Source organism: Spermophilus citellus (assembly GCF_964194105.1).
Source record: "Spermophilus citellus genome assembly, chromosome: 1".
In the NCBI taxonomy this organism is placed as follows: Eukaryota; Metazoa; Chordata; class Mammalia; order Rodentia; family Sciuridae; genus Spermophilus; species Spermophilus citellus.
Genome location: NC_138182.1, coordinates 59,513,881 through 59,658,059, shown reverse-complemented (window position 1 = coordinate 59,658,059; position 144,179 = coordinate 59,513,881). Strand labels below are relative to the sequence as shown.

The 144,179-nt window shown below is 34.1% G+C and overlaps 1 pseudogene across 1 annotated transcript; it reads left to right on the top strand.

Moving 5' to 3' along the window:
- The first annotated feature begins 60,035 nt into the window (after window positions 1-60,035).
- On the top strand, window positions 60,036-61,299 carry LOC308654863 (26S proteasome regulatory subunit 8-like; annotated as a pseudogene). The gene has a single exon. The product of its transcript is annotated as a 26S proteasome regulatory subunit 8-like (transcript).
- The last annotated feature ends 82,880 nt before the right edge of the window (window positions 61,300-144,179 follow it).

The following is a 144,179-nucleotide window of genomic DNA, read 5'->3' as shown; positions in this document are numbered from 1 at the left end:
TTGAGACACAGCAAATTCTTTCATTGCCTGAAGCTGATAAAGAAAAAAAACAGTCTGACTCATTTGAGTTCTACTTTTAAAAGCTATTTTAAATTTTTAATCATGGAGTGTTTATATGTCAGGAGTTTAAAGGTTTAGTAACATGATTAGCTGAAACCCAATAATATGAATGCTGTTGAAACAGCAACATTTTCATTGGGTTTTAATTTTTTTTTTTAACATTGTCTCTAATATGGAGTTTTAGAAACTAAAAATTGAAACGGATCTAGTTTATTTGGCAGTATTATCCCTTGAGAGTCATATATTTAAAAAAAAGTTTTCCATATTTCTCTTCCAATGTTTTATGTAGGTGAAATCAGATAAAAGCAACTTTAATGAAATACTGTATAAAGAAAAATATCTTAAGATGTAGCCTGAAAGAGAATATATGGTAGGACATAGTCCCAATTTCTCCACTTTCATTTCTTTACCAATTAATCTCCACTTTATTTGAATCCAGCCCACAATAAGCCATATATATTATGTTGTGATTTACTACACATATTGGGATGTACAAATTAAATTTTATCAAATGCTACTTTTGGTACACTCTATTTGCTACATTTTTTTCCTATGATATTTCCCATAGTCCATTTTGCTTAAAACAAAATACTGGTCCTTACTACTAATTGAACTTCATGATTTACTGCTTAAGTTTTTGAAGTTTTTGTTGTTGATAATGATGTAAAATGACCACACAATGTTTTTATTGATGTTGTGAAATAACATCTTTACACTTTAATCTTAGAATTCTAGACACAGTTTCTAATCAACACATCTCTGTTAGTTTCTATGTCTCCACTGCTATTGGAACAGAATGAAAGCAACAACAGCAACAAAAAGAGAAGAAAAAATAAATAAATAATTCTTATGGCTCTAATTTGTAGAATTTATTTTTTTTCTAAATGAATTGATGATTGTTTAATATTCTATATATACATAAAAAAATCACAAGGAACTAAATAAAACTACTTCACTGTTTGACCTTCATGATCTTTTATGGTACATATTATAAGAGGTTTTGATTTCAATACAGAATTAAGGCTTCAGAAAACTTGTCAGTGTAGAATATATGTGGAACTGTCATTCAAAGTATAAAAGGAAACCCCACCCAATTCATAGTCCAGGTAAATATCAATGTCACTGGTCTTCTTCTTTAGCAGATAAAGACCAGAACAACTTGTTAGGCAACATAGTCACCATTCCACATCTGAATTATGAGTGTCTGCTGGATCCTGACAGGGTTACTTTGCCTTCATAGAAAGGAGACCTTTACAAATCTCAGAGTTCCTTCAGGCTCATCATCCACTTGTATTTCTCAGTAATGTCAGCTGGTATCAAATTCATCAGAATTCAGAAAACTGGATACATCCTACAACTATTTTAATTCTAATGAACTTTTGAATTTTATTCACATACATCACATATTTCTTTTTAATACTTAAAGACAAGCATATTAATATGTGCTGTTTCTGCATCTAGAGTAACATCTTCTTTCCATTTCTGTTTCATGTTCTGCAGAGCCAAACACAATGGAGAAAGACAGCACACTTCTCTCCTTAACTTGGATGGATAGAGAAATGTTCTCTTCAAGCTTTTACATGTGTCATTGATGTTCTTGAGATCCATCAGAAATTTCACTTCTGACAACACATTATTTTTTTTACCTGCTTTGAGTATGAAAATGCAATTTGAAAATCCATGTGTGTTTGCATTGAGTTCTTATTGAATGACTTTCCCTACAACTGCTTACCTTGAGAGACCTGCTGTTTGCTCATGTTCTACAAACTCACTCAAGTTCAGAGGATGATTTCCATCTCTAGTTTTTACACTTTTTTTCACTTTTGGTTTTCTGTGTAAAGTATGTACTGGCTTTTGCACATATGCTATTTCCTATGATGAGAGTTGGCCTCCTCCATCGACCTCATGTGGTATTCTTGAGTATATGTGGGGCATATTTCTAGGACCTCAAGATCTGGTTGTGACTGTTACACACACATGTGTTTCTACCTTTCTTTTGGCTGCTAGTGAATTGAGATTGCTTGCCAATTTCAGTCATCTTTTCTAGTTGGACATTGCTACTACAGTGATTTTGGCCTTTTCTATGACACAAAGGACAAAAGACCTCATCCTTTAGATATATCAGGGATGTTGGATGCAGAAATGAGAGAAGTTGAGCTTACATTCAGTAGAGATGGAGTCCCATGGGTAATACAGAGAAGGACTGCCACAACAGCCATGGGACCATGGATGAAGGTCTGCAATGAAGTGAATTTTCTTCAGAAGGTTGGGTTCTAACTCATCAGGTTCTGCAGATACATCTCAGATATCACTGTTCTTCTTTCCCTGAATATTGCTTTGTCAATTAAGAGCAGACCTTTGCCATCCTATGATGCCATTGTTCCTCAGTTTCAGAAGCATGTGCCCAGAAGGGCTCTACTGACTATAAGGAACCACAGCTTAGTTGAAAACTAGCTATGCTTTAGTTCAGAGGATATGAAGTCAAATACCGTGGTCAGAAATATTACTCTATATACAATGATATGGCTGTGTCACTGTAGATGCTGATTTTAAGTCCTTTTGGTGTAAGCCTAGGAGTGGGATAAATGAGTCACATAGTAGTTCCATTCCAAGTTTTCTAAGGAATTTACACATTGCTTTCCAAAGTGGTTAGACCAATTTGCAGTCCCACCAGCAATGTATGAGTGTGACTTTTCCCCAACATCCTCACCAACATTTATTGTTACTTGCATACTGCAGTGACACAGCCGCATCAATGTGTATAACATCTCAATTCACAATAGCCAAACTATGGAACAAATCTAGATGCCCTTCAACAGATAAAGAATATCATGCTAAGTGAAATAAGCCAGACCCCCTGTCCCTCAATAAAACAAAGATCTATGAAATGTGAATGGTAACCCATAACAAGGAAGGGTAGAAACAGAAAGTATAGAAGTTCATTGGATTAGAAAAAGGGGGATGAAGGAGGAATGGGAGTAGGAAAGTCAGTAAAATGAATCATATACTCACATGTACACATGACCAGTGTAACTCCACATCATGTTCGACTACAAGAATAGGTTCAAAATTGTAATGGGTTATAACCCATGTATATATAATATGTCAAAATATACCATTCTGTCATGTATATCTAAAAACAACAAATAAAAATAAATAAATAAAAAGAAATATGACCCTAAATAGCAATTTCTTCCTGAAGTAGTCTCTTCTAGGAAGTTCTATAAGTTTGGGTGCTGTGTTAGTCAGTTTTCCATCGTTGTGACAAAATACCTGAGAGAAACAAAAGGAGGAAAGATTTGTTTTGACTCATGGTTTCATAGCTTTCAGCCCATGATTGCTCACTCCATCTCTCTGGTCTTGTGGTATGGCAGAATACCATGGCAGGTAGAGCAAAAGCTACTTGTTAAATGGCAACTGGGAAGCAAAGAGCTTGCTTATGTACCAAACTCCCAATACCAAACCCAGCAAGCTATGAATCCATTGGTGAATTAATCCATTCAAGAAGTCACAGCATTTATGAACCAATTACCTTTTAATGGCCCAAATTATGAACAATGCTATACTGAAGACCTAGTCTTTAAATACATGAGATTTGGGGAGACATTTGAGACCCAACCATACCAGTATCTGAAAAACAGATCTCTAAAAGATATCTAAGAGGGATTTCTGAAATCAGGCTAAGAATCAGATTATGATGTCAGTGATTTAAGATACACCATTGGAAGCATGGAATTATTAGGATCCTAACCCTAAAAGGCTGGAGGAGGACACAGCTGTGTTTCGGGTGAATAAATATTCTGAGATTCTGGTTGGTGAGGATGGGCTCTCCTGTGATTAAATCAAGCCAGGAGGCCAGGCTCTATGTTAAAATATGTGATCTTATTTACATCTCTGTAATCCTCCCTCCCTTCTCTCATTAAACTTGAATCCTCTCTTTTTTTGTGTTAGTGAAAATCTGAAAAATTGAGTGAGGCCTTATGAATTTTTTTCATTCAGGTATGTGCAACTCTATGATCCATTGATAAAGGGGATATTGTCTTTTATACATCCCTTTAGGCCTAGCATGTGCCATTGGTAATCATTTTTATTGCTCAGAAAGCTGTAATTACAATTTCAGATTGTTCAAAAGTTGTATTTTCAGATGACCTACTTTATAAAATTTTGAATACTTGGAAATTATAAATTGTTATCTATCTCAATCTTCAAAATACTGCTATTTAGTCATGAATTTTAGCATTTGCATCTGACTATTCACCTCTGTAGTTAGTATTTTGCGACAGAAGGCTCTGCATTGCAATGTTGGTTCCCTGTTATATACCACTGGACAGAGTCAATAGAAAATGCCTGGTATACCTACAAAAGTTTCACCTTGCTTCAACCATTTCTTACTTCCTTGCTTGTACCCTTCCTTACTCTTTAAAAATATACAAGTGTTGATCTGACTTATACTTTATACTTTATCTCACTTTCTCCTCTATATCTTCTCCCACCCCAACATCCCCCCAACCCCTCACACACACATCTTAGCTCATTGTCTTCTCTGTTGTATACTGCAAAATATAGCAGAAAATTATGTTTTGCCTCTCAAAATTTTTTTGCAGTTCTATGCTTTGATCTCCCAAACACTTCAGATTGTCTTCTTGAATTGACATTTATAGTGTTTTAGGTGATAATATCAAATCTTTCCCTGAGGTGATACATTTAAACACAAATGTTTATCGATCCCAGAAAAGTCTCTTAATTGTTTATTAAACATTTGATCCATACAAAATAATGACAAATTTAATAGTTCCTCAGTTCTGTCTATATAGAGAATTCATTTAAAATAAGTAGCATATGCATGTGAGAACTTTGAATGTATACCAAGTTTGGTCACTATTAAGTTTCTAGCATCCAATACAAAGCCTGTATTTAGAAGGTTTTTAATACATATTTAAAATTAATTAATGCTCTCAATTCAAATGACAAAAATAAAATAAACTTAAAGATGATTTATTTGTCAGTGTTATTAGAGGAACTCATAATCTTCTTTTGCATAATAAACCATCATTTTCTCAAGAAAAGAAAAAAGGAGAGGGGTAAATATGATTCAGTGGAATAATGAAATATGCTAAGTAATGCTAAAACCTCCTTTGATTATTTCAGTTATTTTTCCTTAGAGTTTTTGAGTATTACAAAAGATATTGTTATTAATTGTTCTAAAGCAAGGCTTAATTTTTCTTCCACATATGCACGATACTTTCATGAACACAAATGGGAACACTTCAAAAATATTTGTGTTAATCATTAACTTTTTTAGAGCATATTCATCTCTGCTAGCCTCTTTGTTTTAGGGGGGTGCTAGCAAGGAGGGATGAGCCTACATGATCCATCTCAACCTTGCTTCTCCACATTCCTTTAAACAGTTTCTTTGAATAACTATTAGTGCTACACTATGTCCACCTGCTTGTGAGCTGGGGTATTTTACAGACCTGTCTACCTGATCCTCTTGAGGAAAGGATGGGGCTAAGCACTCCTGACTCAGCCTGCCTTCTTCCATCAGGAGCCACTGTGGTGGAATAACAATCACAGTGTGAGAAGTAATGTAGGGAAAACAGTTGGCAAGATTATGACACAATGAGCTGATGGGTCTAAGAACAGGCTGCATGTTGCCATGTAAATTTCGCTCCAGCTCCCCTGAGAGTCTTTGAGTGGCTTCATTCTCTAACACTGTGGAATATGCTGAAGCTGGGTCAAGGTAGCACCTCTGCAGGTTAGAGAAAACAAGTTATTTGGAAAGTAATCAGATTGACTGTGCTTTCAGTGCCTGAAAGTGGCCTAAGCATGCTTTCATGACAGAGTCTCATGGTAATGCTTCCGAGGAAAGGAAATTGTAAGGCTGCACCCACTGACAGTCAAGCAGAGAGACTCTGCAGGCAAACTTCTGGACTAACTCCAGTCATTACACATTTGGAAAGACTTTCACACAAAGGTATTTTGTGCATGAATGGTCTAGAGGAATAGGTTTCTGGACCAACTGGTGTGTAGCTAATTTTAAAAAGTCAGTTTACCATAACAATTATTTTATGGGCTGTAGAGCAGATCTCATTAAAGAAGGAAGGGAATGGTAAATTAGAGGAGAAGCAAACACATTAATATGCCTAATGCTGCTTCTCTTAACATGACCATTATAAATAGGATTAAGAATACAACTTTATCTTATCCTTCTTTTCTCTTTATTTAAAAATAAAAATTAACATTTAATGGAGATTTTCAAACATGTTTCCTCTGTTTCTTCATCTCATTACTGACAAACATTTATGGAATGCCTACTAATTTGTTCAAAAACCTTTCCAAAGGCATCCTAATTATTTTACTGGCTTACTCAATTATCATAGCCTCTTTGGTTTTGTAGAAATATTTTGAAATTCTTATGTATCAGTATTTTATTTCTCTTGTGGCCACCCACTTTCCTCTCAAATCTGTTTAGGAATTAAAACTAGTTGCCTAAGGCTGTTCTTGATAGCTATTAGAGAAAATAAAATATGTATGCCCCATTGCATATTTTGCTTTTTAAAAAAAGCTCAATATTTTCAGATTCATTTATTTGATTTATATAAAAATATGGACTTTCATGTAAAAATTGGTTTTAGAGTGAGGTGGTTAAAGCATTTATTTCTCTTTTTTGTTTGTTTCTCACTTCCCTTGAAAACTTTCTCCAAACATTAATGTATATTTTTTACTTTTACATATATTTTTAAGATATATATATATATATATATATATATATATATATATATATATATATCCTTTTTAAAGACATTTATGTATACAACACTTGCATGCCTCAAGTATTAGAAATAGTTCTAAAGTTGCTAATAAATCTTACCAATCCCTACTTTGTTCATTATTTGGTCTCACAAATATTAATTATCTAGTATAACTTAGGCAGTGATACTATAACTTAGGCAGTGATCCATATGTGTAGGAGCCTGACCTCATATAATTTTTTAAGGCTGTATTTAGTACAATACTACAAATGAAACAATTAAAAATCTGACTAATGCTTAACCAAAACATATGGGCTGTGAACACACTGTGTGGGACCCCTCCCAAGGCCTTAGAAATGACTTGTATGAGAAAGAGCCCAGAAGTGTTAAGGATTCACTATTTTGATTGCAAATCTACCACAAATTTTAAGCAGTGTGACTAGTTCTAGAAATACATAGAAGAAGATACAGTAGAAAAACATTCATGAAGCTTATGCTTTAATGGAAATGATTATTTTTTTATTTTTATTTAAAACATTAAGCTCAAACAAAAGAACATAAAAACTTATTTATATGTACCATGTAATATTTTGGCACATGTATATATTCAAATCTGAGACAACATATATATCTTCTCAAATATTTGTCATTTTTTATGGTGAAAATATTCAAAATAATTCTTCTTCTTTTTTTTTTTTTGTAAATACACAGTACCTTATCATAATCAGCACTCTATTATGCAAGAGCACACTAGAACTTCCTTCTCTCTATAACTTTTGTGTCATCTGTCCGTCTCCCTGTGGACTATAGCTCCTGGTAATCACCATTCTACTCTCAACTTTTAAAAGACACACTTTCATATCCCACACGAGTGAAAGCATGTGGTATTTACTTTTCTGTTCCTGGCTTATTTCATGTAATGATCTCCAGTTCCATCCATGTTGTTGCAGGTGACAGGGTCCTACCCTGTTTATCAGTGAATAGTTTTCCATGTGCTGCATTTTCTATATCCATTCTGCTAAGTTAGTGTGCATTTTGGTTGTGTCTATTGCTCGACTACTGTGAATAGTGTGGCTATGAATGTGGGAGTGCAGATGTCTCTTCAGCATATAGATTCCATTTCCATTTGATGCATGTCCAGAAGGGCTGCTGATAGATCATATGGTGACTCTTTTTTTTTTTTTTCAGGAAACTTCATTCTATTTTCTACAATGTCTACTCTAATACATATCCAAGAGGAAAACATGTATAAATATGTCATATTCTGTCAATATTTCTAGCCCAAGTCTACTCTGGGTGATTATTCTTCTTATATAGGTTTTCCCATCTGATTTCCTTTCCAGTTCTGTGCGCTGTGGCATCTAATACCCAGCTCACTCCATTCAAATTTCTTACTTTTTCCATTACATTGCCTGTTACTCACTTTAGCCTTAGTTTGAAAGTAGCTGAATCCCATGTCATCTCTTATCTGTAGCGCATTATCTCACTGCCTACTGCAGACTCTTAAAAAACAGAACTGCACGCACTCTTCCAACTCCACAGTTATTTTAAGTAAGTTTTTTTTTTATAGAAATAAGCTGTGGCAAGGAGACATATTTACAATCATAAACAGTCATTTTATGACTATTTGCTTTACTTTTCAGGAATTCTGGATACCATCCGATTTCTCAAAACAAAGCAAAACAAAACCTGAGAGTCTTCAAAAGTGTGTAACAAGAATGCTTTTGAGATTAATCTCTTGGATCCTCACATGGCTCCTCTCAGATTCTGGTTTCCTACAAGTATATCTACAATCATTGACATTGTCAAAGTCCATAGTTTCTCCTTAAGGTGTCATCATAGCTGTGATATGTAATGAATACTACACTGCGTATGCAATTCTCATGATCAAAGAAACTAATCTGAAGCAAACAAAATAAACAGACCACCTACGTAACAGCTGGACTTTGGCGGACGTACAGGCCCCAATGTCCTCATTCCATGAGTAGACAATGCCTCAGAAAGACTGCAGGGCAGCAGACAGGGTCACAGATGTTGTCATCACCACTTGACAGTTTTGTTCACTTATTTTTTTTTCCAACATGACATAAGCAATTTTGCAACCATCTATATGTTGAAAGAAGTATTAGCTAAAGCTTATGTAACTAACCTTGATATTCCTAGCACTATTTTACAATATTTGCTTCACCATGTAGTGACATGGTTACCTCCTAATAATCACACAAATGCGCACCAAAAAAATTTTTTTAAATTTAATTTTTAAAATTAATTCTATTAATCCCAAATCTCATTTTTTTCATAAATTACATGTTATAACTTTCCTTATATGTTTCAGCCTGATACAATAAACACTAAAGTAAATATGTATATTTTTGGAGGTGAGGATGCTTAAAATTCAACTTTCTGTTTTTTGTGTGTGTGCAATTCAAATCTTATTTTATGGTTATTATTTACTTTATTCTTTATGTTTCTTCTTTTTTTCTTAAAAAATAATTTAAAAAATTAGAACTCTTTGTTCTTGGATTTTATCATTCCCTTCAAATTTATCAAATTTGAACTGTGGAATTTTCCTTTCTATAAATAATTAAAGGACTTGGATGCTTTTTTAACAATCTACTTCTTTGTCCAAACTTATATTGTTATTATGGGTAATACTAATATCAATTAGCAACTGATTTCCATGAATGCAACTCAGAATTTATTACACAGATTTTTTTTTTGGTGCGCATTTGTGTGATTATTAGGAGGTAATACTCTGAAATTATTGGAGGATACTTATACCTATAATTTTGCCTTTCCTTGTCAACAATTTTTGAATAGAAAACATCTTTGGCAACTCTATCCCTTAGATGCCATCAAAATAAGAATTTCTCCCTTTTTGAGTGCATTTTGTCCTCTTCCTTCCCTCCCCAGTGAAGATTTGCTTACATTCCAAGACATTCCAAGGTGATGGTACACTTGGGAGCAAAGTTCGGGGAAGGGATGCTGGAGCTTCCTTTTAGAATTTGTTTGTCCTAAACACAGTGTTCTCAGTAGTGTATTCAAGGTTTACCTGTCTGATCAGCAACTCTGACCCCACTCATACCTTACTACCATGCATTCAGTGCATCATCCACTGCCTGATTTCTCATTCTTTTCTTTTATGTCTTGGACTCAGTTTTACCTTTTTTATTGCTTTTATTCTAAAATTATTTGAATATCTTATTCAACTATGGTATTCATCTTACAAATGTCCTTTGCAATTGTACAAGCTGATATCTCCACTGTGGCACTTAGCGGGAAAGTAGGTAGCCAGGTGTGCTGGTGCATACTTGTAACACTTGTACCTCCAGAGATTGAGACAGGAGGATCACATGTTCAAAGCCAGTGTCAGCAATTTAGGGAGGTCATAAACATAGTAGTGCGACTCTGTCTTAAGATTAAAACCAAAAAAGACTGGGGATGTAGCCCAATGTACTTCTAGGTTAAATCCCCAGTATTCAAAATAAATTAAATAAATAAATTTAAAAAATGGGGAGTAGGATTGACATCATTAAATATTAAAAGAGGATGATGACTTGGCTAGGTTATTAATCCTACCAGTATTTCTTTATCTTCTTCTCATTTCTTTCTTCCTCTCCCTTTCTCCCCATCCCTCTTTGCCTTTCTATCTCTAACTCCTTTTCTTTCTTACTTCTCATACAATTCACAAAATTTATCATCTCCCCCCCATAACTTGTAAAATACAATCAAGTTTTTTTTTTTTTTTTAAGGATGATTAACTTCATGCCTGATCTGATTCCAGGATGAAAGTCAAATCATGTTCCATTAATATAATGTATAGGTCCATGAGTGAGAGTCAGTCTCTCATGTCTTGAAGTTTTGTGATTTCTTTATCTGGAATGTACTTTCCCTCACTTTCCACCAAGTTGAGTTCCATTAATGCTTCCAAACTTGGTTCTAGCATCTCTTGAATTTTAACTTCTTTGTCTTTTCAGAAAGGGTAAAACAATGTTGTAGAAAAATAATGGTTTTGAAGACAGCCCTCCCTGGATCGATTCATAACTTAACCTGAATGTGCCACCTAATATTTTTGCATTCTCTACAAGAGACAAATCATACTTTTTTAAGTTTGTTGTGTTAAAGAAGTACATACAGAAGTTTATAACTTAGTGTTTTACAGATAATGGACATACTACACAGTGTCACTAGATTGTTAAAGCTTAGCTTTGTCTCAATCAGATCACAAGAAATGGGACTATTGAACCCCCACTTCCACTGAGTCTATGCCTCATAACAGTTTACAAAAGTACAGTCTAGAATTTGTGACTCTCTATACACAATACCCTTCAAAGTAAAAATGAAAGATATTTATTTTGCAGCTCATTATTCATAAGATAGATGCCATATGACAAATTCATTTTGGAATTTATTGCTTTAAAACTGTTTTTGCCCTTAAAAATGGTATACTTTCCTCTACCACACAAAATAAATTATATTACTCTGTATTGCCCAGAATCTTGGAATTTACAACTAATTAATAATTGTAACGATATTCTTTTCACAGACATCTTTTGATTTCTTTTTGTATTGCTTTGATTTTTCTTTATCTACTTTAATAACTCTTTAATTCAACAATCTTTTTTTTAAATGCAGATATTCAAAGGGAAATAACTAACTATTTTGAAAGCACAGTATAAACCTTCAAGCAATTTTTTGTTCAAAATGTTCAAAATCAGCTTGGATTAAAAACAAGTGGAATAAAAACACTGAACTTGATAATGACATTTCAAAAAATAAAGAATGGATTTGATGAAAGAATCTATAATTTAAAGTTCTGCTGGCAGTAAAAACTGTGTTCTGTTTTAAAATTTACTTTCAAGTAAATTTTATTTGAGCCTCAAAACACTCTTGCCAAAGAAGTAATAGTAAGGTCTTATGATCACTCTGCCATAGATTTCAGAAACTTAGAATTCTGAGTGCTTTATGATCTGATCATTGCCCATTTGAGGAAACATAAAGTACTTCTTAATTTCTTGGTCACTGGATTGACTTGACATTCATACTCAATTCATCTGCTTAAGAACTTTGGGGAAGCTTCTTGGCCTCTAGTGCCTCAGTTAATCCATCTGCAAAAATGGAGGGAATATAATACCTAAGGAATAATGTTGCCATAATCATTAAATAACTCAGTTTAAAAAACTCACAAAATGTCTGACATGTAATAACTGTTCAATAATATTAGGTGATTTTATTACAGGTTATGAAATACTGTCCTCAATTGCCATGGTCTTCCAAGGACATTAAAAGGCAAAATATGTCACGTATTTTAGAAAGATATTGAAGGCAGACAGACTGCTTTGGATTGTGCGATGTCACTGCCATTTTGCATAGAGACTATTACAAAATTTGCTTTGAAGAGGACCAGTAAGTTATAGATATATGTAATTTTTATGAAGAATAATTGCAACCTCTGAGGTCTCTTAAAAAATCCCCAGGAGTTTACTTGTAAAGACTCTTTCTAAGAAATTTTCATTTCTTTGAGATTTCAGAATAGCAAAGACAGTGCTATGAATATCAAGAATCTAATCTGTGTTATGCTGAAACTCTTTGAGTGTAAGCTGTCTTGAATGTGGAATAAGATTTGCATCTAGATTCCAGTTATAAGAAAGGATGAGTATGATTAATGTTAAAATATATGAGGTTAGTGAAGACTCTGATATAACAGAAGGAAAATAGGAGAGGAACAACATTATTTCAGAATACATATCAAATAAAAATACTGTTCATTGAAATGAGTCTCTGGAGTGGTCCAGTGACTGATTCCTTGGAATCACAAATATGAGAGGTAATTAGGTTTGACCTTTGCATACAAAAGTCAAGGGAAAAGGTACTTTAAAATGGATTCATTATTTTGCCAAGAGGATATAACAGGATACAAGGATCATATTTTAAACAGAAGTCAAATAGAAATAGTTGGATTGAAAGTTTAGAGTATCACAAACTAAAATAATGTATAATTAACCCTGAAATTGAAATTTGTAATTTTAATTTTTTTATTTCAAATTTCAGCTTTATAATGAGTTACTTTAATAAAGGAATAATTATGCTGAAATAAAAATAAAAATAATTGGTTTGATTCTATAGTCAGTCTTTCATTTTTAACATGAATACAATCAAACCCTCTTCTAGGAGGCTTGCTCATAAAGCAGGAAGAGATCTGACCTGCAGTCTGAAAACCTAACTTAAAATCCTGCTTCAAACCCTTCAAATAATGTATCCTTGAACAAAAGACCATGATCTATCGCAGTTTTTGTATCCCAATTTGTATAATAGGGATTATGTTTCAAGCCCCAACAGGCTTACTGTAATTGAAGGTCATTGTAAGAAAAGGAGCCCAATAGACATTTTAGAGCTATGCATTTCACAGGTGAGCCATTTTGGTGCAGTGTAAAAGAAAAAAAAAGAGAACTATAGGGTCCATTAAACCTTGTTTTATTCTGTACTCTTTTAGTGGCCTTAGAAAAATTAATAAACTACCCTAAACTTCAGTTTCTTCATCTGAACAAATGGAATTATTTAGAAAAAGTGGAGTGGGTATTAAAGAAAGCAATATATGTAAGCTGCCTAACCAGCTTTTGACACAAAGTGGGCTCTCAGTGAACAGCAGCTACTCTTGTTGTTAAATTACCTGGTAGAAACAAGCTTGATCATGTACAAAAGTTTAGAAGGGAGCTTAAAATACATATATTGAAGCAGCTAGCTTTATTTTTTAAAAATCATAGATACATATAAAATTTTATGAACTGGGGCAAAAAAATTCAGTAATATTTATTTTTTTTCTTCCTGTTTTAGAAAGAAACATTTTTTTTCTCCTCTACAAGGAAGAGTAAGGATATACTTTTCACTATGTTCCTAAAATGGGACCTCCCTTACCCTGGAAACAGGAGAAGTACATGTTTGTAGTATTTTGAATGGTGATAATACTAATAATTATAGAAATAATAGAGCATTAATGATATGAGGTTCTGTTCCAAGAATTTTATAACATATTCTTCAATTTCATCTCAACAACATTATATTAGTAACTCTTTTTATTCCCCATTTCAAAGATGGGGACTGTAAAGGTGGAGACGTTAATAACTCATCTGAGGCTACACTTCAAGGCTATCATCTCACCTTGGTGTGAAAGGTGAGGGTTAGGAGAGCAGACTGACAGACTTCTAAGGAATAGACTGAGAAAGAAAAGTAAAATTGTGGTCTTATATCCACCGCTGTTTGCATTTTTCCGAAGAATACTCTGGAAGTGTTTTTGTATGATTCATTATCACCATGGCCACATAATTAACTTGCATTCTCTTTTCTTCAAGTTTCAGTTGGAATTTGGTTTTACAGATTCTACCAAAGCAGCTGTTGTCACATAGTGAGGTCCTCAAATTGCCAAATGTGGTGACTGGTTCTCAATGTGCGTCCCTGGTCTCAGCAGTATACTTGCTGTGGATCCCTTCCTCCTACCTGAAGACTTTTGCTCTTGGCATTTTTCCATACTGGCCATTTGGCCATCTCTTTTGCTTATCCCGTCTCCCCTTTTTGACCACTGTAATTTAAATGAGCCCCAAACTCACCCATCATCTACACGATACTCAAGCAAAGTCAATCCTACTTAAGACATTAAATATTCCTTCTCTATAATAATTCAGAAATATAAATCAAAACTGTCCAACTATACATGTCATACCAAATGATGTATGCTCTAGTTTCTCCAATTTTTCTCTTCTCCCTCTAACCCTATTCTATGTACAACAGACAGAATCATTTACTTACAACAGCCATCAGATCACATGGCAATAGCACAAAATTAAAACTCCTCACCTGGTCAGTAAACAAGCAAAGCATATATAGGCCTCGAATTGTTTGGGACAGTCTTCATCTCCTTGGTTTATCCTGAATCTCTCTACCTTTTATGCTCAATGTCTTTTTATATAATGCTGATAGTGTCCTTTCCATTTTTTTTTCCATTTTAGAATCTCTTAGAGGTCTGATAAAACAAAGATGCATACTAAAGAGAAATGATAGAATTATCCTACTTTTTAATGCTCACTTTTTTAGGTGGATAGATAAATACTGTGTGATATGTTTATAACAGGGCTGTAATGAAGCCCTACCATAATAATCGAATTGGCAGTTTTGCTGAGGCTTGTAACTATTCATTAGAGATGAGGGCCTCTGAGTTGATTAAGAAGAGAGATTTCAAAGAAATCTCTAAATGATCCTTATCAAGTTTTAGAAGGACATGAAAATTATAAAATGGGTGTGGTAGGCAGAATAATAGCCCCACACAGACATTTTGGTCTTAATCCTCGGAATTTGTGAAGGCTTTGTAGATGTGATTAAGCTAAGAATTTAGAGATGATGAAATTAGCCTGAGTCATCCCAGTGGGCCTAATCTAACCACACAGGCCCTTAAAAAGTGGAAAAATGTCCTCAACCATTGTCAGTCAGATGGAGCTGTGAATATAGAAGAAAGAGCAGAAAGAAACAATATTTCTGTTTTCAAAGATGTTGAAAGGGGGCCAGGCATTATAAATAGAAGTGCTCTCTGGAAGCTGTTAAAACAAAGGAACACATTCCATTCTTCAGTCTCCAAAAAAGGAACCCAGTCCTTATGACACTGTGACTTTTGCCCAGTGAGATCCATGTCAGACTTCTGTAGAACTGTAAGATAATAAATTTTCATATTTGTTACAGAAAAATAAGAACCTCATTCAGTGAAAGAAATGACAGAATTACAATTTAGCCTCTGCTTGTCACTACTAAGAATAATGAATTTAAGATTTTTGAGTACAATCACCACTCCATTCACACTTTTATTCTTAGGCCCTGTGCTATGACACTGTATACCATCAGACCAACATATCTGAGGTTCAGATGTCTACTGCACTCCAGAGTGTGGTTCAGTTGATAGTCTATTACAATTAAAACGTTTCTGACCACTGGTTTAGGGATTTTAGAGACACTTGGAAGCCAGGAGCTTCCCCACAGTCCTGTCTGTCCATGCTCTCCAAATTGCTATTGCGGGACACTCAGAACCTAACCTCTGACCATTTAGGGATTCCCAACCTTCTACTCTTCTGGGATTGCAAGCATGAGAGTACCACCACAGCTTTGAGTCTCCAAACCAAACTTCCCCTGCTGAGTCAAATTTTCCAAGAACCTAGATCATTTACAGTTCCTAGATATCTGTGTACAACCATAAAATATTAAGTGCATCTGCTTGTTTGGGGGATCACATTGAAGCATTTTAGAACACCTAGTGGTAGAGACAGAGAGGAGACAGTGCTGATAACAATGACATGAGAGGGGCTAGGATTTTAGCTCAATGGTAGAGTGCTTGCCTCACATGTGTGAGGCACTGGGTTCGATCCTCAGTACCACATAAAAATAAGTAAAATAAAATAAAGATATTGTGTCCATCTACAACTAAAAAAATATTTTAAAAAATGACATGAGAAAATACTAAGAGAAGTTAAGCAACTAAATGAATCACATTTCTTCTGTTTTCTCTTGGACATTTAAAACTATCAGTCTAAGCCAGAATACATATTATATCTGCATCTGCCACATTTTGAAGATTTGCTAATCTCTCTGTAGCTTCAGACCTCTTGAGTCAGAGAATTTAAGGATTTTTTTTTTTCTTGCCTGACTTATGGTTGATAACACTCACTAGAAATTATCTTTAAAATGTAAACATGTTCTCTAGTATCACAGATATTTTGCTTAATAACCTAAGAAAATGCTTACATTTAATATCTATATTTAATTTCTTCATAAGTTAATTTGTAAAAGGTATTTTAAAATATAGCAAGATGATCAGATTTTTTTTATAAGAAGTAGGGATTACTGCTGTCCCTCAAGTTTAGTCATATCACCTCAACTTTAAAAAACATGTTTTTTTCATAATATTTATGCCAGTTCAATCTTTCCTATTTTTTTTTCTTTGACAAATAAAATGTGTTTATATGTATGGTGTGTAACTTTTTTGAATTACCAGTTAATTAGCTTTATGAATGCTGTTTCTCTTGGTAAATGATGTGTTTCTTCCACCTTCCAACATTACTTTTTCTCTTTCTGCTCTAAAATTAAGCCCTTCTTAACAACTGAGATGTTTGAAGAGTATCATTTAACGAAATTATTGAAAACACATTTTCTAGTAGTTATTTGAGATATGATGTTATTGAAAGAAAACACATAACAAATATATAGTGTTTAAATGGGATAATTTTTTTTCTAAACCGTTTAATGTGTGTGTGTGTTTGTGTGTGTGTGTGTGTGTGTGTGTGTGTATGTAGTGGGGTGAAGTGTGACTATTTTTTTCATTTAATTCTGTCACTGGTTTCTGTTGCTTTTATACCTGAAGAGCATTGATTGAATGCCAAGAGGGCAGCATGAGGGAGCTTGTCACACAGTCAAAGCTCTGGCTCCACCAGGACCTACTGAATCAAAATCAGTATTTGAACAATATCATCAGTTAATGTATATGCCTGTTAAATATTGAGAAATACTGCTTTAAAATATAATCCCCTCAAAACACTACCAATTGGGCTACTACTGAGAAACACTGAGACAATTACATATCTCTGTCCTGCTTTTTTTTTTTTAATCACCAAAAAGTAGGTGAACACCTCCAGGGAACACCCATCCCCTGCCTGCTCTCATCCCTTCAGTGTTTGGCCATTCTCTTCTGGACTCCCCTTTCCTGTTCCCTCTCTCTCAGTCTTTTCCACTGGGCTCTAGTCAGACTAGTTTTGTAATTTAATAATAAAATAACAACAAAGATGGTGATGATGGAATGCTTTTCCCAGTATCTATAACTTAAGAGTACCTCTGATCCTTGAAACAAAGATACCTCTTCCCTCCACCTAGTTCTTCTCTACTTGGTACACTTTGGATCTTGACAATTAGTTCAACTCCTTTTTGCTCTAAGATACAATTTTTAGAAAACTGTTCTTTCAAGCTCAGAAAAAAGGCATTGGTCTTTTGAGACATGACATTAGGCTATTCAATCAGCCCTTCTCCTCATCATTACTGTTATCTTTTCCTTCTCTGTCACTGTTCCTTATTCTTCTAATCCTTTCAAATCCAACCTCTGTCTTCACTTTACAGTCAAACTCACGATTCAACAGCACCATTGTCCAAACTCAATTTCAATGACTTTTATCTTCACACTTTTTAATCTCTTTCACTATTCGAGACTTTGGCATTCTCCAAAATTATTATACCTTTACAAATGGTAGATTTTTAAAGAAATTACTTCATTGTGTTAGAAAAATCATACAAAATTTTCTCCTAATTCTGATCAGTTTCCAAAGCCCATCATGATTATAATTTTCATGCAAAAGCTTTAACTCTTGTAATTCTGTCACTTACATATGTTCTTTACAAATCCCAATTCTGCTTGACACATATTTTGCTTTCTCAACAACTATATCCAAACAACTGACTATTGTTAGAGAAAAACTTTGCCACATGGCCTGGTTTCTCTGTAAATCCATTACCTGGGACTCCAAAGTGTTAATCAATTGCTCTAACATTCTGCACATTTTCCCACTCTCTAGAAAAACTATTCATAGTTTCTCCTTTTTGTTCAATATTCCTGGCTTTTCCCCACCACACTCTCAGCTCACAACTTACCCACAGAATAAGAAGACAATAAACATCTCCAGAAAAGAACTATATTATCTCCTTACCCACACTGCAAAGAGCAGTACTGAAGAGTTATTGGCCAGTGACTGTACCTGGCCCTTTATATACCATCTCATTTTACCCTTGAGAGAACCTATAAGATTGTTTCTACTATTATTATAGGTGAGGAAACTAAGGAATAGTGTGGCTAAATACCTAGATACATAGAGCCTGGAATCAAACCCAGGTGGTCTGATGCTAGAACTCAATGAAATTAGACTGCTTCCAAACTATATGCTGAAATGCATAGATTCTCTCTCTCTCTCTCTCTTTCTCCTCCCCTCACGCCCTCCCTCCTTCCTTCCCTCTGTGTGTGTGTGTGTGTGTGTGTGTGTGTATACAATCAAATCAGTGACTGCTATGTGCTAGACTGTTTTGTGGTTTTGTAGATAATAATAATCATATCAGAATATATATCCCAGAAAATTGTAATTATTATCAACAAGTTTTTTTCTGTTAGTGTTCATTGTTCCAGTCTCTTCTCTGAATCTGAGCAACTCTTTCATGTTAAGTAATTCTGTTATTGTCACTGGGGTTTTCTTGGTACCATTTATTAAAGGAAGAATACAAAAAGAGCGCTAAGGATCCTCATATCTTTAACATATTAAGATTTTTAATGACCATATGCACCAATATATTTTTGGTCCTATGATGAATACAATATAATCAGGCAACATTTTATATTCTACCCATTTAGATTTTGGATATATGTCTGTGCTTCTTTAATCTGAGCAGTCACATAAACACTGATTATTGTTTTTAGGGACCAAGTTTGGTATAATGAAGTAGGTATTTGGAAGATTCTAGTTCTAGTAGTGGATTTAGATTATTAGGTTTGTTTTCCTGACCTAAACTATTTCAGGAAGAACAAAACAATGGCTATAAACAAAGTAAGTATTTGAGTCTTCTACCTGGAAAAAGTTTGCAGCTGGAAAAGGAGTCAGATCCTCAATGTCTATACTTGCCTTGGCTCAATTAAAACTACCCTGAAATGAGATCAGGTAGGGACTCACAAGGCATGGAATAAAGTTGCTGACATAGGCAAAGAAGAACTGCAATTAGGGATTTCTTTTAGGAGGCTTTTCTGGGAGCACAGGATTTCTCACAACAGATTTAGTATATGCTGAAACAATATAATCAACACAATTTATTTCTCTGTTACCTCCTTATTTATTGAAGAATTTTGTTTACCCTTCAGAATTAAATTCTACTGGAATGGTGGAAACTGCAAGTTGAGGACATGAACATGCCTCACTTCTAGCTTATGTGACAAATTGCTTGTCATCAAGAAAACCAAAAAATATGTATAATATTCCATAAAAAAGAAGTTTAATAATTGAGAAAGCAACTCTCTTTTCCTTTACTATTATTTCCCTCTGAGTGAATTCCTAAGATACAGAGAAAGAGAAACACAAGAGATTATGGATATAATCCAGTGTGCAGGACCAGTGAGTGATGCTTGTCAGGAACTTTGAAAAGCTAAACATATCTGAGAACCAAAGTTAGAATGTAAAGAGAAAACTCCTAGAAAAATGTATGTTAACTGCAGATTCTAGACAAAGGTACTTTCTTCGTGTGGCTACTCTCAAGTGCCTGGTGGTAAACCTGAGATTGCTTTCATGAACAGGACCTGAATTTATGAAGAGGAGCAAAGGAAAGCAAAGGCAGTGGGGACACTCTAGAATTTTTGTTTGTTTGTTTGTTTGTTTTACTGTATTTGATCTCAGTGACACTAGAAGAAAAAGGCTTTCTGTTCCCTTTCACCTCCCAAATCCCTCATGATTACTCTTTTGGAAAGTTGTAACTTAGAGTCTTATAGGGGATATATTTCTGGGAAAATATTTCTCATCCTTTGCCCGATTAACATCACATAAGTCAGGACAGTTTGTTATATGCAGTTTAGACATTTTAAAGGTAACCATTTTCAAATTGAAATACTTAATACTTCAGATCCTTCTTCTCAATCTGTCTATGCAGGACACAAAAACATAAAAAGTAGAGAAGAAAGAGACCAGTCATATTTCCATGCTAGAGCTTAAGGACCCAATTTAGGTTTTTATGATAGCTACTGCCATTAAGCTGTTTATCACACCTGGCCTGGATATAAGACATAAATGTTGACTAATGTCTGTGCAGATTATACTTGCTTATTAGTTACAAAAGTTCCTCCCAGGTTAACACTATCTTCACTTTTAAATGGCAATGTATAAAATTCAGAGGTTTTATGAAGAGAAAATTAAAAGGTTTCAAACTTGACAGTTTCATATTTAATTTGGAGGCATGTGTACTCAAGTTGACCTTATATTTATTCTCATTTGGTGACCTGATCTAAATCTTGTAAGTTCTTGAAATCTTGCAACTATTGCACCTATTTCTAGTCTGGGAAATTAGATGAATCTTGATACCAAAATGTCATTTTCCTCATTTCTGTGATCAGACCACTGCAGAGATCATAAACATCCAAAGATCTCACAGCTTTACCTAATTGTGCAATCACAAAAAGTGCTAAGAGAAGACCATTCAGGATGTCAAAGGAGCAGAGTTTTTTTAGGGATTCAAAGAGGGAAACAATAGGCAATTCTTGAACTACAGAATTTTCCACTGAATATCAAGCAGAGCTCATTTTAAATATTTTTGAGAGTTTTCCCTACAGAAGAAATAGTATAACTTTATGAAACCATCTAGAAGTTAAGAATTCTTAACAAACCAACAGAAAACAAACCAACAACAGTAACAATGAATATAGAGCAAATTCATTTCAAAGGCTCATGCAAATGCCCTAAGGAATACTTATAATTTTGCAAATGTGATATTGCCAACTCATTTGAAAAAGACATAAAGCCATTTAATTTAAATATATGTGGAATGTCAATCCTCTAAAGCACTCTGAATTCCACTGGTTCACTTTGACCTACAGGGCATCTATTGGACCACTTCTAAGAACATTTGTTACATTGACTAGGACCATGGACAATCTTCTACCTCCCTGCCTCACAGGACGAGGCAGTACCTTATGTTCAATTTCTCTTCTACAGGATGCAGCATTTTCATGGTGTCTATTTCACTCTATCTTTAGAGAGAATGTAAATCTTCCTAAAGGAACCAGAATCGTCTTTAAATCCTTGCACTGAGCTACAGAATGATTCAAGCAGAGATAGTAACTCCCTTATGAGTGATCCTTAATTTTGACTTAGAGATTCTGGCTCTGTAGGAGACTTTCCTGTGCCTGTATTCAGGCAGCCCCAAGCTTCCCTGATGAGACTGATAGAAAAGGCATTGACTCGCATCAATTGTGATGATAGGTTTTATGACTGGACTGAGATCAGAAATTCATTTTACAGACCACTGAACAATTGCTAAATGCCTGCTCACCTCAGTTTCCAATCATTCACTAATAATTTTAGTCCTGGGGTGGATTTTATGAATACTGGTCAAATGCCACAGGAGCGAAAATTTGAATTATTAGAAAAAGAAGGATGATTTTGCTTTAATATGTGACCTTGCTCTCCTCTATTCTTTTTCATTTTGTTTGTTGTATAATTTCTTCTTAATACACAAAAACACAACTGATTTCAGTTTTTAGTGCTCTTACTACAATTGTAAATGAAAGAATTTATAGTGCATTGAACTAAAATTGAAATACAAGCTAATTTACCATATATTTTATCTTCCCTACTCTGGTATTCCTATTTTTATATATTTAGACTGTTAAAAAGCAAACTGTACTGCAAAAATAGCATTTAATGGAGACTTCAAATGTAATGCATATTTTAAATAATTGGAGAGATACTTATCATCAAAATTATAACTGTTTCCTATGAATTTTCATCCTCCCTGTGAGTCATAACGCAGACACCATTTAAATTTGAACTGTAAAATGTGTTGACAAACCAGTGATGGTAAGCTTACTTGTCCCTCAAACTTCAGTGGTTTAAAAACAAGAAAGTTTTTTTCTTCCTCGTGTTAACTGTTCAGAGCAGGAATTTCACCTCAGGTTCCTGCAGATGTTTAGGATTCCAAGCTGTGACATGCAATATTTTTTTTTTCTAAATATGTTGACAGCTCTAATCAACTGGAAGGGGTAGGAGATAGAAAGGAATATGTTAGAAAGGTTTTTGAAATGTTTTAGAAAAATAAAGGAGTCAATAGCAAGAGAATTCACAGGTGGGAAAGTATGTATGTATGTCAGGACATTTGGTTTCAGGGGATGGGAACCTGAAACCCAAATCCCTGAGAGGAAGGGAGATGCTGCCTAATGGATCTGAATTAGATCCCTTACAATAATGCTCCAGGATAGATCACTTCATTTATGATTGAAAACAGGGCTCAAAAAGTATCATGCATTCTCATTCTTCCTTGTTTCTAAACAAGTTTTATTCTTGCTGTCTGAGAGATGTGCTCTAGTTGTAGTTGCTCAACAGTGCCAGGAATACATCCTCACAATCTCAAGAACAACAGCAGCAATAATAGTTCTCTTTCCATTTAGCATCTTTGGCTCTGACTGACCATGTCTAGGTCAAATGCCCATCTCCACAGTTAGTGAATATATTTTAATTACATCAGAAGCACCAGAGGGAGAATGATACAGGGAGGGTACCAAGAAATTGGGATGATGTTATCTTATAGAAATATATACCATGTAAATCAATGAAGTTCTCCCACATAAGGAGAAAAACATCTGTTACGAAGCAAATTATTGACTATATTATCCTATATCTATATTTTTTTCAGTCAAATATATTGTTTTTTTTAACTTTAAATTTATTAACCATATTTATCAATTACATCCTTTGCATGTCAAGATTGACATGAAATGTAGACTTTGATATGAAATTATCTAACTGTCAAAATGTGGCTTAGACCATACCAAAACACTTCTATGAGTTTATGAGTTTATTTTGGCCCCTTAGGCTATGATTCTGGAACCCCTGTGCAAGTTCATCATGAAAATGAGTTGGAAATTTCCTCTTGAATAGAAGGTATTGAAAACTGGTAGTTTTGAAACACAATGATCATTCACACTAGAGGAAAAATAATGCCAGTTTCTCAAAGTGGCAAAATGACACCAGACTTGCCAACAGTTAATTAAAAGCTGAGGAGCTTCATGGGAGTAGATGGGAGAAGCTACGATGATGTAGACCCCAAGTGTGAGGACAAGTGCATGGAGTACTGCATACATGGCATATGTTAAGGGCATCTGAGTGGCAAACCACTCCTCCATGGTAGGTATATGAGTGGCAAACTGCTTACCCTGTAAGCATAGCCCTGGGTGTGAGGCCAAGTGTTGTAGTCCCTGCACTTGCTCCATGGCCCACTCCTCAACTGGTTGCTGTAGGGGCAGCTGGACAGCAACTGCATTGGTGGCTGCCTGTAATCTGCTTAGCTACTGACTGAGTATATGTACATGGTAACTGCACAATAAAATCAGACCTGCTTCCTGCTTGGTCTCCAGAGGTCTTGATTAGCAACTCTGCAGCCACACTCTCCTCTACCCTGTTCCATGGACCTCCTTGCTGGACAAGAGAGAGCCCACACACCCAAGAATGGAAACCTTTGGATTTTGATTATGGTTCATGTGGCTGGGCTTTGAGCAGAGGCTGGATAGACTTCACCTTACTGAGAGAGAGTCATTTGCACTCACTTATTTTTTGGTCAAGGAGATTCTATTTCTCCTGAACTAGTAGAGACACAGCTTTCTGGTAAAACTCAAGTAAAAGAGAGAGAACCATGAAAATCATTAAGTTTATGTTAAGTTTATGTTTAATCTCAATACCAGTGACTAGATAACTTGAGCTAAGTTTTAAAAAATATACAAGACTTATATGAGATATACTAGATATGTCATGGAACATTCACACCTATTACCAAAGATTAGGAATTTGGGCATGGCACACTGATATATCTGAGCACTGTCATGGCACACTGATATTACTGAGTCAAGGCTCATGTTAACACCACAAGTGTTAACACACACAGGCATGTAAGATTGAAAAAGACAGGCAAATTAAAGTATAAAATGAAGTGCAAACCAAAGTGGTGATGGTAAAACTTTTGAGTAATCCAAAATAAACTGAATAAGTGATTATTGAAGACTGAAAAGCCACAGCAATATTAATAATGGGAAAATAAGTTGATTCTGCATTATATTTCCTTAAAATGGATCATTTAATGTAGACAGCCTATGACATCTCCAAGAAACACACCGTTCTATTCCACTAATGAGTATCTTGATTCTGTTTTGTATTGAAAGAAAGGCATGCTATTTCATCTCTCTGGAATTACCTAGGGCAAAGGTACTATAAAAACACTCAAATCACCATTTCTAGGTAGTTAATGACACCTCTGCCTAGTATATGCCTGAATCTCTCACCTTATCCACCTTCAATATTAGAAGAAAATGAAGATAATTATGTTCATTTTATCACCTGTTTTAAACTCTCACTAACCTTCACTGTGATATGGCATGCTCAAAGGAGAAAAGTATTGAGGTGGGCTTGGGTGAGGAGAACATGATGCCTCAATAATCTAGTTTTAACCAATTCACAAAGAATATTTATGTAATTTCATTAATTTTTCTCTTCTTCATTTCTTTCTCTTTATTCTTTTCTCATTCAGAAACAAAGAAATTTCCATAAAAGCTACTGATTTCTAGTTCTAGATTAAAAAGTAAAAAAGAAACACAGTATTGATCATGTAATTGAAATGACATTTTTGTAATTTGATAAAGTGAGATATATTAAAAAGAATTGCAATACAAAACACATTCTAGAACAAAATGCAAATACTGGAAAATATTTTAAAAGTTGTGTCTGAATGTTTCTCCCTCAAAGTGTATAGTATTCAAATAAAATAGGATAAAATGTATAGTATTTAAATAAAATAATATTATGTAGGAATTAAATTATGTTTTAAGAATCATACTAGATTGTTTTAATATAAAACCATAAATTAGATAATAAATTAATGATTAAATCATTTTTAGTTCAGATAAATTTAGTCCTATGTTTTTGCAATAAAAGTTATAAATCAATACTTAGAATATGTAATTTTTTGCTCAGGAAGAAGCACATATCCCTTACATGAAGATATAATACTCAACCATGGAACAGATTTTTCTCTCAGAGCTTCCAGAAGGAACCAACCTTGCCAACACCTTGATTTTGAACATCTGGCATTCAGAAATATAAGAGAATAAATTCCGATTGTCTTTTAAAAAAAAGAAAGAAGTTATTATTTCTATTTTTAAAAATTAAAATCAGAAAATGACACCTTAAGCCTTCAAATGCATTATCATTTTATTAATTAGAAAATGAAGTTTGTCTTTCATTTATTTTTCTTCTGACAGTGATCACAGTTGTCAACCTCTGCTAGCTAGCTGCAGCCCTACTACTGTGTTATACTCCCACTTCCCCTCCTGACAAACAGCCATTGTTCCATAGCAGGGATCTGAGCCCTGGTGAAGAACTTAGGTCAGTGCTTATATGGGGCGTATTTAGAAAAAAGACTTAAGCGTACTTCACTTCTAAATTTTGACTGAATAAGGGATCATATGTGAGGCACAGTTCAGGTTGATTAGAAAATTAAATGTAGGATCAGATATTATTTTTTATTCTAGAGTACACAATTAAATACTGGTTTATATATAAATAAATTTTCATTATTTCTTTACTTAAATTTTACTTTTCTTTTTTTGTTGTTCGGTCAAAATAGTAGGTTTCCAAACTAGTAAAAACTTCAAATGTCATAGGTGGTAACTATTAGTTGACTACTTAGCCTTTTAACAAATCTAGCCTAAAATGAGAACTATTTCAAAGAAGGAAATAAGCCTTGATGTTAAATTGCTGCCTGGCTTAGTGCTCTGTGAAGAAGAACTTGGCTCTGAGCAGCCAAGGACCATTATGACTTAAATACACACGGAGGTCATCTAAACTTGGCTTAATCTTTTCTCCATTTTCCACAGTCTGTTTAACAATCACTACCATTGACATTCATACTTCATCCTTTGTAGGGTTTGGTTTGACCTCCCCCAAAAGCTAGAGCAGACCTGCTATCATGTAATAAGTGACTTCCCTAGTCTGGCTCTTTAGAGATTAACCATTTTTGCCACATATTAGTGAGTGATTAGTTACATAAAGAAAAGAAAGAAGTAATATTACTTTGGCTGACAGAACTATCTAAGATTGCTAAGGCATCACATTAATGAGCTGAAAAAAATCTTTCACCAACTTTCAAAAATATATCTAGTCTCAAAATTTTGTAAAATTTTTGTATATAGATTCAAGATTTTCTAATCTTGATGAAAGTCTAACTAGCTTATTTAAAATAGATAACAAAGTGTCAGGTAAACACAAATCTTGATTTACCAAGGAAAGAATTTGTTACTAGGATGATTTTAAAAGGATAGGGGAAGGCATTACAATAGAGATGGAGGACAATTGCAAAATATGGAGAACTCTTTGGTGATAAGATTTGAAAATGTCTAAGGTTTATAATTCAGCTACACAACTCCTTGTTATTTATCCAAAATAATTGAAGTCAGTATACCATAGAAATACACATATGTATACACAATGGAGTTTTCTTCAGCCATCAGGAAAAAAAATGTACCATTTGCAGGAAAATGGATGGATCTAGAAAACATCAAGTTTACTGAAATACCCCAGACTCAGAAAGTTAAGGGTTATATGTTTTCTCTCATGTGTGGAAGCTAGAGAGAAAATAATGAAATAAACAAACAAAACAAAACAAAACAACAACAAAGGTTGGGGGGGATCTCATGAAAATAGAAGGGAAATCAGTAGGGTAAAGGAAGAGGACCAGGACCAAAAGAGTCAGTCTCTCTCTCTCTCTCTCTCTCTCTCTCTCTCTCTCTCTCTCTATATATATATATATATATATATATATATATATATATACATATATATATATATATATATATATATATACATATATATATTTCCATGACCCTGAGAAAGTTTTAACACTTGAGGTTATCTGCTGTTTATAAATAGATAATTAAGAATTAAGTACCACAACTTCTATGATTTATGACAAACACCTTGTACTAGAATGACTTTTAAAGTAAATTAGACAGTACTAGAACAGACACATGTTTTTCAGTTATTTCAATTCAAAGACATGTGTGAGAAGGAGGCTGAGAATGTTCAGAAGGACCAACTGGAAGCAGGTGGCTATAGGTTTCCTAGACCTCCTGGAGGAAGATATTGAAGAACTAATTAAGGGCCAAAGAAAACACCACCTAATATAAAGTTTGTTGTAGATGGGAGACAGATGTGGAACAACAAACAGAAAAAGAGTGAAAACTTAGAAGTATCATTGAAGAATTCTAGCAATAGTAAACTTGTATAATTTAATTTTTAAATATGGTCTTTCTAGGGGTGCTACATAATATGTATTAGCAAATACATTGCACATTTAAACATTTAGATTTATTTAGAGTTATATGGACATAAAAAATTGATTGTACCTGATGGATGAGAAAGAGACTTATAAGAGTAATTTTGAAAATTGTGAAAATTTTGAAACATTTGCTACATTTACCACCATCTTTAGACTCTCATCTTTCTAGGCAATGCATATCTCTTCTGTGTCGTAGACAGATGAGTCCAATTATAGACTATTTCACAACCAAGAATTGTTGTGAACTTATATGTACCCTGCTAAACCTTTAACGTTTATTTAAATTTCACAACTTTTGAAGTAAATAGAAGTTTATCATCCCTATTTTCCCTAAAGATCATAAGACAGGGAAGTGGTAGAGTGTACATCCTTACCTAAAGAGTTTGGGTTCCAAGTCCATGCTTTTCATCCCTCCACTCTATTTTCCTTATTTAAGTCCATGAATGCACATACATAATAATTTCTCCACCTTTCAGAAAATTTTTAAAAATGTTTACCGAATAATGCCAGCTATCTGTGGTATAGACATGAAGAATTAACAAGAACCATTTGCCTTCAAATAATATCCTCTCTAGAAAAGGAAAATGTTTATTCATCATTTCATTGCTGTGACCAAAAGACATGACAAGAACAATTTTAAAGAAGGAAAAGTTTATCTGGGTGCTGTTTCAAAGGTCTCAGTCCACAGACAGACAACTCCATAGCTCTGGGCTTCAAATGAGCCATAACTTCTTGGTGAAAAGCATAATGGAGGAAAGTAGCTCAGAACATTTCAAGTAAGCAAAAACAGACTTACTTCACCAGATACAAATTATATACCCCAAAGGCACTTCCCCAATGACCAGCTTCCTCCAGTCACACCCTACCTGCCTTCAGGTACTACTCAGTTAGTCCCTATAAGGGGACTAATGCACTAATTGGGTTAAGGTTCTTATAACACAATCATTTCAACTTTGAATGTTGAAATGATTTCATTGTCTCACACATGAGATTTGGGGGATACCTAATATCTAAACCATAATAGGAAAGAAGGCAATAGAAAGTAATTTCACAGGAAATATGATGGAGACCAAATTTTACATAGTACAGCAGAAACCATAGAAAATAAAAATAACTACTAATTAGAAAAGTCACATATATATCCTTGAGCATGTGTTCAAACAAGTAAAATGATAGAGAAAGAAGTAAATTAGGTAAACTGCATGAATTTTGGAGTTAGAAAACCCATCTTCCAGTTAGAAGGCACCATGTAACATCTCTTGAATTTCTTTGTCTTCCTCAATCCATGAAATGGATATAAAATAAAGGCTATCTGGACCCAGGGCATTGTTCAAACAGTAGGTATTGACCCATTATCCTGGTTGCTTGTGAATTATTTTTTTTCTGATATTGTGGGTGGTCATTCTGATTGGTCCATGTTTATACTGTATCAGTAAGTATTCTGAATGCCAACTCTCCTTGTGTTGTAGGCTTATATTGTGAATATAGAATCAGGTAGTTTATGTTAAAATGTTTTATAAAACATATGATTGAAAATGATAATATTTGTCTAGGAAATATTTTGTGAATTCATCGTTGAAACCAGCTCACAATTATATTTTATCATATCAAAACCTTTTCATATTTATCTTTGATTCTTTAATACTACTATTCACTATATATGAATGTTGGATAAATAAATGTATACAGGCAAATCTTAAAATATTTTAAAGTGAAAATTTTCTTTTTTCTAAGATGTCTTCAAGTTACATAATTTTCCCTTCAGTCAATTGAATTGACCTAAAACATCTCTTTCTTTTCTCTTTCTCTCTTTAGTTGTAGATGGACAAAATACTCTCTCTCTCTCTCTCTCTCTCTCTCTCTCTCTCTCTCTCTCTCTCTCTTAGTTGTAGACAGACAAAATACTTTTATTTATTTGTATGTGTTGCTGAGGACTGAACCCACAGCCTAATATACGCTAGGCAAGCTCTAGCATTAAGCCACAACTTCAGCCATTTTTTTTACTCCTTTAAAATACACACCATAAATTGCCCTTAGACAGCATTTGTATTCCTGTTTGAGTTGATAAAAACCTTTGTAGTTCACTGCCATCTTCATTATGCATGAAATGTGACTATATGGAACATACCGTGACTGTAGGAGCAATAATGTATTACCTTGAGGCTCACATAGATCAAACTCTGATGGCTAGATTGAGGGATAGGATAAAATGCAGGTTGAGCAAAAAATTTTTTCAGTTGAGATTTCTTGACTTGACAGAATAAGGGTTTTATGTCTATTTGGTCTATTTTATAGTGAGTATCTTGTATGAGTGAAGAAGGCTGATGACCAACCCATGATACTACAGGATCTAATAACATGTTAATCTCTTTCTATTTGCCATGAAAAACTATATTAATTTAAAATCATATGTTTATATTTTGTTACTTCAATATATTTTTATCACTACCATTTTTCCCACAGTGTTTTGTTGCTAACTTACTTCTAATATACATTCTTTATTGAATGATTCACTTTCCAGTCCTGCTAATATCCTACCATATGTAAATTTTGAAGAGGGAATTTCCCTAGAATGTTGCAAAATTTATGCACTAACAATTAGAATTATACTTGTATAAATTTACTTTTTATTCCTGACTGCAGCTAAATTCTTACCAATATTATTATCCCTTTTAAGATTTTTAATATAAAGCCTAAATTTTAGCTAGACACACAGCTACCCAATAAATTACTGTATTTCCTATTTGAAGCTCTCCGAGTGGAGACGATACAAACAACTTCAAAATTATTCCCTTGAAAGGGAATTTTTCCCTTTCCTCATCCTGCAGAGATACATACATGATATCAGGAGCTAGAGAAACTTCCTGAAATCCAGAAGTTAGAAGCTGCATATTGGGAATGGTAAAGCTGCCCTACTAGCCACATCCTACCCAAATATACCAAAAAGAGATGTAGGTGACATTTTAAAACTTCTATAAATATTGGTCTCACTGTTATACCAGCTTAGATTATACCCTAACATTATACTAATATTTGTTAAATCAGCTTTTATTTTGTATCTGCATCCATTTCTTCATGGTTAGGTCCTCTTTGGAAAGAGATGTTCCCCCTTTGTCAGGCTGGGGGATCCTGTTATTCCCCTCTCCTTTCATCATGACTTTTTTCATGTACTCTGGGCTTTTTTCTATGTTTCATGAGAAACAGTCTAGATAAGTCACTTTATTGGGTGATTTATAGACATTTTGCATCAGAACTTCCTAATTTGTGTGTTTGTAGTGTATCTAGTATTTACATCTTCATCCTCAACCCTCAACACATTGCTTGGCCCACACTGTGATTCAAGAAGTGTATGTTGGATGAATGAACACAGAAAAGCTCCAAAAGGGGAATGAAACTTAGAGAAGAACATCTCAGCATGGTGGGATGGGAGGGAGAAGCTGCCTCATGTTAGACTTCCCTAAGGATGGAAGAATAAGAGAGAACACCGAAAACTGAAGGCTTGATTGTTATGCATGTGTGCCTCAGGTTTTTTTCCCCTTAATTTTAATTTTTTAGCACCAGCTGGCAGAGCCCATTCCTCCCCTGCCAGCTGCCTGCCTGAGATGCTGGCCAGCTGCCAATAGCTGTGCCTGTGGAGAAAGGGTTCCCCCAGTCCCCGCAGCAGGCCACTAAATATTATTCCTTTCAGTTTTCTGGATGACGTCTATTTTTTAACATCTAAACATTTAGTTATCATTTGAACTGTCAACTTTCTTCAAGAATTAAAATAGATACAGTTCTACAAAGAAGTGTTTGTTTCATATCAACTATATCATATCTCATGGCCTTGTTTATGTATTCTAGTCACACCTTGGCATTTTATTTGGAATTTGCAAGTATACAAAGTTGTCCCAAGACCTAAATATTATAACAAACATAGATATGTTAGTTGAGTTCTTATTTCTCATTGCTTTTTCTAGTAAGTGGGAAAGTTTAAGATATTCTCTCTCTCTCTTTCTCGGCCACAAGTTTGTATTCATGCTCCTATCACGATTGACTGTAAGTTGTCACCTAAAGGAATCAGTTCACTGACCTGTACAAAATAAATTAACAATCTCTATCTAGTTTCTACTGGATATGTGTCTAAATCACAGTTGGGCATCTTGTTAGCTGCCTCAGTTAAGAGTTCAGTGGAAGAATGAACCATCCAGGACTTTCATCCCTAGAGGCGATCCTTTAGTGCACTAGAAGCTCATTAACACACTCTGTGCACTGAGATTGCCTACAGTATACTTGTTCTAACAGGTTTTCTTGCTTTGAGATGCGGTAAATGTCTATTGCAAATCCTATTGACATTTAATTTCTAAATTATCTTCTGTATTTGTTTGCAATTTACTCATGATGTATGCATAATTCCAATCTGTTGAAATATTGATTCTGATTTATGATTTAGTAAATTAAGGAATAGTTGGGTTGCATATTAAACTTCAGAAGTGACTCACAACATATTATATTCATATTGCCCTTTAGAGTTTCACAAAGTCCCTCTATGAATACTGTCTATGAGCATATTTGGGAAAGGAATCATGTTTAATTCATCTTTATATCCATAGCATATAACCCAATGCTAGCACGTGGTAGCTACATAATACAGGGTTTTTAATGAACTCATTTGAGTCTCTCAACAAGTCAAAGAAAATGATGGATGGATAGGATTGTCTTCAAATGTGCCTACAGATTCTTTGACACTCTTCTTATTAGTGCTATAACAAATTATCATCAAGTTAACAACTTAAAGCAACAAAAATGTATTGTCTTACAGTTCTGGAATTCAGCAGTCCAAAATAGGTCAAAATCAAGTAAAACTCCTGTCTTCTTGTGGTTGTGGGTGAGGGTCTTTTTACTCCCCCTACAGCTCCTAGGAGCTGTCTTGCCTTGACATTCTGACCTCTGCTTTTGTCAACATGCTGCCTTCACTGACACTTGACTTTCCTGATCCCTCTTTTGAAAATAGATCTTTGCTGTTAAATTGAATCCATCTGAATTATCCCAAATGATCTTTCTATCTCAAAATCCTTAATTTAATTATATCAGCAAAATCTCCTCTGCCATGTAAGGTAACATTCATAAGTCTCTGTGATTAGGCAGTTGTATTTGTGGAGTGGGGCATTATTCAGTTTACTATGCTCCTCAAAAGTTTGCTTTGAAGTCCCCTCAAACATGCGGTGGCCTTAGTGAGTTGTCTAAACTAAATAATGCAATGGGGTAATACTACATGATTTTTCATGCTAGCTTATAAGAGCCAACAGTTTTCAACTAGATTTATTTCTCTTAAGTTTTCACACTATGAGCTACAGTACAAGAAGTCTAGTTGCATTGAAGTCACTATACTAGAGGGGTTTCTAGGAGGATGCACATACACAGAGAACGTACAGAGAAATGCTCAAACAGGAGCAACAGTTTTAGCCCTCATATGAGGTGTGGACACGTGAGTGACTGAGGGAGGAAGATTTTGAGATGACATTCAGTCCCAGTTACATTCCTACAAAATTATAAGATATTAGTTGATGGTTAAGTTACAGTGTCTTTCTTATCCTTCTCAGCTTCCTCTCCCAATAGTTGAAACCCATGAACTCAGAAATGTTCAAGGATATTTTATGAAGATGTCTTAATACCTAGGCTCCTACTTTAACTAAGAAATGTTTTTTGGGAAAAAAATTTCTCCTAAATACATAGCATCATTGACTGTTAGGAACTTTCTCAATTGAACATTTATTGAGCACTAATAAGAGATTCTAAAAAGTATTGCTAGTATCCCACAGTTTTCCAAAGCCTATGGAGAGAATATTCCTTAGAGATCATCATCTTGTTATAAATAATTTATCTTATCCCATTTTCTCTCTTCCTACCATCAACACATCTTTAAACATCCATATTTTGGTCAGGTTTTTTTTTTTTTTTTTTTTTTTGCTGCTATGACTAAAAACTTGACCAGAACAATTTTAGAGGAGGAAAAGTTGACTTGGGTCTCACAGTTTCAGAGATCTCTATTAACAGACAGCTGGGTCCATTCCTTGGGGTTTGAGGTGAGACAGAACATCATTTAAGAAGAATGTGGTGAAGGAAGGTGGCTCAGAACATGGCCAGGAAGAAGAGACTCCACTCACCAGATACAAAATACATATCCCAAAGGCATAACCCCAATTCCTCACCTCCACCAGCCACACCTTACCACTTTAGTTACTAATCAGTTAATCTCATCAAGGATTAACTCACTGATTGAGTTAAGGTTCTCATAAGCCAATCATTTCTCCTCTAAAACTTCTTGCATTGTCTCACACATGAGCCTTTTGGGGACACTTCACATCTGAGCCATAATAATCTATTACTTCATTCATTTGCCTTCTTACCTTCTTCTACAACCACATTAGTAACAATAAAGGATTTATGGACTCCTTTGTTATCTCTGCCCTCAATACTTACCAGCAAACCGCTTACAAATCCCCAGTTTGTTCTGTCTCTCATTGCATGTAACATTTACCTCAATAATTTTGCATTTCCTTAAAGTCTTCAAATGCTTCAATACTTTTCTTTTCCTCGGGCAAATAGCATTGACTCCTAAAACACATCAAAATAAAGTTCCTAAACTCTTACATTTCTCATTCTTTACCCGAAAACTTAAGAACATCAAGTCAGCCAGCTACTGTCACTGGGCATATTCAGTGTATAATCCTAGCTTGTGCCTTCTAGTTTATTTTAAGTTTTAACTATTGTTAAAAGAAGTTCAATGTGCTTCTTGTGACTTAACCCATTATTAGAACTCCCTCAGAAAGGATCACAGGTGTAGAATAAAAACATATATATATATATATATATATATATATATATATATATATATTAGTGCCTGTCCAAGGTTCCTTCATTCTGTTTTCCCTTTCCTTTTCTTCTCTGTTTACAATCTCAATACCTCCTAACTCAGAGGCACATACTTCTAACACAGTTTTATCTCTATATTTTTTTGAAGCTGTAGACTGACCTGGTTCAAAGCAACAGTTTGTTGCTACCTTACAGAGAAATCTCACTAATAGAATTTGATGTATTTCTTCAGAGTACTTCTTCCTATATTCTGGGTCTGAGGAATCATCTCCTCTGTGACTACCTGTGTCAGTGAGAATTTTTAAACCATCAGCTCATTCTGCATTTTTTTCATTCACTTTCTAACCTGAACTACACACTTTACTATCAAGAAAAATCCAATTTGGTAGGGAAACAAGATCCTCCTAAGAATTTAAACTGTATAAGATTAAGAACAAGCAAAATGTTTTCTTGATTCTTGGTTTTATTATGAGTGGCAACCTAAAGTCAATGACATTTTTGGATTAGAATAAATAGAGTAATCAGTTTCTGTTCTTATGCCAGTCCTCCAAAGTCAAGGATGATAAAGATGGAGAGTAGAATAACTCCTCAAAATAATGCAAGGTCTCACCTCTATATTGTAGTTATTAAAAAAGAAAAAGATTTTAGAACTTAAAATGATAAAATCAAAACACAAAATGGATGGTAGTGTCTAAGTGAGGGAGACTTGATCCAGTATTTAATGACAGGGTGAAGCATAAGAAAAAATAAAGCAATGAAGAGGGTCCCTGGAATATACATGACAGAGAAAATTTTGAACAGTGATACTGAAAATTGAATTGGATTTATTTTAGATTGTGTTATGATCATTCCCATTTATTAAACACAGTAATTAGAAGTTTATCCACCACCAATTTTTGTTGACGGAGCTTTGAGCAAAAACAACAACAACATGAACAACATGACATCTGTAAGTGACCAAATGACAAAAGAAGGATAGCCACAACTGAAAGTGAAATACATATCAGTATTGCATTTGGAATCAAAATTTCAAGGAAAACATAAAAGTGAAAATAACCATGTGGAAGCCAAAGCAAATTTTAGATGGGTCCATACACACATATACACACACACATACACACACACACACACACACACATACACACACACACACACACACACACATATATATGTTAATTCAAGAAGTCTGGAAAAATTTTGTTGTTATCCTAATTTTTGTCCCAGCCTATATGTTCCTTATAAGCCTATACATTAAGTAAAAAATAAACTTCCCAAACTGAACCCATAATAACTCATTTTTTCCAAAATGTCTTCTTAATAAATAACATCTGTACATGTTTGAAAATCATCCCTCATATTTTCTTCTTGTCTCCTATATTAGGTGATCTGGCCACACAGATTCTATGCATTAATAGTTTTCAAATCTCCCTTCAACTCATAACCCCTCCACAACCTCTCACTCATAACTTTACATTTCAGTACTGTGGACTGAATGCTTTAGTCACACCCTTCATATTCAAATGTTCAGCCCTTTAATTGTCAATGTGATATTGTTTTGAATCAGGGATTTTGGGAGGTAATACAACTTAGATGAAATCATGAGGTAAAGTTCCCATGATGGTATTAATTCACTTAGAAAAAGAAGAGAAGACAAGAGATGTCTTTTTCTGTGTGCACAAAAGAAAATTTATGTGAGAACATCTAAGAATCTGCTCTCACCAAGTATCTCACCATGCTAGCAAACAGTTCTGAGACTAACCACCTGCCTTCTGAACTATAAAAAGTGTTTCTTAAACCACCTAGTCTTCCTATGGAGGCCTAGATTTAGACATTTGAGTTGACATCTCATCATCTGAGTGTCAGCCCCTAGAATACTTACCACCTCTTATTTTGTTCCTTTCTGAATCATTCTCCATTTTGTTTTTAGGGTAATCTCTTGATAGAACAAATTGGATAGTTTCTTAGGTAATGATTGAATTCATTGCAAACTTGCACATGCCAACCTCAGTCTACTGATCTTTACCAATAGCAATTAATTTAATTTGCTTATCACAACAACTATGAAATAGATATTACTGTTACATTTCATTGGAGACCATGCTTAAGGAAAAGGAAAAAAAAAACATTTCCAATTAGTATTGAAATTCAAAATATCTTGAACACAGGCTATCCAACAGTACCTTTTCCTTGATTTCATATAGTTTACAAATAAATCCCCTTACAATTTCTTCTGTTGATAACTTGACTTGTTCCTGTTGCCATGCTATTCACTAATTTCAAGTTATAACAGTTTCTGTGCCTTTGTAAATGATAACACATCTAGCCAACTTTCTATTCATTCTCTGAAACTCCTTTTGTACATCACTTCCTGAATAAAAAACCCCAACACCTTCCCCTGTTCAAACCCACATAGCTTATCTGTCATTAATTCTTTTCCTATAGCTGTTATGTTTTCTCCAGCCTTTCAAACAGTTTATTAAGTGTTTAGAGATTGGTGACTATGTCCTGACAATCCCCAAATGTTTGTGAATGAATCCCTAAGCTTCTGTGGCAAATACCAGGGCATTTCTTTCTAGAAGTAGTAGCCATATTCTGTAATCAAATATTTCCAGTTTCTTTGATTACTTAGGAGTTCAGTATTTAAAAACTATTTTTTTTCTTACACAAAAAGTGTCACAGCTATGTATAACTTTAGAATTCTGTTGTTTTTTTTTTTTTGCATCTTAAATAACAGTGTCTTTTCTTTTGGAACATACTTTGCTTAAGCCTCAAGGCTTGAGCATGTAGAACTTACAGAAAATTTCATTCTACTATTAAACTTCGTAATGCAATTTTCAAAGTGCAAACAGAATCCAGGAGTTATATTTAGTTTCTAAATTGGCATTTAGTTGGAGCATAGTATTGAAAATTGTCTTTCAATTTTCTGTTAGCTTGTCATCTGGTATGTGTTCAATGACTTCAAGATATAATATCTGCTACCACAGTAGCCTAAGTACCTTAAAAATGATCTCTGACTAGTAGAATTAGATCTTGTATAGGACAAGTGTCTTCTTATATAATAATGATCATAAAATACTGTTCTTTTATATTAAGAATATAATAAAAAAATCACATTTTTTTTTATTCAGAGAGGAACAAAATATAACAAAGGGCTTTAAGGTTGTGGTGCAGTAATAGATAACAATATATTCATTTTCTTTATCTGAATAATAATTACATATTTTATGAGTTTAAAAATAAGTTTAGGAAGACCTATTCAGTAATAATACCTGGAATCATGTATTTTTCATTTTGCATTAATTAAATCATGGAAGGCATAATACAGGTTGCCAAGATAAAGAAAATTGTCAGCTGTTAAATTTCATACTTGTTTATAAAACAGAAGGCACTTCAAAGTGTCTTAACCTGTTGTTTATGATTTTAATTATAAAGACCAAATGTCAAGCTGTCTTACAGCAGTATTTAACAAAGCAAATTTTTATACTCCTGCCTGTTATACAGTGTATGTTTTGTAATATTCTTCCATAGGTTTTAAGATGAGTACATCTCCTTTCATCATTGTGATATTTTATTGGCAAAGTAAACACTTTGGAGATGTATTAAATATAGTTATCACTCCCACCCCCACTTTTTAGTGAAATATATTCAGATTAGTTTTCTTTATTTTTGCAAGACATAGGACAAAGTAGATTTGTTTTAATGGCAAAAACAAACAAAGAGGAAAGAAAAACAAATAGCTCCAATATAATAAGAATAGACTTTGTGCAAGAGTAACAAAGCTGCTTCTTCAAACTATTTATATCATCAGGAGTGACTTTTTTCTCTCATTTTCAATGTATAAGAAATTTGTTATTTTCTATTTTGTCAGTGTTGTGGTGCCATTATTAGTACTAAGGGAGAATAGGGCAGTATATTAGTTTTCTCTGATTTTCATAATAAAATACCACAGATGAGGTGACTCTAATAGACATTTATTTTCTCACACTTTTGGAGGCCAGAAGTCCAAGAATAGGGTGTAGGTAAATTTGGTTTCCATTGAGCCAACTCTCTTTGACTTGTAGATGATCCTGATCCATCTGTCACTATGTCTTTTTTTAGTTCTCGGCGGACACAACATCTTTGTTGGTATGTGGTGCTGAGGATTGAACCCAGGCCACACGCATGCCAGGCGAGCGCGCTACCGCTTGAGCCACATCCCCAGCCCTGTCACTGTGTCTTCATAAGGCCTTTTCCCTATGTGGGAACTGGGAACATCCCCACTGTTTTTTTGCCTGTCTTAATTTCTTTATATTACCTCAGTCAAATTGGTTTAGGGCCCACCCTAATGACCTCATTTTAACTTAATTACCTCTTTGAAGGCACTGCATTTTGGTTGTTGTTTTTGTTTTTTGATACAGGGGATTGAACCCAGCAGTGTTTAACTACTGAGCAACATCCCAACTTCCCCAGCCTTTTTAATTTCTTATTTTGATAGAGGGTCTCTCTAAGTTTTTAAGGCTAGTTTCGAATTTTTGATCCTTTGGCCTCAGCTTCCCAAATCACTGGGATTACAGGAGTGGGCCACAACGGCTGGCAATATTGACCTTCTGAGATACAGAGGGCTAAGGCTTCAAAAGTGAATTACTTTTCAACACAAGCGTGAATTACTTTTTAAAATATGAATTTTTGAGGGAGACATTCAGTGTGTAAAAGTCAGTGTCAGTAGATCAGCACATGCCATGCAATCTATGCTTTATGTTTGCTATGTAAATTCTTTTTTATAAGGAAGGAGATTTGGGGGAGCTATGGTTTCCCCAATTGAATCATTGTGGTTTTCTTATCCCAAATATACATAGGTTTAAATTATTAAGGTAATGGGTCTTGCTTAAATTATAATTGTTACCTACTTTTATATAAATGTGCCTGTTTCTTATAATTTCTGTGTAACTGTTTATGCATTTCAAACTATGTCTATTAGAATTGTCACATAAGATTAGCTTTTTATTATGCTCCAACATAATAGATGGGAAAGGAAGAAAGATTTTAATGTGATTACTACATTGAATGATACCTTTAAGGAGAATACTTATCACAAGGGAGCAGAGAACAGAAATGAAAAACTTTCTTCATGTGAGGTCTCTAAATATAAATCCCGATGCTATCAAATTGGTTAAAAGTAATTTCTCAGAAAAGTAAGGAAAATCTGTAAAAGGATGAGGTTTCTTTTTAATGAAACAGAAAATGTAATAGATGACTGATTTTTCAAAACCCTTATAACGTGTTCACTCAATAGCACAATTTAAATTAGGTTATTATAAAATTTATAGTTATCTATTTACTTAGTAATTGAATTAAACATCTCCCATCAAAAGTGAAAACAACAGTTGATTCATTCAAGAAGTATATCCACATAAAACTGTATATAACTCAAAGTGGTATTAACATATGACAGCATATTATAATGTAACCTCATGGAGTACAGGGAAAATACGACTGTAACTCAGTGTTCAACCTACCTAGCATGATTAAACAAAGACCTTTTCTAAAAGAAAATTATGATAGCTGTTCAGGGATTGCTACAAATATGTGGTTTCAAGTACCATTTACTCTTTTTTATATATTTTTCCCTCTACTAAGAGTTGTTGTTTTTTGAAACAATGGCATTTCAATAAATAATCTTCTAAAAAATACATGTGTTTCTCCTGTAAATTAAAACCCTTGGTCAAATCATGAATATATACCATATGATAGGTATCTGGAATACAAATCAAAGGGAAACTTCTTGCCTTTTAATTCCCAAGACTTACAGAGACAATGGCAAACTAACTTTGAAAGACCATATTTTAACTATAAAATAAGAAATAAGTCCTTGGTGTTTACAGTTATAGAATATAGATATTAATTTAGATAGAGTAGTTAGTTTGATGGGTGGTGTCCAGAAAGTTTCACAGAATAAGGATCATTGGAAATAAATTTTGAAGGGGACATATTTAGTAGAAAATGAGGAATTCTCAGTGGAAAAGTGTTTGAAGGTTCTTATGTATTTTTTTTTAGAGGGTGTTCCAAGTTTGAATAGGAAAATTTAAATAGCATGGTATCAACCAGAAGGGGCTACAAATTGGAGAGTGAGACTGTGGAAGGAATCCTGGTTCATATCATTAAGAGCCTTATATGACCTAATAGGTGTTTAAGTTTTATCTATCATAAATAGAAGTTTGGAGAGGTTGATCCTGAGGATAACAGCTTCAGAGTTATTTGTATTAAATATAGCAACCAGAAGTTTGGCAGTTTCAAGAAATATACATTTGATATCACATGTTTTCCATGGGTCAGGAGGCCTGGCATGGCTTATGTCTGGAGCCTCTTCTTTCAGTGTCCCAAGATGGTAAGAAGGGTGCCATCTTGGGTGATAGCATCTGAATGTTCAAATGGGGAAAAATCCACTTTTAAGATCATTCAGTTTGTTGGTTCATTTCCTTGCAATGGTGTTACTTAAGATCTCAGATTCTTACTAGCTGCTTTTGGAGGATTCCCTCAGGTTTCAGAGGCCACCGTCCCAAATTATGGAATATAGTCTTTCAGGCAGTTCACAGCATGACTGTTGTGGTCTGGATGTAAGTAGTCCCTCAAAAACTTGAGACAAGACAAGAAGGTTTAGAGATGAAATTATTGGGTTATGAGAGCCTTAACCCAATCAATGTGTTGCTCTCCTGCTAGGAATAACTGAATGGTGACTATAAGCAGGTAAGGTGTGGCTGAAGGAGATGAGTTATTGGGAGGCATGCCTTTGGGGTATGTATTTATCCATGGTGAGAACTCTGTTTTATGGTGTAACGTCCTGAGCTGCTTTCTTTCACCATACTCTTCTGCCATGATGTCCTGCCTCACTTAGAGCCCTAAGGAATGCAGCTGGCCATCTATGGAGTGAGACCCCTGAATCTGTGAGCCCCCAAATAAACTTTTCCTCCTGTAATAGTTCTTGTCAGGTCTGGGTCACAGCAACAACAACAACAAAAAGCTGACTAAAACAATGACTGCTTATTTCTTTAAATTCAGAAGGGAAATCTGTTTCCTTTCTTCTAAAATGGAGTCTCATATATCATACTAAAATTATGGTAATGACATCCCATCACATTTTCTACATTATATTGGTTAGAATAAAAGCACAGATTTCTATCATACTCAGGAGAAGCTCATGATAGAAGGATTTGCAATAAAATAATAACAAGGAGAATATGGAATAGATCAGAATTGTTCCCGTGATTCCAGAAAAGTAACATCAGCATTACCTAATACCAGAAATTTAAAATCTCACAGCCCATCTCAAACCTACTGAATTAGAAATCTTAAGAGTGAGGACATCATTCTTAGTTTAGACAAATTATTCAGGTGAGTCTCAGCCTTTAAATTTTTGGAACCGCTGATATATCATCTAGTGATATTGGGAAATGAGCTGGGGAATGGTTCTAAAGTCAGGTTATCTCCTCCAAAATTAACAGAAATTTTAGGGCAACAGAGACCAAAGAGGAGAAATAAAAAAAAAAAAAAAATACAAGACTCAGTGCTAAAGCTAGATTGAAATAGTTAAGAACAGAAGTACATAATTGAAGAATGGGAATTTGCTACCACATGGGTAGTAATAGTAATTTCTGAGCTAAATTAGAGGATGGTATAGTGAATTAAAAAAAATTGTTTGTTTTATTTGGAGGCCAATTGTAAACTTTAGTGTTACAATTGGGATGTAGCAAATGGATGCTCATGTTTTTGTCCAGAAAGAGTGTACTGCATGAAAGGAAAATGGACTGAGAATTTCCACATTCATGGGATATGTAGAAAAATAAATTAATAAAAGTAGTAGTAACAGGTGCAGAAGGGATGATCTGAAAGAGGTATTTTAGAATCTTATGGTTATCATTTGAATCTGTAATGTCTCCCAAAGGCTCATGTGTTGATGGCTCGGTATCCATAGCAGCAATGTTTACAAGTGGGAATTTGGGGAAGAGATTGGGTAACAACGCCTCTGACCTCATGAATGGATTAATCCATTAATAGCTGAATGGACTTCTAGAATGTGGTAGAAACTCAAAGTGAGAATGCAAAGTTGAAGGAAATAGGTCACTAGAGTTGTTCCTTAGAAGGGTATACCTTTTTTTCTCTACTTCCTGGATGCCACAAGCTGAGCAACTTTCTTCCACATGCCCTTTTACTATGTTGTTCTCCCTCACCTCAGGCCAAAAGTATTGGAATCAGATAACCAGAATGAATCTTCTGAAGTAATCATCCAAAATCTTTTGTCCTCTAAGTTTCATCCTACCCCATGTATTTGTTATAGCCTTCCTATTATGACAAAAAAAAAAAAAACAAGATGTCCAAGAAATGCAAAGTTTACCTTCAAGAAATTATGAATGTAGATTTGTCAAAGTAGGAGGCTAGTCTGTATTTTACTTAATTTGCTTGATATACAACTTTTAAATGTTTAACTTATATGGTAAAGTCAAATGTTTGCCTCTTTAGCTTTATCACTTATCCTTGCTTCATCTTGAACCTTGTATCCTTCCTAGTGTGATGCCATTTAAAACTCCTGGCAAGCTTTCAAACATCTGAAGCCTTCTTACAAATCATTTCCTTTGTTTCGTGCTTTAATTGCTCCTCTGCTCCATGTCCTGGTCCCTGGGTACTAGCTGCCCATGTTCTTAGGATCTATTTCCTCTTCCTATGGACTTCTACTAAAATATTCGTATCTCAAGGTGCAAGAGGAAAATAGGGGAGTGGAGAAGTCTCATAAAAATCTAGAATAGCCAATGTATTGACCTTGAATGTGGAACAATGATATTGGAAGGATTCCTAATCATTTAACTTGATTATTTCCCATTTTTTTTTCTTTGTTGGCAAGCCTATTTATTGTGCTCCTTTTTTTCTAAATCAGTCTTTTCTTTGTCATACTTCCATCCTGTTACAGAATCTCTGTTTTTTTTTCTTTTCATATATTTTAGAGGATAGAATTATATCAGTTATATATAATCTTTATTTGAGTGAAAATGGTTTTATAGTTTTAAACCTTTTGATTTCAATGAGATATTTATACTTACAATTATCTTGCTTTTAGTACTTTCATGCATTTTCCGAGACAATTCACACTGAAGGAGAGATTTATTCAGTTTGAGTTATTTAACATCTGTAAGGATTAAGTTGACAGAGTTGTTGTGATAGAATTAATATGCTCCTCATTCCTTCACATAGAAAGACATGAATAACTTGATGTTTGATTCTCATCCCTCCCCTTCAATATACACATCTGTGGCTTCTCAAGGAAAATCAGCTTCTTTGAAAAATAGGTTATAAATCTCTCTTTAGAATATGACTATAGATAGTAATTTTAGAATAAAAACTTGGGGAATAAAACTCAGGAAGAATCACAATGAAATTAAAAGTATCCAGATATTGGAGTCAGGAAAAATATTCAACATTTAAGCTGTGGCTTTGCTTCTTATTAACCTTGTGACCAGGAACATGTTTCACACTCTGGCTCTTATAAACAGTTTCTTAATTTAGCATAATGGGATTACTGTTAATATTAACTGAAATAGCACTCCTAAAGTGGCAACCAAAATATATGGCATATAAGAGGTCTTGATAAATGGTTCTCTCCCTCATTTTTATAATCCTCTCAACAACAGCAAAATAAAAATTTACAAATAAGTGATCATTTTCTGAGAGTAGCTATTTCTTTGTGAAATATCCATTGTGACACAGGCTGAAGATGTTTAACTTTATACCTCACATATAAGCTCAGTGTTTAATTTATGGTTAAAATATTAAATGTCTGTAAAACTTTAAAAGTATTTGTGTTTACATTGTCATATTTAATCTTTGACCTATGTCCTAATAAATTCATAGCAGGTATTAAATTTAGCTCAGGAGGCAAAATATCCAAAAGCTATTCAGGTAGGTAAACACTCTTAGCAATGAATAGTGAAAATGAATGCAGAACATTTTATGGTAAAATAATTTATAGGCATGTATACATATGGATGCACATACAAGTATACATATACACATACATAGACATAAATACCTATATACCCATGAAAACAATGCAAATAATGTCAAACATGTAGTTATACCTACGACAGATATACATAATTTTTTTCCAAATTGGAAAATATTTAGAGATGACTGGTATTGGAAGTTCCATGGCTAAAGTTCCATGATATAATTAGGATACCAAAGAAAGACAGAGGGAGAGCTACTGCAGAATTCTAGCTTCATTGAGATTCCTGAGGTAATACTGTGAACAATTCCATCCCCAGACTGCACAGTCCCTTTTGAATCTCCTTTTTTTCCAGAGTACATAGAATAAAAATAGAAAGAAAGAAAAAAAATACTCTCAGTATCTAGAGGGAAATCTGAAGTATTATCAGTATCTAGGAGGAACTGAGAATAGGAACTCTAAACATATGAAATATCAGTTTGTACTGTGTCCACTTTCAAGACAGTGGGAGGGCCTCAGGGGACCATTGGACAGCTTATACTTCCTTCTGTCTTTGCACTGTTCTTTGGTCTCTTGGAAACATCTCATTTGATTCTGTATTTGTTTTTCCAGCTTTGACTCTGGATCCCTGTATCACTGCACGGAGTTGCCTGGACACAGATTTTTCAAGCAAGAAATTAGTGTCAAGGGCTGACTGGTGGCCCATAACAAAAGGATGGAGTGGAGGAAAGGCCTTAGGTTCAGGAAATTAGAATCTAGAGGGCCTAGTGGGTAGGTCACACTGATAATCTAATAAATCTAACATAATATGCTAAAATAAGAGCTACAAAGGAAATAGGAAGCTGAATTATAAAATACTGGTATATTTCTAATTTCAATATCTGTCCTTCGACATGATTTAGCCTAAGCATAATTTATTATTCAAACCCTATTTGTTAGATATTTTACCTTGTGATCATATGCAATTCACCTTCTTGAAAGTCTCATTCACAACATCTCCTATGAATGTACAGTAATCAGTTCAGAAATCAAGAGTCAGGAAATCTGTGTGGTACAAGATCTAAGATTTCAGAAGTGGAGAAACTTAGTTTGAATTCTTGCTCTACTACTTTATAGGCTGACAATTTTTGACAAATTTCTGCACTTTGCTAATTCCCAGTGTTTTTATCTGTTAACATAGGTATTATAATAGAGTGATGGGCCAAAGGGAGGCAGCCAGATGGCAGGCCAGAGGGAGGAAGCATTCTGTGTGTCTTCATGACCTGGGATTCAAGTAGTGAAAATACTGTAAGAACTTTTGGCCACCCACTTTCAGCCATGCACCTGAGCAGAAATCATGGACACTGCTCCCATGCAGGGCATCCAGCAGATTTCTACACTCAGGAACTCAGGCTTCTGCCCCTGTGTGGACCCCCATCTACCAACATGGGGCTCCCATGGCTGGTGTAACAGCAGGGGCAGTTCCCTACGCGCAGTAGCCTGCCTTCATCTGGAAATTTCACACAGGCTCTAAAGTTAGCTGATAGCCACACACTACATGCCACAGAGCTCTTTTCTGAACTTATTGTCAAGCACCATCACTCAGCTCCCCTCACCAGACCTAGACCCAACACCCTACCACTGAAAGCAGGTTCCTCCATCTTGGGCCACCTTTATCACCATCTTTAGTGAGGGCAACTTCCAGTTCAAACCTCTGGCTGCCCAGGTACCCATTTTCTAACTGCCCCTTCTTCCCAGCAGCTGCTACACGGCATAGTGACACCCTGGTTACCTTCACCATCCTGAGGGCAGAGATACCAGCTAACAACAGACAACCCCACCTATTGGATGAGAAGGGAAGCAAGAAAGATAATGATCCCCAACCAAAACAATTTCTGTTTCTTCTTTTAATATTTTTTTTCCTTTTCCTCTCTATTTTTCTGCCTTCACATCCCCAACATATGTGAAACCAAGTACTTTGCATAAATTAGGATTTTGATGACTGGGACATCTAATTAGTATATTACAGTTGTATTGTATGTTCTTTTTTTTTCTTTTTTTTCCCACCAATTTCAACTATTTGACATTTTTAAATTTTTTTTCTTAATATATATGTGTGTTTGTTTTATGTACTCTATTGTCCTCCCAGTTACTTGTCCACAAAAAATTACTTCCTCTCCCATCTCCTGCTACTAATCTTTCTCTTTGGATTTCTCTTTCACACTTCCTAAGATATAATAACTCTATATCCTCACCTCCTACCTCCTCAGCATATAATCCTACTCCTTACCCCGGGTTCTTTGTCCACCATCAGAAACTGTTAACCCTTTTACAAACCTACTGAGTATATTGTAAATAATAATTGAATTCATCATTTTTGTACATTGTGACCAAACTGTAAACGCTTAATAACAAATATTTGTTTTTAGGGTGTATATTGTGTATATTTGGATTTGATAACATTGTCCTTCCCCTTGAAGGAGAGGTATTGAGTGCTTACAGGGCACTGTAAGCCTATAAGGTAAAAAAGTTAATGCCTCGGATTCACAGTGCTAGAAGGGAAGACACACAAGCAATATAAAAAGACAAGGGAAGAAAGTGCCCTGTACAGATCAAGATACCACTTTACTAGAATCCATGGCCAGCACAGCAGAAGAAATGACAAAAAAGGAGTTCAGGATGTACATAATTAATATATTCTATGAATTAAATAATTATATAAGAAAGTAAATACAGGCAGCTAAAGATTGTTTTGATAATGAGCTATATAAACCAATACAGGAAGTTAAGATTAATTCAATAGGGAGGTAGAGGCTCTAAAAACAAAAACAAAAAGAAACAAACAAACAAAAAACACACCAGAAATCCTCGAAATGAAAGAAACAACAAACCAAATTAAAAGTTTAATCGAAAGCATCACCAATAGATTAGACCACTTGGAAGACAGGACCTCGGACAATGAAGACAAAATATATAATCTTGAAAAGAATGTAGACCACACAGTGAAAATGGTAAGAAACCATGAGCAGAATATTCAAGAAATATGGGATAGCATGAAAAGACCAAATCTAAGAGTTATTGTAATAAAGGAAGGCATAGAGATCCCAACCAAAGGAATGGACAATCATTCAGTGAAACAATATCAGAAAATTTTTCGAACATAAAGAATAAATTGGAAAACGAAATTCAGGAGGCTAACAGGATGCCAAGTGTACAAAATCACAACAGATCCACACCAAGTAATGTTATAATGAAAATGCATAACATACAGAATAAGGAGAAAATATTAAAAGCCACATGAGAAAGGCATCAGATTAAGTATTAGAGGTAAATAAATTAGATTATGTGCAGATTTTTCAACCCAGACACTGAAAACTAGAAGATCCTAGAAAAACACATATCAATCTCTGAAAGAAATAGATGCCACCCAAGAATCTTGAATTCAGCAAAATTAAGCTTTAAATTTAATGATGAAATAAAAACTTCCATGATAAACAAAAGTTAAAAGAATTTACAACTTGAAAGCATGCACTACAGAATATACATGACAAAATATTCCATGAAGAGAAATTGAAAAACAACAATGAAAACCAGCAAAGGTAGGTATTACACCACAGGAAAAAACTAATCAAAGGAGAAAACAGGTCAAGATAAATACCAAAAACAAACTTAAAAAATGGGAATACAAATCATGTCTCAATAATAACCCTGAATGTTAAAATGGCCTGAACTCCCCAGTCAAAAGACATAGACCTACAGATTGGATTAAGTAAAAAGACCCAACAATATGTTACCTCCAAGAAACTTATCTCATAAGAAAGGATATCCACAGACTGAAGGTAAAAGGTTGGGAAAAATTATACCACTCACATGGACTGCGTAACCAATCAGAAATTTCCATCCTCGTATCAAATAAACTAGACTTCAACCCAAAGTTAATAAAAAGGGACAAGGAAGGATATTTCATACTGTTTAAAGGAAACATTCATCAAGAAGAAATAGCAATAATAAATGTATATGCCCAAAACAAAGGAGCTTCTATGTTTATCAAAAAAACTCTTCTCAAGTTCAAGAGTCAAATAGACCACAAAACAATAATTCTCGGTGACTTTAACACACCTCTTTCAACACTGGATAGAGCTTCCAAACAAAAGTTGAACACAGAAACTATAGAACTCCATAATAATATCAATAATTTAGACTTAACTGACATATATAGAATATTTCATATATGAATACACTTTCTTCTCAGAAGTACATGGATCCTTCTCTAAAATAGATCATATATTATACCACAAAGCAACTCTTAGAAAATACAAAAAATACCTTGCATTCTATCACATCATAATGGAATAAAATTAGAAATCAATGATAAAATGAGAAATAAAAGCTACTCCAGTACCTGGAGATTAAATAATATGTTACTTAATGAACAATGGGTTGCAAAAGACATCAAGGAGAAGATTAAAAAGTTCTTAGCAGTGAATGAGAACACAGATACAATGTATTGAAATCTCTGGGACACTATGAAGGCAGTACTAAGAGGAAAGTTCATTGCATGGAGTTCACTCCTTAAAAGAAGAAAAAGTCAACAAATCAATGACTTAACATTACATCTAGACATTAACATTACATTGTTCTAGAAAAAGAAGAACATATCAACACCAAAAGCAGTAGAAGACAGGAAATAATTAAAATCAGGGCTGAAATCAATGAAATCAAAACAAAAGAAAAAATTTAAAAAATTGACAAAATAAAGTTGGTTATTTGAAAAAATAAATAAAATTGACAAAAACTTTGCAAAGAATAGAGAGAAAACTCAAATTACAAATGTTATGAAAAACAAACTATCACATCCGATACTAGAGAAATAAAGAAAATAATAGAAATTATTTAAAAAACTTGTACAACAATAAAATAGAAAATACTGAAGGCATTGACAAATTTCTAGGGTCATAAAATTTGCCCAAATTGAATCAGGTTCATATACACAATTTAAACAGATAAATTTCAAGCGATGAATTAAGAAGACACCATCAGAAGCCTACCAACAACAACAAAAAAAAAGCCCAGCTAAGTTTCATAAGACCTTTAAAAAATAATTAATACCAATACACAGCTAAGTTTTACAAGACCTTTGAACAATAATTAATACCATTACTCTTCAATTTATTTCAGGAAATTGAAAAATAGGAAGCACTTTCAAACTGATTCCATGAGGCCAATATCATCCTGATTTCAAAACCAGTCAAAGGCACATCAAAGAAAGGAAACTTTAGACCAATATCTCTAATGAACAAAGGGGCAAAAAATTCTCAATAAAATTCAGGCAATTGGAATACAAAAACATATCAAAAAGATAGTGCACCACCATCAAGTTGGGTTCATCCAAGTGATGCAAGGTAGGTTCAACATATAGAAATCAACAAATGTAATTCAACATGTCAATAGACTTAAAGATGAGAAGCATATGATCATCTCACTAGATGCATAAAAAGCATTTGACAAAATACATCACCCCTTCATGTTCCAAACACTAGAAAAACTAGGGATAACAGGAACATATCTCAAAATTGTAAAAGCTATCTGTGGTAAGCACCAGGCCAACATCATTTGAAATGTAGAAAAATTGAAAGCATTCCCTCTAAAAACTGAAATAAGACAGGGATGCCCTCTTTCACCACTTCTATTTAACATAGTTCTTGAAACAGTAGCCAGAGCAATTAGATGAAAGAAATTAAAGGTATACAGATAGGATGAGAACAACTCAAATTAGCAGTATTTGGTAATGATATGATTCTATACCTAGAAGACCCAAAAAATTCCACCAGAAAACTCCTAGAATTATCAAATAAATTCAGCAAAGTAGCAGAATATAACCAACACCCCAAAATCAAAAGGGTTTCTGTATATCAGTGACAAATCCTCTGAAAGGGAAATGAGGAAAACTATCCCATTTATAATACCCTAAAAAAAATTTGTGAATCAACCTAACAAAAGAGGTGAAACACCTGTACAATGAAAACTACAGAATGACAAGAAAGAAATTAAAGAAGACCTTAGAAAATGAAAAGATTTCTCTTGTTCTTGGATAGGCAGAATTAATATTCTCAAAAATGACCATACTACCAAAAGCATTATACAGATTTAATGAAATTCCAATCAAGATCCCCATGATATTCCTCATAGAAATAGAAGAAGCAGTCATGAAATTCATCTGGATGAATAAGAGACCCAAAATAGCGAAAGTAATCCTTAGCAAGAAGAGTGAAGCAGATGGCATCACTGTACCAGACCTTAAACAACACTGCAGAGCAATTGTAACAAAAACAGTATGATGTAGGCACCAAAATAGACCAAGTAAACTAATGGTACAGAATAGAGCACACAGAGACTAACCTACATAATTACAGTTATCTCATATTAGACAATATCACCAAAAACATATGTTAGAGAAAAGTTAGCCTCTTCAACAAATGTTGCTAGGAAAACTGGAAATCCATATGCCAAAAAATGAAATTAAACTCCTATCTCTCACCATGCACAAAAATCAACTCAAAGTGAATCAAAGACCTAGGAATTAAATTCGAGATCCTGCATCTAAGAGAAGAAAAAGTAGGCCCGAATCTCCATCATGTCGGATTAGGCACCTACTTCTTTTTTTTTTTTTTTTTTTTTTTTTTAACGTTAAAAACCTCTTTATTCTGTATTGTTTTTTATTTGTTTTTTTTTTTAAATTTTTTATTGGTTGTTCACAACATTACAAAGCTCTTGACATATCATATTTCATACATTAGATTGAAGTGGGTTATGAACCCCCAATTTTACCCCAAATGCAGATTGCAGAATCACATCGGTTACACATCCACAATTTTACATAATGCCCTATTAGTAATTGTTGTATTCTGCTACCTTTCCTATCCCCTACTATCCCCCCTCCCCTCCCCTCCCAACTTCTCTCTCTACCCCATCTACTGTAGTTCATTTCTCTCCTTGTTTATTTTCCCATTCCCCTCACAACCTCTTATATGTAATTTTGTATAGCAATGAGGGTCTCCCTCCATTTCCATGCAATTTCCCTTTTCTCTCCCTTTCCCTCCCATCTCATGTCTCTGTTTACAGTTAATATTTTCTTCCTGCTCTCCCTCCCTACTCTGTTCATAGTTGCTCTCATTATATCAAAGAAGACATTTGGTATTTGTTTTTTAGGGATTGGCTAGCTTCACTAAGCATAATCTGCTCTAGTGCCATCCATTTCCCTGAAAATTCTATGATTTTGTCATTTTTTATTGCTGCATAGTACTCCATTGTGTATAGATGCCACATTTTTTTTATCCATTCATCTATTGAAGGGCATCTGGGTTGGTTCCACAGTCTAGCTATTGTGAATTGTGCTGCTATGAACATCGATGTGGCAGTATCCCTGTAGCATGCTTTTTTAAGGTCTTCAGGGAATAGTCCGAGAAGGGCAATAGCTGGGTCAAATGGTGGTTCCATTCCCAGCTTTCCCAGGAATCTCCAAACTGCTTTCCAAATTGGCCGCACCAATTTGCAGTCCCACCAGCAATGTACACGTGTACCCTTTTCTCCACATCCTCGAAGCACTTGTTGTTGTTTGACTTCATAGTGGCTGCCAATCTTACTGGGGTGAGATGGTATCTTAGTGTGGTTTTGATTTGCATTTCTCTGACTGCTAGAGATGGAGAGCATTTTTTCATGTACTTGTTGATTGATTGTATATCCTCCTCTGAGAAGTGTCTGTTCAGGTCCTTGGCCCATTTGTTGATTGGGTTATTTGTTATCTTATTGTCTAATTTTTTGAGTTCTTTGTATACTCTGGATATTAGGGCTCTATCTGAGGTGTGAGGAGTAAAAATTTGTTCCCAGGATGTAGGCTCCCTATTTACCTCTCTTATTGTTTCTTTTGCTGAGAAAAAACTTTTAAGTTTAATTAAGTCCCATTTGTTGATTCCAGTTGTTAACTCTTGTGCTATGGGTGTCCTATTAAGGAATTTGGAGCCCGACCCCACAATCTGTAGGTCGGAGCCAACTTTTTCTTCTATCAGACACAGAGTTTCTGATTTGATATCAAGCTCCTTGATCCATTTTGAGTTAACTTTTGTGCATGGCGAGAGAAAGGGATTCAGTTTCATTTTGTTGCAAATGGATTTCCAGTTTTCCCAACACCATTTGTTAAAGATACTATCCTTCCTCCATTGCATGCTTATAGCCCCTTTATCAAATGTAAGATAGTTGTAGCTTTGTGGATTAGTCTCTGTGTCCTCTATTTTATACCATTGGTCCACCCGTCTGTTTTGGTACCAGTACCATGCTGTTTTTGTCACTATTGCTCTGTAATATAGTTTGAAATCTGGTATTGCTATACCGCCTGATTCACACTTTCTGCTTAGAATTGCTTTTGCTATTCTGGGTCTTTTATTTTTCCATATGAATTTCATGATTGCTTTATCTATTTCTACAAGAAATGCCGTTGGGATTTTGATTGGCATTGCATTAAATCTATAGAGAACTTTTGGTAATATCGCCATTTTGATGATGTTAGTTCTGCCTATCCATGAACATGGTATATTTTTCCATCTTCTAAGATCTTCTTCTACTTCTCTCTTTAGGGTTCTGTAGTTTTCATTGTATAAATCTTTCACCTCTTTTGTTAGGTTGATTCCCAAGTATTTTATTTTTTTTGAGGATATTGTGAATGGAGTGTTTTTCCTCATTTCCATTTCAGAAGTTTTGTCGCTGATATACAGAAATGCCTTTGATTTATGCGTGTTGATTTTATATCCTGCCACTTTGCTGAATTCATTTATTAGTTCTAGTAGTTTCTTTGTAGACCCTTTTGGGTCTTCTAGGTGTAGAATCATGTCATCTGCAAATAGTGATAATTTAAGTTCTTCTTTTCCAATTTTTATGCCTTTAATTTCTTTCGTCTGTCTAATTGCTCTGGCCAGTGTTTCGAGAACTATATTGAATAGAAGTGGAGATAAAGGGCATCCCTGTCTTGTTCCGGATTTTAGAGGGAATGCCTTCAACTTTTGTCCATTCAGAATAATGCTAGCCTGAGGCTTAGCATAGATAGCTTTTACAATGTCAAGGTAAGTTCCTGTTATCCCTAGTTTTTCTAATGTTTTGAACATAAAGGGATGCTGTACTTTGTCAAATGCTTTCTCTGCATCTATCGAGATGATCATATGTTTCTTATCTTTAAGTCTATTGATGTGATGAATAACATTTATTGATTTCCGTATGTTGAACCATCCTTGCATCCCAGGGATGAATCCTACTTGATCATGGTGCACTATTTTTTTGATGTGTTTTTGTATTCGATTCGCCAGAATTTTATTGAGGATTTTTGCATCTAGGTTCATTAGAGATATTGGTCTGTAGTTTTCTTTCTTTGAGGTGTCTTTGTCTGGTTTTGGAATCCGGGTGATGTTGGCCTCATAAAATGAATTTGGAAGAGCTCCCTCTTTTTCTATTTCCTGAAATAACTTGAAAAGTATTGGTATTAATTCTTCTTTAAAGGTTTTGTAAAACTCCGCTGTATACCCATCCGGTCCTGGGCTTTTCTTGGTTGGTAGTCTTTTGATGGTTTCTTCAATTTCATCCATTGAAATTGGTCTGTTCAGATTGTGTGTATCCTCCTGACTCAGTCTGGGCAAATCATATGACTTAAGAAATTTATCGATGTCTTCACTATCCTCTATTTTATTGGAATATAGGTTTTCAAAATAATTTCTGATTGTCTTCTGTATTTCTGTAGCATCTGTTGTGATATTGCCTTTTTCATCCCGTATGTTAGTAATTTGAGTTCTCTCTCTTCTTCTCTTCATTAGCATGGCTAAAGGTCTGTTGATCTTATTTATTTTTTCGAAGAACCAACTTTTAGTTTTGTTAATTTTTTCAATAGTTTCTTTTGTTTCAAATTCATTGATTTCTGCTCTGATTTTAATTATTTCTTGCCTTCTGCTACATTTGCTGCTGTTTTGCTCTTCCTTTTCTAGGGCTTTGAGTTGGAGTGTGAGCTCATTTATTTGTTGGTTTCTTCTTTTTTTGAGAAATGACCACCAGGCGATGAATTTTCCTCTTAAAACTGCTTTCATTGTGTCCCATAGATTCCGATATGTTGTGTCTGTATTTTCATTTATCTCTAAGAATTTTTTGATTTCCTCCTTTATGTCTTCTGTAACCCATTGATCATTCAGTAATATATTGTTCATTTTCCATGTGATGTAGGATTTTTCCTTCCTTCTTTTATCATTGATTTCCAGTTTCATTCCATTATGATCAGATAAAATGCATGGTATTATCTCCACCCCTTTATATTTACTGAGGGTTGCCCTATGGCATAATATATGGTCTATTTTTGAGAAGGATCCATGTGCTGCTGAGAAAAAAGTATAGCCACTTGATGATGGTTGATATATTCTATATAAGTCAGTTAAGTCTAGGTTATTGATTGTGGTATTGAGATCTATAGTTTCTTTATTCAACTTTTGTTTGGAGGATCTGTCCAATGGTGAGAGTGGTGTGTTGAAGTCTCCCATAATTATTGTGTTGTGGTCTATTTGATTCTTGAATTTGAGAAGAATTTTTTTATGAATGTCACAGCACCATTATTTGGTGCGTAAATATTGATAATTGTTATGTCTTGTTGGTGAATGGTTCCTTTTAACAGTATATAATGACCTTCTATATCCCTTTTGATTAACTTAGTCTTGAAGTCGATTTTATTCGATATGAGGATGGCCACCCCTGCTTGCTTGCGAGGACCGTGTGCGTGGTATATTTTTTCCCATCCTTTCACCTTTAGCCTGTGTATGTCTTTTCCAATCAGATGTGTCTCCTGGAGGCAGCATATTGTTGGATTTGTTTTTTTAATCCATGATACCAGCCTATGTCGCTTTATTGGAGAGTTTAAGCCATTAACATTCAGAGTTACTATTGATATATGGTTTGAACTTCCATCCATGATTGATTGTTTATCCTTTTTTTAAAAAAAAAAAAATTAGTTTGTTTCACCATGGTTGTCTTTCCCCTCGCCCTCTGTCTTTACTGAGGCACTTCCCACTGATGGTTTTGGTTATTGTTTTTCATTTCTTCTTCATGTAGTGTTTTGCTCAAAATGCTTTGCAATGCTGGTTTTCTGGCTGCAAATTCTTTTAACTTTTGTTTATCATGAAAGATTTTTATTTCGTTGTCATACCTGAAGCTTAATTTTGCTGGATACAGGATTCTTGGTTGGCATCCATTTTCTTTCAGTGTTTGAAATACATTGTTCCATGACCTTCTTGCTTTCAGTGTCTGTGCTGAAAAATCCGTTGTTAACCGTATTGGTTTACCCCTAAATGTAATCTGTCTCCTTTCCCTTGTAGCTTTTAATATTTTCTCTTTGTTCTGTATATTGGATATCTTCATAACAATGTGTCTTGGCGTTGGTCTACTGTGATTTTGTGTGCTCGGTGTCCTGTATGCATCTTCAATTTGTATATCTGTTTCCTTTTTTATTTCTGGGAAGTTTTCTGTAATTATTTCATCCAGCAGGTTACTCATTCCCTTGGTTTGAATCTCTGTACCTTCTTCTATACCGATGACTTGTAAGTTTGGTTTCTTCATGTTATCCCATAACTCTTGGATGTTTGTCTCGTGATTTTTTACCAGCCTTTCTGAGTTGGCTAGACTCTTTTCAAGATGGTATATTTTGTCTTCATTATCTGATGTTCTGGTTTCTAATTGCTCCACTCTGTTAGTGATACTCTCAATTGAGTTTTTAATTTGGTTTATCGTTTCCTTCATTTCTAGAATTATTGTTTGATTATTTTTTATAATCTCTATCTCCTGATAGAGATGCTTAACTTCTTCTTTTATCTGTTTATGAAATTCATTCTGAATGTGTTCTTTCGCTGCTTGAATTTGCTGTCTTGTATCCTCCTTAAGGTTCCATTCCATCTATCTAAGGTGTTCCTTGAGTTCTTTATATGACCATTTTTCTGATGACTCCACGTCCTCCTGAATATTTAGGCTGTCCTGCATTGTTTGTAGTCCTTTTCTTCCTTGTTTTTTGAAGCTGCTCATGTTACTTCTTGTTCTGTTTGACTGCTGGGTTACTGTTTACTCCTATAAATTAATTTGATGTTTGGGAGGAAAGGTATTTGAAGGGAAGGGGTGAAGTCACTAAAGAGAATGAGAGTAGGCAGGTAGAATTCAAGGAAAGGGGGGATAAGATAAATGAAAAGACTAAAGAAGAAAAAAATAGGAACTAAAAAAGAAAAAAAAATTTAAAAAAAAATAATAATAATAATTAAAAAAATAATTTAAAAAGTTTAAATTAAAATTAGTAGCAAAAAAATTAGTAGCAAAAAAATTTTTTTAAAAATATTTCGTAAAAAAAAAAAATTTAATTAAACAACAAGAAATTCTTGTTCCTTAATAGCAATTGAATTCCTTGAGGGCTGGATCCATGTGGTATTTGTTTGAATAGCCACCATATTTAGCATGATGCTTAGTACACTACAATTGTCTATGTCTGTGAAAGAACAAATGATTTAATAAATGCATTTTGCATTATATGGATGAAAAGATATGATTTCACAAACTAGGATATAGGAGATTCTTTCTAACCATGAATATTGTAGATTATATTTGTCTTGCAAGGATGTACCTATAGTCTGCCCCACATCATAGTGATAAGACTAGTATTATCGGCTGCATCAATGATTATAGCGGCACAATTCACAATAGCTAGACTGTGGAACCAACCTAGATGCCCTTCAATTGATGAATGGATAAAAAAAATGTGGCATCTATACACAATGGAGTATTATGCAGCACTAAGAAATGACAAAATCATAGAATTTGCGGGGAAATGGATGGCATTAGAGCAGATTATGCTAAGCGAAGCTAGCCAAGCCCTAAAAAACAAATGCCAAATGTCTGCTTTGATATAAAGAGAAAAACTAAGAACAGAACAGGAAGAAAGAGCATGAGGAAAAGACTACAGTAAACAAAGACGAATGGGGGGAGAGAAACGGAGAGAGAAGGGAAAGCATATGGAAATGGTAGGAGACCTTCAAGGATACATAAAATTATAAGAGGTTATGAGGGGCAAGGGGGAGGGAAAAAAAAAGGGAGAGAATTGAACAACAGCAGGGGAGGTAGAGAGGGAAGATGGGAGGGGAGGGGAGGGGAGGGGGGATAGTAGGGGATAGGAAAGGTAGCAGAATACAACAGTCACTAATATGGCATTATGTAAAAATGCGAATATGTAACAGATGTGATTCTGCAATCTGTATTTGGGGTGAAAATGGGAGTTCAAAGCACAATTTGAGTCTAATGTATGAAAGATGATATATCATGAACTATGTAATGCGATAAATAATCAATAAAAAAAAAATTAAAAAAAATAAATAAAAAAAAAAGAAAGAAAAAAATGAAACTGAAAAAAAAACCCAAATCAAAAAAAAAAAAAAAAAAAACCCTAATAAATGCCGTCTTAGAGTTTGATTAACTTCTCTTCCAGTAGGTGGCACTTTGTCCACCAGGCCAAGTTTCTCCTGTCGATACGCGGGAACCAATCACTGTGCAGCAGCTCCTCCCAGACTGGGCGAGTCTCCAATCCTGAGTGTCTAGGGCCTCCTCTTGTGTCTAGTCACTTCCCACTTTTTCTCTAGCCATGCCCCTCTCACCACAATACTGGCTACAAGCCAGGTCTGCTGCTCCCGGGAGCCCTGTTTTCATGAACGACTGGGCACACTCTTCCAGTTTGCCATTCCCTCAGACCCTAAGTTTGTAGAGCTTGGGGCTGAGAATCCTCAGCGGATTTTACTTGCTCTCCTGTATCCACTTCCCCGTAGCTCGTGCAAGAGACCTCAGCAGTCAGCCCTGGTGGGAGCGGTAGATCCGCGCCGCGGGGACCCGCACCACCTCTGATTGCCTCGGGCTGGCTGTAGCACTCGTGGGAGAGCTGGGAGGGGCCCTTGTGGGAGAGCTGGGAGTGGCCCTTAAGGTTTTCCCGATGTGTGGAGAGGGAAGGCTGTGGGATCACACACCTGTAGCTGTCGGTTTCAACGAAGTTATCTCCTCCACAGCAGTCTGATGACGTTGTTTCCCTTTGCTGGGCTACCAATGCAACGGGTGGGTCCTTACTGTCTCTCCCAAGCCCCGTTTCAAACCTGTGGCCACTACTTATGAAGGCTCGGTAGGCATTTACCTTCGTATGATGAGAAGGGCTGACCAGTTGTTTCAGCCGGATGGATTAATGCCGAGTCATAGCTGTTTGTCTGCGGGAAGCAGGTGACCGGGAGTTTGAATTCAGCGGATCAGGGCTCAGTGCGTGTTCTCGGTTCACTTGGATTTTAAATTGTCTCTCATCCTATCAGCTGTTTCATTTAATTCGGCAGCTCATTCGCGCAGTGAAGAGTCTGCTCTATGATGCTCTGTGGGAGGCGGTGGCAGCAGCGGCGGCGGCAGCGGCCTTCGGGACCCCCGGAGAGGGGGTGCGGGTTGGGGGAGGGGAGGCGGCGCCTCGGGCCGCGGGGGCCGGGTACCGGACACGTGGGAGAGCGGGCGGGGTGGGGGAAAGAAATTGAAATCTAGATTTAGAGACTGAGCTTGGGAGGAGAGACAGCTGGGGAGAAGCAAGGCGGAGAGGCGGAGAGGAGAAGGAGATGGGGCCGATAGAGCCGTGCACCTGGGGCTGCAGCCTTACTGCTCGCGCTGAAGTCGTGATGGATTCCCTCCACCTTGGCTCATGACTTGATGTTTTCAATCACAGGCCTAGGCTCCGTCCCAGGCATCGGCTCCGCGGGGCTCCGGCAGTGCGGGCCTGGCAGCGGCGAAACCACACTCAGCCGCCCAGGGACCTCGGGGGTGCTGGAGCGGCGGGGGCCGCTCGGCGCGGGCGCCGCGGACTGCTCGGCGCGGGCGCCGCGGACTCAGCAGGTCCAGGTCCCACGTCGGCGACGCGCCCTCTTCCTCCTCCTCGCGCGAGGCGGGACGCGGCTTTGGCGCGGCCCGGTCCGAGGCGCCGGCGGCGGCGGTCAGGGTGCGGGGCCGTTCCGCTCCCTCCGGCTCCGGCTCCGGCGGGCCTGTGGCGGCGGTGGTGGGAGCGCGGAGGCGCGGGGCGGCCTGTTACCGGGCAGCGGGGAGGGACCGGCGGCGCTCAGGGGAGCGCGGCGGCACGGCCCGCACCTACTTCTTAATAAGACTCCTATAGCACAAGAATTAAAATCAAGAATTAATAAGTGGGGATGCCAGCAGTCTCCATTGAAGAAAGAAGATGGTGCTTGATGGGCCAGAAAAGATGGAACTGGAAGAGGGAAAAGTAGGCAGCAGCAGACTCCATCAATATTATCTGTCCAAGATTGAAGAACTCCAGCTGATTGTGAATGATAAAAGCCAAAACCTCCAGAGGCTGCAGGCACAGAGGAATAAACTAAATGCAAAAGTTCACCTATTGCAGAGAAGCTACAGCTGCTGCAAGAACAGGGCTCCTATGTGGGAGAAGTAGTTTGGGCCATGGTTAAGAAGAAAGTGTTGGTCAAGGTACACACCAAGGGCAAGTTTGTTGTAGATGTGGACAAGAACATCAACATCATGATGTGACACCCAATTGTCGAGTGGCTCTAAGAAATGACAGCTACACTCTGCACAAGATACTACCTAACAAGGTGGACCCGCTGGTGTCACTGATGATGGTGGAGAAGGTGCCAGATTCAACTTACAAATGATTGGTGGGCTGGACAAACAAATCAAGGAGATCAAAGAAGTGATTGAACTGCCAGTGAAGCACCCGAGCTCTTTGAAGCACTGGGCATTGCACAGCCCAAGGGAGTGCTGCTGTATGGACCCCCAGGGACAGGGAAGACACTGTTGGCCCAGGCTGTGGCTCATCCTACAGACTGTACCTTTATTTGTGTCTCTGGCTCTGAATGAGTACAGAAGTTTATTGGGGAAGGGGCAAGAATGGGGAGGGAGCTGTTTGTCATGGCACAAAAACACGCTCCATCTATTATCTTCATGGATGAAATTGACTCCATTGGCTCTTCATGGCTGGAAGGGGGCTCTGGAGGGGACAGTGAAATGCAGCACACAATGCTAGAGCTGCTCAACCAACTGGATGGCTTTGAGGCCACCAAGAATATTAAGATTGTCATGGCTACTAATAGGATTGATATCCTGGATTCTGCACTGCTTCACCCTGGGCGCATTGACAGAAAAATTGAATTCCCACCTCACAATGAGGAGGCCCAACTGGACATTTTGAAGATTCATTCTTGGAAAATAAATCTGACCCAAGGGATCAACCTGATAAAAATTTCCGAGCTGATGCCAGGAGCATCTGGGGCTGAAGTGAAGGGTGTATGCACAGAGGTTGGCATGTATACACTACGGAAATGGGGAGTCCACATCACCCAGGAGGACTTTGAGATGGCAGTAGTCAAGCTCATGCAGAAGGATAGTGAGAAAAACATGTCCATCAAGAAACTTTCGAAGTGAGGGATATCTTCTGTGTGGATCCCTTAAATAAAGGTCTGTGGGACAAGCCAAAAAAAAAAAAGTTAATAAGTGGGATGTATTCAAAAAAAAGTTTCTTCTCACCAAAAGAAATAATTGGTGAAGTGAATAGAGAGCCTATAGCTTAGGAGCAAATTTTTACCACTTGCACACCAGATAGATCACTAATCTCTAAGAAATATAAAGAACTCGAAAAGCTAAACACCAAATAAATAAATAAATAACCCAATAAATAAATGAGCCATGGAAATGAACAGACACTTCTCAGAAGATGATATACAATCAACAAATATATCGAAAAATGTTCAACATCTCCAGCAATTAGAGGAATGCAAATCAAAACTACTCTAATGCTTTATCTCATGCCAGTAAGAATGGCAGCTATTTAGAATATGAAAGACAAAAAGTTCTGGAAAGGATATGAGGGAAAAGACACACTCATACATTGCTGGTGGGGCTGCAAATTGGAACAATTAATCCAGAATCCAGTATAGAGATTCCTTGGACAACTTGGAATGGAACCACCATTTGACCCAGCTATCTCACTCCTCCGTTTTAAGTCCTAAAGGACTTAAAAATAGTGTACCACAGTGACACAGTGATATCAATGTTTATAGCAGAACAATTCACAATAGCTAAACTGTGGAACTAACCGAGATGCCCTTCAATAGATGAACAAATAAAGAAACTGTGGTGTGTGTGTATATATATATATATATATATATATATATATACACATACATACATACATACACAATGCAATATTATTCAGCATTAAAAGAGAATAAAATCATGGCATTTGCAGGAAAATGGACGTAGTTGGAGAATATCATGCTAAGTAAAGTTAGCCAATCCCCCAAAACCAAATGTCAAGTGTTTTCTCTGATATAAGGATGCTGATTCATAGTGGAATTGGGAAGGGGAACAAAGGAGGATTGGACAAACTCTAGATAAGGCAAAGGGATGGGAGATGGAGTATAGGGGTGGGAGGGGAATGGAGCGGTAGGAAAGACAGTAGAATGAGATGGACATCATTACCCTAAGTACATGTATAAAGACATGAATGGTGTGAATATACATTGTATACAACCAGAGATATTCAAAATTGTGCTCTATATGTGTAATATGAACTTTGTTCTGCTGTTATAAATAACAAATTAGAATAAATTTTTTTAAATCAATAAAAAATATAAAATATTAAAAAATATGTATTATAATAGTACCAAATCCATAGCATCAAGGAATAAATGAGATAATCTACATGAAATCTTCAGCAGAATATGTTGTCCAAAACTATATTTTGCTAAAGTGAAACATTTTTGGATAATTGTAGTAGTACAATTCTTTTTTCCTCTAACATCTACAAAACTGTAGGTGTGTACACAACTATATGCTATTTGAGACCATACATGGAGAGTAGAATTAAATGTTAAAAATACATACATAAATTTGATTTTAAAAGTAGACACATTACAATTTATATCTGAGATATAAATTCATTCTTTTTAGTTTCCCTTTCTCTGAAGTCTTACTTAAGAGTATCAGGTCATATCCCAAATAAAATATTTTATAAAGGTTTAAAGAGATTGAGTCACTGGCTTCTTTGTGTTCCATCAAAATCCAAATTATTATATTCTAGTAATTGTCATGTTTTACTTCAATTATTTTTACTTTCATCTCCTTTTCTTTGATTGTTGCCTGCAAATAATGCTGTCCTTAGAACACAGTAAACCCCAAGCAATTCCTTATTAGATGAATGAATGGATAAATGAATCATTAGAACATAAAATAATGATTCTCATTATAATACAAAAGGGGTATATTCACAAATTCTGAAGTTTAAATACAGATATAGGAAACCATATGTTTTTCATGATATTCTTCAAAGTCTGTTAACCCTATCTACTTTCATTGTATACATAATTTTTAAATGCTCATATGCAAAGAGTTGTATACAATTTGCCATAATATTCTCTTCAAAACAATGCATTATAATACACATAACTATGAAAATTGAGTCTGTAATACATACTGCAGCAGCTAGATTAGAAAAATGGCTCAATTATTTAGTTTCTTGCATCCAACATGACTGCATCCAATGTGACAGCATTCAGTGTGACTTTTTGTTCTCACCAAGAGAAAAATCTCTTTTCCCCTTTGGGATATCCTAGGTACCTGCTTTTTCCAAAAGCATATCTGGTGAGTGATATGGTGGTACTTGTTAGGATCCTAGGTCTCTATTTCCCTTGAGGTCTTCCTCTCTTTTTCAGAACCCTGGTAGTGCCATGTGATTAGACTTAATATAAACTATTTAATTATTAGATACATGTGAACTATGCCAGTTGCACCAGCCAACATCTAGTTAATCACCAGATCAGTGAGGCCCCCAAATAAGCTACCAGCTCCTGGCAGAAACATACATGAAACCAGACAACATCAGCAAATCCTGGATTATAATAGCAGATTTGCCTGACTGATCCACAATCTAGGAACAAAAGTTTTCTATGATAGGCTGCTTTTCACTCTCTAGGTGGCCCACATTTTCCCATGAGTGTGTATTTTTTGCTCTAGCCCAAATGGTATAAGCGCTCTCTCTCTCTCTCTCTCTCTCTCTCTCTCTCTCTCTCTCTCTCTCTCTCTCTCTCATAGCCTACATTCTCCCTTGACTTTACCTCTGCTTTCATAAATAAGCTTTTGTCTCTGTCTTTGAAAAAATTTTCTTATAAAACTAAGACCCAGGATTTGGGTATGCTTTGTTATAACACAATAGAGAACTGATACAACAATGATAAATCCAGTTCCATACTAAGCATACGCTCATTCACACAGAATACATAAAATATATTTACAAACCTTTAAAAAAAATTTGCATTCAAACACACTGTATAAATAAATGGAGGAGAGAAAGAAGAATTGACAAACTCACTTTTTTTTAATTCTTAATTTTTGTACTTGTTCTTTCTAGATATATATGATAATAGAGTACATTTTGGCATTTTGTACACACATGAATTATAATTTATTCTAATTACAGCTCATTCCTGTGGTTGTACGTAATGTGGAGTTTCACTGGTCGGGTATTCCTATATGAACATAGAAAAGTTATGTAGGATTCATTCTACTGTCTTTCCTATTCCCATTCCCTCTCCCTTCTCTTTTTTTTTCTGTTCTATCTAATCTACTCAACTTCTATTCTCCCCACCTTGGCCCCCTTGTATGTTAACATTCACATATCAGAGAGTATATTTGGCCTTTGTCTTTGGTGATTGATTTATTTCACTTAGCATGATAGTCTCCAGTTCTATCCATTCACCAGCAAATGTGATAATTTCATTCTTCTTTATGGTTGAGTAATATTCCAGTGTGTGTGTGTGTATATGTGTGTGTGTACAATTTTTATTTATCCATTCATCCATTTAAGGGCACCTAGGTTAGTTATATAGTTTATTTATGGTAACTCTATTGTGAATTGAGTTATCAAAAACATTGATGTGACTGTTTCACTGTAGTATGCTAATTTTAATCAAGGAGTGGGATAACTGGGTGAAATAGTGGTTCCATTTCAAGTTTTCTTAGCAATCTCCATACTGCTTTCAAAATGGTTGTCCCAATTTGCAGCCCCACCAGAAATAAATGAATATACCTGTTTCCCTATATCCTTGCCAACATTTATTGTTACATGTTTTCTCAACAATTGCCATTCTGACTGGAGATGGAATCTCAGTATATTTTTTACTTTTTCATTTCTTCTGCAGGCTACTGCAAAATTTTAATTCTCATTTTAACTTGATAGCCATCAAGCTGCTGCTAATATTCTTATTTTTGTATCCTTTACTAATAAAATTCTCACAAGTAGTAATACCTTTTCAGTGGAAGTGTCAACTACAGCAAATGAGATACAATAAGAGAAAAGTTTCGGTCTAACTGATGCTGTCAGTTAAGGATCAGGTCTAAAGCCCTGCTAGGTGAACTGTTCTGGGTCTGAACAATGCACTCTCTAACAGATGTGAAATGGCTGGTATCCCAGCTATATCAAGATTTTAGACCTTCTTTTTATTCAAATTTTTAAGTGTTTAGTTACAAATATATGAAACCTATCAATTTTTTATTTTTGTTTGTAGCATTCCAATATTTCAGTCAAACTCAGAGGATCTTGCCTAATGTTTTCTAATATTCTAATTAAAATATATTTATAAATTATAAGATTGTTTAATTATAAGTTTGTAGGTATTACAAGGAAGCTTAATGCCTAGTCCTTTTATTTCTGTCTAGATAAATATAATGCAGAAGATAATACATTAAAGATTTTTGACTTGGAAGAAGTTGGGATAATATTGAGAAGAAAATTTCTGAATGAAAAAGAATGCATTAAAAGGACATAATGTGGAGATTATTCAAAAAATTAAAAATAGAACTACTGCATGATCCAACAGTACTTTTTCTGGGTATACACTCAAAGAAAATGCAATTAGTACTTTGAATAGACATTATTCACTATAATCAAGACATGGAAACAACCTAAGGACCTATTTCTGGATAAATGGTTAAAGAAATGTGGGATATTAAAGAAATTGTGAGGTATAAAAAATATATAGATGATATTCCATTGTATATGTGTTCATACATAAATAAACATAATTTAATTACAAATATATACATATTATAAATATATATACATTATAAAATATACATAAAATATATAAATACACATATGTGTTTTATATATATACACATATTAATGATATTTAATTATTTATATTGGAATATTTTTCATCTACAAAAAAAGAGACAACTTGTCATTTGCAAATACATGAATGAATCTGTAGGACATCTTGTTAAAATAAATAATCTATACACAGAAAGAAAATATTGTGTGATCTTTCTTAAATGTAGAAACTGTAAAATGTTGAATGAATACAAATAGGGATTATAGAACAGTGGTTATGGGGTGAGAAAATTAGCAGAGATGTTCAAAGACAAAGTCTCAGCTACATAGGATGAATCAGTCTAGTTTTATTGTATTAGGAAGTGGAATTTTGCTAAGAGAGTAAATTTTAGGTTGTATTAACTTATAAATGAGGAGAATAAACATATAAGATGAGGAATGTTATTTTTTTACTGTACTATAGATTCTACTTTCTCTGGGTGTATTAAAATATTGTGTTGGAGACTTTAAGTATATAAAATAGACATAGCTGAATATGTTGGAATCAAATTGTGATAGGTAAAACACAAAAAAGAAAAATGAAAACTATACTTGCAAGAGAAAACAGAGATTGTGTCTCTCAGATGAGATGGTAATTTATAATTTAATATTATAGAGGGGGGGGAAAGAAACAAAGAAGAATCTTGGTCAATCTAGCAATGTTTCCCAATTATATTCCATTATATAGTTTTATACATATATGTATATATATAACAATTTCTTTACCTGTTCATCCATCAATGGCTATCATGAATAATGTGGCAATGATATCAAAATGCAGAATTTCCTTATTTTATTATTTTAATTAATTAAATTTATTTTTTTATTTAATTAAATTTGTTATTTAACTTAATTAGTTTATTAATTTACATTATATTTAATTTTATTTCCTTAATTATATTATTCCCTAGAAAGGAATTGCTGGGTTATTTGGTAGTTCTTTTCTTTTTAAAAATTTATTCATTTATTTAAATTGACAGATAAATTGTATATACTTATCATGTAGAACATGATGCCTTTGTAGAGCGGTTAAATTTATCTGATTAACACGTGCATCATCTCATATAATTTTTGTAGTGAGAACACTACATCCACTTAGTTTCAGATAACAATATACTATTAACTGTAGCTACAGTATTTTACAATAGACATCTTGAAATTATTCCTCTTAACTGAAATTTTGTATCCTTTGAGAAACATCTTTCCACATCCACCTCTAGTGGCGCAAACATACCAGCCCCTGATATCCATCATTCTATTCTCTGCTTCTATGAGATCAACTCTTCTATATTCTATACATGAGTGAGATTTTGTAGTATTTACTTTTTTTAAATGCCTGGCTTATTATAATTTACATAATGACCTCCATGTTTATCTATATTGTTGTAAATGTTGGTATTGTCTTCAATTTTAGGGCTGAATTGTATTCCATGGTGCATGTATATCACATTTTCTTTGTCCATTCCGTCACTAATGAACACTTAGGTCTATTCTATATCTTAGCCACTACTGTAATGAACATGAACTACAGATATCTCTTCACCATATGGACTTTATTTCCTTTGCATATGTATCCCAAAGTGGTTATTTCTGCAACATATCCTGGTTCTGTTTTTCATTTTTGAGGAACCTCAGTATTATTTTACATAATGTTTGCACCATTTCTCTACATGCTATCTTTTGTTATTTTGATAACAGACATCCTCAGCTATGGTTTCCTTAATAACCTATTGTCAACATGTATAGAGAAGAATATTCAGGAAATGTTGTTTACCTAAATTTTTAAAAACAAAATCCATATTCATTTATTTCAAGTTAAATAAAATAACATCCTCAAATGCTTTACTTTTCACCCTATGGGGAAAAACAAAACATTTTAATCATATCTTTCTGCGTACCAGGACTACACAGTGAGTTTGACATGCAGATCTGTAAAAAGCAAGCTACTATAAACCATTGTACAACATGGAAATCTTCAACAGCTTTGCTAGTAGAAGGGAACATAATTGTAGGCCTTTATATCCAACCAAAATTAGCAGTTGCTATTTTTCTGCTCCAGAAAAAAAATGCATCTAATAGCAGTTTACTGAGACGCCATCATTGCAAAATGTCACTAGTATAGGAAAAAAAAAAAAGTACACTCATATAATCAGAGAAAAACTATGTTTAGCTCATTTCTCCAGCTTAGCAACCCCCAAATTTGATAGATTTTAACTATAACTACAGCAATGAATTATGTAGTGACAAAGAAATGAGTTCCTAGGACTCAGATGCACTCACTGTCACTAATGATTGCAGCCACCATTTAAAAATATATATTTAAAATAAAGTTATAGACAAATAGTAATTGTGTAAAAGTTTTTGAGAATAAAAATGCTAACTGGCTAAAAATTAAATTTATAAATATAGAATTGAACGTTTAATCAATTTCTTTAAAAGTACTTATATAATTTAGTTCAAATGAAGTATCAAACAATATATATCTATATATGCATATACATATATATGTGTGTGTGTGTGTGTGTGTGTGTGTGTATCTGCAGTGAATACTTATTATGCCAGTTATTAATTTATTAATTTTTAGTTCTAAATCAACCCATTCTTGCTCTCTTATGCTATTAGAGCTGACTTACTTCAAGACATTTTTTCCTTTGATAATTAGTGCAATATTTATCACTAGATGTCATTGAAAGGAACCTGGAAGGTTGAATGTCTGCTGGTCATCAGTTTGAAAAAAAAACCTATTAACTCCCTTTAGGCTTTCAATAAAACTCATCAGTATCCCAATGGCTGCTTCCTTGCTGGCACTGTGAAGGACAATGGAGAACCAGTTCTACACACCTTCCAGCAAGTTTCATATCACTGCACAGTAGGATAGTTGTATTTAGCAGCAGAGATTTAATATAGTTGTATTTAGCAGCAAAGATTTAATATACTCATTTAAATTTGAATTTCATATTGACTCATTTCTGACTTACTAAACTTTTTCCTTTTTTATTAGACATTCAAAATGTTCTGGGCAATCCTGTGTCTACGTGTGGTTTTCTTTTGGTCAGGCCTGGATAACACACAGGCTGACTGGTAGCTCCCTGCTCAGCAGCTCTGGGACTTCAGTACCTCTCCAAATGTTACTATCCAGTAGTCCAGCTTCTCCAGCAAAGTCGGGTTCCAATCAAGATTAGGGTATGAAGTGATTTTTTCCAAGTTTTCTTCTTCTTTTTATATTCTCCCTTGGGTATAGATGTAGTAGTTTCTCCCTACATGTGCTATTTCTGTGTCTTTTGAGTTATCTTCTGTTTAGTAGTTAATCATTTTCAGTAAGAGATTTTTATTTAAAAATTTGTCTATGCCAAGTGCTGGCACAGTTTCTATTTCCTAACTAGAACCTGGCTGATACAGAATTGGTATTATAAGTCACTGTAGGAAGTTAAGCTGCAAAGATAAATGTTGGGGATTAATTTGGCCATATCCATGAGCTTGAGCACACTGCTGATACTCTGGCCATCAAGAGACAGGAACTGATAATGCAAGGCATGCAGTGGCATCACAATTAATCAAGCTACCACCTGTGTTTGATTTTGATGAAGTGCCAATTGAAGCACATGCTTTGGGAGCTTAAGTGGCAGTAGCACTTGACCATTATAGCAATGATGATACTTATAAGGATTGTGATGTGAGAGGAGTCTGTTGAGTACACTAGAACAAATAAAAAGAAAAAAATGACAAGCTCTGTTCTTTAACCCTACATTCAAGTAATTATCTGAAAACCAGAGAACTTCTACGCTAACCTTCAAAATATCTACTATGATTTTAGCCACTGAGTTGATATTACTTTAAAAACAATCAAACAAAATAAATGCATGGACTGCTAAGTAATACTGATTGAACTATTTGTGTCATTGTGTTTTTCATAGGAAAATTTCATTGATTGGAGAAGGGTGGAACTTTGAAGATTGGACTCCATGAAACAAACATGTTGAACTCCAAAGTCAATAGGAGCTTCCTTTCCCAGTGGAAGAAGGCTTTTCTCTTGTGTCTAAGAGTAGCTATCCTTTATTTGCAAACACTTGGCATCCTCACTTGGTTTTGAAAGGTGATGTGTTTTCTCCTATAAACCCATCACAAAAACCCTTTTCTTCTATTAGACCCATAGCTAGAGTCTGCCAAGCAACCAGCCGGGCTTCATTAAAGAAGGTTCAAATCGTGAGCAAAACACTAGGGAGATTTAAAGAGACAAGATTCTAATTACCTTTAAAACCAGCTCCAGGTTGGCTTTTCCTAGCTCCAGCCTCTAGCCACCTAATGCGGTAGTGAGGTTTACTGAAGAGGCAAACGAGAGAGAGAGAGAGAGAGAGAGAGAGAGAGAGAGAGAGAGAGAGAGAGAGAGAGAGAAGGAACACGCCAGGGAGTGGACTTTTATTGGGGAACAAAAAATTCCAGGGAAAACCCCATCCAATGAAGTTTAAGGGGGGCAGCATCTCAAGGTCAGGGGCGACGATTGGGTCTTCGGGACAGTGGCCAGACACGCCTCTGCATGGACAAGCCCTCCCACCTGGAGAAGGGTGGGGAAAGCTCTGACACAGCTGTGTCTAAGCACCTCTTACCCAGCCAGGGAGGTAACTCAAATCACGTGGGAGGATGGCCTCCCACACTTGAGTATTCTTAGAATTCTGCCATTAGTAAGAAGAAGATCTTGTGTTCATCACCTTACAAAGTGTTCCCAGTTTCTAAATGAGCAACTGCCTTGCCAGCAGGATGTGAGAGACACAGTGGTGTTCATACTCCAGTGAATTGCACTGATGCTGCAGCAAAAGTCTTCCCAGTGTGTTTTAGCTGGCATCTCAGCAACTGGCTTCTGTGGGAGAAGTGATTTTCACATATGATGGCTTTGGCCCTCCAATGAATTGTGCCAGCACCCCTGCACATAGGTTCCTTGCTCTAGGTGTTCAAGTGAATCAGCATACCACAAACAAAATTGTGGCCCTCTTCCAGTGAGCTCAGCAGCAGCACAGTGGCATATTAGCACTATAGTAACCCACGAACCTAATTACCAGGAGGCCATAGCTGTACCCTCTGCCTGAGCTCTGTGTCTCAGCTGTGATAGGGAGCAGATATTCTAAGGCTGTTTACTTTTGACATTCTCAACTTTAGAAATAGTACTCCTTTATGCACATACTGTTCATGTATCCTTAGAGCTCCCCTTTCCCACTTACTTTACTAGTAATCATTTTATACTAAATTTTTCTTAGTCAGATAATTGGTGTATATTTGATTTCTCTTGACAAAACACTAATTCATACATTTGATTATTATTTTATGCTCAGATATAAATATATTTGATATTTCAGGAGCATTTTGACAGTTCTGTAATTCACTACACATTTACAATATTCAATTTCTGTTAGATAATATATGTTGTGGATATAGTTATCCAGGCTAAATAACCACTGGAAAAGAATAGCTATAAATTCCCAAGAGATGTTGTAAAGTTAAGATAAAAAGTTTTAAGGTTTCCACTCAGCATATAATCTTTTAAACACCAATCTAATTAATTCCCTTTCTTATTTTGTCAAATAAATTGTTGCTTATTGTTTGCAGCCTAAAACTCCAACTAGTACAGCAACAAGGTTACAATGTAGATTACTGAGGGTTTTTTTTAAATAACAATTAGTTGAGAAATTTCTGCTACATCAATGATTTAAATCTACCATTGAGTTGGCATGCAATTAGAACCTTGACTCGTGTGACTGATTAATTCTATTACTTGAACTAGCTAATTTACAAAAAAATAAAATAATAAACATCAGACTTGCTCCAGAAGTTTTCTTAGTGTGAGAAGATTCCGGCATACAGGGTTAGTATTTATAGCTGTGACCATGTGATATGTCTCAAAATGGGCAAGAGCCAGAATTCCAATTGGCTTTGATTGGCTCTTTCCCACACAATTTCCTCTAACAAAAACCATTCCTATTTTCAACATGAACTTACTTAATAGGTGACCACTTACTTTCCAAAATATTTTTAAAGTTTTCTTATTAATAGTTTGTCTCTTCTGTTTCCAGAGGGCTGAAAATAAACATTTGGATATGGAAAAGAATTTTAATAATGGTGGGCCTTCATTAGCAATGTATTTGTGTTCCAAAACTTGGACAAATTAACTTGTTTATAGATTTGGCATTGAGAAATGTTGCAGTTGCCAAGAAAATGACACTATAGATCTAGAGTTGAATTAACCTCACGGTATACACTTGCATAGTCTGAATTTATTTCAAAAACAACTCTTAGATGATCAGCACAGGGAATTTAATATGAGTTTTGTCCAGGAAACAAGTATCAAATATAAAAGTTTTGGATAATATAGAAGATATTAGGATTCTATGTAAATAGAATCCTAAGTATATATTTTTAAAAATATAGTATTGTTTGTAAAATGAAACATACTGTTTAGAATGTATGAAATGTACATTATGATTGTATTTATAAATTTGGTGTATATTCTAAAATAAAATTATGCTTTTTCAATGACATTGAAGTTTTTAGATGAAGTTACAAACAGCAAAGTGGCAGAATTTTAGAAAACAATTAACTGATATAGATCAGGATCCTTAAGGGCAAATTTATTTTAAAAACATGAAAACTAATTCATCAATTTTATAAATATCTGAATGATGGAATCAAGACTCACAAACAATTTTTATAATTTAGGAAAAACTAAAAACCAAAAAAATACCTTTAGCTTTGTAAAAAGATAAACAAGTGTACACAAGGATTAATAAAAACTGTTTAAAATACAGGAAATTACTCCTTATAAATTAATCTACATTACATATATAATAGTACAATCAAAGTTACCAAAAATCACTTCAAAAAGACTGTCTAAAATAGGGCAAAGCAACTTAATGGGTGAGATAATTTTTCTGTATAATATTTAAACTTTAGATAGCATTTTGTTTAAAACAGGTAAAGGAGAAAAGTGAATCTGAGATTAAATTTAGTAGTGCCGATTCAAGTCCTTTGGTGTATATCACTAGTTTTGAGCTGTTGTGCTGATAACAGTCTGTTCCAATACATGTGCCAGAGCCCTACACACAGTCACAGTTTTGGGAAGTGAGACCTGGTCTAGTGGTTTTGAAACAGTTCTCCAAGTGATTCTGATGTTTAAAACTCAAAACAATTACTAGGTCAAAATACTTGTATATTTAGGGCATGGTATTGAACATGTTTTAGCTAGATTCATTTAATTGTTTAAATTTGCTAATATTTCTTTCAAATAATAATGCTTATCCTTTGCTTAAATATTTAATTTGCTATGAAAAAATGTTTACAAATATCATTTATGTAAAGAATGAAACTCCTTCTTAAAACATGTGTTGATTTTTTCCCTTATTATTAGACTGTGAATTTGTTTTTATTTTCAAAGAGATGCAAAAAGGAGTCCACGACTTTCAAACAACTATTCTTTAAACAACAAGGTTGTCAATGTTTAATTTTCAGGGAACAAATTTTTTTGAAAAGCAAAATAATATTAGTGTATTTTTCAACCAGAAGAAATTTGGTAACTATTTTCTTGGCATTATTTACTCAATGATGCCATGATAAGAAACACAAACCAGCATATAACATTGGGGATTATGGATTAGCTTTGAAATACACTCAGCTGCCCATGAGTCTAAGATTTTACCTTGAACTCCAATTTCTCTCCTGAATTTCATTCCCCCATTACTCACAGTTTGTGATAATTCGTTGGCTTGGATTCTCAATATTTATGTGACCTAATAATTATTTTTTGTGCCCCAGAATTCCCCATTGTAGTAAAAATACCACTTTTACTCAGCTGTTTAGGATTAAATCCCAGTTGTTGACCTTGTCTTATCTCTTCCTCAAACCCATCCACATTCACTAGGAATCCCTGTTTACATTTCCTTCAAAATATACCTACAATTAATCAATTTACATAAGTCTCTCAGCCTAAAACTGCCCTTTCTTTGTCTGAATTGCTGTATTAGTCATTTTATTTTCCTCCTTCCAGTCTTTCACCTCCCTAAAGTCAGTTCCTCAGGCAGTTAGTTGCCCTAGTGATCTTATAAAAGTTAATGTCAGTTCATGTCATTCCCTTGTTCCAAATCCTCAAATGGCTTCCACAACATTTGGAACACAATGAAACTCCTTTCATGGTTCACTTGATCTTATCCAATTTACGCTGTCCAGGTCTGCAAACTCAACCCTCTGTTCTCTTCTTCCTCAGTGTACTCCATCTTCAGTCACACTGTGACTTAGGGGCCTGGTATTTACTTGTCCCTATTTCTAGAAAACATTTCTTCCAGATATAGGTATGGCTCACTTTATTTTGATCACTTGTCTTTATGACCCTTTTCTTCAATTGCTTATTTAAAATCTGTTCTCTCCCATATGAGTATATACCATAAAGCCAAGACATTTTTAAAAACAAAATTAACTTACTTTTAATTAAAAATTTGTCTGTTTTAAATTATTCGTTACAAGGTCTGAATTTAGCAGGCTGTCTGTATACTAAGAAAAAAAAACTTAAATGAATGAAATGGAAGTGAAGAATTAGACACAGTACTTCCTTTCCATGTCAGTCAGCTCTTCCACAGTGCCTGAATTACCTAACTCTTGTGAGGTCCTTTTATTTGCACTGCATTAATTTGCTTTATTTAAAAGCCTCTATTGACAAGGTAAGACAAATACTCAAAATGCCATCCTGTCACATTTATCCTCTCCTATAGCATTTGGCAGCACTCCATGTTCGTACCCATGTCATTCTTGAACTTCTAGATTATTTTTTTTGATGCCTGTTGGCTGCACCTGGTACTAGATAGTTTTTTAACAATTTTCATTTTTTTTAATTTTACAGAAGTGTGCTTTTTACGCACTCTACACATGCTTTTTTGTATAATTACAACTAAATATAAACCCAACACCCTTATTTTACTATGTTTTTACAACAGGACCCTCTGAGTTCAGTTGACATTCAAAATTTCTCTAATAATTGCCTTTCACATCTTACCTGTTAGTTCTCACATAGACTTCTAGAATACCTTAATCAGAAATATTATATATATTTCCTAAAATAACCTGTCATAAATGTTATCTATGTATCTAGTAGGTAGACAAAATCCCAGGGATAGGATGAGGGACTCATGAGAGAAAATGAAAAAAATAAAATTAAGGTTTTATAATCCACTAAGGTGTAAGATATATTGAAAAAAATAAAATCAAGGTTTTATAATCCACTAAGGTGTAAAAGATATTATGGGGACATATATGGAAAAGGTTGATTATAAGATTATAATTTTTGAAATTTTAATAATGTATATGTGAAGTGTTAATATTTTATTTTCTCTACTTTCTATGCACATAAAGTATATATGTACATATGTGTGTGTGTGTGTGTGTATATGTATAATTGTTTATTATCATTGCACACTATAATTTATTTGCTACTCGTTTTTCACTAGCTATGTTCCACATATTCTAAATTTTAAATATAGGTCTTTTAATATTACTACATATTTACTTCTATCTATGCAATTTAGTGGATATTTGTGTTTCAATTTTTATGTTTTAAATTAGGTAGGCTTTGAAACCCACCACTTGTCAGGATGCATGTGATTTTCTATGCTAGATGGTATGTAGAAGAAATTTAAGAAATCAGAACTACTTTTATTATTATTATTATTATTATTATTATTATTATTATTATTTGGTGTAAGGCTAAAGCATTTCCAAACCTTAAGAGTTGTGTTAAATCATAATATTGTCTCACATTATTTTAAATTTATTTTATTGGGCAACAGTTATTGTTAAACTGCTGAAAGGGTTTCAAAAATGATTTAAATATTTAAGGATAAGATAAAACTCTTACCTTCCTATGGTTTATAATACAAGAAAAGCAAATATAATATTACTGAGTTGAAATAGAAATATGGAGAGGGAGAGAAGAAAAGGGGAAGGGATTTTATGAATTCTTATCAATTAACTGGGAATCAGCTGTCTCAGGGTTTCATTTGTTTCCAGGAGCTTCCTTAACAAAGTAGAATATACTGGGTCTCTTCAAACAACTGATTTTTTTTTCCAGTTTTGGAGTCTAAAAAGCTCTAAAATGAAGGAGTTGTTAGGGTCACATTAAAACCTGTAGAGGAATTCTTCCTACCCCTTCACCCTAGTTACTGAAGGCTTGCTGATAATCTTTACTATTCCTTTGTTTGCAATCCAGTAACTCCAGTTCCAGCCTTTGTCTTATCTTGTCATTCCTCCTGTCTATCTTTCCTCATATTGATACAAGACCTACTGAAAGACCTACCAGGTAGCACCTAATCTCACTTCAGTATCACCTGATTTTAATTTATCTACATCTTTTATTTATTTATTTATTTATTTATTTTTTATTGGTTGTTCACAACATTACAAAGCTCTTGACATATCATATTTCATACATTAGAATCAAGTGGGTTATGAACTCCCATTTTTACCCCAAATACAGATTGCAAAAGATCCTATTTCAAGATAGGGTCACCTTCTGAGGTACTAGGGTCTGGACACAGACACATCTTTTGGGGTGTATTCAACTATAACAGTGGTTTATAGGGATTATTAATAGAAGTATACTCATCAAGTGGAAAGGTTGCATGACGATTACTTTATAAATATATTGAGGTACAATGAAAATATTCCAAATGAGTAAAACTACTTACTCATATATTGAAAAAAAAAAAAACTAATATTCATAGTTGTGAGAAAGTAAAACTTTTGTTTGGGAAACAGTGAATAATACAAATAGACTGGAGAATAAGTTGTGTATGAATAACTAAAAGAAGAAAGGTGAAAGAATACAGCAGATCTATTTTATGAAGAGGCTTAATTACCAGACTGATGAGTTTGTATTCAATTCTCTGGACAACGTATATTCAACACAGACCATGCCAGAAGTTAAGATGACATGTGTGTTATAGAAAAATTAGTACACTTTTGTAAGTAAATTTGAAGTGCATATGAGTGCAAGCAAATGTAGTAAAGTCCAGGTTAGAGAAATTACATCCTAGACTGGAATGATAGAAGTTGCAATGAAAAGCAGGTACTGGAATTTTTTAATCTACATTCAATTATTTTTGTAATAGAATTGGTACAAAGTATACAATTCATTTTTATTCCAAGCAATTATCAATGGCAAATGACGAAACTCAAAAGTCATCTTCTAACATTTGGTGTTTAAATCATCTCTGGAAAGATTTGCACCAAATTGCATCAAAGCAGTTAATTTAAAATCTTTGCAGAATTACTGTTTTTAGAGATCATACCATTAAAATTTACCAAGTCCCATTTTTGTTTGTATTATTGTACTTTATTTTGTTAAAGTATTTTTAAATGCTTTTTTGAATTTTATAATAAATAAATTGTAATTAGACTCCTTTTCCTACCCCTAAAATTTTTCTTGTCAGATACTAGCATTCCAAAAATGTAGTTAAGTATGCATTTTATCACATCTAGAGAAACATATTTAGTCAATGCTAAGAATAAATGTGTGTAAATGAAACTCTATGCCAGACAAATATCTTACAAATTTATTCATTCATTGAAAAAAGTTCTACTGAATACCTATTACAAATAAACCACTGCAATAAATGCCAAGCAAAATTGGAATGTATACAAAAGTTTTCCAATGTGGTCTCTTCTTGGTAGTTATTCATATTCTATAAATAAATATAAGGCTGTTACAAAAAGGAAAGAATGATCATTGCATTAAATGTGCTATAAAAATTTTAAGTGTTTGTGTTAGACATTGTGGTGTACCCAGTAGTACCACCAGCACCTCCTTTATCTTTGCCATTTGAACTGTTCAGGCAACAGGTGGTCATGTGCTGTTTGATCATGATTAGGCAAAGGCCAAGTGTTTACAGTAATTCTGTTCACTGTTTTAAGACATAGTCATATGAATGGTCACGTGATATGATTTTTGGAAATACAATATGACTCTGACAGACATGTCTGGTAAAACTGTCCTCTCTCTTAAACAGAACATACCAAAGGGTCATGTCTTCTTTCATCCTTCTGATTTTTCAAAGTGCCATCTTTTTTTCATGCCTATCAGAAATGTACTTTCTAACTACGTTTACCTCTGTAAATAACATACATATGTAAAAAAAAAAAGAAAGAAAGAAAGAAAGAAAAAGAAAAAAGAAAAAAATTCTTATGAAATGTGAAGGGGGTTTTGGAAAGCTGAGGTGGAGCACACAGGGAGGGCTGACATTCTGGTGACATCGGATCAAAGCTGCTGATTATTTTTGTGGGCCTTTCAAAGTCTCTCTTGTTTTTAGTAAAGCCATGTGTGCCTGCAAACGATGTATAATATGTGTTATTTCTGGATGAATGCACTTAATTATCTCTAAAAATCATTTCACCAACAGATGTCTCCTCCTCCTTTTCCTTGTACTAATCATTCTCTGCAGTTGCAAACTTTTTTTTTCCCTGAGTCCTTGTGTTCCCTCTCTTCTTCTTTCTGAAGGATTTTTCCTCCAGGGCAATTTCCCCTCTCAAATCCACAATATGAAGCAGCATAAAAGATACCATAAAGCTTTGAAAATGTTCCCTAGTGCATATTTTAATATAACTACCAGATTTGTCCAAACAAACAAAATGAATTTTCATCATTTTAGTAATTTTTGCAATGGCATTATAATCCAAATTTGTTAATTTATATATCCCTACTTGTTCATCCGTGTATGTGTGGTTATACATTATTATTTTGACAATGATTAGAAAATGAATAGAGCTGTACAAACTTTTATTGTTATTAATTTTCATTTCTATCTCATTTTGTGAATCACACCAATTAAGTTGTTTAGGTATTAGGATCACATGGAGCACATTAGATGAGTCCTTAACCCAAGTTCCAAGTCTCCATAAAAATAAGCAAACTTATCATTTTGGTTTAGAAATGAAAATAAGCCCAAAAGGGATTATACACACATTAGAGTTTTATCAGAGACCTTAATCTAGTATTACTGTCATATTTTAGATTTCATATCATCTTGGCTCAATTAAAGTGATTATGGTTGATATATTTGACTTCTAATTTATTATTCAATTGAGGATTTGATATAATACAATCAAATCAAAGGCACTTAAGTGTTCAGAAATAACTGGATGTAAAAAGGGGGCTTTTATAAGTGAAGACAACATGTTTAAACTGAACAACTTCATAGTGTTTTAATTAAGAATAAGGCTTTGAATTTGACCCTTTCAGTCATCACATCAAGTGCTTTGGATTCAATTGATTTATAAGTCACAAGGCCCACACAGTGCACCCAAGGCCTTGCCGTGCTTTGCCTTCCCCTCCTTTCCTTTATTTTTCTCTTTTTCCTTTGTGCATGTCAACAGCCTAAAAAATGTAAAACACATCCTGGAAGAATCTTTGTCATTTTTGGTTTGACAAATATTTCAAGCTGATGGTTCTTGCATATCAATCCTGGTGAAGAATCATTAAATTGCATAATTGCTTGATCATAATAGAGTCTAACCTGCCCTGGGAAAACTATAAGCAGAGTGCATCAGTATTTCATCAGTGAAATACTTTCAAAACTTCCAAGGATTTTGGAAGAGATGCAGTGTTTTCAAATTTGAATCTAAAATAAATTAATTAATTTTAAAAACTCAACCCCTGTTAGAATAGCTATTATCAAAAAATAAATTTAAAAAAGAGGGTGCTAAGGGTGTAGAAAAACAGAAGCCCCTATACACTGATGGGAATGTAAATTAAAACAGCCACTATGGAAAACAATATGGAGGTTCCTCAGAAACTTAAAATAGAAATACTATATGATACAGCTATAACACTCTTAGATATTTATCTAAAATGAAGTCAGCATATAAGAGATACCTGCATGCCCAAGTTTACTGTGGTATAGTTCACAATACATGGAATCAGCCTAGTGCCCATCAATAGACAAATGGATAGATGAAAAAGTATGTCATATTTTCTTTAATAATTTAATATTTATATTAATTTAATTTAATATAACATATGTATATACATATTTTGTGAACATGGAAGCCATAAGGAATAATGTAATCCTGTCATTTATACCAAAATAGATGGAACTGGAGGACTCATGTTTAGTGAAATAAATCAGACAAACAAAAAAAAAAAACAAGAATTTAATGTTCTCTTTTATATGTGGAAGCATAAAAAAGAAAAAAAAAGTCAAACAGACAGTAGAAAAGGTATTACTATGGATTAAGAAGGGCATCAGGTGGGTGGAAGCGGTGACGGTAGATTGGATGAATGGGATCAATGCTTAGTGTATGCATGTATCTTCCACCAAATCCTATTAATTTGCACAATTAATATGTGTTAATACTAATGTATTAAAAAAATGTCAGCCAATCAAACTGAAGAGTGTAGTTGAATTCAAATATATCATACAAAGTTTGATGTGAATTTGAGAAATTGAGAAAATAACTTAAAATTCTAAAATTCGTAAGCATTATTTTACTTGTCTGCATAATTATAGTGTTTTTGGTCTAATTAGCTTTGTAATATATTGATACTTTATCAAATAAATTGCATGATTATTTTATACTTTAGTTTTTTTAATGTATATGAAAAGGCATATAAAATGGAAGATCAAAATAAATTAAATACATGAAAAAATGATGACGAGGAAAAAGACCAACCTTTGAACATCAAGTCAAAAAGTGTCTTTTTGTGGATTGCTTTCTACTTCCATTCTCCTTAGTAGTCATTATGTTAAAGAATTACAATTTTAATCATATCTGGAATAACAATCTTCATAGTGTAGTGCCCTAAAAATTTTAACACTTCTAACTATTTATAATTCATTCATACTGTATGTTTGTTTGGATTATGCTTTATGATATTCCTAATATATTTAAATAGTGTGGATAAAAATAAAACATATTTAGACATGATTGCTTCAAAGAAATTTAAGAATGCAAGCCTTTTAAAGATTCTGATGCAGGAAAAAATTGACAGTTTAGAAAAGACTGTGTCTTAGTACTCCAAAGCAGGATTTCCTGTCTACTGAAATAAATAAAAGTTAAAGGACAAACAATTGACTGGAAGAGTCAATCAGGTAACCCAAATGCTTAATACATCTTGCTTTGAGACAGCAAGGTGTCATGGCCCTCTACAGGTACAGCTCTGGTGTCTCTGAATGCATTTGCTTTAGATAAAAACATAAAACACTATGTAAAAATTATATATTCATATTGGATATATAGGACATTACATATAATTGATCATATTAAGCATTATATATAGTATATAAATTATATATTAATGTATTTAATATATATTAGCTGTATTATTAATTCAATAAGCAAACAAAACATCTTCAAGCCCAAGGCTTAAATGTTGCTAGTTTTTGAAATATATTTAGAGCCTTTGGCAACAGTTTCAAAGCAATCAAAGATATCATAGGCATCTTAATTTAGTGACTTTTAAACAAAATGTAAAGAACACTATTAAAACATAACTTTATAAATATGATTAAAAACTATAGCTCTAATATTTTCTTCTTCATTGGAATTTTGATAGAACTTAAAATATAGTAACATCAATTATGTTCTATCTCATGGGTTTAATGTAGAATATCTTGTAACATTATGTAAAATATTATTTGTAAGTATGCAAGTCAAGATTCAGGAAAAAAAAAAACTTATAATGAGCCTTGAAGAAACTAACCAATGTTATTCATTGAATATGAAATTTCCCAGTAAGTCCTTTGAGGGCACATTTCTTCTTTTCTCCTAAGACTTCGAATTGCCAATAAGACCAAGATATTCTTAGCACTTAACACTGAGATGTAATAAAGTAATGCATACTTTCAAAATTACTAAAAAAATATAATAAACAGTGATACCAATTTGTTAAGCATTTTAGCATAATATCTGTTTCATAATTTTTAAAAATTATAAATCTCAACAACAACCCTAATGCGGGTCATAGGATTATAAGAATCTCTTTTACAATAAATACTCTTATGTGATCTGAACTGAATCAAAACTGAATTGATGTAAATGTAATTCCTCATCATAGACTATGGCAGAGTCTTATTATTTTTAGGGTAATGTTGGTAGTATAACACAGGAGCCACATGCCAGGGAAGGGGACCGCCTGTAGAAGCTGAAAACAGTGCATGAAAATAGATTCTGTCCTAAAACTTCCACCACGCAATGGAAGGGGCTGACACTCGCATTTTATTTATTTATTTATTTATTTATTTAGGGGGAGGGGGAGAGAGAGAGAGAGACAGAGAGAGAGACAGAGAGAGAGAGAGAGAGAGAGAGAGAGAGAGAGAGAGAGAGAGAGAGATTTTTTTTTTTAATATTTATTTTTTAGTTTTCGGCGGACACAACATCTTTGTATGTGGTGCTGAGGATCCAACCTGGGCCCGCACGCTTGCCAGGCAAGCATGCTACTGCTGGAGCCACATCCCCAGCCCCAACACTTGCATTTTAGTGAGGGATATCTATTTCTGAAGAATTTCTGAGAATTTTCGACCTGCATGACTATAAAATAATAAGCTTTTGTTGTTTTAATCGATTGTTGGTCACAATTTGTTACAACCATTATAGGAAACTGTTAGAGTATTATTGACTACTTCTGTTTTTAATCTTTTCTTTTTATTTAGATTTCTAAACTAAATGTGTTAAAGAAGGCAGCCATATTTTCTATCTTTCTACATAATTCTTTCTTATGTGCAGGTAGTATTAAGACTACCTGCTTGAGAAAAACTGATACCTAATATCAGGTAGAATTAATGGGAGACTCTAATATCTAAATAATTGTAGATGATTTTCTCTCCAGGTACACATTGTATTTTAGGCATAAAACTTCTGTAGGTTACTATATAGCATTACTTTATTTTTCTGGTAGATTTTTATGTGGTTGTTGTGTTGCTTTAGAAAAAACTCATATATAAACCAACGCCCTTTGGTTCTTCATCTTTTCATACTCAGCAACATGTTTATTCTCTTTTTTATTAGACTTTGAGTTGCCAACAAGTGGAATTGTAAGTTGTACTTACACTGAAATTTAATGTTTCAAGTAATGCATTCTTTAAAAATGAATAAATAAAAATGTACATGGTGAAGTAAATGTATTTAAAACTTTTATCAAAATTTAGCAGAGTACTTGTGATATAATACTTTTTAAAAATTGCAGCACTCTGCAACAATCATTAATGAAGTAATTCAATCTTTGCTTATGGTTTTTGGAAGCAGACTAAAAAGGTCATATATGGAAAGAAAAATAAGAAGATGTCTATAGATTAGTTTTAAAATATGATTCCTAGGAATATATTGAATCTAGGTTCATTGCAGTTAGAAAGTTTGATCAAAACCACATACTCCCTATTAGAAAATGAAGATTTGTGGCATTGTAACTGAAGAGAAAACTGGACACAGTCACCCTGAGCTAATTGTGTATGCTGCATTTAATAAGCTTGCTGCCTAATGGACTTCATCACAGGAAAGTCTTATTGCCCAAGAGACCTTGACATCAGGAGCATTGTTGGAGGGTTTTTGTCGATGTACCTATCCAGCTATTTACCTACCCAGGGTTAACATGGGACTTCTTCAAAGGTTGATTGGTTCAGTCATCACTTTGATTTCCTGTCTACTGTCACCTTTTGCAGTAATCACATAAGTAGTTTCTGTTGTTGTTTTTTAAGCAACCTGGATTAAGAAAATAGTTTTTCACTTGTACTAAGAGGTGTTTTTCATTAAACAACCTGATCAAAGTTGCTATTTTCAATTTATATGCTAATAAAGTATACTTTAGAACTTATAAACATGCATTACCCAGTGGGATTTTGTTCCTGGATTCAACATAATCTGTGGCCTCTGAGGATCTCTTCAGGTTATAAGAGTATAAGAAAAGTAGTTGTCAATTGAAAAGTGTGAGACCATATGCCCAATGAGGTGGATGTTTAGAGCAACCAATGATAACTTTAAAAAAAGGTTAGAAAGAAATGCAAATATGACAAATATCATATACAAATTTTGACATTAGTTATTCATTTTTTCTAAGAATATTATACATCAAATGATTGGTAAAAGCATATGTTTATCTTGTGAACTCTCTTTATATTCCTCTGTTTACATTATACATAATTTATATATATAATTTATTGTAATGTCTAATAGATGTTACTTTGATCAAATTAAGTAAGTTTATTAAACCAGCTATGAGTAAAATGTGGTTTTGAGATGATCCCTGATTATGATTTCTGCTCTTGGTAGTGAATATAAAGTATTCCTTAAGTGCAGAGGATTTTGTTTGTTTGTGTGATTGCTCTTCCCAGAAATATCTGATGGGCCTAATGTGAGAAATTGATTCCAGGGAAGACAATATACAGGTTATTTTGTGTGAAAAGGCTTAAATTAGTTGTGTAAATCAGCACTTTTTGTGAAAATTTTATTGCACAATACAGAAAAAAATACCTCAGCATTTGATTGTAGGAATATCAACAGAGAAGACTCACAGAGACATTGAAACAACGGAGTTGGTGAATGAGCAGTAGCTATTAATAAAATAAAGCAATGGTCAGAAGAATTTGTAGATAAACAGAAAGTAGAAACAATGAGGAATTAGAAACCAAAGGAAACAAGAGTTGTGGTGACTGGAGTTTGTTGATTCAACAAACTGCTGCAGAACTGTGGAGGTGAGTTGAAGGTACAAAGTTCTCCAAACTGCTACTGCTGATAAACTCCGAGGTAGTCATGGGTTGGAGAACAGATGATCGAAAGGTCTAGTGTATCAAAGAATTCTCTGGAAGGAAATCATGAAACTGGTTACATTAATGATTTTGGAAATGAAAGTGAAAAGCCTGTGCTTTCAGATACAACTGGAATATGATCTATTGTATAAGTGGATAATCCACTTAAATAAACACACTTCTCAGTTCCCTTTGTTCAGATGAGACTAATTTAGCATGCGAGATATTTTCTGTGGCTTATTAAAAAATTCTGGTTAAAAAAAAGGACACTTGTGCATTTTGCTGCTTTGTTATTTATGCTTAAGCACTTGCCATCTTCTTGGTGATTTATGGATACTGTGTGTGTGTGTGTGTGTGTGTGTGTGTGTGTGTGTTAGAGAGAGAAGAGAAGAGAAAGAAGTATGCTGATTTTTATGGACACTGTTAGTGATTTTCTGTTAGATTATTTATATTGAAATATTTTCAAAACATTCATTTGGTAAACCTTTATAACTACTCACTGATCCTAGATTTTCTTCTTCTGGGCAAGTAGGTAAATTGCATACTTCCCTATCTTACTGAAAAGAGATGAGTCTCATAACCTGCTGTGGCCAATGACATTTGAGCTAAAATTATATCTCATATCAATTTTAGATGGAAATATTTAATTATTAAAGATCAACCTTTCAGTTCATTTTTCTTATGTTGCAAATTGCTTTTCTGATGCATGGACAGGGAGTTACCTGTTGACATGTAGGTAAAATACCCAGTAAATGATGATGAGCTACTGAGGTTTTGCAGTTGTTGTGTACTATAATGTAATATAACCTATTTGGAGTAAGCCCTAAAGTAGGGAAACTGTCATAAAATTATGTGGGTGTGAGACAGAGGTCTTTGATAGATAAAGGTTGTCTCCTGAATGTATCCATATTTTAGAGAGGAGACACAAAAGATACAGACCCTTGTTCCTTTGAAATGTAAAAATTGTCAGATATTACAATAATTATTTTCTTAATAATTATAATTATTTATGAACAATGTGATAAAAAAATCTCATTTTTAATCAAAGAGAAATTTTTGGCCTAATATTTATGATTTTGCAAATAGATTTTACACAATTTCTAAAGGAATACTAAAACATTAATTTAAATATTCAAATTTAACAAATCAGATATGTATAAAATTTTCATGCTTTTTTCTGTCACCTTTTATTTCATGGCAGTTTCTTGTTTTGGTTAATAATTTCTGACTCACTAGTTAAACTATTTTCATCTTCTTCAGATCTTTGTGAAGTATCTTCTTTTTTCTCACTTTTGCTAATATTTCTATAATTATCAAAATAAAAGGAAAAATAGAACTACATTATCTATTAAATTAACGTGGTTTTAATCAACTAATAAGAAATGTGGCGTAGTTCTAAATATTGTTCCATTTACTCAAAACTAGGCAATAGAAAAACATGTAAGCATGTATAATTAGCTATATGACTTGCTTTGACCAATGAGATGACAGCAGACATGAAGTCCCTGCTTGGTGGAAGGCTTAAGAGTTGGTACACCAAATGGAAAGGATATACAGCAGAACCTAATTGATCTTTAATTTAAGAAAGAAGTAAATCCTTTTTTTTTTGCTTGACATTATTTTGTGTAATATAAGCAAGAAAACCTTACTGCTTGAACATTTGCAATTTTGGAGATATTTTGTGCCACAATATTATGAATAGTCTCTCTACACTACTTGAATTTTGCTCAGATTCTGATGGAAATTGTCTCTGTCTTTTCCACATTAAGAATTAAAATAGGACCGGGCATGGTGGTGCAACCATGTAGTCCTAGAAGCTGGGGAGGCTGAGGCAGGAGGATCACAACCTCAAAGCCAGCCTCAGCAAAAGTGAGGCACTAAGCAAGTCAGTGAGACTCTATCTCTAAATAAATACAAAATAGGGCTTGGGATGTGGCTCAGTGGTCAAGGGGCCCTGAGTTCAATCTCCAGTACCTCTCCAAAAATTTGTCTTTTCATAACTGATTTGTTACAGATATTTATTTTTGTCATATATATTATAAACTAATTTTATTTATTATCTAAATTATTTTTGTTTTATAAGACTGGGTTGTTTTAATTGCAGAAAGGCACATTGTTATAGATATTATTTTGAAGATGTAAATGTTGGATTTTATGAATCATTTAAATAAATGAATGTTAATAACTTTTTTAATATTGACAAACTAGTATATATTATTGTCATGAGATTGCTGTGCAATACAGATTTCAAAAATTATTTAGTTTCCTATATAGTTAAAAAAGTCCTCACTTTGTAATTAATTTGAAATGTCACTTTTGTCATTAAAAAATAATTTTCTAAAATGTTCCAATGGTCTTTCATTCTCTCAAATATGTTTTATTTATGGTCAGTATAGGTACTTCTATTACTGCCATTCTTTTGAATTATAATTTTTATCCATTTGTTCGCCAAAACCTAATTTAGAATTATTTTATTATTTTAAGAATTACTTGGATAACTGACATAAAATACCACTGATGTTGCATTTGAATGACTTTGTACTCATAAATGAATCTGAAGGAGAATTAATGCATTTGCAAAATTTATTCTTCTACCCAGGAATGTAACAAGTCTATAAGTTTAAGCTGATTCTTTTTCATGTTCCTGGCAAATACTCATAACTTTATCAAATAATGAATTATTTTTCTTTCACAATAATTAAAATTTCCCATTTTTATTTTACTGATTAAATTTAGTATAATAAATAGTAATGAGAGAAGAATGTACCATTGCCATCCTCTTGAACTTATGGGGATGGCACATAGCTTTCCTTGTTGATTATTGGCATGAGAAAACTTTAGATCAATAATGAAAACTTGTTCCTGTTTTGGTTGGAATTTTCATTGAGTGTGACTACTGATTTTGCCAAAAGACTCTACTTAAACAGTCACATATTATTTTCATTGCATTTTAATGTGTTTAATTACATAAACAATTTTAAATTTGCCCCTCCTAGCATTCCTTAAATACATATCTTTGTAAAACTTTCTTTGTCTTCTCTTTCTTAGCTCCTTTTCCTCTTCCATTTATTTTTCCTCCTTTATTGCTTGCTCTTTCATTTCCTGTTCTATAAGTTAATTTCATTTGTATAATTGAACCAGTTAAAGTCTATAAAGTCTAGTCTGAAAAGTAGAAACCTTACAAGATATTTTTAAAAAGGTCATTGTATATAGGGAATTGGTAAAATTGTAACTAGAAAGCAAAAATAGAAATACACACACACACACACACACACACACACACACAAATGGGAGCAGGTATAACAGAGATAGTAGGTATATAACAGAGATATCAGCTAAGAAAAAAGTCACCACTTTCAGGACAGAAGAAGGATCCCACAAAGATTGGACTTGGACCTCTGAGGAGTCCTCTGCTTTTATCTTAGGAGCCCAGAAAAGGCTCCCTGAAGACTGGGATTCTGAGGAGGGGTGGCTGGCCATCAGTTCTTGGTACATAAGAAGAGGCACAATTGAACTGGTTCTAAAATACTGGAAAAAAATCAAATATACATATTGAAATTTGAATGAATTTTCTGGTGAGGAGAAACACCATTGCCAAGATAATGCAGACAAGAATAACAAGAAAAACACAGTAAAGATGTTCATTCTCCCTCCTGCCTTTCAATACCACTTACTCCTTTCATTGTTTAAAGAAATGAAAGAACAACAGTTGACCATGGAGAAATGTAATTTTCAGAGGCCCATCTCCCCAAACAGAAAAGTATCAAAGGTACTGTGGAGTTGAGAAACAATAGCTTAATAAATGACCCAACTGGAGCTGATTTCTAATTTCTGTTTCAAGTATTAGTGTGGTATGAAAAATGTAATAATTTCATATTTTTCTTGTTCTGGAATAGTTAATAGAACATGAGAATTATCTGTACATTAAAAGTTCAAATACAACATGAATCAACACTCTGGTATCCATGCCATCTCTATGGTAATTTTGCAATCTTTATATCTTTTGTGAGGGTTACTATTAACTTCTGTCACTGTGTTTCACAATGCAGTAACAAATATGCATATAGGCAGACTTAAATATACAACCAAATACACCCATACATTTATTCAGATAATCACATATTGAATAAGACAATTTTAATAAAAATACATCTTTCACTAAAAGACTTTATTTAGTAACTTAATTAAGCAGATGACTCATTAGTAAATCATAGCAGTTTTAGTAAGGTTGCTGCTCTATATGGGTCTCTTTCTAGCAGGTGAATAAGAAGTTTGCTTTAGGTGGGTCCTTTAATTAAGATTTGAAGCTCAAAATTTACCTGATTGAAGCTCAATAGTAAACTACCTACCTTGTTATACTTCGTTTAGTTATTGTCATTTATACTCTGGACTTGAATAGGGACTGAAGTTAACAAAAAGTGAGAGAACTTTTAAAAGTAATTAATTTCCTTTCTTTATCTCTTAGATCTTTAATAGAGTGTCCTCTCTGAGGTACATTGCTTCTCAAATCATTTGGGCCATTTTGTCTGAAAAATCCAGGCAAACCTGCCTTGAAAGAAATCTCACCTTCCTTTATTATTTTTTATATATTTATTTAATTATTCTAGTTTTTGTACATGACAACAGAATACATTTCAATTCATAGTACACATATAGAGCACAATTTTTCATGTCTCTGGTTGTACACAAAGTAGAGTCACACAATTCATGTTTTCATACATGTACTTAGGGTAATGATGTCCATCTCATTCCACCATCTTTTCTACCCCTATGCCCCATCCCTTTCCGCCCCTCCCCTTTGCCCTATCTAAAGTTTCTCCACTCCTTCCATGTTCCCCCCAACCCTTATTATGGATCAATATCTACATATCAGAGAAAACATTTGGCCTTTGTTTTTTTGGGATTAGTTTACTTCAGTTAGCATGATATTCTCCACTCCATCCATTTACCTGCAAATGCCATGATTTTATTCTCTTTTAGTGCTGAATAATATTCCATTGTGTATTTATACCACAGTTTCTTTATCCACTCATCTGTTGAAGGACATCTAGGTTGGTTCCACTATTAATCTATTGTGAGTTTGTGCTGCAGTAAGCATTGATGTCTCTGTGTCACTGTAGTATGCTGTCTTTAAATCCTGTATGTATAAACTGAGGAGTAAGATAGCTTGGTCAAATGTTAATTCTATTCCTAGTTGTTCAAAGAATCTCCATACTGCGTTACAGATTGGTTGCACCAATTTGCATTCCCACCAGCAATGTAAGAGTGTGCCTTTTCCCCCCACATCCTTGCCAACACTTATTGTTGTTTGTCTTCATAATAGCTGCCATTCTGATTGGCATGAGATAAAATCTTAGAGTAGTTTTGATTTGCATTTCTCTAATTGCTAGAGATGTTGAACATTTTTTCATATATTTGTTGATTGTATATCATCTTCTGAGAAGTGTCTGTTCATTTCCTTGGGCCATTTATTTATTGGGATATTGGTTTATTTGGTGTTACTTTTTTGACTTCTTTATATGTCCCAGAGATGAGTGCTCTATCTGATGTGCCTATGGTAAAAACATACTGCATTCTGTAGGCACACTATTTAGCTCACTGATTGTTTCTTTTGCTGAGAAGAAGCTATTTAGTTTGAATCTGTCCCATTTATTGAGTCTTGATTTTAATTCTTGCGCTATAGGAGTCTGGTTAAGGAAGTTGATCCAAATCCAACATGATGAAGATTTGGGCCTACTTTTTCTTCTATTAGGTACAGGGTCTCTTGACTGATTCCTAGGTCCCTGATCAACTTTGAGGTGAGTTTTGTGCATGGTGAGAGAAAGGGGGTTAATTTCATTTTTCTGCATGTGAATTTCTAGTTCTCTGAGCACCATTTGTTGAAGAGGCTATCTTTTGTATAATATATTATTTGGCACCTTTGTCTAGTTTTAGAAAACTGTATTTATGTCTCTGTATTCTCTATTCTGTGCCATTGGTCTACAAGTCTATCTTGGTGTCAATACCATGCCATTTTGCTACCATTGCTCTGTAGTATAGTTTAACATCTGGTATAGTGATGCCACCTGCTTAACTTTCTAAGAATTGTGTTAGCTATCCTGGGTCTCTTATTTATCCAGATGTATTTCATGACTTATTTTTCTATTTCTATGAGAAATGTCATTAGGATTTTGATTGGAATTGCATTAAATCTCTATAGTGCTTTTGGTAGTATGGTCATTTTGACAATATTTATTCTGCTTATCCAAGAACAAGGAGGATATTCCCATATCTTCTAACGTCTTCTTTAATTTCTTTCTTTAGTGTTCTGTATTTTTGCCTGTAGGGTCCTTTCTCTTCTTTCATTAAGTTTATCCCCAAGTGTTTTTTTTTTTTAAGGTTATGGTAAATGGGGTAGTTTTCCTTGTTTCTCTTTCAGAAAATTTGTCACTGATGTACAGAAATGCCTTTGATTTTGGGGTCTTGATTTTATAATCTTCTACAATGCTGAATCTATTTATTAGTTCTAGAAGTTTTCTGGTATAATTTTTTGGATTCTTAGGTATAGAATCATGTCATTGGTAAATAGTGATAGTTTGAGTTTTTTCCTGTTTGTATCCCTTTCCTTTCTTTCATCTGTCTAATTTCTCTGGCTAGTGTTTCAAGAACTATGTTAAAGAGAAGTGTTGACAGAGGGCATCCCTGTCTTGTTCCAGTTTTTAGGGGGAATATTTTCAATTTTTCTCCATTTACAATGATTTTGGCCTGGGGCTTAGCATAAATAGCATTTACAATTTTGAGATATGATCCTGTTATCCCTAGTTTTTCTAGTGTTTTGAACATGAAAGTTGCTGTATTTTGTTAAATGTTTTTTCTGCATCTATTGAGATGATCATATGATTCTTATCTTTAGGTCTACTGATGTGATGAATTACATGTATTGATTTTCGTATATTGAATGAACCTTGCATCTCTTGGATGAATCCCACTTGATCATAGTGCACAATGTGTTTGATATGTTTTTCTATTTGCCAGAATTTTATTGAGAATTTTTGCATCTATGTTCATTAGAGATAAATGTGGCATATATACACAATGAAATTTTACTAGGCATCTCACTGTATGGTCAACATTATTTTCAAGATTATATATATTTTTAAATTAATTTATTCATTTTAATCAGGCATATGTGACAGCTGAATCTATTTTGTTTCATTGTACACAAATGCAGCACAACTTTACATTTCTATGGTTGTACATAATGCATCATATGTGCAGTCATACATGTCCCTAGGATGATGATGTACATCTCCTTTCATCATTTTTCCTACCCCATGCATGCTCCCTACCCTGCCTCCCCTTTGCTCAATCAACCTTCCCCCATTTTTCCATGCCTCCCCCATCCCCATTATGGATCAGCATCCACTTATCACAGAAAACATTTGGCTTTTGTTTTTTGGGGATTGACTTACTTAGCATAATATTCTTCAACCCCATCCATTTAACTGCCAATGTCATAATTTTATTCTCTTTTAATTTTGAATGATATTTCATTGTGTATATGTACCACAGTTTCTTTATCCGTTCATCTATTGAAGGGCATCTATATCATTTTCACAGTTTAGCAATTGTAAATTGTGCTGCTATAAATATTGAAGTGGTTGTGTTACTATAATATACTGTTTTTAGACAAAGGATTGGGATAACTGAGTCAAATGGTGGTTCCATTCCAAGTTTTCTAAGAAATCTCCTTACTGCTTTCCAGATTGGTTGCACCAATTTGCAGACCCACCAGCAATGTGTGAGTGTGCCACTCATACTCATGTGTCCCCCACATCCTCACCAACATTTATTGTTGTCTGTATTCTTAATGGCTGCCATTCTTACTGGCATGAGATGAAATCTCTTGACATATCATATTTCATACATTAGATTCAAGTGGGTTATGAACTCCCATTTTTACCCCAAATACAGATTGCAGAATCACATCGGTTACACATCCACATTTTTACATAATGCCCTATTAGTAACTGTTGTATTCTGCTACCTTTCCTATCCTCTACTATCCTCCCTCCCCTCCCCTCCCATCTTCTCTCTCTACCCCATCTACTGTAATTAATTTCTCTCCTTGTTTATTTTCCCATTCCCCTCACAACCTCTTATATGTAATTTTGTATAACAATGAGGTTCTCCCTCCATTTCCATGCAATTTCCCTTTTCTCTCCCTTTCCCTCCCATCTCATGTCTCTGTTTAATGTTAATCTTTTCTTCCTGTTCTTCCTCCCTGCTCTGTTCTTAGTTGCTCTCATTATATCAAAGAAGACATTTGGTATTTGTTTTTTAGGGATTGGCTAGCTTCACTAAGCATAATCTGTTCTAGTGCCATCCATTTCCCTGCAAATTCCATGATTTTGTCACTTTTAGTGCTGCGTAATACTCCATGGTGTATAAATGCCACATTTTTTTTATCCATTCATCTATTAAAGGGCATCTGGGTTGGTTCCACAGTCTAGCAATTGTGAATTGTGCTGCTATGAACATCGATGTGGCAGTATCCCTGAGGTACGCTCTTCTAAGGTCTTCAGGGAATAGTCCCACAATAGCTGGATCAAATGGTGGTTCCATTCCCAGCTTTCCCAGGAATCTCCATACTGCTTTCCAAATTGGCCTCACCAATTTGCAGTCCCACCAGCAATGTACAAGAGTACCCTTTTCCCCACATCCTCGCCAGCACTTGTTGTTGTTTGACTTCATAATGGCTGCCAATCTTACTGGAGTGAGATGGTATCTTAGGGTGGTTTTGATTTGCATTTCTCTGACTGCTAGAGATGGTGAGCATTTTTTCATGTACTTGTTGATTGATTGTATGTCCTCCTCTGTGAAGTGTTTGTTCATGTCCTTGGCCCATTTGTTGATTGGGTTATTTGTTTTCTTATCGTCTAATTTTTTGAGTTCTTTGTATACTCTGGATATTAGGGCTCTATCTGAAGTGTGAGGAGTAAAAATTTGTTCCCAGGATGTAGGCTCCCTATTTACCTCTCTTATTGTTTCTCTTGCTGAGAAAAAACTTTTCAGTTTAAGTAAGTCCCATTTGTTGATTCTTGTTATTAACTCTTGTGCTATGGGTGTCCTATTAAGGAATTTGGAGCCCGACCCCACAATATGTAGATTAGCGAGAGGAGGGGATTCAGTTTCATTTTGTTGCATATGGATTTCCAGTTTTTCCAACACTATTTGTTGAAGATGCTATCCTTCCTCCATTGCATGTTTTTAGCTCCTTTATCAAATATAAGATAGTTGTAGCTTTGTGGATTAGTCTCTGTGTCCTCTATTCTGTACCATTGGTCCACCCGCTTGTTTTGGTACCAGTACCATGCTGTTTTTGTCACTATTGCTCTGTAATATAGTTTGAAATCTGGTATCGCTATACCGCCTGATTCACACTTCCTGCTTAGAATTGCTTTTGCTATTCTGGGTCTTTATTTTTCCATATGAATTTCATGATTGCTTTATCTATTTCTACAAGAAATGCCATTGGGATTTTGATTGGCATTGCATTAAACCTATAGAGAGCTTTTGGTAATATCGCCATTTTGATGATGTTAGTTCTGCCTATCCATGAACAGGGTATATTTTTCTATCTTCTAAGATCTTCTTCTACGTCTCTTTTTAGGGTTTTGTAGTTTTCATTGTATAAATCTTTCACCTCTTTTGTTAGGTTGATTCCCAAGTATTTTATTTTTTTGGAGGATATTGTGAATGGAGTGTTTTTCCTCATTTCTGTTTCAGAAGTTTTGTCGCTGATATACAGAAATGCCTTTGATTTATGCGTGTTGATTTTATATCCTGCCACTTTGCTGAATTCATTTATTAGTTCTACTAGTTTCTTTGTAGACCCTTTTGGGTCTTCTAGGTATAGAATCATGTCATCCGCAAATAGTGATAATTTAAGCTCTTTTTTTCCTATTTTTATGCCTTTAATTTCTTTCGTCTGTCTAATTGCTCTGGCCAGTGTTTCGAGAACTATGTTGAACAGAAGTGGTGAGAGAGGGCATCCCTGTCTTGTTCCAGATTTTAGAGGGAATGCCTTCAATTTTTCTCCATTCAGAATGATGCTAGCCTGAGGCTTAGCATAGATAGCTTTTACAATGTTGAGGAAAGTTCCTGTTATCCCTAGTTTTTCTAATGTTTTGAACATAAAGGGATGCTGTATTTTGTCAAATGCTTTTTCTGCGTCTATCGAGATGATCATATGGTTCTTATCTTTAAGTCTATTGATGTGGTGAATAACATTTATTGATTTCCATATATTGAACCATCCTTGCATCCCAGGGATGAATCCTACTTGATCATGGTGCACTATTTTTTTGATGTGCCTTTGTATCCGATTCGCCAGAATTTTATTGAGGATTTTTGCATCTAGGTTCATCAGAGATATTGGTCTGTAGTTTTCTTTCTTTGAGGTGTCTTTGTCTGGTTTTGGAATCAGGGTGATGTTGGCCTCATAGAATGAATTTGGCAGAGCTCCCGCTTTTTCTATTTCCTGAAATAACTTGAAAAGTATTGGTATTAATTCTTCTTTAAAGGTTTTGTAAAACTCCGCTGTATACCCATCCGGTCCTGGGCTTTTCTTGGTTGGTAATCTTTTGATTGCTTCTTCTATTTCATCTATTGATATTGGTCTGTTTAAGTTGTGAGTTTCCTCCTGACTCAGTCTGGGCAAATCATATGACTTAAGAAATATATCGATATCTTCACTATCTTCTATTTTATTGGAATATAGGTTTTCAAAATAATTTCTAATTGTCTTCTGTATTTCTGTAGCATCTCTTGTGATATTGCCTTTTTCATCCCGTATGTTAGTAATTTGAGTTCTCTCTCTTCTTCTCTTTGTTAACATGGCTAAGGGTGTGTCGATCTTATTTATTTTTTCGAAGAACCAACTTTTAGTTTTGTTAATTTTTTCAATAGTTTCTTTTGTTTCAATTTCGTTGATTTCCGCTCTGATTTTAATTATTTCTTGCCTTCTGCTACATTTGCTGTTGTTTTGCTCTTCCTTTTCTAGGGCTTTGAGATGAAGTGTGAGCTCAACTGAATTAATTTTTAAATCTCCAATAAGAGGTCATTGCTAGTGATAGTAAACATTTCAGTATTTTTACATGGAAGCATTTAATTCTTCTCAATTTGTAGAGCATATCAAGAAAGGGAAATGTGTTTATGTCTTTGCAGAGAAGTGTGAAAATGTACTTAAGCATTATTCTCCTTTGCCCAACCTGTTCTAATTTACAACAAAATTACTACCTAAAAGACTGTTTTATTATAATAAATCACAGCTTAAGGTTAAAATACCAAGTTTATTTATATACATGAAATATGTTGAGGGAAACATGGAAATATGCAAAGAAATCCTCTTTCAGATTTAATTTTGTTAATTTTTACAATATTTGGTAAACCTTACTTTTAAGCCATTAATTGTTTAAAAGAGGAAATACAAGTTTAGACACACACACAAAAATGTTCTTACAATAAAATTTTGCTCTTTACCCTGTTTTATATAGTCATTATTTTTAATCTGAGAGTATTTTCCCTGATATACCAATAGGATTATTCTTTTTTTCTGTCTTTACTAGTTGTGTTCCAAAAACATGACTAACTACAAAGCAAATCTCCCAATGCATGTGTCAAAACAATGTGATACATGCCTGAGTGCAATACCAGAAACAAAGCTCTGGTGATGTTTCTAAAGCAACACTTAATTAAGTTGTTGTTCATGCAGTAAATACAACATCAGACTCTTGGGTCCAGCATTCTGAACTAAGGGACAACACAGCTCCACAGGCTCTGATAAGAGAATGTGCTTCAAGTAGAGAAAAAGTACTCATCCAAAAAGACAGTGGACATTTTAGTAAATTATCTGATTAAATACTAGATTTATAAATTTATTTTGCTTTAGAGGCAGAGATAGCAAATGGGAAAGTTTTGTGATGGTGAATAGAGCTATCAAAATTAGTTAAATAATAATATGAAGAAATGATTTCATTTTTAGTTTAAAACATTAAGGGAAAATTGTGTGGGGATCAATTAATTATAATGAGACTAGACATAGTCTTGTTTCTTATTTTAAATCAAATTTAACCCTTTACATGAAAATAGGATAGCATCAATCAATAAAAATTTGAAGAACATATTGAAGCAATAATGCAATTGGTTCCTTCTTGGTGACCTTTTATCATGTATTTAAAAACACATTTTGCTGACTTTTAAAAAACTAAGACAAAAATTGAGTCCATGTTGTAATTGTCTATATATAAAAGCCCAAATATAAAAGAAATTTTTCCTAAGTAATAAATGTCATCTTTTAATTTTAAAAAATAATTTAGAAGTATAATTCAAGTAAATATTTCTTTATATTCTATGTTAGATAATATTTACCTTTATATTCAATCTTAAATCTCATTACTTATTCAATAATTGTACAGTTTAAATAGACATGAGTGCTTTTATTTATTTCTTTTTCTTTTTCTTTGTTTTTATTGGCTGCACAAGACAATACAATGATCTTGACATATCATACATTTGATTCAAATGGGGTATGAATTCTTATTTTTCCACATGTACAGATTGCAGGATCACATTGGTTATACAGCCACATATATACATACAGCAATACTAGTGTCTGTTGTATTCTGCTGTATTCTGTTGTATTCACATTTATACATACAGCAATACTAGTGTCTGTTGTACTGTACAGTTTAAATAGACATGAGTGCTTAAAAAAAAGTATCACTTGCTTAAAACACACTTTCTGATGAAGTAATATAATTGGTATGTTTAGACCCATAATAAATAAATAATTGTGTATGTGCATAAATTTCTATTATTAAATCTATATTTGATATTCTCGTGACCTCCTCCTGATCCTGCCAAATTTTACTCCTAATTTTCCGCATTAAATTCAAATGTGTTTAAAATGAGAAGGTTTTCATGCTCTGCACCGAATTCTGAGTGATATAAATCATAAGATTTGACTATTGTTAGAAATGGAAAACAATGAAAGAAAGAAAATGTTAAAATATTAGAAAATGGAGGAGAGAAAATTTACTATTTATTATTGATCATGTTATTGATCAGTCTATCATGTTCACATCTGAATTACTTGGATGATGAATTGAATGTGGAACCAATAAAAACAATAAATTAATGAGTTCCCTACCTTCCTTCCATTTATACATTAAGGTTAGATAATAGCAGAAGCATAGGCACTGTGTTCTCACAATATACACTAGCCCTTTTCAGAGCTAGTATAACATCAATAGAAGCCCATGAAGCATGGAAAACATGAAGGTCCTTTCCTCAATAATAATTTTAGAAGTCTGATACTTAAATAGCTCAGAAAAAATTCTAACATATCCCAGAATGACTAGTTTGATATTTTTATAAGGGGTGAACTATTAAAAAAAAGCTTTTCCCCAAGATTTGTAGTTCCTATTTGCTAATGTCCTATGGAAATGCCAGTACACTTATTAGCAATCTCAATGGAGTCCACTTTTTCTCAGTGTCAACCACATTCAGAATCCATTCTTCCACTGATGAGACTGCCTTGCTACCGATCAACAGTGTAAGGCACATATCTGCGCTACCATTTTTGTTGTTGTTTTATTGTTCTCCCTCTTGATTCTGTTCCTAGTTTCATTCAAGGATTAGAATCCTATCACAGGAAAATAAAATTATATTAATCTGCTCACGTTTGGCCTCCCCCCCCCCTCTGGAGAGCATCTTCCCTTGTATTTATTGAGTTTAATAACAAAATTCTTCAAAATTTGTGTGGGCTAACCAGAATGGCTACTGCTGCCCTTTTTGCATTTATTTTTTTATTTTCTACACTTTGAATAAATGCTGTTAAAACCATACCTTTACCTTTGTATTATGCACCACCACTGGAAGCAAGAGCTAATCAGGAGGGACACAGATGTATTTGCTTCTCTGGTTCTTAACATGAAATTCTCAGTTTCCTGGACACACAGTCTCTAAATATGCTTCCATCTTTAGTCACAGCCCCATCTTCTTCAATTCTAAGGGATGCATAAATATATGTCATAAGTAAGTAAAGACTAATTCCTACCAATATATAGCTAAATAAGCTATGAAATATTTATAAATCCTATAGTTATTTCCCCAAAGTTATTTTATTTCACAGACAGCCTTAACTTTATAAAGAAGATATATATATATATATATATATATATATATATATATATATATACACATATATATATATACACACACACACACATATATATATGTTTTTAATTATCAATTACTTTACCCACAACTCTCAATATAATTCCTCAAGATATAATCCCTAAAAGCTATTTGAAAAATAGAAAGTCTGGTGGTCAATTTTCAGAATATAGTATTCAGCCTTAATTGATACAATTATAGTCATTTTAATTATAGCCCTTCCCTTTTGCTGGTTTTAACTTTAGAATTAGCCAATTGCTAGATTTTACCCTTCAGTCCTCCAATCAGGATGAAAGGCAGAGCAACATATGACTGCCTGCCCCATCCAGGTGCGATGGCTAGGCAGATTCTGTAGCCCATCCTTCTGGTCAGAAGGAAATGCTTTGCCAACCCACTTTCAAGCATGTGTTTAGTTTCTTGTGGCACATTGTTATTTCTAACAGATAATAGTTAATAGTTAAAAAGATAATTTACTATAAATATAAATGAGTATAATTTACTATTTATTTATCATTGAACTTTAATTATAGGTCCAGATTCAATTTTTCTTCATAAGAAATGTGAAATTGTTATTTAATCCTTCAAAATACATGATACTTTCAAATAATTCATGCCATTGTTCACTTTAAGTGTTCTTAGTTCAAATAAAAGTAATACTGAAGATAGTGAATTATTATAAGCATCTGCAAAAAGAAAATTAGATTAAAATCAAGAAAATAGGAATGCTTCTAATAAAATGAAGGAAGTGAAGTAATAAAGTACTGCAGTAAATTTATTACCTGTGGATTAGCTTTTTCTTTCTCCCACAGCCCACATATTTCTCACGATTTAACATTATAGACCATCTGGTAAGTCATTTCCTATAGACAGAAGAAATGTAATCTCATTTGAGTTTTTGTTTAAGTAACACACATAAAATGTTTCTGTTGAAAAAGACTACATCCCCAGATTGGACACAAAACCTTCTGGATTATTCATAATGTTGGTTATCTACACTGCTCCTCTCTTATAGTTGAAAACCATTTGTAATATGTTCCAGAAATATTATAACTATGAGAAATAAAAATAAATCTTTTCTATACTTTAAACATAATTCAGATATTTATACACTGAATATTTATCATCTAACATCCCTTGACATTGTTCTATTTAACTATGATAGACTGAATAATTTACAGAAAATTTTTATTATACTATAGTAACAAAACTAAGGATGTCTAAAAACAAGCAGAATTTCTACATTTTGTATTAGACCTATGGAAATGACATTTCATAAGGATATATTTATTATTTTTCTGCAAATAAAACCCACTGAGAAAAAAACTTAGACCTCTAAGGATAGTTTAACTTAATATTTTAATCCTTTCTTATCAAATAATAGGCCTCCCCTAATATTTCCTCATCTACTTGCAACAAACAACCATCTGATGTCTGATTATATACACAGTTAATCCAGAAACAGGAAGAATGACTCAATGATATTTCTTTAGAGTTGTTCTGTTCTGCAAATAGCTGGCTTAATTCCCTGGAGAACACAGTGGGATGATACAAAAGTTTTCCAGAAGAATATTAAGTAGTTTTATAGATAAAAGAAATCAATTCCAGTGTGATTTAGCATAATATGATAGTTAAATATATAAACCATGGTTCACTGTTAGCAATCTGCACAATCCTCCCCCTAGGAAGCCTCTGCCTGATCAGGAACATTAACCCATTCCTCTTGATACTGTTTGTCATCTAACATAATTGAGTTTTTGTTTAATTAGAGTTAATTTATATTTTAAACTAAAATCATTCTGACTTCTTTCCTGAAAATATCCAAACTTCTTTCTTGGCTTCTCAGACTCTTTGTGTTTTTCCACTGTTCATATCCATAGACTTATCTGTAACCAGTGCTTAAATTATCTTAGGCCACAAAGCCAAACCTTTTATGATTCTCCAAGTCCATCATGTAATCTTTCTTCTGCCTGGAATGCTTTTATCCAACATTTAAATCTTATATCTTTAGGCTTACTTCAACTTTTCCCAAAGGAGGAGAAACTTTTCCAGACCTGTCAGGCTTCTTACATGACCTTTGATGTATTCTAACACCATCTGTCACTTCTAGAATATTTTTATCATATTGCACCACAAAAGCCTTTCTGACAAGCTGGAGTAATATTGGAAGTATTGGAATACGAAGACAGATTCATTATTTCTACAGAGGGTTAGCATAGTGATTAACATTCACACAGGAGACAATCAATAAAACTCAGTTAAATGAATTAAACAATAATTGTGATATGGCACGGAATTGCCTTTTTTATATTAAAACCATTCACTTCAGCAAGACAAGAGTGAAAATGTAGAAGTCTTGTGAATTGGTATGATAATACCTTTCTTCATCCTAAGTGGTATGCCCACTTGCTGTCTTGTTTTCATAAATGCATCCTCAGTTTGGGAATAGGAAGTTGTCTCCTGAACATTTTTAATGTGTAGTATAACCCTAAACTGTAATAGTATGTTATGTTCTCATATATATGTATTTATAGATTCACAGTTACCATGAAGCTTTTGTATACTCAAATACACTACAGTACCCGGAATACAGTATTTTTAAATACCTTTTTTAATATATCTGTTTATTCACTTAGTAAGTACACAGTTAAGAGCTTCTATTAAGTGTGGGAGATAAATATTAAACAATGACTGACATAGTGTTGGCAATATTACAAACATAGTTAGAAAGCAAATAGAAAGAATTTATTCTTAGAGGCCCCAAAATATGGGTACTGGCCTAAAGTGGGACAAATGGCAAGTTTCCCTGAAGATGTCTGGGAAAAATGTACATGTTGTCCTGGAGTTACCTAGATGAAGCTGTGCCGAAGAAGGGGCACAAAACAACTATACTCAAAAGTTCAAAGGTGAGAAACATGTTATGATTGAGCTCTGAAAATGAGTATAGTATGTTGATATATGATGTTAGACCAGAATAAAGAGCTGCTCAGGCAGAGGTCATATCAGTGGGTAAAGATTTGAATTTTTTTCCCCAGAAGTATTAAGAAACAACTGCTAGGTGATGGAATCACAATATTTCATATAAAAAGCAACCAAAGTGTGAGGAACAGAATACATATGGCAAGATGAACAGTCTAAACAAGAGTTAAAGTAGGTAGGTGCTGTGGTGCATGCCCATGATGCCAATAACTTGGGAGGCTGAGGAAGGAGGATCACAATTTTGAGGCCAACCTGGGTAATATAAATATAGTGAGACCCTCATCAACTTAGCAAGATGCTTTCTCAAAATTAAAATATACATAAATAAGTAAAAACTGAAATGTAGCTCAGTATAATGTGTCCCTAAATTCAATCCTCACTATGGGGAAAAAAAGAATTGACATAGCCAAAGATGAGTGAAAATAAGGCAGATAGTGATGATTGAATGAGCATATAAGGGAGAGAGAGAGAGAGAGAGAGAGAGAGAGAGAGAGAGAGAGAGAGAGAGAGAGATCTAATAATAGGATGTGAGGAGTGAGGGAAGAACTTTTAAGTCAATTGGCAGGATACCAGGGCATTTTCTAAGACAACATAACAAAAAAAGAATGTAGAAATGAATACATAAATGACATAATAAAATACAAAATGATAGTATGATCTTAGTGGTAATATACTGTTAAAATATTTGAAAAAAAATTGAAGCTGAAAAAGTCAAGTATAATATGAAGAAGGTTGACAAAAAGAAAATTCATAGTAAGAGATGAATGAAAAAATAAAATATACTATTGTTTTCAGAGTTCATTATAAAAGAGAAAGGAAGTTCTGTTTACATTTTTGGCTTTTGAGTTCGGTAATGGGATGACCAAGAGGATCATAGTCATTTTTAAAAGGGAAATGGAGTGATGTAAAGTGGAAAGTCCCTTGATCCTAAATGATGAAATTGAGTGATAATGGTGAACGGATTGAGGTGTTCAGTGAATCATCGACACTGTTATCAAAGGAGCTATAAATGATTCACATGATAATAGGAAATAAGTGAGCCAAATGTTGAAGTCATCAAGGAAAGTGGAGGAACTGTATTGATCATTTGGAGAAAAAAGCAAAGTGATATGGCATGACTTCAAATAAATGGTAGTAGTTAAGTAGGAAGGGGGAGGGCTGAATGTTCAGCAGGAGGTGGCAGCAAATCAATAGTTGAGATTTTGTACTATAGCAACACAGGTAATGTGGAGGCAGCTCACCCTTCAATTTAGGTTGGGAGAATGGGAAATGACAATATTGCCACTTTCATTTCCTACCAAAATTTTATGTTTTATGACTCCTTTAATTGCAAGTGGAAAGTATAAAATTGAAATTAACTGTTTTTCAAAAGAAATTTGTTGTCTCCCATAACTGAAAATCTACTTTTGCATCTAACTTGGTGCAGAAGTTAAAGTGATGGGTCAGTCTCCATTTGCTTCTTTGTGATATGAAAGTGTCAATAACAAACAAGTGCTCACAAAGCGATGGCAAGATAACTTCGGCAACTTGAGATCTACCTGGTAGTTTGTTCTCGTGCCATTCATTCTTTTCAGAGCACAAACAAAAATTATAAGGAAAGTTCAAGCTGGCTCAGTTGTACTACACACTATCCTCAAACAAATCTCTATGGCCACAGAGATATTTATCCTGGTTGGTAAGACCTCACTATCTATTCACCCCTGTGCCACGACTGATGAAGGATGAAACTCTCAAACTATAAACTGAAGTTCACTTTTGAAAAATGGGTGCTATTTTCAGAGGAGGGGAGTCTTCTCCAAAACTTGAAAACATCTAGACTCAATATACTTTGAAGTCAGCATGTTAAAAATGAACTTACATTTTTGTTGTTGCTGTTGTTGTTTTTTAATGGTTGTTGCTTTGTACTGAGGAATGAAGCCACGGCCACTTTACCAACGAGCAACATCCCCCAAACTTTTTTTTTTTTTTGAGACAGAATCTCACTAAGTTTCTTAGAGCCTCCCTAAGTTTCTGAGGATGGCTTTGAACTTGTGATCCCCCTGCCTCAGCCTCCCAAGCCACTGGGGTTACAGGTATATGCCACCATGTCTGGCTGAACTTATCTTTTATATTTCTCCTTTACTTCTTTATTTCTCAATGAGTGATCCCTTAGGGTTGTATTTTGTGTTGTTTTTGTTTTGTTTTCTTTGTTGTGGCCCAAGAAGATATCCTGGGAATCATCTATGACTTTTCATGAAAGGTAATTTATATTTAGGGAGAAAAGCATTTGAAAGAAACTATTCCTTTAAACAGATGTACTTAAAATTCATGACACAGGGCGAGGAAGATTTTCTTAAGTACAGATAATCCCCTTAAACTTTATGGTGGCACAAATGTGATACACATTCAGTAGAAATAATCCTTCAAAATTTGAATTTACTCTTTTCTCAGGCTAGCAAAAGGTAGTAGAAACCTCTTTTGGGATGATGGGAAGCTAGCTCCCAGTAAACCACAGGATAACCAGGGGACAAAACAATGCTCAATAGTGGACTATGTTGCCAAGCTATGATGTTGAATAGGTTGCGTGCACTAGAGGTATTTTTTATTTATAATATTTATTATGTATGATGGGATTTTGGGGAACACGACCCCACTGTAAATCATAAAGACTCTGTATTCAGATACTGCCAAGATATTGCAGGTCTCCTTACATTTAGAAACCAGTATATTCCAGAAATATTGATTATTAGGATTATTCTTTATTAAAAATTATTCTCACATAGTGGTTTAGAAGGATAGTGTTTAGAGTCAGGCCTACTTGCGCCTGGATCTTAGTCTATTGCACCACACACTGACATTACACAAATTTCTTCATATGTAAAATGGAAACAATTATAGAATGATTTTCACAGATGCAATGCAAGGATAAAGTGACATAATGCATATAATTTTCTCTAAATGGTGTCTGGTTCATGGTATATGTTCAATAAATGGAAGATGCTATTCTTTTTCATTAGAAATATCTTCTCCTTTGAGATTTGGCTTTTCTCTTCGTTTTGGCTTTTAAATGAGGAGTATATTCTTATTCTTGCTTCTTCTGAGAACAGCATGCTAAGTTTGCAAATGGCCTGGCAGTAAGAGGATGACCAGATCATCACTTGGATGTTTAATAGTTTTGGCTAATTCTTTAGACTATTTTATATAGAGATCAAAACAATGTTGAATGTGAGCCTGCCTATCATCTATCAACTAGGATCTCCTAAGTACCAACCCCTCTACAGGCTCAAAGAGGGAGGATGAGAAAGGAAAGTGAACATGTGTCAGAATATAAAAGTATAATAGTTAAAAATAGAAGAAAGCATAAAATTTAGGTGGTTACTTTTTAATCCACTTTTACTGTTGCATTAAACAACCTGAACCTCAATTTTTGCAGTTTTTCAAATGACTCTGCCTCTTTGCCCTCCTTTTCTCTCTCTCTACCCTGCTTAATTTTAACAATAGGGCTAATTAATTGTATCTGACTCATTGTAGTAACTAGTCAAATCTCATTTGAATTGCTTAATCAATAAAGCAAATATGTCTTCTGCAAACTATATTAGTTTTGCTTTTTTTCTCTAAGAAAAGCCTCTGTGTGTATTCAAGTAGAGATTAAAAAGATGGAAGAGATAAAATAACACATTGCCATTGGTCTCTTCTTTCTTGCATGATAGAACTCAAAGCAAATAAAAGGCCTGTTATATATCCAAGTGTGAATAAGACAAATAATGTATGTTACAAAGTTAACCTACCCTTCTGTTAAAATGGCCCTACATTATAAGAATCTATTTAGAAGATGTGAACAAATCACATTATGTAAATAGGTTCAGAATGAAGAAAGCTCCTTTCCCCTCACCTCATGTTTTTCTTTTTAGGACAGTAATTAGTGTATCACAAAGTTGGCCCTCTAATCTTCCTCCCTCATTCCTTCCCAGGGCAAGATGAATGAATTAGCAAACTGATAAATTTTGAAAGACCTGGATAAGTGTAGTCAGCATCATCCATCTTCTTTCTCTTTGGGACTGGCCTTTCTCCAGAGACAATGCATTCTGTTCTACTTTGGACTCTTCCCTAAGCTTTTCTAGGGGAATATCAAATATGGAATGACTGACATTTTGGATCAGGCAATTCTTCATGGCATGTGCTGTCCCATGCATTGTAGATTATTTAGCAACATTTCTGGCTTCTATCCCCCACATGGCAGGAGCACCCTCTGCTTGTGACAATCCAGCATTTTTTCAGACATTGCCAAATGTCCCTTGGGGGTGAGGAATAGCCCTCACCGCAAGGATGACTGCTCTGAGGCTAACTTCACAGGAAAGGTGGCCTGAGACAGAATGTGAGTGTGCCTAATTCTATATCCCTAAACCAGATTCCACAATAGCTATTAGGAGTAAAGCTGATTCTGAACATCTGACTACGTAAATTTTTGTATCTCTCAGTCCGTGTAAACTTTGGAAGGGTGTTATCTATTGGTCTTAATCAGTTTTGGAAACTGCAACTACGTTTGTCTGTTGGAAGAAAACAACTATAAATGGGAGTGTTACAAAGAGGAAAAAATACTAAAATATAAACTTCACCTTTATCTATATTAGTAAATTAAATCAGGAACACATTTTTACTTAGGAATAGGGTGGTAAGTTTTTGAAAGAGATCAGAACATACTCAGAGAAAGCCATCTATTTTCTGAGTCTCACTGCCTGCACACTGTTTCTCAAGCTGTTGAGATTAAAGGACAAGAGTGCATGTTTTAGTGTCACAACGACTAGAGTCATTTTTAGGGCTGTTACTGCATTTAACATGAACATTTCCTCTGATCTTGTTTTCTCACCTCTGAAAAAAGCTAATGTTATACCTCCCTAATACATTTTTATTTCTGAGGATTACATTAGATAATGTGTGTCAAGTACATATCACAGTATCTGGCAAATAGGAGGCACTAAAACAATTACAGTCATTATTCTAATTCACACTCAAAATGATAACAGCAGGACAAGTATCTATTCATGATATTCTCATGGCAGAAAGCAAAGGGAGCATTGACATTCTGGTATCATCACAGATGATGGGGCTATTTAGGACATCAGACAATGGTGTATAAGCTAACACAGTTACTTAGCAAGCTTAGAAGAACAACACAATAAAATAGATTAAAAGACTATAGCCACAGTAGAGAGAAGACCTGAATAGAAACATGCAAACTCAAAGAGTGGGAGAGACATTCACTAGTCAATTAAGAAAATATTACAGAAGAGCATTAACATCAGTACTTACTCAGTTGGGAGTAAACATTCTTCATATTCTTCATAGGTTTAAAAAAATGCTTTGGATTTAGTGAATGTAAAAAGTGACATACAGCCCCGCTGGTAGTCCACTTCTGAGGTCTTTCTATTATATCAGAAGACAACTGGAGAGCACAAAAGAATAGGATGACATAAAATAGTCATCTAGAGTAGTCTTTAAAAATTTACTTTAACCACGCAAGGTTTAGAGTCCCTTTTATTCAGAAATAATGGTTAAATAAAAATCAAATCCATTTTTGTACTTTGCAAAGATACAATGAAAGGATCCTAATCAAGGGTTGTTAAAATAGGAACAGATGAACCCGAGTGGACAATACATGAACACAGGTAGAAAGCTTAGGAAGTAACTTCTAACAACTGTGTCTGACAGCTGTATTGATTATGGTTGCACAAGTGGTAACTGAGCAGGGATTGTTAACCAGATAACTCCTTCTTGCAAGAGGCTGGTTAGAGAGACATTTCCACATCTCTCTTAGTAGAATCAATGGCCATTGTGGTAGGGCCTTTCTCCTTCCTGCTCAGCTGGTAAGGAACTGATACAAAGGTGAATAACAAGCAAGAACTCATGTGGGAATGTAAAGTAGAAAATGCTGGTATTCTGATTTTTTCTTATGACCAGTGTGAAGTTTTACGTGGTCTCACTAACCCTTATTGATGGGACAATGGGGAGTACCTCATGGAAATAATATAAAAGGAAGTAAATGGCATACTTAAATATACCCCTACACATTTTACTCTTTGAGAGACTTGTAAGAGGAGATAAAAACAGAGTGACATCTTATTTACATTTCCATTTTCCCTATTATCTTTCAGTGTGCCTATGGTTATCATGTAGTTCAATATTCAGGGACAGAGATTAGCCTATTTCAGCTCACTTTGAGACTTATGAATAGAAGGAGCTGGTACTTTGTGAAAACAGAAGAGGTAACTTGATTACCCTTCTCTTCTATCTTAAGACTTATATCACAATTCAAGGGATTCAAGGTGCTATAGCTTGAATTTAAATGTAGTCACTTCTCTACCTTCATTCCACATGGAAAGTACATTAAATGGAAACATACTAGGATGTTAATAATTAGTCTTTGGATACATTTTTTACTTTATGTCTTAATTTAAATATAATAATTTTACATTTACAATATGTCTGTAAAACAGAGATTCTATCTCACATCTTCTTAAAAACTCTATTCATATGTCCACTTTCCTGCTTTATATATTATCTACCTCAGTTCTCAGATAGGTTGTATGCATATTGGGCCTCATTTGGATTCTGCTATTATCCATCCAAGAATATTTGATAAATGAAAACTTTATCCATCTTAGGTATTAAAGTTGGCAAGGAATCAGAGTCAGTTACACTTAGTGAAAGTAAGTTTAGTCTAGAGGATAGAGGATAACAAAAAAAAATATTATGATGCTACCGTTTGTTCAGCCATCCATCCCTGAAACTTAGAAATCATTCTGTAAAAGCTTGCCTCAATTTTATTTCTTGTTTCCAATGAGAGTTTTGATTATTGCACTTACAGATTTTAAATTCTTTTCTTTTTTTATCACACTATAGCCCTAGCTCAGGACCTAATTTCCAATTTCACCAAGAAATTTACTGCTGATTTATGTAGAAATGTTCATTATATAAAACAAATATGCTTAATATATGTTTGGTGAATGTGCAATACATATCTATGCTTTATCTACAAGTAATTCCCGCTTTTCCTTGATGAAATTGTTCTTACTAAATTCTCACTGTGTCCTATACTACACCAAATAACACAGAGGAGACAAAATCAAATTTATATCACAAAATACTTATAAGGTACTCATATGTGAGTAGAGAAAAAGCAAATATAATTCAAGGACAACTGGGACATGGTGTAAGCCTTATAAATATTTGTGGAACGACTGAGCAAAGTTTATCTTTGTAAGATAAAGATCATGACCACAATGGCCATGTAGAAATTAAGGAAATCAATGAATATTGCAGAAAGAAGATGTCAGTAAAAAGAGAGCTATATGTCAAGGGGCAGGTATTTCAAGTAAGTGTTTAGTGGAACATAATCTAGGTGATAAAAATAATGGTCTCAGAAGTTAAGACGTTGGGAAAAAAAGCCACAAACACAGGGTGGAGCCTGAATTTCTAAAGAAAGCTTGCCAGAAATACACATACTTTACAAAAATTTTTTATCATCTTCCAGGTTCACATATGATGCTTTTTTTAATCATACCAGTTGGCCTTGACCTTGGACTTGTCCATAGATATTGCCTTCTGTATGCATTCTAGTTTGAATCCTACCTGCTCTGATTTCTCAGTATCTGATCCCATGGTGTTCTTTACTATTCATTTATTTTCATTGATTAGATTTTTGACATGCATTTTATACCTTAGATCGGTGTGCCACAGGTGTTCTGGGAATATAATTTCTAATTTTGATGAGGATTGCAATCTGGAACATAGACTACAAGCTGGTGGCTCAGTTTGAAAAGCACAGATATTGTACAATCAAACAAGAAATGTTTCCAACTAAAAACAAAGCAACAGATCTTTACTGGTCGGGTCAGAAAATGGCATCTGTTATGCTCACCTGGAAGAATTGATACTTTTGGTTCACAAGGGAGCTGATGAAAAGGAAAGTACAAAACACATACAGAGATCACAGGCCTTCATAGAGCAATGTCAGTAATTAGGGGAATTTGCTTATGTGCTACAGATGGCAGATGCCAGAACCACATAATGTAATGGATTTATATTGTGTAGTTGGTTCCTTAGTGGTAAAACTATCACTGTTTTCATTTTCTGAGTGTGGATATGGCTTTAAGCTTATGTAGTGTTAATGGTCTGTATACTGATATAAAGAAGAATGGGCTTTAACATTCATGAATAGGATAGATTTCTTTTTTAAAGAGTAGAATTGAATTGCCTTTGGCAAGACATTTTTAGAAGATGCTCATTTATAGCAAGGAGGAGTTTACACATGATTAGTTTGCTAATATATCGCTTAACACTTGTGGGTGGACATGAGTAGGAAAATTGTCCCATTGTAGCTTTCTGTTAAAAAACAAAATCGCCTGGACATGCTTCTTTGTAATAGATTTAATTCTGTATTGCTAAGAGAGAGTAGACTGGTGGGGAGTAATCAGTGGACACAAGAAATGGAAGGAGACAATGTCAGCAGCATCATTTCACATTTTTCTTGTGATTATTTCCAAGATAAAGACTTGTAGAGAGCTTTATTCTGCACCCTAGATCTATGCTCTACCTTGAGTATTTATCTTCTTTTTACTCCCATTTTATCATAAAGCTATTGATCAAACACTGGTTGTAGTAGATTAGCCAATATTTCTATTCAAAAATTAAATTGATGTTGTTTGCTGTCTTCCTTTACTAAATGTAGTAAAATAAATTTAGAAATGTAGATATAAATAGTCAAGGATATCTTGGAACCATGATTTTATTGATAATACACATTACAAAAATGAGGTAACCATCAGATTTATTAGTCTAAATTGTCCATCAAATTGAGAGAATCAAAGAAATAAATGACAGTTGCTAAAGAGAATAAAAATGATATATCCTTAGTATTTTAAGACTATATATTACAGAAAAGTTAAAAAAAAATTCCAAAGCTGTATGGAGAATTTAGCAGGCAGTTCAAATGCAGAAAGATGGATTTGTACATTTGTATCTGGCTGCGGTCTGACTCTAGTACTTATAACTGATATCCCATAGCCTCTAGGGCAACATTCAAACACATGGGCAGAAATGAAACAGAAATGGTTGAGCTCATAAGAGAGCATTTATGAAAGTATTGCAAACAGCTTATTTAAAAGGTTTTCAAAATATGATGGTAATATTGCTCAGTGACTTCATCCTAAAGACTCTTAAAAGCACTTTTCTCAAAAATTGTAAGCTAGTAAACACACTTCTTACTATTTCTTTCTTTTCAGTTCTACACTGTTAGTTTCAACAGTGAAAAACAGAAGTGAACAAGATTTATAGACTTCAGCCTAGGCCTCAAATCCTACTTTGCTCCCAAGGAGACAAAATTATCAAATATTAATCTGTCTTTTTTAATAGATGTTTATACTGCTAAAAAGTTGTCACAAATTTGTATGAAGATTATTACATTTATCACTGTGGTTTGCCATCTGGAGCACACAAGCACATTTCTCTAATTGCTTACATCTCTTCAGTTGTATGTATGTGTTTCACACTTCCCTTTTCTTCAGCTCTGTTGTGGATCAACACAAAAGAATGTGGAACCTTAAAATATTTTGAATTGTCAGAGTGTTTAATAGGTGTTGCCTTTGTAACACCACTATTTCTTACTCTTCAGTTTGACATTTCTATTTGATGCAATATTACTAATTACTGAGAAGGTAAAAGGATAATTTTCAAAATAAACACTATGTGATATTGTGTCTAAAAATGACAGGTAGCTTATTAGAGTTGAAGACAACCTCTCAGTAATAGCCAACAGGAAGGAAAGCCCCTTGGCTGAATAGCCACCAAAAGTGAAATCTACCAACAATCTGAAGAACATGGACATAAATTTGTCCCAAGCAGGCCACCGAAAGAGAACATTCCCTGTCAAACACCTCGATTAGATTACATCCTTTGAGACCCCACTTAGAGTACAGCTATGCCAGGACTGGAATCTGGATCATAGAAACCATGAGATAATATATTTCATTTTAAGCCTAAAAATGTATGATAATTTGTCACACTGCATCAGATAATTATGTAGCTATAAGTTCATATCTGAAGATTTGGCAATATAAAAACAATAATGAGACAAAATGAAAGTGCAAAATGAAGGTGAGTGTATATGAATATGAGAGAAAAATATCATTAACCAGAAATTTTAGAGTGCATTTAATCATGAAACAAAACACTGCCAAAGAGAAAACTCTTATAACATTTCTTTCTAAATAAGAATTAGTATAATATGTTAATATGTTCATTTCTTTTATACATGTCAACATTTGATGATAGTGCAGTTATAAATGAAGAAATATATCTTGTATAACTTACTCTGTAATGTTCCTTAAAGTTGAACAAGGGATCTATTTTTAAAGATTACACCTTGGGTGACTAATGCATCCTAATATCATGACCACACTCAATAGAGTGTTTAAAATAAATTATAATTTTTAATATTTATGCTATTTTTAAATGTGTTCTTGTTTTGTGGTACATGATACATAGTGTATACGTTTTTCAGTATTTTCCCATCTACCCACAAGAAAAACAGTTATGAAGTAGATGGGCACTTATACTGGTACTTAGAAGTGGAAAACAGGAGAAAGAAAGAAGAGAGGATAAACAGAAATAGACAGGGGCAAGAATTCTCTAGGCCTTTCCTCTGACTCTGATAAATTCATATACCTGGGTCCCTCTACTTGTACAGCTCTCCTACTGATAAGCCCACCAAGTTAAGAAGGAAATCAAGCCCTAGCAGCAGAGCTACTTTTCCTTTGTTTCTCTTTTCCTTTTTTTTTTTTTTTTGGCTTGTTTCCCATTCATATGTTGTGAACATATGAAATTAGAGAGCTTAATGATGTAACAGTTTAATGATCTGGACATAGTAAGCATGGCCCAGGCTTTTAACCAGGCTGTTTTGGTTCAAGTCTTCATTTAGTGGGTCAGAGGTAGACATTATGTAACGTAAGCCACTTCAAGAGACCCATATGTGTTTTTTTATTAAGAGAGAGAGAGAGAGAATTTTTTTAATATTAATTTTTTAGCTTTTTGGCGAACACAACATCTTTGTTGGTATGTGGTGCTGAGGATCGAACCCGGGCCGCATGCATGCCAGGCGAGCGCGCTACCGCTTGAGCCACATCCCCAGCCCAGACCCATATGTTTTTCAAATAATCTTTTATTTAAGAACACTTTTTTTTTTTTAAAGAGAGAGTGAGAGAGAGGGGGACAGAGAGAGAGAGAATTTTAACATTTATTTATTTTTTTCTTAGTTCTCCGCGGACACAACATCTTCGTTGGTATGTGGTGCTGAGGATCGAACCCGGGCCGCACGCATGACAGGCGAGCGTGCTACCGCTTGAGCCACATCCCCAGCCCCTTAAGAACACTTTTGATTTACAAGAAAGTGTGAATATAGAACAGAGTTCCCATATACTCTCATAATGTTTCTGATAGTATGTACAGGTTGCATTAATTTGTGACTATTAATGAGCCATCATTGATATATTATTAGTGACTCAATATTATCTCTTTTCAGATTTCTTTCTTTCTTTCTCTCTTTCTTTCTCTTTCTTTCTTTCTTTCTTTCTTTCTTCTTTCTTTCTTTCTTTCTTTCTTTCTTTCTTTCTTTCTTTCTTTCTTTCTTTTTTCCTTCCTTCCTTCCTTCCTTCCTTCCTTCCTTCCTTCCTTCCTTCCTTCCTTCCTTCCTTCCTTCCTTCCTTTCTTCCCTCCCTCTTTCCTTCTTTCCTTCCTTCCTTTCCCTCTCCCTCCCTCCTTCTGGGAACTTTTACTTTCTCTTTCTCTTTCCAGGATACTACATTGCATATACTTTCCATATATTCTTAGGCTCCTTCTGACTGAAATAATTTGTTAGCAATCCTTGGGTTTTATGGCTTTGAGAGTTTTGAGGAGTACTGGTCAGAATTTCATAATGTTCCTTACCTAGGACTTATCTGAAGTCTCTATTATGATTGGACTGAATGTGGATGTTTTGTTGGACGACTGCAGAAGTAAGTACTGTGTGAGCACATTAAATAAATGGTACTTCCAGCAACATGACTTTTCAGCATTGATGTTTAACTTGGTCACCTGCTGAGGCAGTTTTTATGTTTTCTCCACTGTGAGGTTATTCTTTATTTTTACATTTCCAAAGCATAAACTTTGGAATCAAGTGACTGTGCACCTCAAATTTAGAAGTGGTGTGTTTTCTTCATAGTTAAAACCATGGTAGACAGGAGGGTCGAATCCTTATTGGGGACACAGTAAAATGATGTAAAGGTTATATAGACATATTGGCATACACATATAATATGTATTCTCAGACATCTATCTAATCTGTTTAGTTAATAGATATTTCTATCTATCTATATAAAAGCCCTATTGTTTTTCATGTCTTTTGCATTCAATTGTAGGGATGACCTGCAGTGACCCAGAGAGAAATAGAAAAGTTTATGAGACTGCGAGTTTTCAAATGATCCTATGAAAGTTTGTTAAGTCAATAATAATGCAGAAGAAATAGGACTGACTGAAAAGAAAGAACACTATAAAAACATTGATGAAGGAGAACGGGAGGAAAAATAATTCCCTGAACTAAATTGTATTCTAATTGATATATAAAAGGAACTGTATTAGGATATATTTGTGATAATAGCACATAACAACATAACGACAAATAAATAAATGCAATGTGAGAATTATTGGGAATCAACCAGTGAAGAGTATTTTTAAAGTAATATATATGTTACGAATTTTTCACAATGTAAGAAAATGCCTGCTTTTTCTTGTTTTTCATTTAGAAGTTTCTATTTGACACATTATCACTAATAATTAGTTAAAAGACAGTATTCAACTTAAATACATTATGATATTGCCTCTAGAAATTGTAGGCAGCTTCTCAAAGTTGAAGACATCCTCTCCCAATACACAACTAGAAGTCAGGTCTTCAGCCAAATGACAAGAAGTGAATATGTAGTACAAATTTGTGCATATCTGTGTATAACTTTTGTATATAATCATGAATTCATACTGTAACAGAATTCATTTGTTCTGATACAGAACAAATGAGATTATAGTTGTACACTTAACATGGAAAGGTATATTTGTGAACATATGAAATTAAAGAAAGTAACAGAATACATCCAATATGCAATTCTCCCAAAACAAAAGCAATATAGTCACTCAGGTATCTGAGTAGTTTATATACAGGAGAGACTTGACACTTGGTTTGATCAAGTCTCTATCACTGTTTCTCTCTGACCATCTCATTTTTATCCCTTTCCTTTGTCTTTTAGCTGGTACCCCCTAGAGTTGAAGGTGATTATGGTCAAAGGTTTTGCCATTTTCCTGGACATGAGGGAAAATAAGTTTTAAGTCACTTATATAAAACGTAGTTTCATCATTCTCCCACAGTTTCACTGATGGTTATGGGAAGGGTGCAGAAAACGTTGGCTGATTTAACAGGACAGAACTTTTCCGTCAAACTGCTCCTGCTCTCAGCACCTTCATCTGCTAGGAGTTTGTTCCTAAAATACAAGTGTTCATTGCTAGACTCATGCATACACACCATAAAAACCATGAACTGTCCCAGGAAAGAGTGGTCAAATGTAGCACTCTTGGTTTCCTGGCATATTTGGTTTCCTATATTTCATAATCAGATCTTATCACATACTAGATATGCAACTACTGTAGAAAATTTTAAGGGGTCTCAGAGAACTGAGAATATGTTTGTGTGTGATCATATTACTAAAACATTAATATATTTAAATCAAGCAGATGAACAGTTGCATGGGTATATGTGTGTAATTATGTATGTGACTTTTTAAAATTAAAATGTTTAGAACTTGAATGTAAAAAATAACACATTTTGCTGTTTAGTTTCTCCTGTAGTTTGAATCTTAATTCTACCTGCAAAGTGCATTTGTTAAGGACTTGGTCCCCAAGGTGACAATTTTGAGAGTTGGTGGAAACTTAAAGAGGTGAAATCTTTTAAAAGTTCCTTGGGTCATTGGGGGTATGATCCTAGAGGGGATTGTGAAACCCCAGAACGTTCCTTTTCCTCTCTTTTGTTTCCTGACCATGAGGTGAGTAGGTTCTTTCCATCACACTTTCCCGCCATGATATGGTGCCTTACCAAAGGCTCAAAGCAACAGGGAAAACCTCCAAAATTGCAGGTCAAAATTAATTTTCTCTTTTTATAAGCTGAGTTTCTCAGGTGTTTGTTATAGTAATGGAAAGCTAGCAAATACAGTTTACTTATGTTTGTGAGAATGTTTTCTAATAAATGATCTATAGAATTAAACTTGCCTAAATAATTGGTATTAATAATTTAATTTTGCTCATCTTTAAATTTGTAGCATATAAATACAAACGTATGACAATTTAAAACAAATATTGGTCCAGGAAATGAGACAGTTTATGTTTATTTAATTCATTGATCATTTGCAAGGGGCAAATGATCTGACATTATTGTTATCATTATTACTTAGTATTAATATTACAACATTGAATTTTCAAACTGTTCTGCAATCATTAATTAGTCATAGTTCAGAACATTCCTGTGAAATAATGTGATGATTAGGGAAAATTAAGTTACAAATAATGCAGTTTGCTGCCCTGAAGGAATCACCACTTACAAGTGAATATGTATTCCAAGTTATAGTTTATGAACTTGTGGAATTTTTTAACTTCTTGCCTTGATATATGTAAGCTTAGATAAGAAGACAAAAAGTAAATTTGTATTATAGCTATGTTATTCTGCTTTACTTAATATTATAATATTTGACTACTCTCTGTTATGAAAAGTTTAGTTACAAATTTCATTAGGCTTCTATTTTCTTGAAGTCATAGATTAAAAGTTTAAAGTAAAAGTTTGTTTTCCATCCTTTATGCTACATTTTATCTACATAATTCATATATGTTGTTATTTACCTTAAAAATTGCTTAGCATCTCCATAACTTTATTACATTTACTAATGAGGTCAATGTCCTTCAAAAGTCATCTTATTTTTGAGTTTTTAAATACATGTTATTTATTTGCCAGAGAATTCTCCTTAAGCCCAATTAGATTCTTCCAGATTCCTTGATTTGCCTTTCCCTGGGAGCAGACAAAAAATAGCAAGGTAGATTTTCCAAAAGATTTACGTGACAAAAAAAGGAGAGTGAGTTTTCCTATTAATTTAAAATCCCTCCTTTTTTTCCAAAACATAGATAACCCAATTTGCTATTTTATTGGGGATAAAATGCCTACAAATTCTAACATAGCTTCTTAATGTTCTCTTCTAATAATCTAAGACATTTCTTGTAGGAATCAAAACAGTGTTAAAGAAATTACTTCTTATGAACACCACATAGTTTTATATTTTCAAATTTGGCATTTGGAAGAGCAAATTTGAAATGTGAATATTATGATAGGAGATAAAATTTCCAAAGATCTAATTTTTGGGTAAAGTAAAAGGATTTAAGGAGGTGGAAGAAAGGACACTAGTATAAGGGAAGAAGTTTTTTGCAGGCAGCATTTAATGTAATATACATGACTTGGTCTTTTCTTGATATTGCTTAATATGCAAGCAATATGTATTTTAATGAATTAGAACAAATTATAAAGCACAGAGAATGAAGTACACTTTCACTTTGTTCTCTAAATTTTCATAATTCAGATGGGAAATATCCCTATTTTGTGTACATGTGTGTGTGTGTGTGTGTGTGTGTGTGTGTGTGTGTATTTTTTTACATAGAGGCAAATTTATATACACAAAATACCTATACACATATAGTTTTTTTCTGTATAATATATCTAGAATCTCTGTCTAGATACATGAGTTGAACCATATAAAATTGCTAATAACTATTTTTGACTTACAGAAAATGTAATTTCATTATACCACCCCCCGAAAAAAATAGAAGCTACTAGAGAAATTTAGATAGAAATATAATGGAAATATATAGTGATATGAAATTATTACTGTTCAGATTGGTGATTTTGAGAAACCCACATTTCTAGGGCATAGTTTCATAGTCTGTAGCATAGAGGTTATTTAGTTCCTGGCTCCTTTAAATGATCTCTTTTTAAAAATAATTTATGCATTTATTCACTCAGCAAGTATTTTGTAGTTTCTTTAATATCTAATATATTACAGGCAATTTCCTAGTGATTGAACATATAGCAGTGTCTAAAATAGTCAGACTTTCCTTATGAATTAGAATTAATACAAGGTTGTCCTTCCTTCACTTAAAATTAGAGACATAGTATCCCAAGAAGAGAGTTATGCAGGAACTTATAGTTATTCTGAATAGAAAAGATTTCTTTATAAAATCTAAGATACTCTCTGGGTACTGAATGTAGGGAGTTTTATATCCTAATAAGTTCTACAATCGGTAAATTAGATAATGTATTTAATATTATTAATTTGGATAATCTGTATCTCCATATATGAAGTAGTCATAGTGAAACCCATAATTTATACAGTTAATATTATTGAATAATTATCACACAAAATAACAAAATCAACATCTCTAGATAATTCGAATGTTCTGCAAGCGTTCTCAATTTCAATATGAATGCAATAAGATAGAGCCAACAGATCAAAGAAGAAATTAGAAAAATAATTACTACTTTTTGTGTATTCTAAATTAGAACTTCCTTTCACTGATCTCTAATAGATTGTATATAAAATTCCCTCATTTTATATATAATAAAAACATTTTTGCTTAGGTGAATATCAAATAATATGAAGAAACTTCTCTATAAAGCTAAAATTGTACTCCATAGTCTTCTTCATTCCATTGATCTGTATGCCTAGATGCTACTCACTTTATTATTTGGGATATCCAGAGCACTAGCAGAAAGCATATCCTTTTCTTTTTTTATTATTTTTTTAAATATACGGCAACAGTGAAATGCATTACAATCTTTATTACCCACATAGAGCACAATTTTTCATATGATTGCATTGAACTTACATAACCTTATGCAGAAGTTTCTGAAAGTTCACCCAGTCAAATGTCATTACAAGTGCTTGAAAGATAGTTCCAAAGAGATCAGACTATGTTTCTAAATCATTAATTATGAGTATAGCTAAAATGAAATTTTACTAATTTTCTCAAATGAAAAAAAACAATCAGGAAATTCACATACTAATTAATAATATTTGTATAATAAAAATACTTCAAATGGATTTAACTATCATGATTATTAAAAATGATATACTAGTAATTTTATCTTTATAATCTTCAAAAGAATCTTCTATTTATTTTCTGAATTCAAAATCTCTATTGTTTTCTTTACTTAAATTATTTGCATCATGCCACACTATTTTATTTGAGAAAATATGAGACAACTTTTATTGGAATGATAACTACTAGTGTTTAGTCTTATTAAAAATTTTTGAGTTCTAAAATGTGTAAATTATATAGTTCACAATCTATCGTTATGCTATTATAAAATGCTATATGTTTAAAATGTATTATTTAACAATTATTCTAAATTTATAATTAAAGATGTCCAAGCTCACTGTTCCAGCAAAGTTGTTTTAAGGGGGTATGAAATTAAATGCATAAAGATTTTCTTTACACATAAGTGTGCAAATGTTACCTACCAAAATTGTACAGGGTTTTCTTCCTGATATAGAAAGAGGAATAATGAAGCTAGAGTGCTAGTGTGTTCTGAATTTGTTAATATTAATTGGTGTTAGTGTTTCTGCTGTGAACACCAAATAATTTGGTTTTAATCTTAACAGTCTCATTTTACATACTCTTTTTAAACATGAAAAATAGTGATAAGACCAGGATTGTAGGCCATGATGATCATTTTAATAGATCACTCGTAGATTCATTAATAAACCATCCATTGATTCATTCTTTATTACAGTTTTAGCATATTCTGCCAGAAATTTAATTGTTTATGTATTTTCTTTCAACTCTTTCAAGAACTCTGCAAGAGCTATAAGTCATTTAGTAGAGTAGAAGAAGGAGAAGGGGAGAGGGCTGAGGGGTTAGGAGAGAAAAGGGGAGGGATCATAAACTGAAATCCATTTCTATGCATGCACTTATCTTCATATTTAATAGATATTGTAGACTTTTATTATTCTATGAACTCAATGGCTAGTTTCATATACCATCCTCAGTGTTCTCCACTGTGGTCACTGCAGATAAAATGCTGCCTGAATTCCTGTTCTTTATGTGAGTGGGTCAGTTTGCTCTTCTGATCTTTTTCAGATAGAATTTAGCTTGGCCAGCTGCCCTCTCCCTACTCCTTCATGGTAATTACTATAAGAGATTTTAAAATGTAATTATCTTGATTGCATTGAACTGGGAAGTTGTAGGGTAAGCAGTTAGATTTTGAGTAGAGACTGGGGAATGATGATAGCATCTAGAAATAGAGGAAGCCAAAGTGCTTACTATGAATTAGAGATTTGTTGAGAAAAAAGTGAACCTGTCCTCTCTTGGGCAAAAATTTACATTCAGTGGAAGAAGATATTCTATCTACTTAGATTTTTATGGTTAAAAGGAACAGTTTCACTCAGGTTACTTCATGTAATGAAGAATTGATTCTTCATTAACAATGAATGTGCAACCAAGAAAAAAATTTGAATAATTAAGAAATAAGCAGATGGTAAGCATAGTGTAGAAAGCCAATGAAAAAATTCAAAACCTTAAGGTCTTTTGGAGATATAAGATAGGACAGAAAAACCCTAGCTAAAGAAGGCTGGACAGCTTAGGGATTATGTGCTCTATTTGAATATGACTCATGTACCCTCTAAATTTCTTTTATTATTCTGTTTCAGTGCAAACTCACTTTGTCTTCCTTAGTCTTCACCAGGAGGAAATATTTTATTTGCCATATAGCTTTTGTTTGCACATACATTTTGCTTCTTCCAACTTCAGCATGCCAGAATTGTTTGAGAACCTGGCCCTTTTTTATCTGTCATAAACTTTCTAAAGATTTCCTTCTACAGGTCTTTTTACAGTTTTTTCTCTGTTGAAAACTCTTTCTTTGCCTACATTATCCATTCCAAATTCTTAAAAGATAAAATATGATCACCAAATTTGTCTACTTAGAAGTTTGTCTTATACTTAGTGCTCATCCATGGTCCAATACTCTACAGTATAGGTTGTGGGGCAATAGTTTGTCTAAACTTTTCTTCTGAAGTTGAAAGAGAAAATTCAGAAATAACTTCTGTCATACAAACAAATAATTTCAGAACAGTGAATAGAGTACCAATGGCAAGATTACATAAAATATTTAGAGTAACACAAGAAGGCAATACACAAGAAAATTAAGTTGTTAGAGAAATATCCATACACAGAAAATCTGTTTCAGAGTTCAGTAATCACATGCCAGATCATTAAATGAGTATAAGAGAGCTTCAAATTGAGGGAGAATCCTTTGACAAGCCAGAGAAACATAAACTCCATATTTGGAAAACTATAAATAGTTTTGTCTGGTGAAGAAAGATAAAGGTTGGAAAACTGTCAGCAATCATTTGTTATAATAGTTCAGATTCAGATAATAGAGGTTTCATGAGCAAATGATTATGGACATTATTTAACAGGTGATTTGAAAACAGAATTATTTTAAGTAGGTATGTGATATAATTAGATATTTCTTTGAGAAAGTGCATCTGGCAATAGATGATCCAGGATTGAAGATTAACTAGATGGTCATCAAATAAGCATCATCCATAACAGAGTTCTCAAGAAGTAACAAAAAAAATGGCACTAATGGGGAAAGTGAAGGTGTAAGGATAAACATGAGAGGTTTTGAAGAAGAATCAATGGATGTCAACAACTGGTTCTTGATTTTAAATTTAGTAATAAAGCTTTAACAATATGATATTTATTTTTAGATTATCATATTTAAATCATTTTTAGAATGGCTGTTGAAATTTAGTCAATGATACCTAAAATATCAGTAACATTTCACTAAAGAGAATGTCAATGACTGCTGAGGGCACTTTCATGAGGTTGATAAATTGGACATATGAGGTGTTGGGGGAGGGCAATCCAGTATCAGGGAACTATACAAAAATATTGTTTCTTCTGCATCTATAAAACAAGAATGCACCCTTCAATACTTAGGAAAAATGAACTTGTTGTCACAAAGTAACTGCAACTTCACAAAAGACTTAAGGGGAATATTATATAAAAACATTATGAACATTTGGTTACTTTTGTCATTTATAAAATTTTTTATTGATAAACCATTACCCCTGTCTTAGAAGATCAATTCTAATGAAGGTAATAAGGAAAAAAATTAAGCAGTGACAGACATATTCTTCATCAAATACTGATAAGAACTGTCCAGAAAAATAAATTGGGGAATAGAAGTGCGAAGAGATGATGCTTCATTCACAATAGGACTGAGGGCACTTTAAGAGTCCCGTGATTAAGGGATCATCTGGATGTTATGGGATTCTTTTCACTGACATAAATATAAATAGAGGGCATATGAGGTCACTATTGATGGCCATATGACCAGGCTATAAATTTTGGGAGTCAGAGGTGGGAATTTTGTTTCTTCATGTAAAAATTATTTTCCCTCTGGAGACACTCATTAGGGGGATGTAGCTATCAGAGAAAGTTCCCCCAGAAGCACTGGGGATCCTCAGCTTTTTCCTGTCTCCTACCCATACCAATATGAATGTCTAGGAAGAAGGAAGTCATTTTGTCGTTTTTCAAAGGAAAAAAGAACATAGGATTATGGTCAGACTATCTTTTTTATTCTGTGTTCAATGTTTATTATGTATATATTTCTAGCAAATTTATGAAAAATACAGTCTCTTGGCCTCTACAGCCAATATTTTAATGTTGTGGAATTCAGGGATCCGCATTTTTAGCAATGTGCTGGTGATTCTTATTTAAGAACTCTGTCAACCTCAATTTCACCAACCCCAGTATGGTTATTCCCATTTTCAAAATAATAAATTAGAGGAAACTGAAATGATTTGTGTGAAGTAGGACAGTAGAACTGGTATCAGAATCAAATTTCGGTATCTTTTTCATATTAAAGCCAAATTCAGTTTCTAGGTGAAATAAAATGCCTGGGAAGCCTGCTAGAAAGCTGCCAGTATTTCATAGAACTGACCGGGCATGGCAGACAACTTTGTCAAATATTTGCCATGTCATGAACCTGTCCTTAGTTTTACCTTCCTGGAAGCTACCCTTGGGAAATGGCTGTTAGAAATCATAACTTTGGGGTTAATGAACCTGCATAAGAGTGAATCTACTTGATTTATTTAAGTTAGTTTTAGAAGATTTACCACATAGAGAGTTGGAAATAATCTTCAGAAAATATAAAATGGTCTTGTTTTTACTTTTAAATGAATGTCCAATTGAATGTCAGAAGTTTTAAATTTCTGCTTAGAAATTTGAAAATTGAGGCCAAAAGCAAAATTTTGTAATGCACAATATTAACTAGTTGTTGTAGTCTTTCACATCTTTCATTTAAATATAGGAATTGATATTCATGCTATGAAGTGAAAATGAGCATTCTGAAATAGTACCTGGCATAGGATTATGTCTCAGTTATACTCTTCATGTTCAAGATGATTAAGCTCCATGTATAAAATATTTACACTATGGCTTTTAGGCACTCATTTCTCCCTTGTGATGAGAAACTTATTAGTATCTTTATTTGTTGATAAGGAAGGAGCTTCAATTTTTATATTTTAATAATGCTTGTGCAAATAAAAACTACATATGTGTATGGTATGATTTAGCAATTTATTACAAATTAAAAAAGAAGTTGTCCAGCCTCTGTAATAATGTCTATTATGAGCATATTTTTAATGCTTTTAAAGTTTTTTTCCTTCATATGTATGTTTGGGGATATCCATGGTATTGTTGTAGATCAAAGATTTTTACTATGTTAGAAATATTTTGAGACCTCTTTTTTTTCTAATTAACCGCAGAAAGTCACAGATTCTGTTATCTTCTTTGACTTTCTATTTGCAAAAGAATGAAATCACTGATAATAAGCTTAGATTAATTAGAATAATAGACTAAGAATGAGTTGCTTTAACTAACAGCTAAGAGGATTTAGACTTTGATTCTAGTGGTACAAGGCACTAACAAAGGGTTATAAGTATCCAGTATGTTTCAAATTCACTTTATTTGTAATAATTCCTTGTCTGACAGTTTAGGTTGCTAAATGAGACTATTCCAAGCCAAAGTGAAAAGACATCCTATTTTCAAATAAAAAGGTGAAATTTGAGTGGGAACAATTTTTTATGGCATTGTAAACTAGTTATTATATGCTTAGATATTTTCATGAATTCAAAAATTTACATACAGAAATTCAACAAGATTGACAACAAAGGAGCTCTAGAAATAGTTTATCATAAAAATAGATAACAAAAAGCATATGCCTTCATCATGAGTGGGCCAGAGCTGGACATTAATCAGTGAGCACGAGGAGAAAAAATAGTGATACACAAATCTGTAAAGTTCTTAAGATAAAAACAAAGGAGTTGTTTAGGGAAAAATATTTCCAGTAAAAAACATAGAAAGTCATATGTTAATGTTCTGATCTCTGGGAATACTGTGTGTGTAAAATTTATAAAAGCATAGTATATGAAAGAGTAATATAGAAATGCAATAGTATTCTATTATAAAAGCATAATATTGAATAGAAAAACAAAAACATATTTGTGTAGGATAAAAATGAGTAATATGCTAAGGCACAGAGCAAATTTGCTGGTATTTATCATAGAAACCTTCAATATAGGACCCAGTTTGAAATTCTCCAATATATTTTTCTTATGAGTTTTTGTGCAAGCATTTAAACTCCTAGGTTTGGGGATTACAACTTAAGGGCAAGATTGTATTATAAGTCATTTTATAAAACACAAAATGAATCTATTGTGACTTAGGTCAGCACCATGTTTGTGTGGTAGGAGATTTAGGGAAAGATTGTTTGCAAAGGGCTTGAGAGAACTTTTTGGGTGATGGTTACTCTCATGGTGATTACATAGACATGTGTGTTAAAAAAGAGTACATTTAAAAAATATATATATATGGCACTTACATAAATTGTTTAATACCACAATTCAATATAAATTAATATAATTCATAGATGAATTATTTTCAATTATGAGAACTATTTTTTGTATAAAATACTTTGGCATAATTATTTACTTTATCCTTTAGGGACAGGGTCTATATTCACCTTCTTTATCAATATATTAACACTGTCCCAATATTCCCCTATAACAGGAGTCTCTTTTTATGTACAGGGGTACACACATGCTTTGAACATAAATCTTGCTGGTGGCTTATTTTAAAACTGACATCATTATATTTTCTTCCTCTTTTCCCTTTTTCCCCTCCCAACCATGGAGAAGCAAGACTAGTATTCTTTCTGTCTTATGCCAAATTTTCTGCTCCTCTGCTCACTGCCCACAAGAATAAAGGAGCTCCGGTCATGCAAATGGAAACAAGAGCACTTTCAAGAATGTAATTTAAATATTAATTAAATATATTGATAATGATACCTGGTAAAGAGCCCTTGTATTCCCCCTTTTAAGCTATCTGTTCTCCCTGTTAGTTAGAATGGCAGTCTCTGTGACATAAATTTGTTGCCTTTCTCCTTTACTAGCAAAGTAATAAAACTTCTTTTCCCTTTTTCTCAAAACCTTGTTTTTGCTGTAGGATCAGCATTAATAACATGGACTTAGCTTTCAGTATCAATGTTGTGACCCAGAATGGATGTCCAAGCAATCTAGCTTCAAAGTTCTTGTGCAGGCTGGCCACTGTGAGCATGAACTGTTGAGAACCCACTGCTGGAAAACTGTGAGATGGGGTAACTTAACCTCAGGTGAGCTGTTACCCTAGGGGAGGGCTTCAGAGACTGCCCCAGCAGCTACCAAGGCTTCTTTTGTTCAGGAAACTCTCTCTTTTTCTCCCTGAAGGTAAAAGCATGCTCCACCATGCCTTTTATACTTTGAGAAAAAGGAAACTGAATGTACTAAAGTGGTGACAAATCAATATTCAGGTAAGCACCCTGAGGTGTACACCAATGCCCTTAATTCCAAATAGCTGGTCCCTCTTTGTGGGACATTATGGCAGTGCTGGTGTAGGAATCATGTTAAGTGGGAGTAAGGAACCAAAAAGACTTTTCTTCCTCTCTGGTCTGTCTTTTCTAAAGATTTCTAATCTGCTGGCCTTGAATTTGGGGATTTTTTCTGTTTTTGTGTGTTTTTTGTTATATCTCTTACTTTTCTTTTAAGATATGGGAAATATTGTGTCAGTTCCCCCAGGTAGTCTCTTGGCGAAGATCTTGGCTGAATGGTCACATGAAGCTATAAACTTATGACTTAGAAAAGGATGGAGTTTTCTGTAACATAGTTTGGCTTATGTGTGTTTGGAAGGTGAAGAAAGGAGGCTACTGTATGATATTCTGGATTACTATATAATCTTGCAGCTGGAGTTGTTCTGTTAGAGGTCAGATAAATGAAAAAGATATTGTATGTACAGGAATTTATGCAGTTTAAATGATAAGAAGTTGGAACAGTCAGAAACTATGTTAATGGCACAAAGAAAAGTACAGATCCCAGTGTAGAGAGATAACAAAACATTGTAAGAAAAAATTGATTAAGATTTAAATCCTTTCAATTCAGTGCCAACTGGCTGGTACCCCTCTCAACCAGCCTCCAGCTCTGACCCCAGCCCTGGGTGGCTGTAAATCATCCTTCCTGGAGCTGAGGCTCTCTGAGGGTGGGGGATGCTGGCCATGCTAGAGAAAGAACCACAGGAATCAGCCTGGACTTCTAGGAAAAAGAAATATTTGGTGAGTGGATCACGTAGGATCTTCAAGAACTTGGTCTTTGGCCAGTCTTGCTGCCTGCCACTGGATCTGGCAAACTCTCCTCTGCTAGTGGAGGACGTGCTGGTCTAAGAGAACATGGTGGCAGTAGATCCCCTGCTGCCAGCATTGAGAGATTATGAACTGACAATTGTGGGGAGCCATTCTGACACGTGATTGGGTGACTCCCGTTAAGGGCCTGAGGCGCTCTGGCTGTGTCGGAGCTTTCCCGGCCCTTTCCTGATGAGAGAGCCCATCCGTGTGGGGGTGTGCCTGACCACTGACCCCGGAGACCCAATCACTGACCCTGACCTTGGAGTGCAGCCCCCCCTCAACCTTCATTGGATGGAATTCTCCCCTGAATCTCTTGTCCCCCCAAATAAAAGGCTACTCCCCGGCGTGTTCGCTCTCTCTCTCTCCTGCTAGCCCAGAGTAATCCTCGCTGCCCTGCTGGGCGGCTGGAGGCAGGGAAACAGGGAGGCAAGCCGTCTCGGACCTAGCAATGTAAAATAAGGTACTGTCTGTGTGTTTTATTTTGATCTCTTCTAACTAACTTAATGCCAGAACCTCATTAATGAAACCACTGCGCAGGCCGCGTGGTAGAGTCAATGGTCATAATCTTTTAAGACCCAACTGGAAACCCTATTTGGTGAAGGAAACATCCATTTTGGGGGCAGTGCAATATCTTACTGGGATAAATGCACAGGGGGGCTGTCAGGATGAGCAATTGTGCCAAGAGAAAAAAAATAACAATAAAACATCTTGCTGCAGCTCAAGAACCAAAGGCTAAAGCAGAAATATCACAAATTCTTCTTTCTTTTAGACTTTGTGAATCCAAGGTGAGAGAAAGGGCAGAAAGTACAAGACAAATGGTCTTAGGACCCTGCTTCAGCTGCACATGGAGCAGTAGGTGCCACACCCCCATGGGAACAAAGAGGAGCCCCATTTGCGGAAGTCCAACTCTAGCATCAGCACAGGGACACACAAATCCTTGGGACCCAGAGGCCCTTGCGCCCTAGCTGTAATCAGAGGTTACAGCAGGGAAGAAGCAAAGTGTTTGCTTTTCCCCCACTTCCAATGAGCTGGACAAACTTGTTCTCTCTCCTACCCATCAAGAGACACTTCTGGGTGGAGCACTGCTCACCAGGCTGAGCAGAGGCAAAATTCTCCCAGTAATCTGTGTTTGTAGGCACCTGCCTCTTGGCTGTGATGATTTCTGTGGAGAGAGGCCCTTGGAAATCTCCATATGGTCAATACAAATTTATTGAACAGAATACTGCAGACATAAGGAGAAATCTTCAACAGGTGGAGGGGGAAGTTCATATAAACTCTTCACAGAGAGTTTTTGTTCCTTTTTAGGTATTTATTGTTCAGGAGGAGCAGAAACTAAAGCCAATGTATGTTTTATTGGCAGCTCCCTGCAAAGGGATCCTTCAGAGATCCTAAAGGATAGAATAGGAAGGGGTGCCCTCCATTTAAAAAAAAATCAGTGTGCCTACTGCAAGGAGGAAGGACATTGGAAAATAGAATCATTCCAGGAAGTGAAGGTCTCCATTTAATTTTCCTCTGAAAATTAAATGGCCACCTAAAGTCAAAGGCTCAGATGAACAGTTATAAGGCTCTGTAACTTACTTGGACACTTGTATACTAATAGCCCCACAAGAATCTCAGGTACAGTTAACAGTGGGAATGGATCAACACTGATATAAGGTATCCTGTTTTAAATTCTGATTTTATCTCTTGAAGAAATAGTACCCTAACAGTGGTAGAAGTGATGGTAATTGCTCTAACCACTTGAATGAAATTGGGGGGACAAAGATTAAGGGATAGCTTTTTGTATGCCAGATGCCCAATTCTCTCCTGGACTAGATTTTTTTCTGTAAACAAAATATAAATAATCTTTCACCCCCAAAACAACAATTTTATTTGCAGGTGCCACTGGAAAATGCACTATGGTTCCAGTTTTTATTTTTGAGCCTGGAAAAGGAAAACAAGTCCATTGCACTAAAAGTTTATGAGGAAGTGAATAAAGCTGTTAGGCCAGTGGGACCCTGGGAAGGAGAATCAATGCTACCCTGGTCAGAATTTTATCCAAGGAGGGAATAGCCCGTCCCAGGAGAAAATATATATATCTCCTTAGGAGAAAGAGCTATCGATAGAAATACTGCCTGTTCTTGACAAGTTTTCACAGCACACATTGAGTTGACTTTATCAGATCCCCTAAAATACTCCTATTCTTCATTTTAAGAAATCTCACTCCAATGAGCACTGATTTGTGCAAGACTTGGAACTATAAATAATATTTTTCAGGACGTTCATCCCACAGGTCAAACATTTACACTATGCTGCTTCTGGTGCCAGGTGACTATGGCTGGTTCATAGGGCTTGACTCAAAGGATGCCTTCCTCTGCCTTCTGCTGGAACAGAAGTCCCAGTTAGGGTTTGCTTTTGAGAATGGGACCCTGATGCCAAAGTAACCACCTATATTACTGGATTGCCCTACTTCAGGATTTTAAAACCTCTCCTATTCTGCTTAATGAGAGTCTAAGAATAGACTTGCAAAGGTTAAGTTGCACTATTAAATCATAATTGCTCATTTAATATGTTTTTCACATTAGAAACAAGAAATAAGCTTTTACATTTTACTTCAATCCCAAAGTCCCAAACTCATAATTTTGTGTAAGGTTGTCAGTAGTCATAGCTTACATGCACACAAAAATTCTTAGCAGATGGATATCCTGTGCAGCATTGAGTACCTCATTACTTATTCAAGAATTTGTAGGTCTAGTTACAGGATCAAAAAAAGTCATTAATCATTAATAGTGGTTGCTTAAATGCATTAGAGTAAGCATTTACTTCTCACTACAGAACACAAAATGTATAGATTACCCCTGTTTAAAAACTTCTTTCTCCTTTTATTCACTTGAAAGTTAGTTCATGTTTAGTACTTAAAGCAGTATGCTTTTAGGAGATTACTGCCTTTATTCTATACTTTAAGCAAATCAATTTAAATGGATATTTACATTGTTTTCGCATACACACATATCTCTGTGTGTATACATGTATATCTATCTCTATATATTTAAATTTGAAAGTCCATCTAAACCTAATGCATTTAAAATATATTTTTTAAATTGGAATTAATGGACCTTCTAGACTTCTATAAATGTTTTACAACATAATTAAAAGTTTTCCTATTTTAAAAAATTATATGAATACTCATATAAGTTTATAATTAATGTAAACATAAATATTAGAAGAAACATTGATATAATTTAAGCCAGGTGTCTGATTTTATAGACAAGAAAACTGAGACCAGCTAGCAATGTGCTATGCTACAGGATTACTTTATTATACAAGCTATGTAATAGAACTTTAAACCCACTCTGCTTAAATTGTGTAATTTTCAAAATTCACTTTATTTACAAAAATATAATCTTAGGGCAAATTTTTCTGTCTTTTCCTTTGAATAACAAGATGCACTTTTAAATATCAAGCCAGACAGTGAAAGACTAAGACTCTTGTGATCATCAGAAAGAAATTTGTACAATTTCACACAATTTCAATTCAGTGACTTTAATTTTATATGAATTTCAGATTTTGATCATGTTGATTCCCTAGGAAATCATGAGACTATGATTTTGAGGAAAAAATCTTTCTTAATAATAATGTTACTTTTTAAAGTATCTTTGTTTCAGCTATTTGACTTATTCATACAGTTGGAGAGTTTCTGATTACTAAACATATTCTATTCTTTTTCAACGTTCATTGAGCAGTAAAGATTCTAAAGCACATTCCTTGGTGACTTCTGAGCCCCTGTAGAATTGGTCAACAAGAGAAACAAGAAATGAAGCCAGATGTGTAGGATTATTGACATCACCATAAGAATTTGGTAAGATGAAATAATTATGACAGGACAAAACTTATACAGGTATAGACAATGCATTTTAGATAGACAGGTTTCAAAATCATGTCACTCAGAAACTGTATGAATAAAGAAACAGTAATTGGGCAGAATATTAATAACATATAGTCAGGCAATAGAAAGAATTTCTTGAGATACTTTTGCAAAGAAAAGGAATACAATTTGTAAAAAGAGCTATGGAGAAACTTCACATGGTCTCACTTATTACACAATGTGTTTTCTGAAAGATCATGACATATATAGGTTATCTTCAGATATTGGTTTATTTAAGCTGTTACTTAGACCTACTTAAAATTTTTCTTTCTTTATAGCCTTATAAATTTTCAATGAACAAGTCATTGAGACAAGGTAAAGGAACCATCTGTTTTATGTCTGAAAGTTCTATCAGACACCCACAAAGAAAATAAATACTATTTCTTGGATTAATTAGAATTATATGGATCTGTCCTGCAAGCTTTTTATAAACCTCAGAAACTTAGTTACTATTTAATAGTTAGTAAGTGACATGAATTCAGGTCTCTGTCCTTTCTGCTCTCAGAAATAACTCCACTGCTATTTTTTTTCTCATTTTATATATGGTTCAGTACTTATATAGTCTGCAAAATAAAAATCCTCATGTAATAAGTTAAAAACCTTTTAATTCGTTCTAGTTTATATCGATTTTCCATATATTAGTTTTCATAGAAACTTTTTATTATTTAAATTCTTCATTGAAATGTTTTTAGTTATTATTTGAAAGTCTATTGAAGTAAGTACCTTTCAATCTTAATGCTGCATTATAATATAAAAAGGCCGAGTTGCTGAATTTTAATAGTATGTTTGCAATTTGAGAGTAACCAACAGCAGTGATGATGAATAACAAAAGTTAATGTTCATTGGATAAGGAGGTCCTCTGAGTTTTTGCTGAGCATATTCAGTAGGCAGTTGTTCAACTTGGCAAGCTTTAGTTTGCCAGCTACACTGGACACTGGGACTGGATAATTGGCACTACTGGTTACCTTTAGGGCCATTACCTGTCAATTCCTAAGTCTCAAGGTAGCAGCAATAGTGTTCATTGTACACAGTTGTTATTAAACTAGTAAGTTCAGAGAGTTTTTCAAAATTAAAACATAAACACAGAGTCAGAGAAAATTAGATGCCATGATGTTCCTTTATTTATTTTGAATGGCGAAGGAAGAAAAGATTTGCTTACCTGGCAAATCCCTTGAAAAACTTTCTTCTTATGTGCTCCAGAGATTAAACAGAATACTTGTATTCAAAAAAGAAAAATGCTGCTCAAACTTTTAAAACACCTCTATCTGGGATTACTCTATGAAGGTAATGGAACAAGGCTTTATTTTGCAATCAATATTCTTGTTAAGAGACATTATGGCTTCATAGAACTCAGTTAAAAGAACCCTTCAGAAAAGTAACTGAACAAGAGCAGACACCTGACTCTTTTTCTTCTCTTAATTTAAGACAGGAACATCAAAGTTGCAAGCCTTTAAGCTGTAGCAAAAGTCAAGTGCAGCCATTAGACTACAAAGCAGTCTGTGTAAATTATTAACTTTCCAACTGTAGCATCAAGCTAGTTTCTGTAGAAAATCTTAAGCCTAAATAAGTTAAAAAAAATACTTAAAATATGTAAAATTTGTTTTTAAAATTTAATACCAGGATGAAAATCATGCATTTTAAGTTTTTCTAATTTAGAATTATTAATCATCAGAAAAATCTGCTCTAGGTAACTGGCATCCATAGCATTACATGAATAACTTCCAGCTTTACCCATGACTTGAGTTGTCAAAATCAAGGAAGCACTCATTCCCAGGAGAGGTAAATTTCCAGTCCCTGAAATTTTGTCACATGACCTGGGTGGTGATATGACTTTTTTTTTTTAATCTCCTGGTCCTGGAATGTTTGTGAATCCTTAGGATTTTAGTAATCTTGTCAACCTGTTTTGTGGCATTAGAACTAATCCAATAACAGCCTTCTATTTACTCTGCATAAAACTGCCTGATTGGAATGAATGAGGTTCCTCATCAAAGGAGGTATTAGATTATCTTCCCCTGAAGGTTGCTCCCTTTTTTACATGATTAGCATGGACTTAGGTGGTGAAGAACATTATTTTATTTTCAGGGATGTTACACTATTATACACATATTGCTTATGATTTTCTGGACAGCATGATCCCAGGAGTAAACATCCCAGAGCAGTGGTCTGTTATATGTGACTGCTTGTATTTTTTTCTTTTTCATCACAAATTTTTCAGGACCCAGAAAATCAATAAAAGGTTACTTTTTTACATATTTTTTTTCTGTTGGGTTCTTACTCTGTTTTTTTCTGGATGTGAAAGTGGATATTGACTTTATACGTTCAACACTACTTGAATTTGATTGGCAGGTAGGGTAATATAGGACTTTGAAAGAGAAGATTAAATAATAGAATCAAATGCTTTCTCTGAGCGCTTATTTATAGTTTTTAACCAGATCTTTCTAAGACTGTGATTATCAACTTTATGTTTTATTATATAAAGTAAAACTTAAATGTATATTTTGTAAAATTAAATATTTACATTTTACAAAATACCTTTAACAATTTGAACTAGTGAGAAATTTTGAAAAGTTTATTAATCTGGCTTTCTTGTACAAATAGTAAGATATAAGGGGAGTTAGAGAAGGGTTTGGATAATATAATAGACATGCAGAAAAGACCCAAAAATACAGAATAGTATTTGCTTACCAATTGTATGACCTTGGATAAATATTTATCCTCTGAAGTTAACAGCCTTATTATAATCTTAGACTTGAATCTTTGCATCTCCTCACAGAGGCAATGGGTATACCAAAGGGGATACTCTAATAGCAACATGACAAAGTTAACAGTTTAAAAACTCTACAGATGTACTAATGGAAATTATATGTTATATGACATTAGATAGAGATCTGATATATGTGACATTATAAAATGCTTTGGTATTTTTAGAATTATTTTTGCAGTCTGAAATCAAAACAACATCTGATTGCTTCATGGTCAATAGTATATGACATATAACAGTATAACAAATAGTTTTAATGTAATTTGACAGAAGTGAAACTCTGTGAATTAGAGTGACAATGATAACTTGAGTCTATACATTGTTTTCCTCTTCTCCACTAAATCACCTCAAGGAATCACTATTAATGGATATATTGGATTAGAAACATGTTAGGTATCTAAGAAGTTAAAATGTACATATTGGCATTATTAAAGATAAATGTGTCAAATCCAAGACAAAGCAAAAGGAAACTATTATTTATGTTGAGTCAATGCAGCATAAAATAGTTTGATTAGCTTTTAAAATATTGAAGACACACAAAGATTTTATATGTAATCTACCAAGGCAATAGAGTGTTAAACATTTGATTTATTTTCCTCCTTAAGTATGAAAAAAATAAGTTTTGGCCACATATATGAATATGTAGGCATACCATTTTACTTTCCAAAATGTTGGTATTATTGCATAAAAAATCAAAAAGCCTAGTAGATTTATTTAGGTTGGCTAAATGTCTTCTTCAAAGTCAAAGCATAAAATAATCAGTGCTAGGTGCACAGCATTTGGTAGCAGAGTTGACACCATCATTCCTAATTATTCTTGACATTTTGTCCATTATACCATGAGGCTCCTCTGAGGATAGAAATAATCAGCTGAAAGTGAGGACAAGCTAATTATCTATATTGTATGAAAAAATTGTGATATTATAGATGAAACATCCATTATGGAAAATGGTGATAAACCTTGACAGCGAAAATATATCTTGCAAATGACTAAGCCACAAGTTTAAAAATCTTTGTCATCATGTCATTTTCCTCCTCTACAAACTAGTAAAATATAATTTGCAACAAGAAATATATACCAGAGTAGTTTGAGTGAATTGCATAATTGGGAACTTACGTTATAAAATAAAATCACCTTTTAAACTAGCACATATAGTAGTTTTTAAAACTGCTTATTAATACAGAATAACTACATCTGTTGCCCCATCTACACTGGAAGTCAATTATAATAATTATTTAGATTATGTTCATTTTAAACAATAATCATTGGTTAATTTTATAAACACAGCTTCTAAAACCAGGTGTTTTTTTGTATTTTTTACACAAAAATTTGATCATATTATGCTGCTGGATCTGAATATGTATTTCTATAAAAGTTATTTGGGCTGCGACTTTACCAAGATACCCTGAGGCAAAGGTTAACTTATGAAAATAATTAGCTTTCTTGTAACACTGAAAATGAAGTTGATGTTTCCACATAATGCTATAACAATGGATTGTAAAAATTCATGATTTCCTGGTTTTACTGAGAATTTTATCTATAATTTGAAATTTTCAAATCAGCATTTTGTGTTTCCTGCTTTTAATCTGATTTATTTTTTTTTAATTTTACAGATTATGTTAATGATGCCTTTAACTGCCTGGTTTTTAACTGTACATTAGAGAGAATAGCAATTTTATCAAATATAAAATCCTCATCAACTGATTTAATCTATATCTGGCAAAATAATTAAAAGCCAAATGTGTGCCACATCCCAGCCTGCTCTTCTCTGGATCTTTATATTGGTGTTACCATCTGAATCAGGCCAAGTGCAGTTAACCTAGGCGGACAGTAGAAGTCCATAGTGATTTAGGTCGTTTGAATGACACAGAGGAAGAGCAACTAGGACTAAGTGGAAAGCCTTGGTCTTAATTTATGGAACAGTTCTTACAGTGAAAAATTGCCTCATCAAACATAATGGCATATAAACACTACTGGGTGTGCAAGGCAGAAGTTGGCACACATAGAAAATCCTGGTCTTTTAAGTCCAGTTACATGTATCCAAAAGTAGAAAATTAAACTTTGTAATATTAATATGCAGCTTAATTTGATTCTATGTGAGTGATTCGTAGCATATCTATACATGTGTTGTGGTGTATCTTCATATTTACCAATAAGTATTTGCAATAGCACAATGAAAAAAATGATTGAAAATCCCTGCTTTAGAAAAGCAAATGTCTTTTAAGTTATGTATTATAATGAGCACACCCTCAGGGTCATCAGTGCAGCTAGAGCATATATTTGATTAGTTTCAGGATGAAAGAACCAATGAAGATTTGAGTTTGTAATTTTTTCTTTTCCCCTAGGTAAAAACACCCCTTTTTCTTGACTTCTTATTCAGGAAATTTGGATTAGTGAAGTTTCAGTCAGAAAAGCAGACTGTACCTAAGTAAATGTGTGTGTGTGTGTGTGTGTGTGTGTGTGTGTGTGTGTGTGCGCGCGGGCGCGCGCATACATGTATGTGTTTGTAGAGAGAGAGGGGGGATATGCTGGTACACAGTTTTTTATTTTATTTTATTTTTTTAAGGAATTTGACTTTATGCAATTTGTGTAATCTGGTGAGGCTGTCTGTAAAGTCAGTGTCTTGGAATCTGATGCTCGGTTTTATGAGAGTCAGTTGGAAGGGAAGAGGGATGTGAAGTGCAGGGGAACAAGAGCAAACTGGAACCACAAGTAAATAGTCAGTTCTCATTGCCCCTTTGTTGGGTGCTCCACTAAAGAAGCTGAGGCCCTTTATCAGGGAACTAAACACAGAAGTACTTCTGGAATCTGAGAAGCTGTACTCAGATGCAAAAGAAGATGCAGCATTTGCAAACCAGGCTGTCACACAGCAAAGCTAAAAAGTTGTCACTGGGAAGATAAATGTGTATCTCCCTTTGAGTCCCAAATGATTAATAGAATTTATTCACATAAAAGAGGCCTGTATTCTGAAGTGGTATGAGTCTCATGATTTGTGGCAGATCCATGAAGGCAATGTAAATATGCCTGAATTGTAAATGGTTATGAAATTCTTGAGGCAGGTACATGTTCTGTTCTCAAATACACAATTGATACTTATATAATTGATTATTTAAGGAGTAAATGCATCTAATACAATGCTATTTCTTTTTCTTTTTTTTTTTTTTGGATGGACTCAAACTAAAAAGTTTCTTCTCAGCAAAAGAAACAATTCTATTTAGATTCATTTAGAATGTAATGGCTGAAGTAATCTGTAGACTGCCTAAGCAATAGAACATGACAAGTGATGCAGTAGTTCTGATTAATGCACTTCTTTGGTACCCCTACTCTGCATCAGAAAGGTCTTAATTAACTTTACAGTTTGGCTTCTTGCAATTATAAAATGATGATCATTATTAATACTTCTAATGAGCAATATTTTGTTTCATTGATAAGCTATTTAATACCTAAAATATGTAATAAATACATTATTATTGTTAAGGTGGAGAGTTCTATTATCAGTTTTGCAACTCAAGAATTTTAATTGGAAATTTGTGTTCTATAAAGGCAAGACTATATTCCAAACTTATGAAAAATTTCAAAAGTAGGCTGTTAAGCTAAAATATAATATATTCTTGAGTAAAAGTTTTATTATAGATTTTATTTACAACTATTAAAGGCAAATTTGTACTTACTTTTTATATATTACTACAAAATAATTTATTTATTCCTATTTACCCTCATTACACTGCAGAATATAATAAGTAATGGTAGTTTTTAAAAACACAAATTTAGTGTACAAAAAATGTGATGAAATGTAACATAATTTTTTTAAAAATTAACTTTTATTAAACTTATCTATGTATGTTATCACACACTTCAACTTTTTTGTTTTTGTATTAACATATTAATTGTATAAATTTATGACATTACATGCAAACATTGTGCATTGATCATGTCCATCCACACTTCTACTGTTACCCTTCTCCCCATCTTCCCAGCTCCTAGTAATCAGTCCTTTGTGTTTAGGTCATTTTTTTTTTTAAGTTTCACATATGAGAAAGAACATGTGATATTGATACTTTTCTTTCTATGACTGACTGTACATCATCTCTTCTAGTACTGCCCATTTTAATGAAAATGGTAGAAATTCACTCTTATTTATGGTTGACTTGAATATTCCATTGTATATATATATTTTTTTTTTTCTTTCTTCATTATCCCTTGATAGACACCTAGACCGATCCCATATCATTTGCTCATTTTTAATCAGATTTTTTCTTGTTAAGTTTTTCAGTTCTTTATATGTTTGGGATACTAACCCTCTGTCAGACAAATAGTGGGCAAAGATTTTCTCACACTCTTCAGGTTGTCTATTCACTCTCTTGTGGCATTTGCCTACAGAAGCATTTTACTTGGATGTAATCCCACTGGCAAAGTTTTGCTTTTGTTTCCTGTTCTTTGAGAGCTACCCAGCTATTGTGTGTTTCAATATCTTGAAGTGTTTTCCACATAATTCCTTTATAATATATTCAAATTTTCAGATCTTATATTATGGTCTTTGATCCATTCAAACTTGATTTTTTAATAGGGTGAGAGAGGTAAATGTAAAGCTTCAATTTTTTGCATGTGACTATCCACTTTTCCTTGCACCATTTGTTTAAAAGACAGTCCTTTATCCACTGTATGCTTTTGGCATCTTTGTCAAGAATGAACTGGGTTTATTTCTATTCCATTGGTCCTCACGTTATTTCTATTTTTTTTCTTTGCCAATTCCATGTTGATTTTGTTACTTCTGCTCTGTATTGTGTCTTGAAATCATATATTGTGCTCTCATAATGTTTGCTACTTTTTGTTTAACAATGTGTTGGCTATTCTGGGTATTTTGTACTTTCAGATGAATTTTAGTGGCTTTTTTGTCCTAATTCTGTGAAGGATGCCCTTCATATTTGGATGGGGATTGTATTAAATGTGTGAATTGCTTTGAGTATTATAGTATACATATTTTAACTTTATTAATTATTTGAGTCCATGAACATGGCAGATCTTTTCACACTTCAGTGTCTTCAATGTCTTTAACATTTTATAATTATCATTGCAGAGGACTTTAATTTTCTTTGTTAAGTTTATTTCTGGGTATTTTGTTTTGCTTTGGTTTTGATACTGGAGATTCAATCCAGGGGTGCTTTACCCATGAACAACATCACATTCCTTTTCATTTTTTATTTTGAGAAAGGGTCCTTCTAAGTTGATGAGGGTCTTGCTAAGTCACTGAGGCTGGCCTTAAACTTATGATCTTCTTGCTTCAGCTACTCACTGGGATTACAGGTATGCCCTAAGACTCATGGCCCGGAAGTATATTATCTTTGAGTATGTGGATATTGCGAATGGGATTGCTTTCATGATTTCTTTCTCAGCATATTCATTATTAGTATATAGAAGAACCATGCACCAATTTTTGTATGTTGACTTTGTGTTCTGCTACTGTACTAAATTTGTTTATTAGTGCTAATAGTCTTTTAATAGTCTAGGTGTTTCTATGTATGAAATAACAACATTTGTAAACAGTGGACATCTGTGCGTTATTCCTGATCTTAAAAAAAAATTCAGTTTTCTTCACCCAGTATATTGCTGGCTATAATACTCTTCAGTTTCAAAACATGAAAACTAAATTAAATAACCTAAAATTACCTTTATTTTATTTTATTTTTTGATGTCTGATCCTATTCCAATTTTAACTTTCCTTTTCCATTTTATTAACCAAACCTGAAAGCTATGCATAAGAATACATTTCACATTTTTACAGGAAAAGAGAAGAAAGAAACTGACCACATGGTTTCTCTGCCTAAGACAAACAGGATCATTTTATGGATATTAAGTGATCCTACTCCCATGGTAGGCTGCTGGTCAGAAGGGGCACTCCTGTGGAGAAGGCTGGGCTCCAGCGGTGTCTGCCAGTAAAGGAGTGGACCCCAGCCTACTATGAGCCTGGGTCCCGTGCAGGTCAGTGTGCACTATAACTCCTCTAATCCTACTGATCTCTAAAAAAACTACTGCTTTCATGAATCATTGTTACTTTAGTATCATCATTTTAGGCAAAGATTTCTAAGTAAATCTCTCATGTATTGTTTAAGAAGAACATGTGAAGAATAAGAAAAATCACATACTTAAGTAGATACTCATGATATTAATTTTTTGGCAGACAATAGAGTTTGTTTTTTCCTTAACACATTAGTTCATAGCCACCTTAGACTTTTTTAGGGAAGATTGAAGCAAATTGATCTTGGAGTTTATTTTCAGAGGTTGTCTCAGGTTGTGTTCCCCTGTACACAGACTTTGAGAAGTACAAATTTTAGGTTCTATTCTAGGGATTGACATAGCAGCAATGCAAAGAAGGTAGTGAAATTAGAGGGCAGGGATAGGCTCTGATACAGTTTCAGTGAGGACTTCAGATGACCAAAGATTGCTCTGAAGCTTCCAGGGACTTTTTGGATTATTTCAAGTAGAAACATGAGGGTGGATTACTTTCTCTGCTTAGGGAGAGTCATTGGATAGCACCTGTCCTGGGAAAGAGCCTCACTCTGAGGAGCACGATGCTTCTCCAGTATTCTGAAAGATTGCTCTGAAGAGGACTGAGAGCTTTTAGTAACATTCCCAACTTGTGGGAGGAATAAGCTTATTATTCCTAAAAGGGTGGTGCATCAGAGAATCCACTACAGAATGTCATGAATGTCCTTCATATAATGACATATGTCCTTTCGTATATCTATTTTCATTTCATTTATGTAGAATCTAAGTAAACCGAGCCATTTAGTAAAGAACCTTGAATTTTAGACTCTTTTCCAAACTAATAAATAATGTTTGTTCTAGGAAAATACCAGATTAAGGAAATAAATAAATCTTAAGGACAATAAAAAAGAGCAAAGATTCAAATACCAAATCAAATTATATCAAAATAGAACAAAATATCTACAAATTCTGTAACAATATTTGAATAAATCATAAGAATAGTGACATTCAAGATAAGCAATTTCAAAAAGGAAACTATTTCCTCCTTATTAGTTCTCACTGAAAATTGTAGAAAATATGATTTGTTAAAGCCCCATGCAAGAATGAATTCTGGCCAGTACATTACTGCTTGGTATCCCCTTGACGTACCAGGATTCATGCCAGAATGGACGGATTCTATTTTAACAGTCTGGAAACACTTGAAAATAATTTGAGATAGTATTAGCATGAGACAAGACAAGTCACATTCTGAATTACAAGTTAATATTCCATTTTATCTCAGTATAATTTAAAATAAATATATTCAGCTCTTATGAGATGGGAGAGAATTGATTGTTCCAAAACAAGGTAAAGCCAAAGACTTTTTGTGGATTTTTTTATTATTTGAAAAAATAACCTGTAAAAATGCCAATGAAGGTTAAACAGCTGAAATGCAATCTTGTCAGTAACCTTTCATAGTAAATGTTGTATTAAGATAAGTTTTTATTTTATGACAGTCAAAGTAGCACATAGGCCTATGAGAGAATTTGTCAAGTTACAAAAAAATTAGTTGCTTATTTTTATTTTCCTACAAAATTCTACATTCATTGATGCCAGGAATAACTTCTATATAAGTGGAGACAAAAGAATGTTGTAAAAATTATTTGATTTTATTCAAAGGACTATTATTGTGACATTTCTGTTAAGTAAAATGACCCTAGCTTTTCAAAAATATTATTGTAGGAGTTGTTCTAGGATTATTCTTGTTCCTTAATAGCAATTGAATTCCTTGAGGGCTGGATCCATGTGGTATTTGTTTGGATAGCCACCATATTTAGCATGATGCTTAGTACACTACAATTGTCTATGTCTGTGAAAGAACAAATGATTTAATAAATGCATTTTGCATTATATGGATGAAAAGATATGATTTCACAAACTAGGATATAGGAGATTCTTTCTAACCATGAATATTGTAGATTATATTTGTCTTGCAAGGGTGTACCTATAGTCTGCCCCACATCATAGTGATAAGACTAGTATTATGAACAGGCATGTAAATATTATACCAACTTTGAAGTTATCTGCAGTAACAAAAATATTGTTTTCTGTGTAACCTTGATATACAGAAATAATTTAAAAATTCCAAGAAAACTATTTATTCCTGCCCATAGGGAATCCCTAGTCTATACCTTCCAAAATATTGAAAACAGTATTCTTTTAAGATAATTAACGAAGATTATTTCAATTTTGGCTCTAAAACTACAAACTAATTGAGTTTAGTTGGTATAGAATGTGATTTGATATTAATGCATTGTATAAGAAAAATCTAATTTAAGGGAAATAAAATACAATGTAATTTTAAAAGTTCAAATTAAGATAAAAGTTATTTGGATTATTAAGAAACTAATCAAGATATAGAACCTGTCTTTCAGCCTAAAATGTTTCCTCATTCTTCATTTTAATCAATATACATTCTTGATAAACAGTGTTTTAATTTCTATAAATGATTTAATTTTAACTCAATTTATAAGCCTTCTATGAATTTCAGTACATTGGTGCCATAGTATTGGTATAACTGAATTTCATATGCATTCATAAAAATAAAGTGGAGTTTTCGGACATGGTAAATTATTTTTGATGTGGGGGTATGTGTGCAAAACAAAATAAATGCTTGTTTGATATACTTTTAATGAAATTTAGGATGATTTACCAAAGCATTATTTTAAAATATGAGAGAATAATAGCAGCTACAGTTAATGCAGGAATATTCAGAGGATAAAATATTAGATTATGAAATATGTAACCTAATCAGTTCATGTTAGTTTGAATGGACTGACTGGGTGGTAACTGTAGGCAGGTGGGGGAAGACTAGAGCAGGTGTGTCACTGGAGGTGTGCCCTGGAAAACTGCACCTTCCTTCTGGATCCTTTCCTCTTCTCTCTCTTTCTGATTCCTGACCCCACCTTGTTGAGCAGCTTTCCTCAGCAGCTGGCCTTTCCCTGAGTGTGTGCTGTCTCTTGAGCCCAAAGCAATGAAGATGACCATGTATACACTGACACCTTGGAAAGTATAAGCTCCAAATAAACATTTCCTCCAGTAAGTTGTTCTTATTATGTGTTTTGATCATAGTGACAAAAAGCTAACTAAAACACACTGCTTTTATTCAAGAATTCAATTTACAACTCTATTTTTATATTCCACAATCTTGCAAAATGAGTGGGAAGATTTTAAAAGCAAAGTGGAATATATTAATTAAAAAATATTTAGGAGAAAGATGCTGGATGAATTGGAAATATACAATGGCATACCAAGGTTATATAATATCATAGCAAATTATAGATTCTCTGTACAGCATACAGATATAGTGCAGTAATACATATAACATAAAGTGGGAGGACAAAAGCAGTGGTAATTTTCAGATGAGAAATCATTTGTTTTTACAGTTAAGGGGAGATTGTTTGCAAATGTTTTGTTATGTATGTCACTGACTAAAGCTCTTTATTATACATCATATCAATAATGTAAGAGGTTATCTTTGTATGTGTTCAAAAAGAGCAGGTGCTGGAGTCAGACCTGAGTTTTTATCTTGACATCACCATTTGCCAAATGTGTGATCTCTCTTTATTCAATTTCCTTATCTTAAAATGGGGATAATAATTGTACCTACCTCAGAGGACTGCTGTGAGCATTAAATAAGATAAATAATGAATGTAAAGCTATTAGTCCAGTGCCCAACACTAGATAAGTTCTCAGTGAATGTCTGTTCTTTTTGTTGTTGTTGTGGTTGCTAAAGGGCATACAATAAAATAATAATAAAAGGAAGATTTTCCATGAAAGAATTTATCCTAATGCCTAATCAATGAAAAATTCATTTCTTCATTCAAAAAACATTGTTGAGAACATGCTGCATATTAAGCATTGCACTAGTTCAGTAGAAGAGTAGATATGATATTGTCTGTGTTCTGGAGAAATGCCTGGGCCACTGAGAGAAGCAAGCACAGATAATGTTATTAATTTTTATAAAGTAAGTGCCATAATAGCAATACATACTAATATCTGTATGTAACAACAGAGAAGACATTGAACTTGACTTTTAACAAAAGATGCATAAGTTTTTATTTTATTCATGTCTTAAACAATGATGATGTGATTTCCCAAATGGGAAATAGAAAGGAAAATTAAGGAATAAGTTACTCTCAGTAGAAAATTCAGCAAGGACAAAAGAAAGAAGATAAGAAAGTGTCTGGTGTATTCATATAATGGCAAACACCATGTGGAGAAGTAGTTAGGGAAGGGAAGGAGATTGGAGAGGTAGTTTCATATCCTATCATGAAGGACCTTGAGCATGCATTTCAACCCTGTTACTTCTCTTATTTGTTGTCAATGCAAGAAAATTATATTTTCTTACAGTCTGAATTCATGAAAAAGTACATAATTAAATAACAATTTTATAGAGGTCCTCTCACACTCTCTAAGAGGTTGTATTCCGTCTAGGAATTAGACCAGAGACTCTGCACCTAATAGAAGAAAAAGTAGGCCCTAATTTTCATCCTGTGGGATTAGGTCCCAACTTTCTTAATAGGACTCCTATAGTGCAAGAATTAAAACCAAGAATCAATAAATGGGATGGAATCAAACTAAAGTTTCTTCTCAGCAAAAGAAAAAATCCGTGATGTTGAACAGAGAGCCCACATCCTGGGAGCAAAATTTTTACCCCTCACACATCA